The sequence below is a fragment of the Rhizophagus irregularis genome, chromosome 4, assembly GCF_026210795.1.
Source record: "Rhizophagus irregularis chromosome 4, complete sequence".
Classification (NCBI taxonomy): Eukaryota; Fungi; Glomeromycota; class Glomeromycetes; order Glomerales; family Glomeraceae; genus Rhizophagus; species Rhizophagus irregularis.
Window position 1 is genome coordinate 1,716,312 of NC_089432.1, and position 115,119 is coordinate 1,831,430.

A 115,119-nucleotide genomic window follows, 5' to 3' on the forward strand; every position below is an offset into this window, starting at 1 on the left:
AGTAAATGTAATAACTAGTCAGATAATGGATGAAATGGACCTAAAAATTGAGGAACCGAGTACAGTAAGATGTGTGATGATAAATGAGGATAAATTAGCATCTAGGGGTACCACGACAATATACATACAATTTGGGGATAAAGAAATACCCATTAAGGTTGAAGTAATTGATTCAGGAAAAAACGAAATTGTGTTAGGAAATGGAGTATTAGATATGTTCAAAGCAAATATAGATTACACAGATAAAACAATAATAATTAGAATGAATGATGAAACTATGGATATACCAGTAAAATACACACAAAGGACCATTAAAGGGTTTGAAGAAACATTTGATGAAGAGGAAATATTAGAAGAATTATACCAGGATGAATTGTATAACATATATGAAGATGACCATGAAGGTCAGGAAGATGAAAATTTTAAAATATAAGTCTTGGTCAGAATGATACTGAAGAGACGATAAAGAAGCACAAAAGTGACCATGAAAAATTTACTGAAAAATTTAAAGTAGGGGACATAACCAATGAACAAAAAGGTAAATTAAAAGTATTAGTAGAAAAATATAAGGATATATTTGAGTACGATGGTGAAAAATATAATAGGACAAACCTAGTAAAACATGAAATCAGATTAAAAGGGGGTACTGAACCATTAGCCCAAAAGAGGTACAAAGAAAATGATGAAAAAGGTAAATTCATCAGAAAAGAGGTTGACGAGATGTTAAAATTGGGAAAAATTAGAGAATCTAGAAGTCCATGGTCTTCACCAGTGACTTTAGCAGGGAAAAAGTCGGGAAATTATAGATTTTGCATCGACTATAGAAAATTAAATAAAGTTACAATAACAGATGCATATCCATTACCGAGGATTGACGAACAATTAGAAAGGATAAGTTCAGGAAAATGGTTTACCAGTCTAGATTTAGCATCAGGGTTTAATCAGATAGAAATGGCTGAGGAAGATATTGAGAAAACAGCATTCATATGCTCAGCAGGATTATATGAATATAATGTCATGCCATTTGGGTTAACAAATGCGCCTGCAAGTTTTCAAAGGTTAATGGATAAAGTATTAAAGGAGTACCTAAATGAATTTGTGATAGTATACATTGATGATATAATGATATATTCGGAAAATTTTGAAGACCACCTAAAACACATAAAGTTAGTGTTAGAAAAATTAAAGGAAGCCAGTTTAATACTAAAGTTAAAGAAATGTATATTTGGGAAAACAGAAATAGAATTTTTAGGACATGTAGTTGGTAAAAATGGATTAAAACCAAGTCCAGGAAAGGTCGAAAAGATACAAAAATTAACAGCACCTATAAATATAAAAGGTGTAAGGTCAATATTAGGGTTATGTACGTATTATAGAAAATTTATTAAAGATTTTTCAAAAATAGTAAAACCAATAACATCTTTATTGAGAAAAGATGAAAAGTTCGAATGGGGCATCAAACAACATGAAGCATTAGAGATATTAAAAAGGAAATTAACCGAAGAACCGGTGTTAAGACAACCAGATTGGTTAAGGAAATTTATATTAATTACAGATGCTTCAGGAGTAGGATTAGGGGCAGTGTTAGCTCAAAAAGATGATAAAGGTCAAGAATATGTAATAGAATATGCCAGTAAAAGTTTAAACAGGACAGAACAAAGATGGCCAATAACCGAACAAGAATGTTATGCAATTGTATGGGGAATACAACATTTCCATAAATACTTGATCAATAGAAAATTTGAGGTAGTAACAGACCATGCAGCTTTGAAGGGATTAATGACTGCAAAAGTACCAAAAGGAAAGAGATCAAGATGGGTCATGGAATTGGAACAGTATGATTTTGAAATAACCCATAGACCAGGAAAAGAAAATAAAAACGCAGATGCCTTATCAAGAATAATATAAATAGATGGGTAAAAGAGTTACTTTTCAAAAATAAAAATGGAACAAGTGGTAAGAAATACAAATCATAAAATAAAGGATATAATCGAAAATTTAGAAGGTATAACAAAGGAATTAAACAGGATAAAGTATAACTATAAATTCAAAGCCAAAAATTTTGAAGATAGTGAAGAAAGACCATTAATATTGGAAACTCAAGAGGAAATATTACAAATAGGGGTGATATTAAGTAAAGTAAACAAGCTAAAATTATCAGAATTATGTAAAAATGGGACCTAAAATAATAATCATATGTGGAGTTGATGGTACTGGAAAAACATTCATTGTAAATAAACTTATAAAAGAATTTGAAAAAGTAGGACAAAGTGTGAGGTTTAACACCTTTAAAAGGAGAAGAGAGGACAATGATAAGTATAAAATACCAAAGAAAGGTATAGAATGGGAATTCAGGAAGGAAGTTGTCGAACAAATCAACAGGAGAATGGAAGAACATGATAATGAAGATTGGTTAATATTAGATAAAAGTCCCTATAGTGAGTACTTTTATCAACAAACACCATCATTCGACAGAGGATACATAACAAGATATGAGAACCACCTATTAGAAAAGGAAGTATTTAGGAACAAAAGGATAATTGATGAATCAATAGTGATATTTTTAGAAAATGAAAAATGTTGGGAAAATTACAAAGGTAGAGAACATTCGAAAAAGGATCAAGGACATAAAACATCATATCCATTATTAGATGAAGAAAGATATATGGAGATGGTGAAATCATTTAAAGAATGTCAAGATATTTACGAAGGAGAAAAATATGCTAATATTAAAATATCGAATAATGACACAGATTGGGAAAGAGTATATAATAAAGTAATAGAATTAGATGGAGATAAACCACCAATAGAGGTTAAAAATGTTGAGATTAAGGATAACATCAGAGTAACTGATGGTAAAAAGCATATTGAGAAAAATGGTAAAAATATAAGAATAATAGAAGACTTTGAAAAGATGGGAGCACTATATTTAGCTCACAGTCATGAATTATCAGCACATATGGGAATCAAAAGTACTTATGATAATTTAAAAGATAAATATTATTGGGAAAATATGCTGAATGATGTTGAAAGATATGTAAGGACATGTGATGAATGTCAAAGAAGAGGAAAACCACAAGGGAAAAATGAATTACACCCAATTAAAGTAGTAGAACCATGGTATCAAATCGGGATCGACTTTGTTGGACCATTGAACACAACAACAAATGGTAATAAGTACATCATAGTAGCAATGGATTATTTTACAAAATGGCCAGAAGCCAAAGCAGTAAAGGAAGCAACTGCCAAAGAAGTATCAAAATTTATTTATGAAGACATCATTTGTAGACATGGATGTCCAATGAAAATATTGAGTGATAGAGGAAGTCATTTCAATAATGAAATGATTAAAGAATTAATGGAAAAATTCAAAATTAAATGGAATTTTTCTACAAGTTATCATCCAGAGACAAACGGACTTGTTGAAAGATTCAACCGAACATTAGGTCAAGCATTAGCAAAATTATCAACCAAAGATGATTGGGATCAAAGGATAGCACCCATATTATTTGCTTACCGAAATAAAAAGCATAGTTCAACAAGAATTCGACCATTTTATTTAACATACGGAAGAAATGTACGGACAATAATGGATGAAAATATCAAAGAAATTAACCTAAGTGATAGAATAGTTGGATTATTAGAAGAACTACCAAAAATCTGACATGAAGCCAAAGAACAAATACTGAAATCTCAAACAAAACAAAAAGAGTATCATGACAGAAAAATAATCAAAGAACACACCTTTGGAATTGGAGATAAAATACTACTCTATGATAAAGCCAAAGCACAACAACTATCGGGAAAATTAGAATCAAAATGGTTGGGACCATTTTACATTCATGAAATACTACCGAATGGAGCTTATAGAATTAAAAATATTAAAGGTGTCATCAAGAAGATACCTGTAAATGGAGAATTATTAAAGACTTACCATACACCGATGAGTAAATGATAACTATCATCAATGGACTTAGAAAAATAAAGATAATTTATAATCATGTGAAATAAAATCACATGACATAAAAATAATTTTCGAAAATAGGAAAAACTAATGAAAATTTCCTAAGAAAGACCAAAGTGAAATCCGGTACAAGAAAACCGTAGACTTAACAAACACATGATAAACCGCAGATGTAGACGCAGCAAAAAGGAATATTTAAAACGCAGCTGAGTCAAGTGACAATGCATGTTTGATTTAGTGGTATAATTCGCACCTACCACTTCGAGACACGAGTTCGATTCTTAGAATAAATTTAATGTGGGCATTAAATTTTTATGCGGGGGATAGTTGTAATGCCGTAGTATATCTAGTAAATTTATTAATTGTGAGGCGCAGTATTACATTTAGTCTTAGTGTATAAAATTTTAACTTATTTTTATTTTTATTTTAATTGGACCGAAAAGTCGTTAAACTATTAATCATGAGAATCAAGGATAATTGGTCCGTGATGACCTTAAACTATTAGTCACGAGATTTAAGGATAAATGAAGATCCGAAAGATACTAAATTGGATGAAATCAAGTGATCTGAGGTGTCAAGTGATTAATTTGTTGATCACTACGTTAATATTATAAATCATAATTCAGGAGTTCATGATGATCAAATGGATACAAAATTAAGATAATGGAAATACTTTAAGATAATGGAAATACTTTAAAATAATGGAAATACTTTAATAATTTAAATCCATGAATCGAAATTATGAATTTAGTTACACAAAAACAAACATAAAAGGGCGTGAAGATCAACTATTGAAAAAATAGAGAAATTGGACGAATTTTGTTATGAATTATTTATTTTGTTATTTAATGTTATTAAACCAAGCATATTATTGTATTTATTTATATTATGAATAAAGAGTCATTTTGTTAATACCTGAGGTGGCAAACATAATTCTCTATGGGCTCAGGTGTTACACCATGCTGCCGCCACTTAACGTAGTAGGCGTACGGCTACTCTATATTAATTCTAACGCAGTTGTATGTATTTAATATAGAAAATATATAGTAGATTATCATCATAATATAGAAATTGTATCGCCAATACAAAGAAACTATATAAATGTTAGCTAGAAACTGTATAAATGATTTAAAGTAATGATATATGTGATTTGCATTAAACATGTAGTAAATTCATAGAAAATTTGTATTAACTTTATAATAAATATGCAGTAAATACATAATAAGTATATAGTGAATTCATAGTAAATACATAATAAATATATAACAAATTGCAGTAAATATATAGTAAATTCACAGTAAATACATTAAATATATAATAACAAATTCATAGATATGAGTCTGATCACATTCCAAAAATCGTTAAGTATGGCGCAGCAAAATTGCGCCAAGTTCTCATGAACGAGACCCGGGAAATAAATTTGGATGGGACGCATGATTAGGTGGCGTAGTCAGCCAAGCTGATTGGGCAGAAACTTTACTGCGGTATTTTTGGGACCCGAATGCGGAACCTCGTGGCGATGGTGTCCTAGCCAGCTAACGGAGATGTAAAATGTACTGATTGTAGGAAGTGTCTGGGGTATTTTACTACAGTCTCTTCTAATAATACGTAAGAAATAATTTCTGGTCGGACTTATCCTACGTAATTCGTCCCTTCGGCGTTTTTTTTGAAATTTCACGGATGCTCCTAATACAAATATTTCCAATAATTACAGGACACTATTTACCAATATATATGGAAACCAGAACGTGAATGGTTCAAAACCTTTCAACTCCTCAAAAAAAGACAAATCCATTATCAACGTCGCTCAAAGAAAATTCGTCATACGGTAAACACAATCCTGCAACCACATCCACTTCATTACACCATACTCTCCGAGGTAATTCTCCGATCTCACTCAATCCTATGTCATGTGTCCCTATCTACGTACCCTCGAAGAAAAAAGAAAAACACTTCATCTTTCCTATGAAGCTCGTAAATAACACCTCTCTACCGACGACGCGTTCATTAAATGGACGTTATCAAATTATTCGCAGGCACTTGGATGTCTCATAGAAATATAGATAGATTTTTTTTTCTTTCGTATATAGAAAGTGGATTAGGTAATGAGGAATAAAGTGTATAGAATTATTAAAAAAATCGCGTTCTAAAGTTCACAGAAAGAGAAGTGAAAAGTTAATAACAATCACTGAAAGTAAATAAATCTAAATAATCTAAATTAAAAAAACGAACTTATCATAGTTCGTTCTTTTAAATCCTGGTCGTTTAGCTTCGTCTCACGTCCAGGTTTCCTAAAAATAAAAGAAAGGGAATGTTAATAACGTTCCCTTAAGTAAAAAATAAAAATAGAAATAAAGAAACGAACTTACCATAGTTCGTTCTTTTTTTTTAAATCCTGGTCGTTAACGTCTTAACGATTTCGTTCGTCTAAGTTTCCTAAAAATAAAAGAAAGGGAACGTTAATAACGTTCCCTTAAGTAAAAAAAATAAAAATAAAAATAAAAAACGAACTTACCATAGTTCATTCTTTTTTTTAAATCCTGGTCGTTAACGTCTTAACGATTTTGTTCGTCCAGGTTTCCTAAAAATAAAAGAAAGGGAACGTTAATAACATTCCCTTAAGTAAAAAAATAAAAATAAAAATAAAGAAACGAACTTACCATAGTTCGTTCTTTTTTTTTAAATTCTGGTCGTTAACGTCTTAACTTCGTTCGTCCAGGTTTCCTAAAAATAAAAGAAAGGGAACGTTAATAATGTTCCCTTAAGTAAAAAACCTAAGTAATTAATAGCGCAAGTAAAAATTAAAAAAAAAACCTAAAAAAAAGAAAAATGAACCCTTACCGCCTAGTTCGTTCTTTTTTTAAATCCTACGTTAACGTTCGATTAACGTTCGTTCATCCAGGTTTCCTAAAAATAAAAAGAAAGGGAACGTTAATAACGTTCCCTTAAGTAAAAAATAAAAATAAAAATAAAAAAGCGAACTTACCATAGTTCGCTTTTTTTTAAATTGTTCGTTTTTTTTTAACGTCTTAACGTCGTTAATCAGGTTTCCTAAAAATAAAAGAAAGGGAACGTTAATAACGTTCCCTTAAGTAAAAAAATAAAAATAAAAATAAAAACGCTTACCTAGTTCGTTCTTTTTTTAAATCCTGGTCGTTAAAAGTCTTAATGATTTTGTTCGTGGTTTCCTAAAAATTAAAAAGAACGTAACGTTCCCTTAAGTAAAAAAATAAAAATAAAAATAAAGAAACGAACTTACCATAGTTCGTTCTTTTTTTTTAAATTCTGGTCGTTAACGTCTTAACTTCGTTCATCCAGGTTTCCTAAAAATAAAAGAAAGGGAACGTTAATAACGTTCCCTTAAGTAAAAATAAAAAAAAAACCTAAAAAAAAGAAACGAACTTACCATAGTTCGTTCTTTTTTTTTAAATCCTGGTCGTTAACGTCTTAACGATTTCGTTCGTCCAGGTTTCCTAAAAATAAAAGAAAGGAACGTTAATAATGTTCCCTTAAGTAAAAAAATAAAAATAAAAATAAAGAAACGAACTTACCATAGTTCGTTCTTTTTTTTAAATCCTGGTTGTTAACGTCTTAATGATTTTGTTCGTCCAGGTTTCCTAAAAATAAAGAAAGGGAACGTTAATAACGTTCCCTTAAGTAAAAAATAAAAATAAAAATAAAAAATGAACTTACCATAGTTCGTTCTTTTTTTTTAAATCCTGGTCGTTAACGTCTTAATGATTTTGTTCGTCCAGGTTTCCTAAAAATAAAAGAAAGGGAACGTTAATAACGTTCCCTTAAGTAAAAAAATAAAAATAAAAATAAAGAAACGAACTTACCATAGTTCGTTCTTTTTTTTTAAATCCTGGTTGTTGACGTCTTAACGACTTCGTTCGTCCAGGTTTCCTAAAAAAAGAAAGGGAACGTTAATTACGTTCCCTTAAGTAAAAATAAAAAAAAAACAAACAAAAGAAACGAACTTACCATAGTTCGTTCTTTTTTTTTAAATCCTGGTCGTCAACGACTTCGTCCACGTCCAGGTTTCCTAAAAAAAAGAAAGAGAACGTTAAATTACGTTCCCTTAAATAAAAAAATTAAAAAAAACCTTAAAAAAAAGGTTCTTTTTTTTTAAATCCTGGTCGTTAGGCTTCGTTCGTCCAGGCTTCCTAATAAAAAAGAAGGAACTATTAATTACGTTCCCTCAAGTAAAAATAACAAAAAAAAAGAAACGAACTTACCTAGTTCGTTCTTTTAAATCTTGGTCATCCTGCGTCCGTTCGTCCAGGAAAGGGTTTTTTTTAAAAAAAAAAATCTGATCCGAATCTGTTCAGATCGGATCAGATTTTCTTGTGTTATGATCTGATCCGATCTGGAGCACTAGTCCAGGTTAATATACTTTTACTTACACGAACTAAAATTTTTATTTCTTGAAAGAATATTGCGTCCAGAAAAATTTGCACCTTCGCGCAAAGAGAATGGTTTAGTTGTTGAAAGACGACTTTTACGCATTTTTCAAGTTCACAAATTTTAAAAGATAATGTATTTATAAATGTTTGATATATATAACTAATAAAAATTAAATACGAAATTTCGCTTAATTTGTTAGCTATTTTATAAAATAAGAAAATGTTCACAAAATAAAGGAATAAAGACAAAGGATCAATCAGTGTCACGCAAGGGCAAAAAGAGTGAAAGGCGAAGTAATAAATCAGTGTTACAATAGGCGAAAAGGCGAAGTAATAAATCAGTGTTACAATAGGAGCGCCGAGGATAAAGATTTTTATTAATCAATCAGTGTGAAAAGGGCGAAGGAAAAATTCTTTCTTGAACATTTTTTTTTGTTCTATTATCAAAAGTTTATTGTTAGATTTATATGTATAAAAGGTTAATTGTTAACATATGCATGTTAATTGATATATGGAACAATATAATTTTAGACTTTTCTTTATATATAAAAGATTAATTGTTAACATATCTTATATTGGTATATGGAACAGTAGAACTTTTAGACTTTTCTTTATATATAAAGTTTAATATGCACGTTAAAGCTTATTTATTGATATATGAAACAGTAGAATTTTAGACTTTCTTTATATAAGCTTAAATATAAGTTTAAATTATTTGTTTATATAAACTTTTTGATCTTTCCCTATAGCTCAAATAGATTTTTCTCAATCAATATATAAACTTTATCTTTATTTATCGATAAAAAAAAATATTTTTAAGATTTAAAATAACGAGATTGCATATTTTATCATTCTTTTCGTCTCTTTTTTAAAAAAAACTAATGATGAGAGTAAGAAACTTAAAATTTTGGATGATTTCTGGCGAATATTTGCTCTTTAGATGAATCTAGATAGTTGAATTATTTTTTTTTTTAATTCTTCAGGTCTCTTAGCGATCGTATTCCTTATATTCAGCTGTAATTTTTCCGGGATCGTCTGTACGAGTCGTAAGGTGCAAATGATTATCGATTGATATCATGTGATTATGAACGAAAGTATTTATTTTTTCTATTTTAATTTGTTTCCTTTAACGAATGTTTACTAATTGTTCTTTATTTTTTCTTCTTTTTAGAATACTTGCAATTTATTTAGAGTTAGGAATTTCGTTAAATATTTGTACGAAGTTTTGTTTATTGGTGTTAATGTGGGGGTGTTAATGTGGGTTACTTCATAGGCTTGCTCACCAGCTGGCAGGATGTATGAAATTTCTTTTAATTCACAAAGAAAGCCTTGCTAAAGTTATCTTTAGCGTAGGTCTAGTAATACATTGCCTTAAATAAGCGTGGCTACGAGGTTTATGAAGCTCCAACTATATTTATCGATATATCTTATGTTTAATTACACAATTTATTTATTGTAGAATTTTTATTATATCGATATATCTTATGTTTAATTACGCAGTTTATTTATATTTATTATTTAAATTTATAGAATTTTTATTATATCGATATATCTTATGTTTAATTACGCAGTTTATTTATATTTATTATTTAAATTTATAGAATTTTTATTATATCAATATATCTTATGTTTAATTACACAATTTATTTATATTTATTATTTAAATTTATAGAATTTTTATTATATATCTTATATTTAAATTTATTATTTAAATTTATAGAATTTTTATTATATATTTATTATAATGCATTTCATAATGTCTAAATTTTACAATGATTCGACTGATTCGTACTAGTACTATAATACATTTTAATAATACTATACATTTTAATTAATACATTTTAATTTATTTTCGAATATAATTCATTAAAATTAAAAATGATTTATCGTCGCTATATAGAAGATATGAAGTGAAAAGCTAGAATCTATATAATTCCATAATTTTTCTAAAAAAAATAATTGTATTTTTCAAAAATAAAAACGTATTTATCAAAATTAAAAAATAATTAAAGTTTCATATTACCTTCATGTGGAAAATGTAAAGTAGTGAGGTAGAAACTGGACAGTCGAAACGAAAAAAATGCCACTAGTGATCGACTCTATAGTCACATGATAGTCACATGCCAGAAGTGTTATAGTTGCTAAATCCGAGGTTTCAGCAAAGTACTTATAATGTACTTAAACTTTTGTTATTTTTAATATCCGGCCAAGCTAATAGAGAGAATTTTACTATTTCATTTATTTTTATTTTATTTCACAATATCAGTAACAAGTTACTTAGAGTAATTTGGAGAACTTACAAAATGAAAACTGTAAAAAAGCCACCCTAAGATGGTGTTTCTCTGATAGAAGGGAAGGAAAGGACTGCTATAGTAACTATAATACACTACCTGATACTATAGTTCTCAACAGGATCGCAATCTATAAGATCTACATTTTCTTTCAAATCCTGAAACATAAACGCACACAAATAAAGTTGATATTATTCCACCATCATCACTTATGGAAGTCACCTAACTAGATGTTTGATAAAAACTCAGAAAACGCGATCATCAATCTTATTATCGATCTTCACTCCCATTAAAACCTCTTCAAGTTACAGACATCCAGAATGTATTGAACAGCTAGTACATGGCATGCTTAGTGTAATGGAATTATGATTTGTTAATTAATGTAAATATTTAGGCCACTCCAATTTAATAGTTTGTTTAACGTACCCCACCCCCCTCATTTTTGAAAAATTTTTAAAAATAAACAAACATATGTTATATCACGTGACTTATAATAACATCACCGATTTGTATATTATTTAAAAGAATTTCTTTCCAGTGTAATTGAATCTACCAAAGAAAATGGTATAATTAATAAAAGTAATATATGTAAACTTATTAATTGCATTATCTGTAATAAATTAAGATGTATTTTTAGTAAAAATGCATTGAGTGATAAAGAAAAAACTATGTTTATTTTTAAATGTTTACTTAATTTGACCCCCTTCCTCCCTCAATTTTTATATAAAATTAGGACGTTAAACAAACTATTAAATTGGAGCAGCCTTATTTTAAAAAATGAATTCTTTGAAGTTAGCAAATATAAACATGTAAAATTTCTATATACTTGCGCAGTTTTTCGTCACCATTCACAATTTAATAAACAGCAACTAATATTTTAGTCTTAATATATGATGATGTTAATCGTACTAGAAATTTGAAAATTGTATTGTTAATTATAGAGGGACATTTAAAATTAATTAAGATGATAGGAACTTAGATAGGTATCATAATTATACGGATGCGGCGTCTAAAGATGGAAAGAGAGGTATATATAGGCTTGGATGTTTTTTGTCAATAGAGAATTTCTGTTAAATAAAAGATTTTTACAAATAGTTAATAATTACTGTGTAGTAGAATTAGAATTAGTTGCGATACTTATGACTAGTAAAGTGATGGTGTATACAGATAGTTTAACGGTCTACCATCTATGTAATAATTTGTTTTATTAAAACAAAGGAATTTGGAATACGATGGGAGTTTGGAATATACAATTTACAAACATTTTTTTGAAACATTTTCTAGAATCAAATGTTGAAATCACGATATTTAAAGTTTAAACTCATTCTGGTGTGAAAGGAAATGAAATAGCAGCTATTTGATAGGCAGCAAAATAATAATATTATTAAAGTTCAACACAATGTCTACGAGAATTTTATAAAGAATTAAATCAAATTCATTACAGGAGGAATATAACCAATATTTCGTTTAAACATAATGATATAGTAGGACCCTGAGCAATGTGTAAATAAGTCATAGGAAATTAGACTGGAAATTAGCAAAAACTTATTATTGGCTCTACGCATTTTTTCAGGGCCGGAATTATGATAATGTCAGTCAGCTACTAAAATAAGTAATAAATTCTGACCAACATTATTTAATATTATCTAAAAAAGAAAAGATTATTATGATTATTTTACTCATATTAAAAGTTTATTGAATTTTAAACTGAAATACAATGATATATTAAAAATATTCATTGTTTATAATAGGACCCAGAAATATATATACAGGGGTAGGGTACACAAATGCGTCGCCATCATAGTGGAATTAGACGGAGTAAAGTTTTGATTTGCGTACAATTTTAGAATTTTTCATCTATAGTTAGGTCATCAAGATTGCGTATTTTTTATCAAAATTTTTATATGTAAAAAATTAGTTTGCGTATTTTTGACCTAAATTTGGCTAATCTTATATATATTTACTGTACGTACTTATTTAATTAACCGAATTGTAAGAAATTTCTAAGGGTTAAAAAGTGAAATTTTAGAAAAAAATTATTAAAAAAATGGTAAATTCTATTTTTTCACATTAGTAATTTGTTTTATAAATAATATAGAAGCCATGATAAAATAATTAATAACTTAATGTCTGAAATTTTATTTGCGTATTTTTGCAGGATTTTCAATATCAGGTGTCAATTATGCGTACTACTCATATAAAAAGTCTCTGCGTACAGCTCATAGTAAAAAATTTTTTCGCCACCTGACCCCTATATATATATTTCTGGGTCCTTTTATAATCTAACGAATATTGACGAAAAAAAAATTAAATTCTAAATAGTAAAATAAAATTTTATGATAGTTAATGATAAATAAGATCAGAAGCGACATTCATATAATACAAGATTATTAGATTATTACTATCTTTGGAATAGAACATTTTCATGACTAAATTACAAGACTATTTATTCACCCACACAATTTTTGTGAAGCGTCAAAAAAATTTTTTTATACATATACTACATATTTACATATCCACAGACCTGCGGAACTATTATTAAAAATTGAGGTATGATTGGATGAACTATATTACATTCGCAAAATTTCAAAAAAATTTCATAGACTGATGTTTTTATTTAATTGATACAGTAAGGTGTAGTAAAAAAAAATAATGCAAATGAAAATTTTTATAGGAAAAATTTAATTAATGGATTATAATAGCACAAAAATAAATTTATATCAAAAGCGTTAACCTTTTCATATTTTTCGTGACCCTCCAAAATCCCGTAGTGATTCTGCAGTTTCGTTATAAATTAACAACTTTACATATTAAACAATAATTATATGAAAAGTAAATGAAAGCTGTGTAAATAATAGATTAATAGTACATAATAAATAGAAGTAAATAAATCGACTTTCATTAATCAAAGAAAAATTGTTAAAAATTTATGCATAGTATCACCGCCGGAATTCACAAAACCGAACATGTAAAAAAAAAAAGTTTTTTCGGCAAAAATTTCAAGGAAAATATTTGATTATTTTAGAAAAATTTTATAATACGATATCTTTTGTGTACTGTCATTATGCATCTATAAATAGTAAAAAATTCTAAATTTGTAGAACCCGAAAACGTAAAATTTACCCGGACGTATGATTGATCTGCAATAGAATTTACTGAAATTTCTTTCATCCGTTTATTTAATTGTTTTAGTGTCACTGTACTCCAAACACTTCATGTTGAATTGTTAATTTTTTTTATCTCATCATCTTTCTGAGATATGATTTATAAAATTTTTGTTTAATTCTTACTTTTCCTTTATAGTTAACACACTGAAATACTGATTGATTCCTTTTCGTCTTAGCATAAGTTAATTGAAACATTATCGTTTAAACAATTTACTAAAAGAAAATATTAAAATAATAATGCAAATTAAGTTTATAATAGACGAATTTATTTCAAATTTTAAGCTAAATTTTTGTTATTACATTTTTGAATGAGAGTAATCTCAAACCAGCAAATAGACAGATAGCATTCTTTTTTTAAAAAATTAAATTGATATCATTTCACTGTTACACTAAAAAAATGAAGTAAATTTTAACTGAGATCATTAAAACTTAAATTTTTTGATGAATCTTATTTGGTCGAACTAAAATAACTGTGATAAGATTAAAATTCGTGGAACATTCTGAATTTACACAACACAATCTGTTTGTACGGTTTTTTACTTATTTTTAAACTTTGTGAAACCATATAATGTTGCAATTTTTTTAAGGACTTTATATAGAAAAGATCGTCGTAGTAAATTCTTTATATAGTCTTGAAATGTAGTTTCTGCGAAAAAAAAAAAATAATTTTTTTCTGGAATTATTTTTTAAAAATACTCTTTCCCATAATTTACATAAGGAAATAGAAAACATGGATGAAATCGAAACCGAAATAGACGAACACATAAAAAAAAATGAGTACGTTGAAGATCTAGAAAGTGGTAATTATACTTACGGAGAAAAAATCAATTATGTTGCCATTAGCCCAAATGGTTCGATAGTAGCAAAGTTTAATCCATGTAAGTTATATTTGATATATACTTTATTCAATTTTTCATTTTAAAAATAATAGGGTAAATTCTTCCTAAACTTATTTCTTCAGATGACTCTTCTATATTAGTCACAAAAGTGACGACGAATGCAAATAAAAATATACCCTTCGATAAGAAAAAATTCTTTAATAAAAAACCATCTAATGTTTTTGGTTGGTCTTTAGCAATTTCGGACATAATTGATGAAGGAAATGATATTGGGTTGGTTGCAATTTCTTGTGCAACCGACATAGACACAAGTCCAAAAGAAATTGAAAAAGAAAATTTGCAAAAAGCATCAATTAGAAAACAATTATTAATATTATTGCCAGATTTCCAATTCATCTTAATTTTCTTATTTATTTGTTATTATTCGGTCATTATTGGTTACACACATAATTTAAATCTTTACTTTTATCTATTTTTTATTATCATTTTCATGAATATTCTTTATTTTTACGAATCTTATAACACTCCTAAAATCCTAAAGACTGATATAAAGCAATCTCTTATTTCTAGTGAAGGAATGATAAAAATTTTTAAATTTTCATTTAACGATAACAACAATGATAAAGAAGACGATAATTATTCAATATATCATCTTGGTGGAGCTGTTACCTTTTTAAATAATTCTAATAAGAATAGTACAACACTTATCTGCATGAATTGTGTGGAAATACAAAAAATTAATATTATATTGGACAAGAATATTATTATATCAAAAGAAGGTATCTATTTATTACCTGAAAATTTATTTAAAAAATTAGGAAGTTTTAAAGATTCAAAATGCAAATGGAAATATCTTTTAAAATCTAAATTTCAGAAATTTTTAATGATTGATACGAGTAAAAATGATCACGTACAAAGCATTGAATTATATGATGTTAATAATTTACAATTAATAAATGTGTTTTATAGACATCTTGAAGATTGCTTAATTTCAAATGATAAAAACCTGGAATATTTGCGATATCAACTGATTCAAGATTATTTGCTTATTCTTATGGAGATAATATTATTACAATTTATTTAATGGAAAGTGGACTTGAGGTCGTTTCAAAGAAATTTGATAATATCTTTAAAATTAAATTTTTAGAATTTATTGAAAAAGATAAAAAATTATTCATTATTGAAGAAGATAGAGAAAGTAATGTGAAATTTCATATTTGGATTATATCAGGATGTTTAAATGATTATTTTTCCATTTCTAAAGATGATATTGGTTTATCGGATAGTAATATCTCTATTCTGTCAAAATATGATGAGCATCATAATGCTTTTACAAAAGCAAATGGAAAAGTAGTTTTTAAAATTGATGGGGAACAGTTTAGAACCGTACACGAAATAACTATACAAAGAACGATTTTTGGAGAAAATGATGCTGTAACTGATGAGTATGAATATCAATCATGTAATCTAGAACCATGGAATAATTATGATAATACAAAGACTATTAGTGGTAGATTTCTTAATAACGACAAAAGATTGCTTCTTATAATTGGTCAAAATAGCATTCAACTATGGAAATCTAAATCCATAAATTTTGTAGATTTTAACAATTTTAAAAAATTTTGAAAATTCGAATCTTGTTTATATTTTAATAAGTGATAGCATCGAACCAGAAAAAAAAGCCAAATTTCAAATTAATGATGACATGACTACCATTATATCTCATGCATGTAGATCACTTGCTTATCTATATAAACATACAAAAAGTATTTATTCTAGAGAAAAATATCAAAAATTCATTAACGGGATCATGTATATTATTAAAGACTTTATAAAAAATTATCCTGATAATTGGAAACTTATGGAGGTTCAACACCCTTTAATGGCATATCTAATTTATTCACGCTCATTTTCTCTAATCAAATATATTCTGTTTGAAACTAATACCCATGCTAAAATGTTACACAAACCACAAAGTAAATATACATATAACAATTATTTGGAATCAGCCAGTGATTTGAAATTGAAATTATTTGAAGATTTAGAATTGAATGATGAAAGTTTGAAACCAGCTAATGATTTGGAATTGGCTTCAAAATTCTGTCAAGGCTAACACTTTAAGTTCATCCTTGTTATTATTAAGTAATAAGTAATATATTTTTAACATCAACTTTATTAATAGATCGAGATGCTGTTATGTTAGCATATTTATTGGAATATTATTCTGAAAATTCTATGACTCATATTTGTTGGATGATCAATGTTACAAAATACTTCCAGAATTATCAAAATTTTCTTATAATGACTATTATGGTATATTGCAGTATTAAATTTTAGTGTTAACTTATATAAGCTTTGTTATTAAAAGTATTTATTATTAATTAATATAGGTAGTTATATGGATCAATTATTTTACAAGCCTTGTTTTGGAGAAATGAGATATAATTTTTTAATTAGAAGATTTAAAGAATTATCAGTTTGTCAAGGTATATTAAAAGTATACGTGCCACTTACTAGTATTGTACCAAAAAATTCTTTGAGTTATAAGAAAGTAAGGTATGTATCATTTAATTTAACTCACTCTTTATAAATCTTTAATTTATTGTTTTTATCTTTAATGTAGGGAGGATATTTTGCCTGATATCTATATGGTTCCACTCCCAAATTTTACAACACATAATTTTAGGGTTGTAGAAAAGGATGGAAAAGGAATATTTAAAGGAATTAAAAATTTCATATATTTGTTGGGATATATATTCCTTCCACCAGGTTATAAGAAATTAGAAGACAAATATTTTAGTTCATTTCATCAAATTAAAAAAGAGGGAAAAAGAATTTTTTAGAGTTCCGGCTATAGAAGCAGCTATAAATTCGAGATGGCGTGATACAATGGCATACTGGATGGGTCCCTTATATTTTTATGCTATATTTTTGACTTATTTCTCTTATCTTTCTCAGCTTTTATTAAATGGTGATGAGGAGTTTAATGCATTAATAAAGATTGGAATTGGAATATTTTATTACACTGGAATATATTTATTGATAATCGAATTCAGACAAATAATGAAATATAGAACCAAATACATTACGACGTTTAATATAATTGATCTAAGTAGTATTATTTTGGGTATAATTGTATTTTCTTTAATATCTTTTACTGTTAGAACCAGCAATGAAACAATTATGATTTTAGCATCAATGACTACACTAGTGCTATGGATTGAATTGGTATGATTAATGATTATTGGAATTTAATTTTTAAATAATTTTATCTAATTCATTGTTTATTTCTTCAAGCTCTTATGGTTTCGATTATTTTCAGTAATGGCCATAAATATATTTATTTTTGGAAATATTTTAAGAAAGATAATGCCATTTTTCATATTTATGCTCATCTTAATAATAGGATTTGGAAATTCAATGTAATTTCTTTTATTATTATTCTTGTATTTAGTGTTTCGATTCATCATCAGTTTATTTGAGAAATTACTCCAGATTATGGATATTGATAAACTACATCTGTCTGATCCATCATTCAACTATCCTAGAAATCTAATTTGATGCTATCCGTCATTTGAAAAATCCAGATTTGTTGATTGATACCCGTAATCTGGTGGATAATGAGTTAACGGGCTGGAAGACTACTTGTATTATGTTTAAAAAAATTAACTTTTACTTGTTTTATAATAATAGGTTTATTCTTTTTCAAGAACCATCACCACTTTATTATTTAAAAGCCTCAAATTACACATTATATAACGGAACTGTAAATCTAACTTTAACAGGACCAAGTCAAGATAATCCTATTAGCACAATATGGGAATCTATACTTTCCATGTACTATTTGAGTACAGGAAATTTGAATAATTATGATTATTGGCCATTAAAATTACTAACATTTATTGCCAATGTTATTTTAGTTCTTGTTATATTAAACATGCTTATTGCGTTGATGAAGTAAGTAATTTAATATCTATTAAAAATATATTAGTTTATTTTGTTTATTTAACCTTATTTAACCTTAAATATTTTTTTAAAAAAAATTTTCTTAGTGACACATTTAATAAAGCTAAGGAAGATGGTAATCTCGGATTATTGATATATAGAGCAGAACTTGTTAATGATTTTGAGAAACTTGATACGTTTTCATTTTATAATTCATCATATATTTGTTATCTTCGAGATCCTGAATTGATGAAAAAATGGATGAAAAAATCTCAAGAACTTAGTAAAACAAAGTTATATTCATGGTTTAATGAAAGTATTAATAAAGAAAATATAACTTATGATGATGATGGAATTGACATTACATCTTGGTATGAACTTATCTCAGGTAATGAAGATTATCAAGACTCTTCTCCTACACCTGATCATATGACACTCTGGTTCTAGATACTTTTATTTTTTTTTATTTTTTACTTGAGATAAATTTTAAAATACTATTACAAATTTCAAAATTTACTGTAGACAATTTTTTTTTCTGTAGTTTAGACGTAAGATGATTAAATCAATTATAATTTAGTTGGCTATATGAGTAATTTAATTCATTGTAAAAATGTAATAAATAAATGTATAATTATAATAATTACAATCAGTAAAACAAAATATAATTAGATTTTCTTTCTTTTTTTTTTTAACGACAAAGTATGAAAGTTATATGATTTTCAATATTAGTAAATACAACCGAAATTGAAGATATATTATTATTTAATCTACAAAATATTATTTCATAATAATATCGTCTGGTTAAATCTTTAAATCAATAAACATATTCTGTATAATTCATATATAGGATCTGCAAAATGATCGACAGTGTAACATTAACGATTTATATCCAGTTTTTTAAGCGGTTTCCTTTTTTTGCTATACCTTTACCCAAATTGCGTCGATTTACCGATCTAAATCTTAGCTCCATTTATTGTACTGTAAAAAAGAAAATGAAAAAAAATCAATATTTATAATTTTTAATATACTGTAATCGTTCAGTTACTTCAATAATACACAACTAATATATATGAGACATACAAAATTTGTTAATGCCAAATAGTATTTTTAGCTAATAACTTAACAGAATTTGGATTGAAGGATATCAACCTTTATCTGATATTCCGATATTTCTATACATTTAATAATATAAATTAATAAAAGGTAATAAAAAGATTTATAAATTTATATTTTTATTAGAATTACTCTTTAGATAACATAGATCGTGCTTCAATGAATTCAATCGTATCAAAGAAGATTAATTATTAAGCAAGAATACATCGAATTTAATAAAAATAGTTTGAATATATATACTGTACATATTACAAAAAATTACATTTATTTAGTAAAAACAACAAATAAATTTTTAAATTAGTGGTGTATCTATTGTTAAAATCAGCTTCAGATTATCGTGGTTAAATTGGTGCAGAATAAGAAAAAAAGAACCGTTAAAAATGTTTTCAAAAATTAATCATGTGACAGATCAATTACGTAACATCAGCTAAACTTTTATATATCAGGTGTAAAATTAACTATCATTTCGTGACAATAATGATATAGTCATTGATATACCCAAAAATGAAATATGTATGATGACAATCCCCATTTTGAATTGATTGAAACACTATATACATATTATTAAATTAAGAAAATAAAATTACTTTAGTTATAGTAAAGTATTGTATACCCATTATAATCCGTTTGGTTTTTTATTGAAAATTCCCATATCAGCTAAAACCAAATAAGGTCAAAGTCAATAATTTATTTATCTATTCTTTTTAATATTGTTCTATTTTTATTTATGGCAGACATTTCTATTAAAACGTGTCAAATTACGCCGTTCTGCATTCAGCAGCTATACCTGTGATAGATTATAGATATTTATTATCTATTTATACTTATTACTAAGCCCTAAATTTTTTTTCCAATAGTTTTGCTAATAGATCGTTATTCTGCAGCCAATGTAAACAAGCAGATTTGCAACATAAAGTTTTGTAATACCAGACGGAAAATTATAGTAATTTTAAATGAATTCAGAAAGTTGCACGTAATTTTTTTGGTTGTTAGGATACATTCGATCTTATCACAAAAATAATCACCTTTTAATCATCTAAAGGTTTCTTTATTACTTTAATAATCATTCAAAATATTAACACCAACATTAGTTATGATTTTAAACAAATAATTTTACATCATTTTCTAATTAAAATAAAGAAGAATTTGGTGAGTTCTATATCACTGTTAAAAAATCGAAAGTACGTACAAATCCAATTTTATAATCAATTTTTGAGAACCAAATTTATGGAAAAAAGAAAAAACAATACAAAATAATTTCATACAAATATTTACTATCACATAGATTATATTTCATGCATGTTTACTATCGAATATTCAAATTTCGTTTTAATTTAAAAACAATTATTTTTTAAATTAATGCAATTCTTTATAATCAACGATCTTTTTGTAAGAATGTAAAAATTTTATGGGATGTATTGTATTTTAAATAATTTCTCAACAAATTAATTATTTACATTTTTCGAAAAATAAATGATTTTACTCAATAACTTTTTAAATGAACTTAATACAATAATATCATAATATCACGAGAATGCATTTTGTACGATAATAATAAATCAAAATATTTTGATAGCCCAGATTTAAAGAAAGATTTTAATATTTGAAATTCATTATTCTACGTATTTAGTATTATTTTTATTTATCAAGTATATATTGTTATAACGGTAAAAGTTTAAAAATTCACTTCTTTTTGAAAATTTTAGCAAGAACGAAAATTTTTAGTGATAATTTTTGTGATAATATTGAAATATAATTCCGCAGCCTAAAAATTCGTGAAACTTCTGCTTTGACAAAAAAAGCAATTTTATGAGTCTGTTTAACGGGTATCGGGCTGGGCCCACAATTAAAAAGACCTTCAAGGGAACGACATATGCAATTTGCATATCAGCCAATTTTTGGAATTCTAATCAATAAACCCAGGGTAGCAGGTGCGGCATATATTTAGTCGGTGATCTACATATATCTTTATACCAAAAAAGGAAAGGCCTAGACCGGTCTATGGGCAAATGAGGGATGTCAGGTGCGTTGATTGATTAGCCTTCCAAAAATCAGCCCATATGGTCGATTTTTTTAAATGATATAGATGTAGTTTTTTTTACGGAAAAAAAAATTCTTGTAAAATTTTTTTTTCTTTTTTTTTTAAATTTTTTTTTTTAAAAAAAAGAAAATTCTTATTTTAATACTTTAATAAAAACATGGACGCAATCGAAATCAAAATCAAAGGTACCGAAACAGATAAAGACGTTGATGAAAGTGCAAATGGAGAAGAAATTACTTATGTGGCCATTAGCCCAGATGGTTCGATAGTAGCAAAGTTTAATCCATGTAAGTTACGAATTATAATAGTATATATATCAATTTTTATATTAAAAACATTAAAAATAATAAAATAAATTCCTCTAAACTTAATTTATCAGACGACACTTCCATATCAATTAAAAAAGTAGCGACAAATGGGGATAAGCACAGCAAAACAAGGGGATAGCCTCAAAAAAATATTTCCTAAGTTTATATGATAATTATGCTCCAATTTATCCAAAAATTACAGTTGTAATGAAGTCTCAAAAAAAAATTTTTAAATCCTATCCCCTTGTTTTGCTGTGCGTGTCCCCAAATGAAGAGACAAACACATTCTTTGATAGAAAATGTTTTCATGATGGCGATGAACCGCTTGGATGGTCTTTAGCAGTTTCGGACATAATTGACAATGACACTGGTTTAGTTGCAATTTCCTATATAATTGACGAAGACATGAATCTAAAAGGAATTGAGCAAGTCAATAAATTTCAAATTTTATTAGATATAACAAAACAATTATTACAAAATTTTGTCAAATTATTAATTCCTTATTGTCTTATCATTTTCTTCCTCATTTTTATTGTTTTTTTGTCCCTTCCAATCTTTTTGAGTGTATTCTTACTCTGCCTTTTTGTTTTACTCAATTTATATTATTTCTTTCGTCTCTGTGCGTCTTACTATGCTACAAGTGAAGATGATATTGAACAATTTCGATTATCCTTGATTCCTAGCAAGGGAACGATAAAGCTTATTAAATTTTCATTTAAAAATAATTCTCATTATGATGACAATGATAACAATAAATCAACATATCATCGTGGTGGTGGAGTCGTTAGCTTTTTAAAAAATTCTAAAAATTCATCGAAGAATAGTGCAACACTTATCTGCATGAATTGTACAAAAATACGAAAGATTAATATTAAAATAACGTACGAAAACATTTCTGCATCAGAAGGAGGTGCTTATCTATTACCTGAAAATTTATTCAATGAACTAGAAAATATCAAGGATGGAAGTTGTAAATTGAAATATCTTTTGAAATCTAGATGGCAGGAATTTTTAATTATTAAAACAAAGGATTATCAGGATTATCAACACAAACAATGTATTGGATTATATAATATTAATACTTTACAACTAGTGAATATTTTTTCAGTTTGTTCAGTTTGTTCAATGAGTAAAAATGAACTTGGGATTTTTGCGATATCAACTGGTTCGAAATCAACTGGTTCGATATCAACTGATTCAAGATTATTTGCTTATTCTTATGGAGATAATACTATTACAATTTATTTAATGGAAAGTGGACTCGAGGTTGTTCAGAAAAGGTTTAATGATATTAATAAAATTAAATTCTTAGAATTCAATAAAGAAGATAAAGAATTAATTATCATTGAAGATAAAAATGGGGACATGAAATTTCATATTTGGGTGTTATCGGGATGCCTAAATGATCATTTAGTTATTGAACATAATACTTCTATTCTATCGAATTATGATTATGATCATTGTTTAGCAAAAGCAAATGGGGTGGTAGTTTTTATTGATAATGAAAATAATATTGAAAGTTTACATAATAGTAGTAGCAGTATAATAAAATCAGTGGAATCTGATTTAAAGGATTTCGACGAAGACTTCTCAAAAACTTTTGAAAGATTTAGAGATTTGTGTTTCAGGATAGATTACGAAGATAAACCTGAATTTGATAAAGACATGGCTACAAACATAAAAATTGCATGTAGATTTCTTGCTTATCTATATGACGATAATGATGGTATTGATCGAGGGAAAAGTATTGATTCTAATCATCAAGAGCTTGTCAATGAAACAATAAAATTCATCAAAAGTTTCATTAAATATTTTCCTAATCATTGGAAACTTATGGAGGTTCAATATCCTTTAATGGCGTATCTAATTTATTCGCGTTCATTTTCTTTAATTAAATATATTCTGTTTCAGCACAATAAAGAAGATGGTTATTTACATAGACCTCAAAATAAATATGTTACTTATCCATATTATGATTTAGATTTGAAATTGAGGGATGAGGATTTAAAATCAGCTAATGATTTAGAATTAACTTTAAAATGTCGTCAAGGTTAATATCTTAATTTCCTCATTACCTTATTAATATTATTATTTAATTTTGACTTGTATGGCTTTTATTGGTAATAGGTCGAGATGCTGTTATGCTAGCATATCTATTAGAATATTATTCTAGAAATTTTATGGAATGCAGTCATATTGGCTGGATGATTAATGTCACAAAAATTCTTCCGAAATTATCTGGTATATTTATACATAATAATATTTATAATATTTTAATTTACTAATTTATTATCACTTTTTTATTAAAATGATTCTTGCTTATTTAGCTGATTATATGGAATCATTATATTATTTATATTTTAACAAATCTCATTTTGGAAAAATGAAATATAATTTTCCAATTAGAAGGTTTAAAATAATCGGAGATACATTAAATTTAAAAATATATATACCTCTTACCCAACTTATACCAGCAAAATCTTCAACCTTTTTTGAATACAATAAGATAAGGTATTTGTTGTTGAAATAAACTAAATTTTTTGAATTTATCATTAATATTTATTTTTAAAAATATAGAGATGAAGAATTACCCAATATTTATATTGTTCCTAATTTTACAACCTATGGTGAAAAAATTGAAGGAAAATTTGGAGGAAAATTTGGTACAATTTTGTATTGGTTGAGGAAAATATTACTTCCGCCTGGCTACAAGAATTTAGATTATAAAGGACATAAATCATTTCTTTATATTGAAAGTAAAGATATAATTTTTGATAATCCATTTATTGAAGCAGTTATGACTTCAAGATGGAGGCAAGCAAAAATATATTGGATGATACCTTTAATATTTTACATTATATTTTTATTTTTATTTTCATTTCTTTCTCAACTCTACTTAAGTGATAATGATGATAAAAATAAGCACAATGCTACGCTTATGACAGTGGTTGGAATATTTTATTATGTTGGAATATATTTATTAGCTATTGAATTTATGGAAATAAGAAAATATAAAATCAAATACCTTTCATTATTTAATGTATTTGATTTGTGCAGTATCATTTTAGGTGTAATTGTTTTCACTCTGATATTTGTAAAGTCATTTAATGAAGTTAATGAAATTAATAATGAAAGGATTGTTATTTTATTAGCGGTTACTACTCTAATACTTTGGATTGAAATGGTATGTATAATAATCATTACTAAAAGTTTATAATAATGCTATGTTAATATTAACTTGTTATTTGTCTTCTCAAGCTCCTTTGGCTACGATTATTCACAGAAGTGGCAGTATATATATATATTTTTGGAAATATTTTAAAAAAGATTATACCATTTTTTGTGTTTATGATTATTTTAACAATTGGCTTTGGACATTCAATGTAATTTTTCTTTATATTTCTTCATTCATGTACTAATTATGTAAATAAATTAACTTTTATTTTATTAATAATAGGTTTGTCCTTTTTGGACATCCATCACTTCTTGATTTAAATCCATCAGCTTCAACTTTCACATTAGATAATGGAACTAATAATTTTACTTTAACAGGAGAAATTCCAGAAAATCCTTTTAACACAATATGGGATGCTATACTCTCCGCATACTATTGGAATGCAATTGATCTGAGTGGTTATAATTATTGGCCATTAAAATTACTTGCTTTCATAGCAAATGTTATTCTAGTTCTTGTTTTATTAAATATGATTATTGCATTGATGAAGTAAGTATTATTATCTAATAATTTGAATATAATACTATTATAATATTTTATTTGTCTAACTCGATTTTACAAAATAATATTTTAGTGATGCATTTAATAAAGCAAAAGAAGACGGAAATCTTGGACTTGTGACATTTAGAGCAGAACTTATTGATGAATATGAAAGACTTGATAATTCTTTCTTTAGAAAATTACTACATAGTAATTCACCATATATTTGTTTTCATCAAAATCATGATATAACGGAAAAATGGATAAAGAAAACTAAAAAAAATTTAAAGACATAAAATTATATTCATTGTTTGATGATGATAAAGATGATTAAATCTTGATATGAATTTTATATCTTAGATAATGAATATCATACCAGACATAAAAATAACAAACTTTCATTTAGAAGCTCTAATTTTATTTATTTATATTATGATATTTATATTGTTATTTTATTTTGTTTTATATTTTAACAAGATATTTTTTTTTTATTTTTCAATAAAGACATAAAATTTTAAGCATACATATTCATATCTAACATTTATATAATAAAATAAATAATAATTATTAAATTTCTTAAATCCTTCATCAAAATTGACATTATCATTAAATTTTTTCACTCTCCTTTTTTGATACTTTACAATCTAATATTCTATATTTTCACTAGAGTTACTGTAATTGTAATAAATAGAATGCTTACTTTTCCAATTTCAAAAATGTTTTAAGAATCCTATACTATCCCTTAAACTGTTTTGCGGGCAAATTTGCCCGCAATTTCTAAATTAGAATAAATGACGCTATAAAAAATTCTTTAATTTTGGCCAGATCGTCACATAATTTTGCAGCCAAATTGATCTACATTCTGGCCATAAATTGTATGAGTTAGATATACAGTTGATCATTAAAATTGGATTGGAAATTAACCCGCAAAAATAGTATCGGAATTTTTATATAATAAAATTTAAACTTTTCTTACCATATTTTTTCTCTATTTGAATATTTATTATAACTTTATTTTGTTTATTATAATGCAAAATTTTTATAATAAAAATAAAGAGATAAAAAAAATCAATTGTTATGAATATATAATTAAAATGCATAATAAAATTTTCATTAAGGTTCTATATAAAGTCAAAATCCTACTTTTAAATATCAAAAATCATATTAACAAAAGTCGTTTCTCATACCAAATTATACATATTCTATTAAGCTTTTATATAGCTACAATTAATTATCAATGAAATCGTCGAAGTTAAGTGCAAAGTTTTTTAAAATTTTGTGATTATCTTAAAATACAACTTTTGACCAATGGGTAATTTTCGATTTTCTAATATATAATTAATAAATAATAATAATTGCTGCACAATATATAATTTAAACTATCTTGGAAAAAAATTTTATTAGAATTGCTTTATTTTTCATAAAATTAGATGAGAGCTGAAATTTGGTAAAATTGCGGGCAAATTTGCCCGCAATTGCTTACAGTTTAAGGGATAATTTATCACATATATATAGAATTTAAATTAAACAAATTAGTTAATACTTTAAATAATTTAACCTAATCAATGCTGTTAAACTATCAATAAGAATAATAAATAATAACGAAAATTTATAATTGACTTTCTAGTAATTATCACTTAAAAAATTAGTTTAAAATATTTCAGGACGATTTTGATAAGTTGCTCAAATAATTTTATAATAATACCGAATGCAGATGAATTATTTTATCTCGTGGCAGTTAGTGAATTTAATTGTTTATTTATTTATTTATTTATTTTACTTTCTAAAATAGTTGACGTTAGATTACATATAGAAGAATTATAAAATAAGACTAATAATGACATCAATAACATCGTGCATCCCATACGGGACCTATTTACGTTGTGAATTTAATTGTATTTACGATCAGAATTCGTATTAGAAAGTATGAATTTTATCACGTGTAAAGTGTAACCAATTAAATTGATTACACATGTAGTGTTTCGATCGGTCGATCCGGATAGAAACCGGATAAATTAAAAAAATTATCCGGTTTTATCCGGATAGAATTAAAATTAATTTTCTTTATAGATTTGGAAATTCATGGCATATATTAAATTAATTCATGGTATTGAGTTTAATTAAGTTCCATAATACAAATTTAATTAAATTGGAGGTGTTTAATTAATTAAATCGTAGATCTTAAATTTACGGTTAGAAACTCTAATTTCGGAGTTTGATCTTTTGAAAATTTTTAGGAAAATGGGAACTTTTTTTTTGTCCGTGATCATCAAGATTGTTGCATACTTTTGGTGCACAAAATGGCTTAATATCAATAAGTCAAAATTATAAACCAAATTTTAGGATTGAAACTTATGCGATTGATTCTAAAAGTCAATTCTCATTTTGGGAGCTGGTTTCAATCCTTCACTGGATAAAAATTTTAAAAAAAAACTAATTTAAACATTTAAAAAAATTTTTTTTTATTTTCATTATCCAGATTCTGGATCAAAACCGGATATTTTTTAACCGGAAATAAATTCGGATAAAAACCACGATTATCCGGATCCAAAAAAATAAAATTGTCTATGAAGTGCCATACTGTTCAAAAATCCCAGGTGATCACACTGGGTGCATCCAGGGTAGTTATCCTCCAGGATTTACCTAGCACCATACTGTTTAAAAATCTAAGATTTACCAGGGATTTTTGAACATTTACCCTATGAAGCACCATACTAATTGGTTTAAAATTGAAATTATCATCCACAAAATTTATTGGATGTTTTTTTTTATGCAATGTCTTGGAAATATTTTTCGTTCGCGCGAAAAAAATGCAAAACTTCAAAAAATATTTTAATTTCATATTTAACAAAAAAAAAAAAATGAAAAATTTCAATATCTTTAATATTTTTAATATTTTTAATATTACATTACATTTCAAATTAAAATAAAATGTTTAATATGTATTTTATTAAAGAGTAAATTTATTCATCGCACGTGCGATGCATCGCCACTTTCCTTTTTTGTAAATTATTTATGTTGATCAACCTGCTTATACATCGCCACCCCCCTTAAAATGGCAATGATAAACATAAAAATTTGCATCGCACGTGCGATAAATAAATTATTTCTTTATTAAATTTAATAAAAAATAAAATACAAAAAATTTTTATAGAAACCCAAGAAATACTTTTATTCATTCATAAATATTGACAAACTTTAGTATTCAGTAGACCTACTGAACAATTTTATGTATTGACAAAAGCCAGTTTAGTTTAACTAAAAGTGCTGAAATTATGTTACAAAATAAAAAAATACATACGCGCACAGTAAATTCCATTACAAAAAATAAGTATAACTTCACAAATATCCATGCTAACTTGGTGAAAATTCATATCTAAGTAGTTCCATACCCATTAAACAACTTTACTTATTCAATAAAGGCCAGTTTTATTTGACCAAAGTGCTTAAATTACGCCACAAAGTAACTGCACGAAAATATTACAAAAAATAAGTATAACTCACGAATATTCAAGCTAGCCTGATGAAAATTAATATCTAAGTAGACTCATACCTCTTGAACAACTTTACTTATTCAATAAAGGCCAGTTATGTTTGGCCAAATTGCTTAAATTACGCCACGAAGTAACTGCACGAAAATATCACAAAAAATAAGTATCACTTCATAAATATCAAAGCTAGCTTGGTGAAAATTAATATCTAAGTAGTTCCATACCTGTTAAACAGCTTTGCTAATTTGATAAAAGTCAGATTATTTGTAAAATTATATGGTATAAATTTTAAATAAAAAACGCGTCTGTTATCAAAAATAAAGTGTTAAATGTGAAAAATATTCACAACTTTATAAATAATACTTCATATCTAAGTCAATATTAAATATTATCTAGTTTTTTAAAGCTTTTAAAATATTTAAAAAATAAAAAAAAGAAAAGGAAAAGAAAGAGTGCGCGCGTATTGCGTATAATGATAACTGGTATTATAAATCCATGTGGCTGGGGCTGATGTAGCTGATGCAGGGGAACAGGATAAGAAGGCAGAAGCGTTACCCCCTGAACAGGTTAAGATTCCCCATTCTATTTGCCGACAACCCGCATGAATTTGTCACGTGTACCGTACACAGTAATTTTGGCCAGAATTAATGTGATTGGCATAAATATGGCTGAGTTTATAATTATGGCCAGAATTACAAACCTTGTGTAACACAATTCCGGAATTGTGTAGCATAATTATCTATATAACTGATAACAAAAATTTAAGGTATCACGGTGGCTAAACTATTTACCCAGTATCACGTAATTCGGGCTGGCACTATAAAGTTTCGATATTACACCGGGTTGAGCACCCGGTTGCACTCGCTTTACAGCTGTTTCCATAAGACCTGGGACAAACTAAATTTTTCCGATCCGCCGATCTGCCGATCCAGTATTTTTTAGCTGGACACGTGATCCAGATTTAATAGTTTGATTTGTAAAATAAATAACAACTGAACCGGATCGGTGGGTCGGCGGTCGGGTTCAAAAATTTATTTTATCCCAGGTCTTATGAAAACAGCTGTAAATGCAAACCGGTTTTTGCAGTATGAATCCGGATTGAACCAAATCGTAAAAAAAAACGGGTGGAACCGGTTTAAAAACCGGATGGTGCATCCGGTTCCAATGGAAGATGAAAAAAAGTGATGGGAAGATGATGAGGAGTAAAAATTTATAAAATTTAATAAAAAATTTTCCAATAAATTTTCAATCAATTTTCTATAAAAAAAAAAGGATCTTTAATGAAATTCTTTATTAAAAAAAAAAATTTCAAGCCAAAATTCTCGATACACTTATCAAAAAAAAAACTATTTTCAATAAAATTTTCTATTAAGATTTCTAAACAAAATTCTCCATCAAAAAAAAAAAAATCTTTACCGAAATTCTCTATCAAAAAAAATCTCCCCTGTTAAAAAATTTACACTAACGAAATGAAATTCTATGATGAAATTTCTATCAAAAAAAAAAAAATTCTCAGCGAAATCTATTAAAGAAAAATTCTTTAATGAAATTCTCTAACAAAAACAATCCCCTTATTAAAAAAAATTCTCTAATAAAATTCTCCGTCAAAAAAATACTTTCGCCTATTAAAAAAAAATTCCAAAAGAAATTCTTTATCAAGGAAAACTCCCTCCCATTAAAAAAAACTCACTTGTTAAAAAAATTTTCTAACGAAATTATCTATCAAAAAAAAAAATCTTCCCTAATAATTTTCACAAAAAAAAAAAAAAATCTCAATGAATTCTCTATCAAAAAAAAAAAAATCTCTCCTGTTAAAAAAAATTGTTCCAATAAATTTAATAAGTATATGTCAAAAAAACAAAAATCTTATTAAAAAATAATTCTCCAATAAATTAAAGTTTTTAACGAAATTATCCATCAAAAAAAAACTCAGAAATGTCCCTATCAATAAAAAAATTTTCTAACGAAATTTTTTATCAAAAAAAATCTTTTTATTAAAAAAATTCCCAAAGAAATTCTATCAAACAAAGCCTTTGCCTATATTAAAAATAAAAATTCTCTACAAAATTTGTTTATAAAAAAAAAGCCAATAAAAAAAGATAAAATTTTTTTAAAACTACGCTTAACTTAAAAACATGTGACCAACAAAGAAACTAATTTTTGACAAAGATAAAATTATCGTGTTTTTGCGCCTGATCTATGCTTACACATGAATTTTAAGTTTTGTAATACCCGTTCAGAAGAATTTCTACGTCCGGTATTAACTGTCGAAAAATATTTTTTAATAAAAAATAGAAATTTATTAAAGCCATTTTATAATAGCGGCGTCGCATAATTATACAATTTTTGATATGTTGAATTTTCTTATACTTAATTTTAATTCAGGTACTACATTCTAACGCTCACAAATGTATAGTTCATATTAGAAACCCGCTCTCGAATAAGATATATGAAATACAGTATATAATTCGATAATTTTTTTTTAATATAATCTATTTGATATTTTTTTTAATAATCGAAAACTCAGATTTTAAAAATAATAAGGGTTTTAAAGATATACAGTATTTATTTTTTCATGTTAGACTTTAATGCGTCTGTAATTAAATAGATATTAATTTTTCAAAAAGAGAAAAAGATAAATAAAAATGGAAAGTGATTTCCTTTTTTATTTGAATTTTTGAGTCAACTTTTCTTTATTACGAAGTAAGAAAAGAATAAATTAAATATGGCAAGCGATTTCCTTTTCTATCAAAAAATAATTTAAAGAAGGTTAGTTTCATCTATACTAACAAAATAGATAAATTATATTGATTTTCAATTCGTCATAATATTATTTGTTACGCATTTTAATATTGTTCCATTTTTTTTATTCTAGCAGATATTTTTAGCAGGTATACATGATGATTGATAGATTTTGTGCTACTTAAATATGATGAAACGTCCTTTCGGTGAAACATCTCTTCGGCGATGTTTTGATTAATATTTTCAAATCCGGAAATTTTAAATTAAAAGTCCGCAAACAGAATGGATTAGCTCTGTAATCGTATTCTAATTCAAAATTTTATACAAAAATTTTATCACTTTTTATTCATCTAAAAGATTTCACTAATAATTTTATTATTTTCACTATCAACATTCAAAATATTTAACTCTAACGTTAACAACTAGTTACTGTATATTTTTCTATAAAAATATATACTTCAATAATTATACTAAATAAATTCGCTTCTCATTTCAACTTTATTCTTTATCATGACAGAAAATAAGTGTTTTCTGATCTTTGTAAAATTACATTTTCTTCTACTTTATTAATAAAGGATTTAGCCAGTTGCGTTCTAGTACTATACATTTATTAGGGTATATTGAAATAAATATACTTCATTTTTACAATTGAACATTCAATCATAAATGTACAATTTAGCCTATTCTTTTTTTTTGCATAATTTTACAAGGTTTCGCAGTTTTACGTTTACCGATCACCTAATGCTCGTACAATGCAAATAAATCTTAATAATGCACTATTTTAATTATATTTATTTGCCAAATTTTCTCATGTCGATCTTTATTATTATTATTTTTTTTTAGTTTAAACAAGTTAACGTTAAACATGTAATCATAATATTATTAGAACTGTAATATTACTGGTAGATCATGTGATTGTGTATTAAATATTCATGAGATTTATTATGACGATGCAATTTCATTTGGCTCGCTTCGCCCGCCGGAGTTTTTCTAGCTTAATCATAACTTACATTTTGTTTGCAAAATTTTTTATTTATATTTAACATATCTATAAAAAAAAAGAGAAATTACTCTTAACTAGCTATTAAACATAATTTTTTTTATCATTTGATCATTTTCGGTTTATTTTGCTTGTTAATCATTTTTGGCTTAGTTATTTCACTTATTAATCATTTTAAGCTTAATTATCTGATTGTTGTTTATTTTTGGTTCAAAAAAAAAAAATATGTATCTGAATATGTGATTTTTAAATATCCAATTGTTGATCATTTTTTAGCTGACAAAAAAAATCGTTAACGTTATTGTATTGACTTGAAATGACATGTGATTTCCATTTTAAGATGCTGATCCCCGTCTTCGTTATGATTTGCTGATTACATTATACATTTACACTAAATTCGAATCATTTTAATACGATTGGCAGCCAACAAATCATATAAATCATGAATATAAACATTACAAAATAAAAATTCTATCAACATTCAAATATAACAATAAATACTTAACCAATAAAAATTCAAAAAAGAATAGTTTAACGACATTACGGACGCAGTACATTTAAAACAATTCAAAAATTTATACACTTAAATTAAATATAATACAGCGTCCCTAATTTCGATTAATAATAAATTATAGTTCTATTGTCCTTAATCAATTTAAATTCTATTGTCTCTAATCGACTAATCAATTGAACAAAGAAATATGCCATAAGTTTTGAAACATACAAATTTACTTATCAATCATAATCTCACTTTTATTACGTAAATTTCATATACCCAAAAATGATTGATATACCCAAAAATGATCGTTATACCAAAAATGATCGTTATACCAAAAATGATTATTGTACCCAAAAATGATTGTTATACCTAAAAATGATTGTTATACCTAAAAATGATCGTTATACCAAAAATTTGTTGCATGTCGATATCAATAAACAAAATTTTAGGATTGGTATACTTTTAACGAAATACTTATAATAATAAATCCTTCACAGTTCATATATTAATAAATTTATTTTTATAAAATAAAAATATTAACCATGTAATCGAATAAACTGATTTTGTATTATACGATATTATTTTAGTTAATATGGCGAAAGTATTATATACCCATTATGGAATTTTTTTTTGTTGAATTCTCATTTGAACTGACAATATTAAATAATTCGGCTTTTTTTTAATATTGTTCTATTTTACTCATAGCAGACATTTCTAATTGGAACGAGTCAAATTAAGCCATTCTGCATTTATTATATCTATTTGTACCGCCATTTCTGCAAATAAATATAAATTATTATATAGAATAATAAAGTATTGTACACTTATTACTTTCATTGAAATTTTACTTTTAAGGGAACTGCTTAAATAAATTCCCGATTGAAATTCTAAGTTTTATGATAATCTTATTTTTTATTATGGGATACATTTTTGTCATTGTTCGCTGATCTGCAGTTGCTGTAAGTGATACACAGAACCAGTTGAACCAGTTTAGCAATTCTAAGATAACATTTTGATATTATCACGAAAATAAAAGTTTATTCACTAATAATTTTATTATTTTCACTATCATTTTTATGCGAAAATTTGAAGAATTACTAATTTTATCACGTGATCAAAATATTTGATTGCCTTATCGTTATTCAATTTTTATTTCTCCCGATGACAATTAATTTGTCCCTATTCATTTAAGTGAAACAATTAAGGAGTTAAATTATTACACACGTTTATTTTTATTTTTATTAGGTAAGAGGACAAAGGGGTAATATTTGTGATAAGATTCATATCATTTAGATTACCAAATTTAGGATTTTACAAAGTCAGTCTTGTGCAGACGCTGCAGATATTTAACCTTATAAATAAATTAAAGTGGGCATATGTGAAAAATAAATTTCTTCGTGAAATTTTTTTTTAAAAAATTCTTTTTTCACATCTTGAAAAACATGTCCCACAAAATTATTGTAATCGACAAAGAAGAAAAAGAATACTTAGATAAAAGTCAATATGACGATAAATACGATAAAATTCAATATGACGATGAATACGATAAAATTCAATATGACGATGAATACATCGTTGTAAAAGATTACGTTGACTTCAAAAATGAAGACACTCTTGTGGCCGTTAGTCCGGATGGTTCGATTGTAGCAACGTTTAATTCAGGTAAATTTATATTGTGTTTATGTACGCGTTAGCCTTTAATATGATTATTTTAATGAATTATAATAGCCTTTACCGCATATTTTCGTAATCATATCTTGTTTCGCTCAGAAAAATAAAAAAAAAGATAAATAAAAATAAAATAATGCAAAATTAAATTAAACTTATTTTATTTCAGATAGTTCTCGTATAACAATTACAAACGTGGCGATAAATAAAAAGGCAAAAATATCTTTTGATAGGAAGAAACTCTCTGACGATAACGTTAATTTTCTTGGATGGTCATTAGCAGTTTCGGATATCATTGACAATAACATCGTCTTTGTTGCAATTTCTTGCATAACTGAAGAAGACATGAATCCAAAAGAAGTTAATGAATTTCGAATGGCGTTTTTTCAAATAAAACAATTACGAGAACATATTTTTGCATTATTCAACCGTTATTTTATTGTCCTTTTCTTGCTCATTTTTGTTATTTTTTTCTTTCTTCCTATCCTTTTAAGTGTATTCATTCTCTGCCTTCTTGTTTTACTGTATTTATATAATTTCTTTCGTTTCCATGCGTCTTACTCTAGTGATGATGATATTGAACAATTTAAATTATCCTGGATTTCTAGCAAGGGAACGATACAACTATATAAATTCGAACTTAATGATTCCACTAACCTCTCTGATGCTCAAATATCTCCAATACACAAGAGCAAGCTTGGTGGAGTAATTGGCTTTTTAAAAACTTCTAAAACTTCAAAGAATAATGTAACACTCGTTTGCACGAATTATATCGGAATACATAAGATTAATATTAGACTAAGTGGAAAAAATGTTAAATCTGTTGTTAGCTATTTATTGCCTGGAATTATATATAAGATTATTATTAGACTAAGTGGAAAAAAAGTTGAATCTAGCTATTTATTGCCCGAAATTTTATATAAAAAACTAAAAAATGTTAAAGATGCAACTCATAATTTGGAATATCTTTCAAAATCTAGATATCAGGAATTTTTAATGGTTGATGTAAATAATCATCAAGCAGTGCAAAATATTGAAATTTATGATATCAATACTTTACAGTTGGTGAACGTTTTTTATAAATATCAAGATTCTTTGATTACCAAGAACAATAAACCTGGAATTTTTGCAATATCAACTGATTCAAGATTACTTGCTTATTCTTATGGAAATAATACCATTGCAATTTATTTAATGGAAAATGGTCTTGAGGTTGTTTTAAAAAAATTTGATAATATTTTTAAAATTAAATTTTTAAAATTTATTAAAGATGAAAAATTGTTCATTATTGAAAAAAAAAGAGAAGGTGGCGAGAAGTTACACGTTTGGGTTATATCAGGATGCTTAAATGATTATTTTTCATCCCCTATTCCATTATATAGTAGTTTTGCATTATTGAAACATGAGTATAATTCAGTAATTTTTCTTAAAGTTGAGGATGATGACGATAAGAGCCAGTTTAAAAATTTATGCGAGAAACTTATAAAAATGCCCACATCTTTTGGAGATAAGGATTTTGTAACTGAATATAAAAAATGTATACCTGATATGGAACCATGGATTGAAAATACCTATACACCTGATACGGAACCATGGACACGTGGATTTCTTAACAATGACAAGAAATTCCTTCTTATAATCGGTCAAAAGAGTATTCAGCTTTGGAAATCTAAATCACAAAATTTTAAAGATTCCGAAGATTTTAAAAGTTTTGAAAATTCGGACCTCGTTTATATTTTCATCAGCAAGACTTCATTCAAAAGCAGGCCTAAATTTCAAATTAAGAATGACATGACAACTGTCATAATTGACGCATGTAAATCACTGGCTTATCTATATACATTAAATAATACTAATTTTGAAGACAAGTGTCAAAAGTATGTCAGTGGAATCACAAATATTATTAGAGACTTCATCAAAAAATATCCTAATAATTGGAAACTTATGGAAGTTCAATACCCTTTAATGGCATATCTAATTATTTCGCGTTCATTTTCTTTAATAAAATGCATTCTGTTTGGAGACAATAGTCAAAAGAAGAATGCTAGTTCGCTACATAAACCACAAAGCAAATGTGTTTCAGATTATGATATTGATTTGGATTTGAATTTAAATGATTTGAAATTAAATAATTTGGACTCAAATGATTTGGATTTAGAAAATTTTAATAATTTGAAATTAGGAAAATTGGATTTAAATAAATTGAAATTAAATGATTTGAAGTTAGATAATTCGAAATCAGCTTTGAAATTTAAGATATTGGAATTAAGTAAGAAGAAATTAAATGATTTGAATTTAGAAGATTTGAATTTAGAAGATTTGAAAAAGTTGAATTATTTGGATTTAATTGATTCGGAATTAGCTTCGAAATTAAATAATTTGAAAATAAATGATTTGAAAATAAGTAATTTGAATTTAAATGATTCGGAATTAGCTTCGAAATTAAATAATTTGAAATTAATATTAAATGGTTTGAAATCAACTGGTTTGAATTTAAATTCTTTGAATTTAAATAATTTGGAAGATTTGAATTTAATTGATCCGGAATTAGCTTTGAAATTAAATAATTTGAATTTAAATAATTTGAAATTAAATGATTTTAATTTAGTTGATTTGAACTTAGATCGGAAATTAAATATTTTGAAATTAAAATTAGATAAGTTGGAATTAAATGATTTTAATTTAAATAGATTGAATGATTTGAATATAATTGATTCGGAATTATATTCGGAATTAAAAGATTTGAAATTAAAAGATTTGAATTTAAATAATTCGAAATTAAATGATTTGTATTTATCTTTGAAATTAAAATCTTTGAAATTAAATTATTTGGAATTAGCTTTGAAATTAGATCAAGGTTAGTGTTTCCTATTTGTCATTATTCATTAATATTGAATGTAGTTTAACTTGGATATTTATTATTTATAGATCAAGATGCTGTTATACTGACATATCTTCTAGAGTATTATTCTGAAAATGCTAAGGATCACATTGGTTGGATGAATAATGTTAAAGAAATTTTTCCGAAATTACCTGGTAAATTTATTATATACTGATTTTGTTAGTTTTTATTTGTATATTTTTTTAATTGATAATGATTAATACTCGTATAGAAAATTATTCGGAATTATTATTTTATAAACCTTGTTTTGGGGGAGTGAAATTCAACTTTTTAAATAAAAGATTTAAAACATCATATGATTCATTAAAATTTAAAGTACATTTGCCAGTTACACGGCTTATAGAAGCGAAATCTGCAAGTTTTCTTCAATACGAAGTAATTAGGTAAGTAATAATTTAAAATGTTTAAAATTTTAAATCCATTATTAAAATTTTTAATTTTAAAAATAAAATATAGGAATGAAGAATTATCAAATATTTATATTGTACCATTTCTTTTTAAAGAGACAACGCATGATTCAAAAGATGAAGACAAACGAATAATCAGAATAATTAAAAAATCTTTTCGTTTATTGTTAAGATTATTACTTCTACGGGGATACAGTTACAAAGAATCTAGCCAATTTTTCTCATTTCTTCAAAAAAATCAACATAAGGGCAACCGGGAATATTTTAATGCTCCAATAGTCGAAGCATTTATAACTTCAAAATGGTTGCAGGCAAGAAATCATTGGGGGATACGTTTAATGTTTTATACTACATTTTTATTCTTATTTTCATTCCTTTCTCAACTTTTCTTAAGTGATAATGATTATCAAAATAAGCACAATGCTACGTTTATGACAGTGGTTGGAATATTTTATTATGTTGGAACGTATTTATTAATAATTGAGTTTATGCAAATATATAGGTATAGATTAAATTACTGTAGAAATGTATTTAATATATTTGATCTATGCAGTATCGTGTTGGGAATAAGTGTTTTCACTCTGATATTTGTAAAATCATTTAATGAAACTAGTGGAATTAATCATAAATATATTGTTGTCTTATTAACGGTAACTACTCTAATACTTTGGACTGAAATGGTGTGTATAATAATCATTATGTAAAATTTTATTTCACTTATAATAATGTTGTTTTAATTATAATTTGTTATTCGTTCTCAAGCTTTTTCGGTTACGATTATTTGCGGAAGTGGCATTATATATATTTATTTTTGAAAATATTTTAAAAAAGATTATGCCATTTTTTGTGTTTATGGTAATTTTAACAATCGGATTTGGACATTCAATGTAATTTTTGTTTTTTTATTTGCATTATAGTATTCAGTTTAAGTAAATTAACTTTTATTTTATTTATTATAATAGGTTTGTTCTTCTTGGACATCCATCACTTCTTGATTTAATTCCATCAGCTCCAACTTACACATTAGATAATGGAACTACTAATTTTACTTTAACAGGAGAAATTCCAGAAAATCCTTTTAACACAATATGGGATGCTATACTCTCCGCATACTATTGGAATACAATTGATTTTAGTGATTATGATTATTGGCCATTAAAGTTATTTGCTTTCATAGCAAATGTTATTTTAGTTCTTGTCTTATTAAATATGATCATTGCATTGATGAAGTAAGTATTACTATCTAATAATTTGAATATAATATTATTATAATATTTTATTTGTCTAACTCGATTTTACAAAATAATATTTTAGTGATGCATTTACTAAAGCAAAGGAAGATGGTACTGATGGACTTTTGTTATTTAGAACAGATCTTATTCATGATTATGAGAGTACTCACTTTAGCGAATTACATAATGGTCCATTATATATATGTTTTCATCAAGATTCTGATTTGATAAAATATTGGAAAGAAGCATCTCGTGTAGAACCAAAATTATACGAATGGTTTAAAGAGAGTATGGATGAAGAAATAAAATTTTATGATAAAAACATTGAAGATTGGTATAAACTTATCTCAGGTACACCTTATAATAAATATCGAGATATATCTGAAAATGATATCTGGTTCTTGATGAAAGAAAGTATAAAATTTGATGATGAAAAACATTGAAGGTTGGCATAAACTTATCTCAGGTACTGCGCCTTATAATGAAAATCAAGATATATCCGAAGATGATCTCTGGTTTTAGTTCTCTTTTTAAATTTATTTATTTTTGATGTTTAATTTTAAGATATTTTATTTTAATAAAGATAAATTAACATATAATATATGAATTATTTATAAAGTACTGACATATTATATTATGGTTTATTATTAATTTTAAATACAAATTTTCACTTCAATATTTTATTTAATAATTTTTGACGAAATTTGTAAATAGATATAAAATTTTAAACATGGTATTAATATATTTAATATGTACTATATAATAAATAAATAACTTGGTTAATTAAATCCATTCAAATCCTTCATCAAAATTAACATTATTATTATATATTTTCACTCTCCCTTTCTTTTTATATTTTACTATCAAATCTTCAACATTTTTTACTCGACTTAATTGTAATAACATGGGATGTTTACCTTTCCAATTTTCAAAAAATTGTTTTAAAGAACCTAAATTAATTGATACATAAGAATAAAATTTAAATTTAAATAAACTATTTGGTGAAGATTCAGTTAATATTTTAAATAAATTATCCCAATCAAATGCTGCTAAACTATCAATAATAATAAATAATCCATTTAAATAATTACAATTAATTATCAATTTTTCTAATTCTGAAATATTATCATTTAATAGAATTAATTTAAGATATTTAAGAAAAGGACAATTATTATAAATTGCTTGAATAATTCTATTATTACTATAAACATTACCAAATGTAGAATCAATTTTTATTTCATTAAGAAAACCTCCTGTACTTTTAATTAAAATTGTTGAAACTTCGATAGAAACACTTTTAGTTCTTAAAATACGTAAATAAGGTAAAGATAAATTCTCCAAATAATCCAATGTTGTATTTTGAATATTATCCAATTCTAAAACTTGTAAATTAATGAAAGATGTAAGAATTTTAGTGAAAGGTGATTTATTTATTTTAATATATTCTATAGTATTTGAATGATTAATCAATGAATTTTCAAGAATTTCACCAAATGATTTATCATCATAAGTGTATGAAGGATAAATTAAATTGATATTTAATAAATTTTTTTGGGATTTAATTAATTTAATAATTCCATTATTATTATTATTATCTTCACCAACAATAAGTTCCAATTCTTCAATAGATTTACATATTTTCATTATTCCAATTAAAATATTATTATTTACACAAGTACTACAACTAAGAAATTTAATATCTGAAAAATGATCTTTTGCTTTAGGAATAAGATGTAATTGAAAATCAAATTTATAAGGTATAGAAATATGAGTAAATTTAGTATTTCTTTTAATAAAAAGGGTAATAATTTCTTTCTTAATACTTTTCATTTCAGATTCAATATCAATAATACTGATTATTTTTTGAATATTACTTAAATTTAAATGTTTACAAAAAATAATATAATTAAATAAAGGTTTTTGATATATAATATTGGGTTTTAAACTAATTTTTGATTTATTTGATAAATGTGAAATAATTATATTTGATAATAATTTTTCTTTTTCAATATTTAAATTGTATCCCCAAGGATTTCTCCATAAAATTGGAATAATTGTTTCACACCAAGTTCTATTAATTAAAAGGCATGAATGAAGAGTTCTTTTATCATATTGTAACTCTTCGAATATTAAATAAAGAACATCCCTATCTAACTTGGGCATTTTGAGAAGGAAGTTTTAAAAGACAGACGACGGGTCGAAACAATCGACACAAATATTTATTAATGTATGTTACACGACGTATCATATCTGTAATGTTTGTAGTAAATGAAGTCACAAGTTCTGATGATCATTCGTATGTTGATCCAAGGACCTTTTATATACATCAAGGTGCTGTTCTTGATAGATAATTATGGTATATCGCTCAAATTATGAAAACACAAACAATCATATTCCCATAGAACATTGAAAATTGCCTTGTTAAAAGGCATTATTAAAAGTAAATAACAGAACAATATATCGATTGCTTTGCGCTAGCCGCAAATTCAAATACGGGCCTGATAAGCCTGAATTAAAAATTAAAAAAAGTTCATAAAGCTCATCCGTGTAAATTAGGTGAATACACTTTTAGCTATATATAGCATTCACTATTAAAGGTTAAAGGTTAAATCATTATTATAAATAATCGTAATTATACTATTTTCACCGTTTGAAAATGTCTTATGTTGCTGCTATCGTAAATTTGAACCAAAAAAAAAAAAAATTAAAGAAATTGTTCTTTACAACGAAGACGCGAAATTCAAAATATTAACCATGTCTTCAATTAATTTGTTAAATTTTCAATTTATTTATTATTGGGGTATCAAACTATTTTTAAAAAAGCGAGGAAAAAATAGTTAAATATTATACCATTTATTACATTTAAGCTCATTTTATTTAACGATCGGACCTGGTAATTTTTTGGACCCTAGTATAATAGATAATTAGAGATCGGCACTCATTTACTAGCTCTATGTAACTTTTCAGGGCTGGATTTACGTAATGCCGCCTGGGAGTATCTAAAAAGGAAAGATCGACTTTTTGTTTTTATACGCAAAAAAATCATTTCATGTAGTATTATTTGGCGATGTTATTTAAAAATGATAATTGAATTGATGGGTATATAATGTATTCATATATATATAATATTTACCAACAAATTTTATAAAATAAAACAATTAGTTTAGTGAAATACTGTAATTATTTGACTTTTATGTATAAAGAACTTATTGAAGGATTTGATATTCCCTCTCGCCATATAAAATAATTAACCAGACCATTGGTCCAAATAATCATTGTTCCTCATTTTTGAGGTATTTTCATAAGCATCTTTGGATCTGAAAAATAACTATTATCGTCCAGATTCATATTCTAGACTATAATAATTATATGTATAAATTAATATAATTTGTTTCTCAAAATCTTTTTTGATACATTTTTATGTACAATAAGTATAATGGCAACGTTACACTTGATCATATGGTACTATGACACTATTTATTTATTTACGGTATTTTTTATTTTGACGTATTGTGTATGCGTAGTAAGCGCAGCGTGTATCTTTTTTTTTTTAATAAAAATGTTTGGAATTTACTATACTTACAGTATATAATGAGTTTATATATAATGCTGGTCGTAAGTTATAGATTTAATTGTTATAATTTATTTTTTTGGCGTCTAAATTATTTAAACCATTTAAATTATCAAATTTCAATGTCGAGAAAAATCCGTCTTAATATTATAAATTTATTTTTTTTGGATGAAAGTAATTTTTTTTAGTAAAAATAGTTACCATTTTTTTCCTAGAGGCGGTTTAAAAATTTATTTATTTTTTTTTAACTTTGGAAGGTAATTTAGAACTATCAAGGTATTGAAAGTCACATTATAAGAATAAACAGCAAATCATAATTGCGGATTAGAAAAAGGTATTAGCAAATTTTTCTATTATAATATTCCGTAAAATATGTATGACAAATATTAATCATTGTAGACTATTACGTATAAAGCAACATGTGATGATCATTATTAAAGCATGACCTTCAAGACGTAATAATTTCAAACACAAAATTAACGGTAATATCCGATGATCAGACTTTTGTAACATAACAGAGCCTGAGTAATACATAATCAGCCAACAAAGATCAGCACTTAGCAGTTAAATTTTTTTTAAGAAATAAATAATTAAGTTTATTTTTAGGATAATTCAGACTATAATATGGTTATTATAACTAAAAATATTATTCATTTAGAGAAATAATTTTTTTTTACCTGCACTATTACCTTTTTATGCATTGTTCGGTCTGGTTAAGCGCCCATATATAGTACGACTTAGAACTTCGGTTTTAAAGATATAGTAGGAGGTAGGACTCATGAAAGGTACAAATTAACCCTAATTATGCATATTTACGACCGAGAAAAAATTATTTATTATTATTTAACCCAGAATTTTGATATTGGATGGCACTTTTTTGAAACCTGAATGAAATCAATGAATTCTTCCGGTCCGGAAAAGATCGGCACATGTTAATTGCATGGAATATTCTATTTCAAAATCCTTATTGTTTACTTATTTTAGCTAGAAACCATACTATAAACGACTATCAACAATTTGATGGCACATGACGTAAGCATGACCAAAAATATTAATACTAAATAACCGGCACAGCCGTGGTACATACCTTTCCTTAATTTGTAACTTAAATGAACTGGACTTTAAAATAAAAAAGTATTAATCTTGAATCTTAATATTATTAAAGGTGAATATATCTTTATCAGAACCCGTAAGTGAACTGTAAAAAAAAATATTTTTTTTTTTGAAATATTTTTTTTTCGTTTTATACAAAAAGAGATAATATGACAGAAGATCTGGAAAATGGAAGTTACGGAGAAAAAATAACTTATGTGTCCATTAGTCCGGATGGCTCGTTAATTGCAACGTTCAATCCATGTAAGTTATAAATAATTTATTATATATATATATATGTATATACTGTAAATAAATAAAAATAAAAAGGTTAAAATTTTTCTGTCTTATTTTTTATAGATAAATCTTGTATATCGATTGAGAATGTCTTAGAAAATGAGAAAAATGATAAAGCGATGGATTCAAGGACAGTAAAAACAACAATAGAGGTTGATAATAATCAATTCTTTGATAAAAAACCACAAAATATTCTTGGGTGGTCTTTAGCAGTTTCAGATATCATTGACAATGACGCTGGCTTGGTCGCAATTTCTTGTATAACTGACGATGATATGAATCAAGAAGAAACCATTGAGGAAGGCAGTTTTCAAAAAGCTTATTTACGATTATCTAGTATCAATATACGCGAGATTCATTACTCTCTCCTTCATATTCCTATCGAAATTGTTTCTTATTGTACCAATTTGTTTTTTATTGATCCAAATCCTGTTTCGAATCCTCTTCCTTACGTACTATTTATAGGCATTCCCTTTCTCATTCTCGCCTTGCCTGAATTCTTTTACGTTTCCAAAATTCTAAGAGGTGATAGTAAGCAATATCAATTATCTCGGACTTATAGTAAAGGGATGATAAGACTTTTTAAATTTTCACTTAACAAAAATTGTTACGACAATGGCACTTCAATATTTCATCTTGGTGGAGTTGTTACCTTTTTAAAAAGTTTTAAAAAGAATAGTGCAACACTTGTTTGTACGAATTGTGTTAAGATAAAAAAGTTTAAGATTAAATTAAGGAAAAATATTTCTGTATCAAAAAGTAATACATATTTATTACCCGAAAATTTATTTAAAAAATTAGAAAATATCAAGGATGCAAAAATTAATTGGAAATATATCTTAAAATCTAGATATCAGGAATTTTTAATGATTGATACGAATGATCATCAAAAGATAAAAAATATTGAAATATATAATATTAATACTTTACAGTTAGTAAATGTTTTTCATAGACATCGTGAAGAAGATTTTTTAATTTCAAATGATAATGAACCTGGAATTTTTTCAATATCAACTGATTCAAGATTATTTGCTTATTCCTATGGAGATAATATTATTACAATTTATTTAATGGAAAGTGGTCTAGAGGTTGTTTCAAAAAAATTTAATGATATTTGTGAAATTATATTTTTAGAATTTATTGATGATGATAAAAAATTATTCATTATTGAACAAGGCAAAGGTGGTGATGTGAAATTTCATATTTGGCTTATGTCAGGATGTTTAAATGATTATTTTCCTATTCCCAAAGATGATATTACTTTATCAGATAATATTTTTACTTTATTGAAATATGATGAACATTATTATACTATAGCAAAAGCAAATGGGAAAGTAGTTTTTCTTAATGATAAGGACAATGAGAATCAATTTAAAGTTATACCAGAAATGTTTATAAATATGGACACTTTTGATGAAAATAACAGCATAATTGATAAGCATGAGCATATATATTATTCACATGATATAGAACCATGGAATGATAAAGCTGAATATATTAGTGGTAGATTTCTTAACAATGACAAGAAATTCCTTCTTATAATCGGTCAGAATAGTATTCAACTGTGGAAATCCAAGTCACAAAATTTTAAAGATTTTGAAGATTTTAAAAGTTTTGAAAATTCGGACCTCGTTTATATTTTCATCAGCAATATTCCATTCGAAAGCAGACCTAAATTTCAAATTAAGAATGACATGACCACTATTATAATTCACGCATGTAAATCACTTGCCTACCTATATAATCATAGACATATAAGACGTGTTGATTCTAAAGAAAAACATCAAAAATTTGTTAGCGGAATCAAAAATATTATTAAAGACTTTATAAGAAAATATCCTGATAATTGGAAACTTATGGAAGTCCAATATCCTTTAATGGCGTATCTAATTTATTCACGTTCGTTTTCATTAATAAAATATATCTTATTTGGCACAAATGGTCAAACTAGTTCTCAAGAGAAAAATACCGAATTGTTACACAGACCTCAAAAAAATTATGTCTCCTATCCATATTATCATGAACTGAGATTATATGATGATTTTAAATTAGAAGACGAAGATCTAATATCAACTAATGATTTGGAATTTGCTTTAAAATACTGTAAAGGTTAATATTCTAGTTCTTCTTTACCCTATCGTTATTATTTATCACATTTTTAACTTAAACAATTTTTCATTTATTAGATCGAGATGCTGTTATTTTAGCATATTTATTAGAATATTATTCTGAAAATTCCATGACTCATATTGGTTGGATGATAAATGTTACAAAAATTCTTCCAGAATTATCTTTATCTAATCATGATTATTATGGTATATTATTCAATAATTTTTTTTTATCATTCTAAATTTTCTAATTATTGTTACTTTTATTAAAATTCATCTTAACTATTTATATAGCTAATTATATGGATTTATTACTTTATAAACCTTGCTTTGGAGAAATGAAGTATAATTTTCCAATTAAAAGGTTTAAAGAATTATCAGTTCATCAAGATGCAATTAAAGTATATATGCCACTTACTCGGCTTTTATCACCGAAAGAAATCTTTGGATATAAAAGAATGAGGTACTAATATATTTCATTAGTATTTAATGCTAATTTTTTTAAATGTTTATTGATATTGGTTTTATTTAATATAGAAATAATATATTGCCCGATATTTATATGGTTCCACTTTCAAATTTTACGTCTTACAATCCAAAAGCTAAAGAAAAAACTAAAAAAACCTTAATTGGAACATCAATAGCCAGTTTACGTTGTTTGAGAAGTATATTAATTCCACCTTATTATAGGGATTTAAATGCTAAAGATTTTAGTCCATTTCTTCAAATTGAAAAGAATGAGAATGAATTTTTTAATATTCCATCTATGGGAGCAACTATAAATTCAAGATGGCGTCAAGCAATGAAGTATTGGGTAGGACCTTTGGGCTTATACATAGTATTTTTAATTATATTTTCAACACTTTCTCAGATTTATTTAAGTGATAATTTAAATTATGGCTTGAATATAACTATGATAGTGATTTTTTATTATATTGGAACATATCTGTTATTAATTGAGTTGATGCAAATGGTGAAATATAGAAGCAAATATTTTACAATATTCAATATGCTTGACCTGTGTAGCATTTTTTTAGGTATAATTGTTTTTACCTTGATATTATTAGTGAGAGTGTTTGATAAGGCAATTGGAATCAGTAATGAAACAATTATTGTTTTAACTACAATAACTATATTATTACTTTGGGTTGAATTGGTACGCTTAATAATTTTTATGGTTCTTTAATTATATAATTTATATATTAATTTTTTTATTTATTTTTTTAGCTCTTATGGTTTCGATTATTTTCTGTAATAGCAATTAATATATTTATATTTGGGAATATTTTAAAAAAGATTATACCATTTTTTGCATTTATGTTCATTTTAATAATTGGATTTGGACATTCAATGTAATTTTTGATTTTTTTTATTTTGTATTAATTCTATCTATTAAAAGAAAAGTAATTTCATTTTTTATGTTTATAAATAGGTTTATTCTTCTTGGACATCCATCACTTCTTGATGTATATCCATCAACTTCAACTTTCACATTAGATAATGGAACTGAAAATTTAACTTTAACAGGACCAAGCCAAGATAATCCTTTTGATACAATATGGGATTCAATACTTTCCATGTACTACATGAATACAATTGATTTGAATAATTATAATTATTGGCAATTAAAATTATTTGCTCTTGTTGCAAATATTGTTGTAGTACTTGTTTTATTTAACATGATTATTGCATTGATGAAGTAAGTAAATAATATTCTTATTAAATTTGTATTTATTTATAAATAATTATTTAACTTTTTTAAATTTTATTTAGTGATACATTTAATAATGCTAAAGAAGCTGGTAATCATGGACTTTTGATGTATAGAGCGGAACTTATTAATGATTTTGAAAGACTTGATATTTCTTATCATAGTCTAACATTCTATAATTCACCATATATCTGTTTTCATCAAGATCCTGAGTTAATGAAAAAATGGATGAAAAAATCTCAAGAATTTAGAGAAACAAAATTATATTCATGGTTTAATGAGAGTGTTGATAAAGAAATTATAACTTATGATAATGAAGATATTAAATCTTGGTATGAAGCTCTTATTATGAATAATGAAAATCAAGACTCTTTATCTATTATTTCTAGTTCATCATCAGCACCTGATCTTATGATACTCGGGTCCTAAATTTTTTATTTTATTTTTTATTTTTATTTTTATTTCATTTTATTTATTTTACTAATTAGAATGAATGTGTTTAATTATTTTTATTTTTGATTTAATTTTCATTTAATTTGATGGATGGACTTTATAGTTTTATTTTACCTTATTCATCATTAATTTTGTATTTTTGTGTGTACTATATAATTATAATGTAATCAATGTAATAATAAAAAAAATTCATTTCTATTTTAGAAAAATTAATAAATTATATATAAATTATATAAATTCAAAAAAAAATTTTTAAAAATGAGTTTTTAACAGGATATGTGTATTATTTGTTCTTAATTTATTATTTAGAATTTAAGTACTAGAACTATCAAGAGGAATTTATAAACAACAACAACTTTTTGATTAATAATATTATTGCTAAATGAGATTGTAATAAAAACTTAATATTTTCATTTTAGTTGATATTAGTTTACAAGATTACCTACCTAAATAATAGAATTTTTTTTAAACAAAAAAAAAAATGATATTAAATCACATTTCTGTTTTAATAAATAATTAATACAATTTGATTACTTTCTAATAGCATTATTATGAAGAGGTTATTCTTTAAGAAAAAATTTTCCTGTAAAGTCTTAAAATAATTTCAGCTTCAAATACAGGAACTCATTTGGATACAGAATTATTCTTTTGAATAAAAGATATCACTTTAATTTCAATGATTTGTATCATATTTCCTTAAAACTCCCAATGGTTTTCCTTATAATGTAATCTGTAATATCTCATATATCTCATTTGGTAACAAAGAAATAAAAATAAGTTTTGTGAACATAATTATTGTATTTTTTTTTCATCAAGAAATAATTTTGAATTAAAACAGTTTATATTTTTAATGAATATATAAATTTTTTTCGAAAGAAAATAATTGGTCAAACCAATTTTTTTTTTGTTAATTAATTTCTATAGTAATTATTACAATTAACAAATTTTTTATTTTATATGATGATACACAAATTATAATTAAAATTTCCGTATTACTGCTAATATTATTCAGTTACAATATTTAATCATAAACATTAAAAGTAAATATCTTGCATATAAATAGTATACAGTATAATAATATATCATATTTCATTAGGTTAATCAAAAATTTTTTTCCATTTTAATTTCAAATTTCTTAATAATACCTAATTTGACATATTTATCAAAAGCTATTTTTATATCCTCCATATCTATTTTTGATTCAATAATGCGATGATTAGAAACAAAAATAATCAGTGAAAATGATCTATATGATACATTATGATTTTGCCAGTTTTTAGAAAATTCCTCCAAGTCTTTAAGAAGACAATTTATTTGCTTTCTAAAATAACAATCTAAAATTAAAGTATGAAAATATTTTTGTGAATAATTTGTTAAAATCTTGAATAAGGTTTCACCACTTTGCCAATCCTCATAACAAAGTTTAATAATTTCTAAATGTTGACAATTATTTAAAATTAGTTTCAATAATTCTTCCTCCTCAATATTAGAGTATAAAATTCTAAGATTTGGACAATGTTTAGCTAGAGTTAAATTCATTAATGAACTATAGTAGTAAATATTAAGTATGTATAATTCTGTTAAATTTTTTCCATTAATTTCCAAAAATTTACATACACTGTGTACCAGCATATCAATGCCAGTGCCAGTTGAAAATATGTAATTGATTCTTAAAATCTTCAATTGTGAAAAATAAACATACTGTAATTGATCAAAAGCAGAATAATCAAAATATAAATCTATATGGAGTTCTTGTAAATTTTTGAACATGGCTATAAATGATAAGGTTATATTACACTTATATAATGCTAACTTTGTTAATGTTAAAGAATGCTTAATTAACGAAGTGGTTATTTTATCATCATAATTATTATAATGCTTAAGAATTACAATTTTTAGATTATTTTGTGAAGAAATTAAATCTGTTAACCAATTTGAAATTTGAGATTCAAAAACTATAGTTAATGATTGCATATTATGACATAGTTGAGTCATTTGATAAAATAATTCAAAACAAATATTCGAACCACATTTTAATTCTGTGAGACTTTCTAAATGAATTTTTGCTTCAGGTAAATAAATAAATTTAATATCTACTGAATTTGAATGCTTCAAATCCAAAACTTTTAATGATGTAATTTGATTCATAAACATTTTTAATATTTCTTGTGATAAGATTTCTAAAACAGATGATTGCTGATTTACAAGTAAATACTGAATCATTTTATTAATTTTACAAATTGAAATAACTTTGCAAAATGATGCATAATTAAACAATGGAGGCTTCCGAAACATAATGGTAGTATTAACACCATTCTTAATTAAAAGCTTTTTTGATTCTTTAGGAAGACAACTAATTAAAGTAGTAATAATTGATGCTGATATATCACAAGATTTATCATAAAAGTAAAATTTACAAAACTTCCAAAAATCCCTCCATAAAATTCTAACTGCAATTTCACAAAAAAGTTGATTAACTAATAGACAAGAATATAAAGTATTTTTATCATCATTTAAATATTCTAATATATCATTAAGACAATCATAAGGAAGTTGACAAGACATTTTATTTGTTTTTAATAAAATGTTGAATGATTTAAGGATGATAAATTAATAAACTAATTTAAGGATGATAATTTGTAAATTATTTAAGCAAACCTTCTCCACTCCATTTAAATGGAAATTAGTGTGTAACAAATTTTTCATGTTAGTTCAAAATTACTATTCACTTTATCATATTGCATACAAAATTACTAATAATTTTCCTAAATCGGAGATACTAGTCAAGATAATCAAGATGATTCATGATTGATCTTATATAAAATTGACTTTTGGTCCCGATGAATTTTGCATATTGTTATAAATATATGATTCAACCGGATGAACCAAGATAATTTTTTTTTGGATATCCGGATAAATACTTTGGTTAAAAAATATCCAGATTGACTCATGATAAATACAATTTTTTTTTTTAAAATCTAAAAATTCGATTTTTGATTTTTAGTTAAATTAATACTAATTTGATTTTATACTATAGCATGTAATTTGTAAAAAATGAAATACTTGTCTTTTAATTAAATGATTCCATGATTTTAAATATTTTTTTTTATAATTAGAATGGTTGTGTTGAAACATATATATACTCTTACTTTTGATTAACTAAAATATTTTTAATCTATAAATTTTTTATATAAAGTGATTTTTTCGTTGGCTAAAAATAGTCATAATGATTTTTATCGATAATTATTGTAATGTGTAAGTGGCAAAATGAAATTTGATAGTACATGTAGGATATTTTTGAAATAAAGATCATACCACTCATTTTTTATGAATTATTCGTAACCATTCTATATAGTATCTATTAAATAATTATTTAACTTTTGAAGTTGACAACATATTTACATCACCAATCCTATTGAATCCCTTGTCACATTTTTACTTTGTCATTTATTATTAATTCACATTTAATAAATACTTTTTAAATAACTTTAATAAAAAGAAATCATATTCAGGGTGGTTTAGTTATAGCACTTAATATGTACAGTTATTGACTTTAAAGTATATATTAAAACAGTGACAGTGCAAAATATTCTCTTTTGAGGCCTATATTAAATTTTCACTAAAAAAAAATAATTTTTATATTATAACATAAACGATTTATGTATATAATATTAGAAAAAATATTCATAAAAAATTTTATTTTAAAATGAAACTTTACTTATTGTGATATAATTTTTAACTGTAACTTATTGAAATATAGATCAAAAGCAAAAAGAATAAAAATCAAAGAAATTCTTGTTTATAAATTTAATATGAAAATTAATAATAAAACATCTCTAAACGTTTTTGAGCATTTTTCTGTCGAAAGGTGTTCTTCGTCACTATTCGTAATAGCCTTTCCAATCGTTCATCCTCAGCAGTACCTCTCAGATAATTCACGTCTCAAATACTTGATATACTGCAACGAATTTTGTACTCTTGTAATATTCTGTTGTTTAGAGCTTTTGCACACTCGTGTTGATATAACTAGGGACATAGGGAATATATCCGTCATGATTGATGAGCTTAATGCTTCCTTTTCGTACTCTATGAATAGAGATATGATAGTGAATACTGATTGATGATGTAAGAAAACAAACCCATTCGCTCATATTTATATTTTTGGAGAAAATATTTATGAATAATAAATTATAAATTTTGCTTGCTCTGATCATGATTCAGGAATAATAACATTCGCCATTTAAAATAAACAATAAAATATAATTATTATTTAAATCATATTATTTGTAATAAATAACAAAATAAAATAGCATTTACCTAATGTTTGTTATTTTCAATAAATTTCTTGGCCTTTTCTTGGATGTTTTTCAATATTTCCGTAATAACAAATTTTAAATTAAAGTCAATATTTTTGATAAGACAAAATTTGCAAAAAAAAAAATTTTTATGAAACATTTACTGAGCTAGAAGCTATATGTTAACAACTTCAATTGTCAAATAAATTGTATTACATCTGGCAAAGCCAATAATGATTTATTGAATAAACACGTTTTCATGTGACATGTGAGTGACATAAATATTAAAACATTTCTTATATTAAATAAAAACATTTCTTTATTTTTATTTTTTTACTACTAAAGTTGCAGAAAAAATTAAATAATAATTATTTTATAAAAAATAACAATGGCTATTTGAAAAGAATGTAATTTTGGGTATTATCAACAAGATGGTGAACTAATCGATAATTTTTGAAAAAGAAGTGGAAGAAATGATCAAAATAGATAATAATGATAATGACGGACTACTGAATAATGAGATAATATTAATAAATTATAATATTGCTTTAGATGATTATGTATTACATTGGAAAACAATATAATATTTGTAGATAATTGTAACTGAGCCAATTTTTGATAATCATCATCTATTATTAAGTAGATTGAAATAAAAAATGTTATAATATCATCGTTTTTTTTTAAAAAAAAGTGATGAAAATTTTTTTAGCTAGTAGACACAAAAATATTGGCACGTAGTGAATAATTTATATAATTTATTTAAAATTGTATTAAAATGACTAACATATTGTTGTTAAAGCTGTAAATTTTGCTAGTTTAATTTTAAAATTTTAATGATTTAATACGGATATACGATTAAAATATTTTTACTTATATAATAAATTAATCTCCAGAAAGACTTCTAATAGGAAGTCGATTTTTCAAAAAATATATATATATCACGTGGTATCACGTGGTTTTTATGACCACATCTGTCTAGCTTTTCTTTTAGTTTCTTTCATAAAGTATTTTTCATCTTTTTGTTAAAGGGTTTCTATTATTTTTTTTTATATCATTTCAAAATTTTGAAATTACTAAATCCAGAAATTTGATTGATATATATTGAGCATAATTTATATAATTATTAAAAACTAACCTATAAAGTTCATAATTCAGATCCGGCTTAAATACTTTTCGCGAGTTGAAGATCATGATATTTAAACTTTGATTCCAAATATCATTTCTTAAACATTAATTTATTTTTATTTATTAATTTTATTGATGAAGGTTGGTCAGAATGCTTAAATGCATTTAGGAGAGAGAATATATGATAAAAATAAAATGAACTGACTATCCTAAAAAGTATTAATCGTAAGAAAATGCTCTAATCTTAACCATAATATGTATGATAATACATTACGTCATTTACCATACACTGACTTATTACAAAACATGTTCATCCTATTTTCTATTAGACATCACACCATATAAAAGAAACGTAGGAACTAGGAACGTTATATTCACTATTTATGAAACTTCTTAAAATTATTCAGAATAGTATACTAACTTTATATGTTTAAAAAAAACTCTTTTTTAAAATAAAAATCGGATAATTGAACTATCTGGCGTATAACATTTTTTTTAAAAAATAAACAGTGCATGTTTCTGGATTATATTTGCAAAAAAAGCAAAAAAAAAAATGTATAAATATATAAAATTTGGTATAAAAAATCTACTGAACAAGAATATAATGAGGCACAAAATATTCTTGGATGACTATATGAAGAAATTTACCAAGATTTAGATAAATCATTATATTGATATGAAAAAGCAGCAAAGAATGGAAATAAATTCACACAATATAAATTAGGATGTTTTTATGAAAATGGTAAAGAAAAACAAAAGATATAAAAAAGCGATTGAATGGTATGAAAAATCAGCTAAACAAGGGTGTAGTTTTGCACAATATTGTTTAGGATATTCATTTGAAAATGGAGAAGGAATTGATCAAGATTTAGGAAATGCAATTTATTGGTACAAAAAAGCAGCTGAAGATGGAAATAGAACTGCACAATATAGGATAGGATATTTTTATGAAAATGAAAGAGGAATGCGAAAGGATATAAAAAAAGCAATTGAATGGTATGAAATATCAGCTATACAAGAGTATAATAATGCACAATGTGGTCTAGGATTTATACGAAAAAGGCAAAGGAATCGATCAAGATTTAAGCAAAGCAGTTTATTGGTACAAAAAACGCAGTAGAAAATGGATATGAAGCTACATATTATTGTTTGGGTAAATGTCATCAAGGTGGAACTTAAAGCATTTGAATATTATAAAAAATCAGCTGAAAAAGGATATTTAAATAGAATATATATACTTGGATGCTGTTATGGGAATGAGATTGGAACCGAAATTGATAATGAAAAGGCAGTTGAATTGTATAAAGGTGCTGCTAACAAAGGAAATAAAGATGCACAAAAAAGACTAGAAATGATGAGTTCATAATTTTACATTCTTTAATCAGTCTAATCATAATTTTATAATAGTTCAAAATCGGTTCTATCATTCTACTATTTTGATTATTTTTTTTATATTTTTTATTTTCTAAAATTATCATATATTTTGTATAATTTATTATTTATTCTATATTTTATCATATTAATATTACTATATTTATTATTAAAATGAATGACTTTAAATCTTTAAAATTACAAATTTAATTATTAAATAAAATATAACTTAAAGTCATCCTGGCGAAGCAAGTATTTCAAAATTGAATTGTATCACGTCATATTGATTGTGTAATGGTGGAGCCTTCGTTATGCGATTCAAGATTTGCACAGAACTGAAATATTGTGAGAAATAGCTTTTTTACATCCGTAGTATACAATTATCACGTGAAATAAGGATAAATTTAAAAAGAAATTAGAAAAATAAAATTGGCACCGAATAAATTAAAATTTGTCAAGGAATTGAGTTATATCAAAAATTTGGAATTATTTCTATTTTGATAAATGTCAAAGCCCTGCTACGGATAATTGCAGTTTTTTTATCCAATAAATTAAAGAGAATATTATTTTTATATTATTTTGTATAGCTTCTACTACTTTAAATAAAGATTATAGTAAATAACTTTCTATTTAATGATTTCTGCGTATTTTAATCATTTCAATAACAAAACAGTTTCTAAAATTAAAAAAAAACATTTTGCTTTCATATCCCACCTGAGTAGATCCGAATCGTTATCATGTCTCTTTACGTCATCTAATAACAAAATATCAAAGTAATTTCATATCTTATATATCTTATATACAATAATTTGATATATTATACTAGTAAGTTTTTTTATTAGATAAAATATTGATAATACTTTACATGTTAATTATGAGATTAGATACTGTAATATCGTTGATTTTATATGAGTAATAATGCAAACTAACATATTTTAATCATTATATACTTACGCCTGCAAATTTTCCATATAACTTAGACTTTTCAGTATACTTTTTTTATTGTCCGAAATAGGATCTTGTGTAACTATCGGAATTTCATTTTTGTTATGTATCACGCGTGATTAGATAAAATATTGATAATATTAATTATGGATTAGAGATTAGATACTGTGATATCGTTGACTTTATATGAGTAATAATGCAAACTAACATATTTTATCGATACGCAGTATATTATAATCAGTATATTTTTTATTTTTTATTTTTTTTTTGGTAAACGTATTTATTAATTTATTAGTAAATGTAACGCATCACAATACAAAATAATTATAACAATATACTTGAAATTCAGGATCAAACAATCCTGAACCCCTCCATACCAAAGCCATGGGTTATCTAACCAAGGCGCGAATAAACATAACCAAAGATAGAACTAATATAAAATATTACATCTGGGTGAAAGCTATTCAACAAAAAAAAAAAACTATTTTTTAATTCTACTACTCCTACCCTTTTTTACCACTCTACTAAGACCTTCCAAGGGTGTTTTATTTATTTTGTCAGTATCGGGTGTATTTTCAGGTTGGAGTTCCATTTTCTTTTCAACTTCGCTCGAGCTATCTATGGTTGAATCATCTTCCGAATCACTACTTCTTGCGCCTTGTTTCTTCTTTATACGCTTTTTGACATCTTTTAAACATTCATCATCGTCCGAAGACTCTGATAAAGGTGACTTGTCTTCCTTATCCTTTAAAAAAGGGTTATTGTTTGAGAGCGTATACGGACGATCACTCTCCTTTTGTAGTCTTTCTGTACAATCGGCGTTGACTTTGGCAAATTCATGTAATTCCACAGGCGTAACAACTTTACTTATCGGCTTTTCTTTACATATTTTCCTCTTCTCTTCCATTCTTTGAGCATACCTTCTATGCTCTAATATAAGCGCTTCCTTTCTTTTTTGTATTTCTATATTTTTGTCTAATAAATCTGGTAGAATTCCTTCTTGAGTCGGTGCTATTTTATGTTCTATAAAAACTTCTCCTCTATATTCTTCTATTATCTTAACCACATTCTCCGGTGAAGTGTATCCTTTAGTCGTAGGCGTTACCGAGGGCTGAATTTGTGTTTCGGGTTCATCCAGCAAATTCTTCCTGTATTTGTTAACAGTATCGACTACTTCTTCTGTGGTTGTATGTATGACAGTATTAGGCGTAGCTGATGTTGATCCATGGTTGTTAATGGATATTACTTTGTTGTTTTTTCCCAGGGACGTGCTTATGAGAGATCTGACTGTCACCTCTCTTGAGGCTATTTTCGCCATACTCTCGTTGCGTCTTCCATGTATTACCCATTTGTTATCCATACTTTTATCCATGGCAATCGCTGCCTCGAGTTGTTCTTTATTTTTGAAATATGCTAAGAAAACCGTCTTATTTCCAAAACACGCTGTTTTTCCAAATTCGAAGGTGAAGTTATTTCTCGCTATGTCTTGGTAGTAATTCGTTTGAATCACTTTGTAGGCTTTGCACTTGCATTTTTCCTTTATGTCTTTTACTGTCTTGTCTCCATGGAACCAACGGACATCAATGACTTTTTTATTTTTATCGTTGCTTCCAATCAGTATCTTTTCTTTCCACACTCCTTTCACGAACGACTCTTCGTATTCTTCTAATAATGAAATCTCGGCTTTCACCGATTGATATTTATAATGTTTTTTTATCGTAATTCTATGCACCGTTCCTAATTGTTTAATTGCGTTGCATACTTCTGTCTCGCTATAGCGTACTGGGATATCGTAAAAAAGCATATCACGTGACCGAGTTCCTTGCGCCTCCTGACCTGGGACTTGATCGGCTTTTGTTGGAAGTACAATCTCCTGAACTAGTCTATTTTTAATTTTTTTCACGTTTTTCTTTTTTTTGCTTTTTTCCTTGTTCTTGGACGTTTTTGATTGGTGTTTTGACTCGCTATCAATTTCTGCATTTAGCGTTGTATCTTGTGTCGGATTTTTTTGCTGCGCTTGGTGCAGCCAAGAACGAAGGCGAGAATTTTGTTTTCCAATATTTTGAACGTCGTTATTTTGTATTCTATATGCAAACCTCATTATACTTCTTGCTATTATTTCTACATTTTCACCCTTTATACCTGTTATCTCACTAATTTCAACTAGTAGCCTGTGGGTTTTAAGCGTCCTGAAAAAAATTTTGTCGAAGGTATCATCCAGCTCCTCTTTTTGTCGTAACTGAGCTTCTTTGAAGTTTTTTGTCACAAAAGTCTTGACATCTCTTAAGAGCTGTTCTTCGAACTCCTCTTGTCCCCGGTATGACTCCATTTTATTAAAATTTTTTTTTTGTAAGAAAAAGCAAAAAAATTTAAATTTTTATTATTATTTTACTAGTCTTACTGCGGAATTCTAAGAATTTTGGTTCCCACGGGAAAGAGTTTTTTTTTTTTTCTTATAATCAGTATATAAATTTGTTATACTTACACCTGCAAATTTTCCATATAACTTAGACTTTTCAGTATACTTTTTTTATTGTCCGAAACATAAGCATAGTACACACTTCAACTCCAAATTAGGGAATATTAAATTCTAGGATCTTGTGTAAATATCGAAATTTCATTTTTTGTTATGTATATTACGCGACTCACGCGTGTTTAATTTATTTAAGCTTTCAAGTACACTCAAGAACTGAACTTATTTTTTCGGTAATGTATACGTACGATAAAAACTTTATACTAAAACCATTGCTAAACTATATATCAGAAATAAATTTAGCTTAAATAAAAATTTTAATAAATTTATTTTAATATACAATAATAAAAGCTTTAATAATATGGGAATATTACACAATATCATATAATCTTTAATTATATGGTTTATAGGGAGTAAATCATATTAACTATGTACTATAAGCACAATTATACATATTAGTCATCATTAAATCAATTAATATTACTAGTTTGGGTTAAATAACTTATAAATTAATTGTGACTCATAGATAATATAGATAATCTTGATTTTTTTTATCTATTTTATATGTATCTATGGTTTTAAAAAGTATATAAATACCCTTAAATTTCCTCAAGAAAAAAATCAAAAACCAAATTTAATAATATTATTTTTCAAACGTCAAACCAAAATTTTTCCAAATTTCAATTCAAACTTTTAACTTGTAATTACAAAATGTCTTATTATTTGTGTCCAAATATTGTCAATACTATTTTAAATGAATTTCCTATAAACAAATGTTACAATCCTTCTCAACCTATCATTGAAACATCTCAGCATTATTTACCATTACTTACCGGATTTTTTTACATTCTTTTTATAATTCTCCTCATATATACCAACATTCTCAATAATACAATTGTCCTAATTTTTCGCTTATTGAAATTCATGTGTACTATAATCATTTCTTTCAACCATCTCCCTTCTCTTTCTTTATATCTCTTTAATATATTTTATTCTTTTAAACATTCCATATTATTATCAATTTTTTTCCATATTTTGTTTACATTATCATTTATTCTTCTTCATTTTCTTTATTTACTTAATTGTGTAATTCAGATTCTCATCTTTTCTTATTCTCTATTTTATAAAATAACCTATTTAGTGAATATTATTATCCTTTCTATCCCCCAATAGCTTAATTAAATTATTATCTTATATTACGTAGCTTGGCCCATTGCTTACCAAATATAGCATGGAGACGTAATCTTTCCCCTTTGGTCAACTTGGGATTACTTGACCATTCTTAGATAGATAATTTTTATAAGGGGATCGTTTGCATCGCCCATGAAGCATTGCACTGTGCTGATTGGTGTCAGAGAGATCCTTTGTCTTGTAAAAATTTACCCTTTCTTGATCATTTGACCATTCATAGATAGATAAATTTTATAAGGGGATCGTTTGCATCGCCCATGAAGCATTGCACTGCGCTGATTGGTGTCAGAGAGATCCTTTGTCTTGTAAAATTTATCTTTCTTGATCATTTGATCTATCTCATGTGATTTCCTTCTTCACATGTGATACCCTTTATTTCATTCCTTTGTTGAGTTCTTTCCTTAATAACTTATCAACTCAACAAAATCCATCACCGTTGGTTCCACAATTTCTGTGTCCAAGTTCAATTCTTGGAGGTGATTTTCTTATTAATATTAGTTTATCTTTTTTCCTTCTTCTTTTATAGGGAGTTCCAGACAAATTATAAGTTCGTGAGCGTCATTATACGAATTTCTGCAAAAAATATTTTGAAGTTATTGCAGAAGGAAAAATCTTATTACAAATATTAAATCATTATTACCAAAAATCATATTTATATTTATTGAATTTTAGCTTAAAACAAGTATTATTAAGTTATGATTTGGGAGTCACAGCTTTTGTTCTATGAAAGATGTGTCTACACACATGCTAAATCGTCTTTCTTGTTTTTTACATGTTTTAGAGTTACGATTGGGTAAAAACCAAAAGTTAAAAAGCATCTTTCGATACATGTGTCTGTTTCCTGGTTTCAAAATCGAATGAGAATCTCGAGTGTGAATGACTCAGTGTAGGAAATACCTAATCTATGGGAAATATATTTTTACGACAGTCTCCAATAATTTTGGTGTATTCATTACGATTGGTAAGCTCAAAAAAGTAACTTCTCGATCGTCTAATATCATAAATTTTGTTATAACCTGATCGCTTGGGGTTTGTCACGTAAAGCTTTTTCAGGGATACCTGGAAAGAGTTTTTAGGATAGTGGAAGTATTGAAGATGACATGTCATATAATTAAAGTAAAAATTTTTGTAATTTTTTATTTATTTATTTTTTTTAAAAAAAATTATTGAAAAGTCAAGTGCAAAGTTTGTCTATTATTGCTTAATAAGTATTATTTTTTCAAGTCGTTCATACTCTCTAATTATTTCTGGCTCAGTTATAATATCTAAGTTACAAAAATTTTGACAAATGTAAATAGTTTAGATATAGCTATGTACAGTCACGTCTGAAAGTGACGCCCGATTTAAAATTAATGCCAAAAATGGCAAAACTTTATTGATTTTCATTAAAATTCACATAAAAAATAATTACTAAAAATGGTTAATAATGTGTTGGCCCTCCCCTTGCTTCTAGTACTGCATTTATTCTTTGTGGCATTGAAGCAACAACCTCTTCAAAAATGGAGCAATCCAAATTTTCCCATTCTTCACTTAGTGCAACTTTAAGTTCATCCACAGTTCTTGGAAATACTTTACAACTCTGGATATTGTCCTTTAACTGCTTCCAGATGTTTTCTATTGGATTTAGATTGGGAGAATTTGCCGGCCAATCAATAACCACAATTTTATTCTTCTTCAACCAATCCTTGGTTATTTTCGCGGTATGTATGGGTGCATTATCCTGTTGAAAAATTGCAGCCCTTCCTGTTAACTCATGAACTGTATGCTGAAATGGATACAGATATGAATTTAGGATTCTAATGTAAGTATTTGAATTGATTTTTTCATTTCCTTCTTTATTTTCATCACAAAAAATTAATGGCCCTTTTATCCCTCCTGCAAAACATCCCCAAACCATGACTGATTTTTGACCACTTTTAAAGATAGGTGTCAAGCATTCAGTGTTAAACCTTTCCCCTGTGTGTCTCCAAACTCTTATTTGTCGTGACTGCTTGCCAATCTCAACACTTGATTCATCTGAGAAAATAACTTGTGCCCAATCATAAGCTGTTTTTTCTTTATATTTCTCACACCAACTAATACGAGCTAATGCATGCTTTTCTGAGATAAAGGGTTTTTTTGCAGCAACATGGGAATAAATTCCAACACTATGTAATGCTCTTTTAGCAGTTGTAAGGCTGCAATTTAAATCTAATGTATTAATGACTTCATGTAAAGGTTCGCGTCGATCTTGTGTAACTTTGTTTATGAGTGCATTTTTCTCATTATTATTGAGAGCAGGTGGACGCCCCGATCTAGGTAAATTTTCAGTTTTCCCTGTCTTCTTGTATCTGTCAATAATTCTTCTTATTGTGGTGGGGTCATGACCCATTTTTCTTGCTATTTGTGCAGGGTTAAAATTCTCCATATATGCTAGTATTTTTCCTTTATCTTGAGAAGTTAACTCAGTTCTATGTGACATTATTTTTTTAACTTTGCAACGTGTTTATTAGGTTATGAAATTGTGAGAAAAACATTTAAAAATAAAAAAAAGGGGGTATAAATAATGTAAATTTTGTGTATCGTAACACCGTACAAAATCGGGCGTCACTTTCAGACCCGACTGTACATTACATCGGTACACTTAAATTTAGCATAATTATGTACCTATTGCACATACTATTTTGATTATTAATATTAGCGTTATCATTTTTTGGCTAGATTTATCAAAACAATGTGTATAATCAAGATCATAAAATTGATACATTCAAATAAAAAAAATTGAAAAAAAATAACAAACGCAAAAGAATAAGAAAATAAAGCTATTTTTTTATATAGTAAATCATTATTTTTTTTTACAATATAAAACGATAATAAAATATGACTTTTTGAATACTAATTATGCGTTTTCTTGTCCTCCTATTAATTAATGTTTTTGTTGCGTTAGTGAAATGAGTCTGATTAAACCCATATACGATATTTTAAATAATCACTTATTTGTCTAATAAAACCACCATTTTACAAATAGTTAGTGTAATTTTTTCTATATATTATATACTTTATTTATAATATTAACATAAAATATACTATTTAATTAATTAATTAAAATAGATAAAATAAAAGTAAAATATTAAATATGAGTAGCTATATCGGTCACAGGACCGATATAGCCCCACATCCAATAAATATGTTATCGTTCTGACGGTTTTGATCATGCATGAATTAATAACATCATAAATAAGCTTTTTTATTTAAACTTTTCCTACAAACGCCATTTTTTTTACTCCACTTTATTATATCAATCATGTGTTATTGCTATGGCTAATAAAAATGATCCCATTGGGCTGAACGATAATAATAATTATAACGCCTTTTTAATAATCATATTCTCTTTTAAGCTTCGTTGAAGAATTTTGATTAAAAAAAAAAATCATTATGAATAAAATTACTTTGGAATGTTATCCTAGTCAAAAATTTCGTGAATTTTTTTTTCTATTTCGTGTATCTTTTAATTTATTCAGGAGGAATTTTATATTTTAATCATTCCCTGTGATGCAAAAATACGCTGATCTTTTTCAGCCGCGGTCCTGCATGCTGAAGATCAGCAAACTTTCGACATAGAAAGTCTAGTGATCCCATTTTTTTACTTATAAATGGTTAAACAAAAATATTTTTTCATTTATTTTCAATTTTTATTCTCCAATTTTTGAAGTGTAAATTGTAAAATTAACTTCCGCGGTAAGGATTTTTAGCAATGTCTTGAACTTATTAACGATTTAAATTATTGGAATAAGTGGATTGAAGATTCCACTTATTAAATATTATGAATTTGAACAATTTTGTTATATTCAAGTAATTGGTTCCGGTGGCTTTGGAAAACAGATTGGAAGGACTCTCGCAAATGCTGTGCACTTGAATCCTTTTTTTAATTTCAATGACGCTACGGTTAAAAAATTGTGAGGTAATTTTAATATCGAACATATTTCAATTTATTGTATATATGTACATTTTTGACATTAATAAAAATTTACTTACTGCTAGATTCAATTTCAACGTGAAGTAGATTTTCATGACAATATTATCCGTTTTTATGGTGTCAAAAGTTTTAATAATAATAATTTTTTTTTTTATAATAAACGGTGATTAATTAACTGGTTTATGATTTTTTATTTTTTCTCTTTTTTAAAGATGACCAAAGAAAAGAGTATATGTTAGTAATGGAATATGCCGACAATGGAACTTTCCGAAAATATTTGAAGGAAAATTTTGAAAATCTCACTTGGAATGACAAATTTAATCTTGCATTCCAGTATCATGTTTACATATTAAATAAAGGGATCATGCATCGTGATTTGGTAAATATTTTATAATTTATTGTGATTTAATTTAATGATTATTTTATTCTTAACGTTAAATTTATTATTGATAGCACTCCAATAACGCTAAAGCTAGCAGATTTTGGTTTATCAAGAAGAATTGAGGAAACATCTAACTCTCAATCAAAAACATTTGGAGTAATTTCTTATACTGATCCAAGAAGCTTTAATAGAAATACATCAACATTATACTTATTAAATAAAAAAAGTGATGTTTATATCATTGGAGTATTATTATGGGAAATATACGGCGGTCAACCTCCTTTTCATGGTATACCATATGATGTTGATTTGGCTACAAAGAAATTTCAAAAATTGATATGTTAACATCATCTCATAATAATGCATTGCAAGAAATAGGCTGGAATAAAAATATTAAGCCCATTTCAAGTAACGAGGTCAAAATATATATAACAAATGGTAAGGATAATTCCGATAGAGCGTATAAAATAATAATTTTTTTTAAAGAATTATCACCGATAAATGATCATTTTTCTAATTTTTGAAAAAACTCAGACACGTGATCATGTTTCTGAAAAATTTTTTATAGGGAACGTATAGTGTTCTACATGATCGTAATACAAATAACATAGATAATAATCTATGACCAAGAATGAAGAGACTTGGATCATATTTGGGAATGTGATTCGAACGAATTTTCCGAACTATGGATATTAATTGAAATGAAGAATCATCAGAAAACACGGTTATGTCCAATAACTCATTATCAGATTATCATTATGATAACGCAAGAAGATTCAAGAGTTTTAATAAATTCTAAAAATAAAAGATTATGAAATAACAAAAGAGGGTTAAATAATAGAAAATTCGACACATTAATAATAGAAAATTCGACACATTAATAATAGAAAATTCGACACATTAATAAAGAACAAAGATCGTATAGTCGTTGAAATGATTTGGACGCATTATTATGACAATATTAATATTAAGAAATAGGTTTGGAATAAAAGATGTGAGGAAGTAATAAAAATAGAAATAATATATATATATATATAAGAGAAAACATAGAAAGTACCGGGAAGAAACGGAGGAAATATCAAATATTATTAGCAAAGAAAAATGAAAAAACCACAAAAAAATGAAAAAACGGAAATAATACGAAAAATATAGTCAAAAATAGAATTGTTAGTAACGACATTTTAATCAATAGACCGGTTAAAAATGTATGGATCTTAGTCCGTTAGAATAGTGAAGATTATAATAGTAGTTTTTTTATTTTATAACCATAGCAATCTATTTTTATTGCATTAGCAGATAGTTTTAAACCTACTTGTTTTAACCCGAAATACTTCTATAATTTATGTATCTAATATATTTAATAAAAAAAAATCAGCGAATCTAAAAAATATTAGATTTCCTCTTTCTCGGATCTTCAGTTTTTAAGGAAGGTCTATAAAAAAAAATATGCGGAATTTATATAATGTATATTTGTTATTTTATAACCCGAAAAAATTTATTATTTAAAGAGATGATAAAAAATCTCTCCTGTCGATCACTCAATCAAAAAATATCGGAACGAGATAAATAACGGAAGAGTTATATGAAGTTGCTGTTTTTGTTTTTGTAGGAATATTCGTTTGTTGAAGAATCCAACTTGTCTGTCTTTTATACCTGAGAAATTACGGTCAAGATGTAGAGACTCGAGTTTATTCGACAAAAAGACAAACAAAAAAAAAGCCGATTTTCTACGGAACTTACTTTATAGTCAGTGTCAGTTTTGAAAAGCTCTTTACGGTGGGTTGGTCTTCGAAGTCCTTAATTATGGTTCTCATTATCGTCCATAAAATTTCCTCGTCGACCTCTGACGAAGGCCCGGAGCAGTTCTGCGCAAAGTTTCACAAACGCAAGTTCTAACATGGAAATTTAGAAGGGTTGGGGATTCAATCGGGATAAATAAATATTTTTCTGCGTCGGTCATGATACGACGATCTCGGAAAAAATTTAACCGCACAATGGATTTACATGAAGTTAATGAATGGCTGGTTCATAGTTGAATTTTCCTAAAAAAGTTCAAGGATATCCTGATATCCAAGATCGCAGCTAATCACGCCAGTGGTAGAAGAAAGAAAGTAGAGCTTAATAGTGTAGTTAATGCTTATAGTTAATCGTTTTGAGCAACGGTATTTGTTAGTGTAAGTAGTGGTACAGAATTTTAACACGAATTTTTGGTGTACGGCGTTCTGTACATAGACGTAAATTGTAGTCGAGGTTTCTTTTTGGTAACGCAAATATTTAGTTAACGTAAAATTTCTAGTTTGTGAGTTATATACATTTGTATCCTAGAAATAAAATTATTTGGCGCAGCGAAAAAATCAACTGATAAGATCGGCAGAAACGGTACGTCGGTACGCTATAACAGATAAATAATGCGCACTATAAATATTATACGAAGACCGCTACAGCAAAAGGTGGCAGTTTAAATTACGTAATCAATTTTGTAGTCATACAAAAATTGACTTTTTAACCATTTTTTTGCAAACAATTTAATAAGAAAATTGGCTTTCTTTTAATATATCCATTTATGGGAATTTTTCCATATAGATCTCTAATTCGCCTTGCCTTTGCCTTTACTTTTTCTTCATCATTATTTAAATCACCACGAATTTGAAACACAATACCTTCTACTAAACCCTTACTCAATGGTTCACCATATATTTGTTTCATCAAGATTCTGAATTAATGAAAAAATGGATGAGAAAATCTCAAGAGCTTAGAGAAACGAAATTATATTCATGGTTTAATGAGAGTACTGATAAAGAAATAATAACTTATGATAATGAAGATATCAAATCTTGGTATGAAGCACTCATCTCAAGTAATAAATAACTAAGTTCTTTTTATTTCTAAAACAAACAGAACTTTCTATAATTTATAATCAATATAATGAATTTGAATGTTAATTCAAATTTTTCAACATGAATCATAGCAGGTTTTTTTGAATAAAAAATATTTTTTTTTTCAATTTTTTTTATTTATTTATATTATTAAGAGAAATTTTTTTACATATATGAATGATAAAAGCGTGGGTATAGTTTATTTGGTTCTCAATTATGAAAAAAATTTTTTTATCTTTTATAATTAAAAATATCATTCTACAGTATAAAACATTAGGATTATTAAAATTAATTGCATATTATATTCCTAATCATTAATAGTTATTTCTAAATTAACATTTACGCAATATGTAGTTTTAATCATAATAAAATTGGAAATGGCTAATAATATTTCATTTGCATTTCATAAAGTTCCGCTTACAGATGAACATAATAAAGCCTCAGCATTCCAATTTTTGAAAAAAGATTTTAACCCATTAATGGTAAAAATCCATTTATAAACTTTGCATAATTTATCACAATTAAGAATATTTTCATTATATAATGAGAGATTTATCATTCTTAATTGATTACAGTTTAACAAATTTCTTTAATATCACCCAAATTTTCAAATTCAACCTCTATAATTAATCTCTCAAGATTTGGGCAATATTTAACAACACTATTAATTAATTTTTTTGATATAAACAGAATCTGGCCCTTGAGATATATTAATTTCTAAAATTTTACCATTAGATTTTTCAATTAACATATCGATATACACAGTGAAATTTGATAAACCGGATCCTCGATAAACCAGATTTGGGCCTAAACTGGACTTTTTTTGCTGGAACCAAATACTAACCAAATCTCATATATTAAAATAGTTTTGATATATCAGAGTTTACTAGTAAAAGCTCGATATTCGCTATAACGGATCAATTTTCTAACCAGCTATAGTAAAAAATTAGATAAATAGTATCACGTGATCATTAACCAATAAAATTTAAGTAACGAATCTTAATTTTGGCCAGAATTATAAAAATCTTAATTCTGGCTGAAGTTATGTATTACTTATATATTCAATTAAAAATATATTCATTTTCAAATTTCAAATAAAATGAGATTAAGCAAAAAATGACTGAAGAGAACACAACATATTTACAGATAAATATTCCATTCATAATTAGAAATTTATCCTAAATAATTTTATTTCACAGTTATCAGTATAGATTGGAAACTATGTAAATACAATAATTTTGGAAAATACTAGTGCAAAATTAAACCTGTAAAAAAGCCGCCCAAAAATGACATTTAGAATAACCAAGTGTTGCTATCAGTCTTATGACCAGATTTTGATACTATAAATTTTCACTCTACATGCTATACATGTTGTCGCAACTTTCCAAAATTATGGCCGAATCCGAAAGTCCAAAACTTAGGTCCGAAACCTCAGCCGAAATTCGAAAATCAAGCTGAAATCCGAAATTTTAGTCGGAGTACGAAAATCTTGACGAAATCTTTATTACGTGGTCCGAAATATTATTTTTTTTTAATTGGGACTCTTAAGAGTCCGAAAGTTTTTGTAATTCCGGCCAACATTGTAGTGCCGGCCAGAATTATGCCCGCGTGACTTCGGATAAAAGTTTAGCCACCAGGTAAGAATGTTACACAAGGAAAATTTCGCTTCGATGGAATTTTGTGTTACATAAATGTTACACAAACTTGTAATGCGGGCCGAAATTCAATAATGCTGGCCAGAAAATTTCGGCTCAGTTTTCGACTTTCGACCAGAGTTTCGTTTCGGAATGATTGGCCGAAGGTCGAATCCTGAAATTATGCCGAAATTGCCGAGTTTCGGCAACATGTATACTATATGCTTTGATAAGCATTATGGCATTTTGATTATACAACCAAAAAAATTCTGACCCCAGAATACTTAATAAAAATAAAAATTGGGTGAAAAATTTTATGGAGTTTGAAGATTTACATATTTACATAATCTGTTGAGTATAAGTGGAGCATCACAAATAAAATGGGTTAACCCTTAAATCGAAGTATATATGTATATATATATATATAACCGTTCAACAGTAAGTGATCTAGTAGTATCTATTGATAGTCTTCAATTTTTTCTATTGGTATAATCTGTTTTACTACGTAATATGATAATTGTAAATAATAATTTTTATTGGTATATATGGATATTTTATAAAAATTTATTTGAACTATTTGAATGATTAATCATTTTGAAAATTGAAGAGGCGGCGAAATAAAATTGACATTATTAAGTAAAAGAAAATGTAAATTGGTTTCATAAAAAAATTCTTTTATAATACTGCTCAATTACACACCGATTTGTTTGCGTAAAAAAATTTCATATACTTTACTATAAGACCATATCAATCAAATAATTCTTTAATAAATTAACAATCAAATTTTAGGAGCTTGAGTGGAATATAATCATAATAATACACTAATATGATATGTATACGGATTACAGATGTTAAATATTCATCCTATATCATTTAATGAAAATATAGTCAGTAATTCCTCCTTTATATTGTATTTGATTGATAAATTACAAAATTATGATAATTTACAATACTTTTAGAATAACTATTTTATTTTTAATTTAAATTTAATTAGTAATGGCACAATCTAAACAATCAGATATCTTATTTTCATCATAATGCGGAAGATTTTTTGTGAAAGGATTAAGTAATCGAGACGTATAAATAGCCTGTGAATGAGTGGATGATTGGTTATTTTCAATAGATATTTCTAGTTCCTTGAATTGTTCACCCTTTCCCGCAATAAAATTATCACGAAATGATAAGATCAATTTATCTATTTCAATAGCATTTGGTCTATTTTGCGGTTTTGAATCCCAACATTTATTCATCAAATCAATATAACATTTTGGTGCTTCTTGTTCATTTATTTCAGGCCTAATTCCATTACATATATCTAATGCTAAAACATTATCATGAGCATGATCAACAAAAGGTTGTTTTCTAGCTGCTACAAAATACATAATCATAGCAAAACTATATATATCTGCCGAATGAGTAGAAGGTTTTCCTCTTAATACTTCAGGGGCTACATAAGGCATAACTCCATAAATATTTGTTTTTGTTTCATCCATATTACCAACTTCTCCACATAATCCCATATCCGAAATAAATGATATGTCATTACCAAAATTACTGGTCATTAGTAATATATTTCCTGTATGAAAATCACGATGTACTAATCCTTTTCGATGAATTTCTTTAAGTCCTTTAATAATATTTTGTAATATATTGAGTCTACGTAACCAAGAAAAATTTTTATAATTTTTATTTACCCAATTATTAAGGTTACCATTTTCTGCATATTCGAGAACCATGATGTAATCATTTGTATCTGGAACTTGAGATATTCCATATGTTTTAAGTATACATAAACTAAAATTATCTGTTGAATATTTTTCAATCTAAATTGAACATAAAAAAAAGATTAATTTATAAAAAAAAAATCCAAATAAAAATTATAAAGAAATATTAATTTATCATACCTCATTAAAAAAATTATCAGTTATATTTTGTGAATTATTCAAACACTTTAAGGCAACTTTTTTGCATGTGTCTCTTATATATTCCATTTTACTAAAATCATAATATAATGGACCATCTTCCCATATTGCAGAATATATTACAGAAAAACCACCTTTATCTATTTCTTTAAGATTGATAAACTTATCATATGGTATCCATTCAAATACTAAAGTACCTGGATTATGAATTTTTAATTGCATTTTCTGAATTAAATCATCAATTTTTTTATTTCCACTTAAATTTGTAAATTTTTTAATATGACAAAATTTACACCATTCATATGTTAAATAATATTTACCACATACACAACGTTTATTTTGAAACACTATAATGTAATTTTTCATATTAGGATCTTGAGATATTCCATATATATTAAGAACATCAATTTTAAATTTATCAAATTTGTTTGTTATCCTACTAAAAATAAACAAATCTCATTATTGTATAACATGTATTAAATTTATTATAGAGAAATTTCATACCTTATTGAGAAATTCATACTGTGAATTGTCCAAAAATTTTAAGACGACTGTTTTATTTGAAATTCTTTTATATTCCCTTTTATCAACTTCATAATTCAATGGACCATCCTTCCATGTTGCTAAATATACTGTAGACAAATCATCTTTACCTATTTCTTTAATCTTTTCAAATTGATGATATGGTATCCATTCAATTATTATATCATTGTAATTACTGATTCCTAATTGCTTTTTTTGAATAAAGTTATCAACTTCTTCATTTCCACTAATATGATTAGTAAAATTTTCCCTTAAATCATTTATTTGGCACGTTTTACACCATTTAAATTGTATATTCTCAATTATATTATTACATAATGTACAGCATTCTTCATACATTATACCTATATAGAATCAAAATATAGTTTGCTGTATTTGGATTTTGGGATATTCCATATAATTTATGGTCATTAGAGTATTCTATTAAATATGTTTTAACCTATCAAAACGTAAATCAGATTATTATTGAATACAAGAATATACTAAACTAGGCTAATAAAAAGGGCCCATACCTTATATAGAAATTCGTCAGTTAATTGTATATTTTGGAAGACTATTAAAGCAAATTCATATTTCTTTGTATTCTCATTACTATATGTTAATTGACCATCTTTCCATTTTGTCGAATATACTGTCGCAAAACCAAGTTTTCCTATTTCTTTAATATCACCAAACTGGTTGTATGGTATCCATTCAAATATCACATCAGTTGGATGAGTAATTTTCAACTGTATTTTTTGAATAAAATTATCAACATTTTCATTTTCACTAGTCCAGTTTGTAAAATTATTTTTTAAATAATTAATTTGACATTGTTTGCACCATTTATACTGCATATCTGCAAACACTTTATAGCAATTTTTACAAATATATGTAGAAAAATATTCATCATTAAAAATTATGACATAATTTTTTATATCCGAGTTTTGGGATATTCCATATATCTCAATAATTGGACAAGTTAATTCAAATTGATTTGAACTAAATCTTGAATTTTTACATAATTCAATCTGTTATAAACAAAATATTATTATTTACTATTATGTATAAAGAAAAGTATTAAATAAATTTGTAAAAAATGTTATTACCATTACATCTCGTATTTTATATATTTCATATTTGCTTAAATTTGTACCACAATTTAATGAGCCATTTCTTCATATTACTGAATGTAATGTAACAAGGTTATTTTCCTCTATTTTTTTAATAAATTGTTCATATGTGTTCCATTTAAATACCATGTTAATATTTTCAATTTTTTCATTTTCAGTAATCCAATTTGCAGAATTTTCCTTTAAATAATTCATTTGACATGATTTACACCACTTATACTGTATATCAGCATATTCTTTACCACAATTTTTGCAATGATAATTACAAAAATATTCTTCATTAAAAATTATGATGTAATCTTTTATATCTGGACTTTGAGATATTCCATATATTTTTAAATAATTATAATCGAAGCCGCTTATAAAATATTTATTGACCTATTAAAATTAACAAAATAAAAAATTATTATATGTAAAGAAAAGCATTAATTTAATTAATAATAAACTAGCTGCTTTGCACCGGGACCAATGAGTTTTTTAAATAGAAAGATTTAGTATTATAATGTAATACTAAGTAAGTTAAAGAAGTCTTTTGTTTATAATTAGGAATTTAATATGGCAATAATTAGGTAACAAAAAATATGCATTAAATTATATTTATAATATTAGAATGATATAAATAATAAATTATTTTAGAATAATGTATTAATGATTTGATGGTTGAGTGTAGAGTGAAATTCGGATTAATTAGGAATTGTGAAAAAATAATTATCAATAAAAGTTGATTAATTTTTTCGAAGTATTTTTGAAAAAACTTTAATATTATGAACAAATATTTTTATTAATTAATTATTTATTTCTTATTATTTTATATTACGTCAATTTTAAACTTATAATCAACTTAGGAAAAATATTTGAACAATTAAATATTAGAAATCTGTTCATTTCATTTATTATTATTCTTTTGATACTCATCTTATTCGTTAAATTATCAAACCATTTGAATTAAAATTTTATTCAAAAATCTGGTGATTATTTAGAGAATTTCGGGATATGGATTTGGGTATAATAGTCATTATTAAATCAACAATTCTTTAATTAATAAATTAAGAAATATTGTAAAAATATCAATTTTTTTTGATTTTTATGAATTTGAAAATCAAACTATTTATCCAGCGCTCAATTTAATTGAAAATCTTAATCATCTTTCTGTATGTTATTATAATAAAAAAAATTGAAAGAAAAAAAAATTAAAAATAAATTTGAGGGAAAGAAAAAGGATAAAGAAAGAAATCGGTTCAAAAAAAGGGAAATTTCCAAAAAAAAAGGAATCTGAAAAAAAATAAGTACCGAAAAAAATTCTGAAAAAAAAGGACAATAATTCGAAAAAAAAATATTTTTCAGTTTGGGAAAAAAAATTAAACCTAAACGGGATAATAATGAAAAAAACCAAAATTTTCTGTTTGAAAAAAAAAACTAAACCGAAAGAAGAAAGGGAGAAAAATTTTTTTTCAGTTTGAAAAAAAAACGAAAAATTTATCAAAAAAAAAAAATTTCCGATCAAGGTAAAATTTCATTAACTGAAATTGTATTAGTTGATTGGAATGTACACGGATAAATAGATCAGGTGGAGGCATGTCACGGGTTTTAATTATATGGCATAGGATTTCAAGTTACACAATTCAGAGACTAATCCAAATGTCAGACAAATTTTTTTAGTTATATAGTTTTTTAGATATATAGATTTATCAAAAAATTTATTATAGATTTAATTACAAAATATCTATATTATTAAAAACAATCTCACTAAAAAAAATTCGTTAATATCAAAAAAAAATTTCACAAATTTATTAGTCGGGAATAATATTGAAAAAAAAAATCTCATAAACTAACACTAAATCGAAAAAAAAATCTCTAAACAACTATAGTCTTGACCCAAACCAAAAAAAAGAATAAACTATATTTTTTGGGTTAAAAAAAATCCAAAATTTTGATAAATTCCAATTAAAAAAAAATCCCCTAAAAAAAATCTAATAATAAAAATAAAAAAATTAATAAAGACTAAAAAAGTAGTTTCGGTTTTTGGTAAAAACTGAAAAAATTATTATTATAGAAATTAACTAAGAGAGCGGAAATGACCGCAAATAAATGGGAAATTATACTCTTTTTTGTTAATATTAATCCATCAGAATAAAAAAAAAATCCAGTTAAATTTTAATTAACTGTAAATGTATTAGTTTAAAGATTTATTATCGTAATCAGTTAATTATGATATGATAAATACGAAATAGACACTTTTCAATGTTACACAATTCAAATTATTTATACAGGGTAATCTAAATATGACAAAATTTTTTAATTAGATAGATTGATACCTCATTAATCACATTTCGTATGTAAAATAAATATTTTAAAATGATTGCTCTACTTGGATAACTTTCATATTTGTTTGTATTTATATCATAATTTAATGAACTATCCTTCCATATTGCTGAATATAAATTTTTTCCTATTTTTTTAATATTGTCAAAATGATTGTATTGTAATGAAATTGGAACTAGTATTGATAGTTTGAATTGTATCGAAAGCAGCAATTCTAGGAAGTATACCTGGAATAGGTAATTTAGCATATTGTTATCAATATGATGGAATTGGTAGTGAACATAAAGTATATCAAAAGGCTGCAAATTTAGGATATAGCTCAATGCCGTCTTGCTTACATGTTTGAAATTGGAGACGGAATAGATAAAGATATGGACTAAGCATATCATTGGTATAAAAAATCTGCTGAACAAGGAAATAGAGATGCCCAAAATGAATTAAGATTAGGAAGAAACATAGTTCATGTAAAATAAGAATTTTTTTTAATTTTTAGTTTTTCGCTTATTAATATAAAAGTTAGGCTTAGGTTTATCCCCTTAATTATAAATCAAATATAATGTTAATTCATCATAAAAATATTTATTGTGAGTCGTTAAACACAATACCGTGCCCGCACAGGATACTTAGACTGAGATTTATTGTTCTTTAATTTGCCCTAAAAAAAATTACTTTAATAAAATTGAATTTAACAAAATTGACTTGTTGCATTATTAGAGAAATTTCTGTAAAAGATTGTAATGGGATTAAAGTATATTTTTTTGCTTGTTATTTTTTTCAATGAAGTTGTCTTAATAATAAATAAAAATGTTAAATTTAAGTGTTTATTTTACACTTAGTATCTAATGTTTGATATTCAGCTGTTTGGTAATACAACCGACTCGTATAGTTACATATTTTATATTTTACATGCCAACAAAATGTTTCATTCTATCTCTTAGTTTTTACGTAATTACTCAATTACAAAATATATTATTGTACTTTAATTATTGGATGTATCAATTATTTCTACGAGGTTAAAATTATATTATTATACAAGATTACGCCGATATTTAACGAACACTTCAGTTAACATAATGATAGTCATATTTGTATAGATTAAATTTAAGAATTTAACCCGTTATTTAAATTTCTGCCTTGCTTCTTTTGATTTAGAATATATAAACGTTCTTTAAATAATAACTGATATAACTAATTACTAGAACATAATAAATGTACTAAAGTAATAAAATTTTAATTTATATAAATATTTGATATCAATCCTTGTGGAATGTGGACCAATGGTTTTATATCGACCATAACTAGCCTAATAGTCTACTTTTAATAGAGAATAACGAATAATTTAGAGGGCGAAATGCATACCAAGTGTACTGTACGTGGATTAATACAATTAACAAATATATCATAGACAAATTACTGCGTCGTAAGTTGTAACATTATATCTTTAAAAGTCTTTAAATTGTAGCAATAGCAAATGATGAATTAATCATATACACTAATTATGATAAAATTTGATTATCGAAAATACTCAAAGCAAGTTACAAAATAAAACAAAGTAAAAATAATTATACTTTTTACTAGTATATATAAAATGAAGTATTTAACAATCAAAATATCAAATCAAGTATCAGGTTACGAAAATTCTATTGAAAGAAGGGATAATAAAATTGTGCTATATATTATTTATTGAATACAAAGAAAACAAGTTAAATTTGTTTAAACCTCTCTTCACTTTAATGCATTAAATATATAATTATTTTAATATCTTACGAATCAAGTATAATCGATCTTTGATTCAAGTTGATAATTAAATCGAATAAATTTGTTTAAAAATATATGAATAACATACAATATATCAACAAACAGATAAAGCACCTAAAATACACCAAAGCTCTTACGGAACCAGAAGTGAATGATTACAAATATTTGGTTCCGTACTTCGCATCTCGATCTAATCACATTGATATTACTCCCATTCACGTCGATATTATCCTTGCTGTTGAGATCACAGCTAACTCTTCAATTGATCCACCGGTTGGCTAAATGTCCATAACTCAAGTTATTCATACCGTAAAACCTACACTACTAGTTAAGGGTAATTTGACTCACTATGATTAATAACAAATTTACAATAAAAAAAATAAAAAAAAATAAAATCAGAGATTAAATCTTTGACGGTTCTGCTTCCAGGGAGTCATCGGTATGGTCTGGAGAAGGACTGTACGTTTAGGTTGTTGGGTACTGTCAGAAAAATTCAGGTTAGAATTTTTAGTTTGTTGAGCATAAAAAAAAAAAATTGCCATAGAAAAGAAGAGTCTGAAGAGGTCTCTGTTCCTTCTCGCCTCTTACTTTTTCTTCCCACCCTTGTTGTCTCTCTCTCACATACTTCCTTTCCTCCATTTCTCTCTTATCCTTTCCACTTATATACTCTTTTGATTGGTAAAAGAGAATCAGAATAGAGACTGGAATGAAATTTTTTTAATAAGACACTAGAAAAATAATGTATCTTCCAGTTCGATTTTTTTTGAACAGTTTGTCTTTCAATTTTGTCCAGCGAGACTCTGACTTTTTCAATACTGCCTCCCTATAAAAAAAGTCAATCCATTTTTTTTATTCCATCTTTTTTCCGTAAAAGGCTCATATTTCCAGAATTAATAACTTTATATCACAGAATTTATCAAATTATTTGTTTTCCGTGAATGGATCCGTGAAAGACTCATTTTCACAGAATTTTTACAGAAATAACGGATAAAATTTTTTATAGGGCCTCTATGCTTTCAAATATTTTTGATGAAATAAGCTTTGTTAGAAAGTTTTTTGACATCATTCCAAAGAACTATAAAAATATGAAGATACCTCACCTACATCTTGTTGAATAATATTTCCCCAAAATCTAATTTGTAATTTTCGTCTGAAACTCCCTATAAAAGAAGAAAAAAAGAAGATAAACTAATTAATAAGAAAATCACCTCCAAGAATTGAACTTGGACACAGAAATTGTGGAACCAACGGTGATGGATTTTTGTTGAGTTGATAAGTTATTAAGGAAAGAACTCAACAAAGGAATGAAATAAAGGTTATCACATGTGAAGAAGGAAATCACATGAGATAGATCAAATGATCAAGAAAGGTAAATTTTACAAGACAAAGGATCTCTCTGACACCAATTAGCACAGTGCAATGCTTCATGGGCGATGCAAACGATCCCCTTATAAAATTTATCTATCTATGAATGGTCAAATGATCAAGAAAGGGTAAATTTTTACAAGACAAAGGATCTCTCTGACACCAATCAGCACAGTGCAATGCTTCATGGGCGATGCAAACGATCCCCTTGTAAAAATTATCTATCTAAGAATGGTCAAGTAATCCCAAGTTGACCAAAGGGGAAAGATTACGTCTCCATGCTATATTTGGTAAGCAATGGGCCAAGCTACGTAATATAAGATTATTTAATTAAATTATTGAGAAATTAAAAGGATAATAATATTTACTAAATAGATTACTCTATAAAGTAAAGAATAAGAAAAGATGAGAATATGAATTATACAGTTAAGTAAATAAAGAAAAGGAAAAAGAATTGATAATAATATATACAATAAATAAAGAAGATTTGATAATAATATAGATAATAATAAATGTTCAAAAGAATGAAATATATTAGAGAAATGAAGAGTAGGGAGATTGGAAAGAGATAAGATTATAGTGCACATGAATTTCAATAAGTGAAAAATTAAGACAATTGTATTATTGAGAATGTTGGTATATATGAGGAGAATTATAAAAAGAATGTAAAAAAATCCGGTAAATAATGGTAAATAATGTTGAGAAGTTTCAATGATAGGTTGAGGGTGATTGTAACATTTATTGATAGGAAATTCATTTAAAATAGTATTAACAATATTTGGACACAAATGATAAGACATTTTGTAATTGCAAGTTAAAAGTTTGAATTGAAATTTGGAAAAATTTTGGTTTGACGTTTGAAAAATAATAATATTAAATTTGGTTTTTGATTTTTTTCTTGAGGAAATTAAGGGTATTTATATATTTTTTAAAACCATAGATACATAGTGGCTAATAATAAAATAGATAAAAAAAATCAAGATTATCTATATTATCTATGAGTCACAATTAATTTATAAGTTATTTAACCTAAACTAGTAATATTAATTGATTCAATGATGACTAATATGTATAATTGTGGCTTATAGTACATAGTTAATTTGATTTACTCCCTATAAACCATATAATTAAAGATTATATGATATTGTGTAATATTCCCATATTATTAAAGCTTTTATTATTGTTAATTAAAATAAATTTATTAAATTTTATTCAAGATAAATTTATTTTTGATATATAGTTTAGCAATGGTTTTAGTATAAAATTTTTATCGTATGTATACATTACCGAAAAAATAAGTTCAGCTCTTGAGTTTACTAGTGTACTTAGCTTAAACACGCGTGATATACATGACAAAAATGAAATTTCGATAGTTACACAAGATCCTAGAATTTAATATTCCCTAATTTGGATTTGAAGTGTGTACTATGCTTATGTTTCGGACAATAAAAAAAGTATACTGAAATCTATCTATAAAGTTATATGGAAAATTTGCAGGTGTAAGTATACTGATTATAATATACTGTGCATTATTACTCATATAAAGTCAACGATATTACAGTATCTAATCTCTAATCTCATACTTAACATGTGAAGTATCAAATTTTTGGAGAAACGCGTAATATAACTCCACTTTATTACTTTTAAATAGGTAAAGATCAATTTTTATTGTATATAAGATATATAAGATGTGAAATTACTTTGATATTTTGTTATTAGATGACGTAAAGAGACATGAGGTATAATGTAACGATACAAAGTTTCTTAGAATATTATTCGTTTTTGTGGTATTACAACTTCTGATCAAGGTATAACTTACATTTTAATATCATGTCATTTGTTTTGTTAAATGAAAATATGAAGTTTAAATAAATATTATTTTTTCTTTCTATAAGAAATTTTTCAAAACGGTAATTCAAAAAATTATTTATTAGTGTATAATATTTTGTATCTGGATTTTGAGATATACCATATATTTTATTGTCACCATAAAAGTATTCATTGGCCTATTAAAATACAAAAAAATAAATATATTATTGCACATTAAAACATTAGATTTTTGGAAAATATTTATACCTCATTTAGAAATTCATCTAGAAATTTTAGAAATTCATTTGCATCTTGAATATTATTAAAACATTTTAAAATAATTGCTTTATTAGGATTCCTTTTACATTTCTTTGTATTTTCATTATATTCTAATGGGCCATTTTTCCATTTTGCTGAATATAAAAAGCTTATTTTTTCCTACTTCTTCAATTTCTTTAATATCAATAAACTGGTTGTATGGTATCCATTCGAGTACTGTATCAGTTGGTTTTATAATACTTGATTGCTTCTGTCGAATAAAACTATCAATTTCTTCATTTCCACTAGTCCAGTTTATAAGATTGTTTCTTAAACTAATAATTTGATTTATTTGACATAGTTTGCACCATTTACTAAATCGATCACGTATATTTATCTTTGTTTTACCACAACTTTCACAAAGTTTGCCAAAATAATTAATTTTATCAGTAAAACTCATTATGAATAATTTAATAGATATCGGAAACTTATTTATTTAAGTCACAAATAAAAAAAAAGAACTTGCAATGCCCAAATATATTATGTTACATCCGACGTAATGGAAAATGCTTGACGATCGTTCAATCTTATATTGTAAATTGGCTAAATTTATTTTGAAACTTGTTTTATCAAACGAAAAATTGTATAACATTACATTAATTAATGCATCATGGCGGATTTATGGAATACCCCAAAATTTTATTAAAAAGTTTTGTAATTAATTAATTAAGTTAAGTATTTTTAATAACAGTTCAAAAGTATAGAATATTGTCATAAACTTGTGAGTAATTGTAACAAATACATTTTTTCTATTGTATAGATTTCACAATATAATATTAGCTCTTTGGTCAAACTAAGCGGATGAGAAATATCTAAGGAAGGTTGTTCATAAGATATGGAAATACTTGCATATTAATTTATGTAAGCCTAGCTTGAAATTATAATAATATAAAGATGTGCTTTTACCTTTTTTTACTTTTAAGATATAACTTGAATGTTTCAGTTATGGAGAATTGATGAAATCAAAAAAAAAAAAAAAAAAAAAAATAGTCAAGAAAATCCAATGATTCAGAATAATAAAACTATGCTAAAAAAAATGATTTTAAAAGTTAAAAGTTTGACGATGAAAAAATATACAGATTCACTGTTAATAAAACTGTGGCGTATTCAGGGGCTTATTAAACTAATCATTCTATAATGATAAAATTAAAAAAAATTTTTTATGATGCTGGTTATATCATTAGTATATACAAATGTACGTCATATTTTAATCTAAAAGCACATGAAATGTATAGTTTTTCACTTTAAAGGTAGTCATAAAAATTTTAGTTGCACATGAAAAAAAGCCTAAAGATAAATGTTACACGAAATGTGTGGGCTGATGATAATTATTTTTGAACCAATCATATTTAAAAGAAGAAGGTCTAGGTCTTGGTAAACAATCATTTACAATATCATAATTCGGTAATTTTGAATTTGATTCCGTAATATTTATATGTCCGTTTTTTTTTGTTACATACTGTATGCTGATATTTGTAATTATGAAAAGGCTTTTCTCTACGGGAATGTATTTTGCTCAAGCCGAGAATTGAATCAGGCTTGGCTCATTTTAAGCCTCGATATGAGCCTCAATAATTTGGTATTTATATGATTAAATATTCCATAACTTAATATAACCTAAATTTTCTTCTCAATATTACTCATAAAATGACAAGCAATCTAGAATGTGGAATATGTGCATATGATGATAATATTACTTATGTAGCTATTAGCCCAGATGGTTCTATAGCAGCAACGTTTAATCCATGTAAGTTATAACACTATACGCCCTGTTCCGATAAAAAAAAAGATGCTAAATTCTTATTACATGCTATTTTCAGATGACTCTTCTATATCAATTAAAAATGTGGAAACAAATAAAGAAGCGTTAATTTCTTTCGATAGAAATAATTTCCTTGATAAGGAATCCTCCAATAATAATGTATGGTTTTTAAATACTTTTAATAACTACTATATTCGTCTTAAAAACAAGAAACAACCTGAGAATATTATTGGTTGGTCTCTAGCAGTGTCAGATATCATTAATATCACAAATGGTACCTGCTTGGTTGCAATTTCTTGTATAACTGACAAGGATACAAATCCAAAAGAAATTACAGAAATTGAAAAAGATAGTTCTCGAAGAGTATATCTTAGAATTTATCTCATTCTGAAAACACGTGGAGATTCTCGAATCCTTTTAATCATATTACTGCTTGCACTTTATTGTTTATTCATTCAAACTTTTACATATATGTACACTCTTATTTTAAGTATTGCGGTATTTATTAGCATTCTTGTTTTCATCCTTTTCTTGCCTGAGTTATTCTACTCTTCTAAAATTTTAGAAGAAGATATTGAACAAGATCGATTATCTCGGGCTTCTAGTGAGGGAGTAATAAAGATTTTTAAGACTTCATTCAAAAATAATAATGATGATGGAAATACTTCAATTAATAATTGTGGTGGAGTTGTTACCTTTTTAAAAAGATCTGATACCAGTGTAATACTTGTTTGTACTAATAGTATTAAGATAAAGAAGTTTAGGATAAAATTAAACAAAAATATTTCCATCTCTAAAGGTGATACTTATTTATTACCTGAAAATTTATTTAAAATATTTTATAACACTAAGAATGCTAAAGATAAAATTAAGAATGCTAAAATCAATTGGAAATATCTCTCGAAATCCATGTATCAAGAATTTTTGATGATTAACACAATCGATCATCAAAAAATGAATATTGAAATATATAATGTTAGTACTTTGCAGTTAGTAAATGTTTTTTACAAAGATGATTTCTTAATTTCAAATGTTAACGAACCTGGAATTTTTGCCGTATCAATAAATTCAAGATTATTTGCTTTTTCTTATGGAGATAATGCCATTACAATTTACTTAATGGAAAGTGGCCTTGAAATTGTTTCAAAAAGATTTAATGATATTCGTGAAATTAAATTTCTAAAATTTATTGAAGAAGAAAAAAAATTGTTAATTATTGAAAAATACGAGAAAGACAATGTGAAATTTACGAAATTTCATATTTGGATTATATCAGGATGTTTAAATGATTATTTTTCTATTTCCAATGATACTTTAAAATACGAAGAATATTATCATATTACAACAAAAGCAGATGGAAAAATAGTTTTTCATAATCATAATAATCAAGTTGAAATAACTACTATAAAAAGCGAAAAAAATGACATGTCGACTGATGAACATGATGGACATAGTTATAATTCACATGATCTAGAACCATGGAATAATAGTATAGAAACTATTCGTGGTGGATTTCTTAATAATGACAGAAGATTTCCCGTTATAACTGGTCAAAATAGTATTCAAGTATGGAAACTAATATCCCGAGATTTTGAAAATTTTGAAGAATTTAAAAATTTTGAGAATTCGAAACTTGTATATATTTTTATAAGTGGCAATATCAAACCAGAAAAAGTAACTAAATTTCCTGATATGAATACTGTTATAACTCACGCATGTAAATCACTTGCTTATCTGTACAAGCATGTAAAGAGTAATAATTCTAAAGAAATACTTCAACAGTTTGTTAATGGAATCACAGATATTATCAAAGACTTTATTAAAGGAAATCCTGATAATTGGAAACTCATGGAAGTTCAATATCCTTTAATGGCATATCTAATTTATTCACGTTCAATTTCTTTAATAAAATACATCTTATTTGATGCAAATGGTCAAACTAGATCTCAAAAAAAAAATATCGGGATGTTACACAGACCACAAAAAAGATATGATTCTTATCCATACATTAATGATTTAAAATTATATGATGATTTTAAATTTGAACAAGATTATATGAAAGATGATGATTCGAAACCAACTAATGATTTGGAATTAGCTTTGAAATTAAAAGATGAACCAGCTTATGGTGAATTAGCTTTGGAATTTCGACAAGGTAAATTTCATTTTATTACGATTATCAATGAACATATTTAAACAATAATTTTTATTAATAGGTCGAGATGCTATTATTCTAGCATACCTATTGGAATATTATTCTGAAAATTCTATGACTCATATTGGTTGGATGATTAACGTAACAAAAATACTTCCAAAATTGCTTAATGATGATTATTATGGTATATTTATTTTATATTATAAACTTTTATTATAATATACTAATTAAAAATAATTATTATTTATATAGCTAGTTATATAAATTTATTGCTTCATAAGCCTTGTTTTGGAGAAATGAAGTATAATTTTCCAATTAAAAGATTCCGAGCGTTATCATATGGATATGATACACTAGAAGTATATGCGCCACTTATTAATTTAATATCACCAAATTCTTTAGATATTTTGCGATATAAAAAATTGAAGTATCTATCTATATGTGTCATTTAAACTGAACTCATTATTTTAAGTGTTTTTACTGATATTTTTTTTTTTTTAAATAGAGATGTTATATCACCCGATATTTATATGGTTCCACTTCCAAATTTCACAACTCATAAAATTGAAAAATTTGAGAAAAGTAGTTTTTACGAAGAATATGAGAAGATTATACATTTCTTTAGAAATATGTTTATTCCACCTTGTTATAACAATATAGATGATAAAAAGCTTAGTTCATTTCTTCAAATTAAAAAGAATGAAAGAGCATTTTTTAATATTCCAGCTATGGAAGCAGCTATAAATTCAAGATGGGATCAAACAAAAGTGCATTGGAAAGGTTCTTTATACTTATATTTTATGTTTTTGATTCTATTCTCTTCTCTTTCTCATTATTATTTAAGAGGCTACAATAGTATTGATACATCCATAAGGACTGGGTTTGGAATAATTATTTTTTATTACATTGGAATATATTTGTTAATAATTGAAATTATGCAAATGCAAAAGTATGCAAAGAAGTATATTACAATATTTAACATGTTTGATTTATTCAGTATCATTTCGGGTATGGCCATTATTACTTTGATATTATTAGTAAAAGTATTTAATAAAGCTGATGGAATTAGTGAAGAACTTATTACTATATTAACAACGGTAACTACATTAATACTTTGGATTGAAATGGTACGTTTTATGACTTTGAAATTCTTAACTTTAAAAATAATTTATATACTAATTTTTTTTATTTTCTCAAAGCTTTTATTATTTCGATTATTTTCAGTAATAGCAATAAATGTATTTATTTTTGGAAATATTTTAAAAAAGATTATACCATTCTTTGCATTTATGTTCATTTTTATAATTGGTTTCGGGCATTCAATGTAAATTTTGCTTCATTATTTTGTGCATCCTTGTATTAAGTTTCAAAATTAATAATAACTCATGGTTACGTTATAATTAGATTTGTTCTTTTTATGAATCCCTTATTTCATGATAGAAATCAAGATAATCCTTTTGATACAATATGGGATGCTATACTTTCTGCGTACTATATGAGTTCAGTTGATTTGAATATTTATAATTATTGGCCGTTAAAGTTATTTGCTTTTATTGCAAATGTTATTATAGTTCTTATTTTACTTAATATGATTATTGCGTTAATGAAGTAAGTAGTATGTTTATTAAATATGTTTTGTTTACAAATATTTATTAACCAAATTTTATAAAGTGACACATTTAATAAAGCTAAGGAAGATGGTAATCTTGGACTTTTGATGTATAGAGCAGAACTTATTGATGATTTTGAAAGACTTGACGGTCCCTCATTATATAATTCACCATATATATGTTTTCGTCAAGATCCTGAATTGATGAAAAAATGGATAAGTAAATCTCAAGAAATTAAAGAAACAAAATTATATTCATGGTTTAATGAGAGTATCGATAAAAATAAGATAAATTATGATAATGATGATATTGGTGAAAAACTTACACCAAGTAATGAATATCAAGTCTTAGTCTCTTCATCTATAGTTGCTAGTTCATATGCCCCTGACCAATTTGGATCATAGTTATTTTATTTATTTATTTTTACTTTTTATTTACTTTCTTGTGATTTCTTAAATGTCACTTATTGAAAAATTTTTGTACAGTAGTTATAGAATGTAAAAATAATTTAGATATCTGTAAATTAAATATATTATAGAAAGAATCAATGATAAAATCTTTTGAAACTTGTAAAATTAAAAATCAAAAAATAATAAATAATTATTATCACAGTGTCAGTGTACTATTTCTATTCAAATATTTGAACAAATATTTCTAATTTATTTAACAATAAATTGCTCTTCATTTCCTATTTTTAAGTATCTTAACCTATTTGAGCATCTTGATCTCCTTATTCAGCTGATTTTTTGTACCAATAAATTGCTCTATTTATGTTATTATTAATTCCTTCTCCATTCTTATGCATCATAGCAAGATTATATTGAGCTATACTATTCACTAACCCTTGCTTTTTTGATATAATTCAAATGTTTATTTCTTAACAATTTAAATTATTTATTCCAAGTGCATTTTTTTAAATCAGCTACTTTTTGATATAATTCAAATGCTTTTTTGTTTATCAAGCAACACTGATTCTAATTCCTAAATAATAAATAAGACAATATTATTTGAATTATTTGATTATATAATAATAGATTATAAATCTTTTGTAAATCTATATGAATATTTAAGGTTAGAACATTGATTATATCATTAGCTATTATGTTAAAGCTATTCTCAAATCTTTTATTCAATGACATTGAAGTTTCTATATCTTTTATATTCATCAAATCAAAATTTTGAATAACTTGAGACAAATCTCCATGTAATGAATCAATATTTTCAGAAATTTCAATGTCTAGATTCGGTCGCTGATTGTTTGATGATTGAATATTTTTGTTATTATTATCATATAAGTGAAATTTTTTATAATTATAATTCTTTTGTTATAATTGCTTTTAATTCATCAACTACTTGATTGATAGTTGGACGATTATTATTAGGTTCAATATTCCGACAATATACAAAAAAATAAATGTCTTTATTAATAAACAATACTATTTATAAGTATTGTTTAAATTGTATTTACCAATATAAATATTTATATATTTTTCAGATGTATCGTGAGTGGGTGTCTCTCTAAGGCCTTGTAAAATACTTAAAGTTAAACCAACATCATATGGTTTATCATATACATGTTGCCGAAACTCGGCAATTTCGGAATAATTTCAGGATTCGGTCTTCGGCAAAACGAGGCTCCAGTCGAAAATCAAAAGTTGGGCCGAAATTTTCTGGCCAGCATATGCATTTTGAGCCCGCATTATAAATTTTGTGTAACATTAATGTAACACAATATTTCATCGCAGGCATGAAAATTTCTTTGTGTATCTTTGGTGGCTAAACTTTGATCCGGTGTCACGTGATATATGGTGGCCAGCACTAAAAATTAGGCCAGAATTATAAAATAGTTTCAGACATTGATCTCAAGTTTCGGCCAGAGTTTCGTTTCAGATTTCGGAACTTTCGGATTCGGCCATGTTTTCGGCAAGTTTCGGCAACATTTATAGTTTATCAATATTATTTATTTATTTTATGGATAGCTAGGAGGAATGTTTATCATGAAAAAAAGGTTCCCATAATAATACGCCAATGCTATAAACATCACTTTTCATTTAACAAATATAATTCTGTTGTACTTCTATTCCAAATGATTAGTTGGATATTTCATCAATTCTTTTTGATAAGCCAAAATCTGCTAGCCTAACAGTATTCTAATAGATCAATACATTATTGGAGTGCTATTTAATTACACATTAAAATAAAATAATTAAATTAAGATAAACTAATCTTTAAAATACATTACAACAATCATAAGTTGTAAATTAATTATCAATTCACTATGCACGCCATGCAAACATTCATCATTCCAAGTGAGATTTTCAAAATTTTTTTTCAAATATTTTCGGAGAGTGCCATTATCAGCATATTCCATTACTAGCATATACTTTTTTGGGGTTTCTTTTAAAAAAAAGAAAAAAATTTACAAATTAGTTAATTCAACTGCGGCTGAAAAGATCTGCGTATTTTTCAAGCACAGGAAAATCTGATAAAAAAACAACTCTAAGACCAATGAAAAGGATTACATGTGTAATAATAAATGATATTCATTTTATTATTGTATTACTTATTTCAATATCTCATGAAATAATTTTTGGAAAATTCATTAAAAAATCCTTACGCTGAGCTTACGCATCAGCTTTTATTGTATGATTTTTTTCTATTTATTAATCCACTCTAAAATACTTTTAATGTTATGTATAATTACAAGTTTTACAACTATAGGTCACTAGTTGTAAATAAAAATATTGTCTATTTATTGGCACTAACCTTTACTTTTCAATACAACCTTTATTTTTACCTTTTATTCTTGTAGGCTTAAAGCAAATTAATTATTACTTTCAAATCGATGGATCGCTGTATGCATCTATATCAATGTTGGTGCTACTAACAACGACAGTCTACAATCCTGATATGCGGATTTTGGTGTCGGATTATAGACTGTCGATATTATGGTTGTTAGGATTTTTGGAAGATCCAATTTGAAAGGACTGAATTGGATAAAATTAATTAATGAAATCAACCATAATAATTTTTAAAATCCATTAAAATTGGTGATCTACTAGTTTTACCATTCTTTCTAAATGTTATAAAAAATAATCACTCGCTCAGGAAATTACAATCCAATATTAAAACAGGGTCTATAAAAAAGGTGTCTTAGCTCAAAAACTATACCAATTTATTTCCACAATAGGGTTCAAAGAAATTCAATTAATAAAATTAGTAAACAGAAAAGAAAAATTCAAAAATTAGTACCATTATAAAAAATGTAAATTCCTCCATCATTTCAAAATATACTAATCAACGATAATATTATCTTAAAGCTACATTTATTCAATTAAAGTAATTATTAATGTATGAGTATTCTGTTTTAATAAATTAGTAAAATTATAGGTTCCTCTCAATTTCATTTAATATTAGGAAACCTAATTTGAATAATAAAATTATATGACCAATTTTTTAAAAAATTGTTTTAAAATAAAATTCTATATTTCTTTTTATATTATTCTATTAAAAAGAAATGTTTTTATTTAATACATATAACATATTGCAAAAATACAATCGAACATCCAAGTTTAATTTCGGTAAAATAACCTTTCCATATTAAATAATTCCGGCCGGAATTATGCACTCTATTTCTTAATTCGGTATTAAATCATGATTTTATTTTTATTAATGGATGTCAGTTAGGAACCTATTAACATGACGCGAATTTAAGCAAAATATTACATACAAGATCAAAATTGAAACAAATACTACTAAACTACTTTCGCAAAAATAATCTACTCAAACCGGTGGATAAATCTTAGGAAGAAGGCCTATAAGAAGACTACTACCTTGGACACGCCAAGCCAAAGACCCAGGTGAAATGAAGCCCGTACCCGCAGATTAACCAAAACCGAAACCGCCAGCCCCTGGTTGGTAAATATCCCCAACACTGGTCGATAAAGACAAATTCTCCAAGTGACTACATTACCAGAGTTAATAAACTATGCAAGCCAGTTAATGACATCATACCACAATCCCACCATTTAAGGAACCTGGTAACCCAGACGAATCGCAGCACTTTGAAAATTAAATAAATAGATAATCTATTTGTAATTCATAATGCAGAGTAAATTCTATTTAGAATATCTGTTTTTGCTTAAATTGATCATCACACAACATAATAAATAATCCGTACAACTAAACAGAACTGACTTTTTCTAAATCGGGTAAACAAGAATAAGCATCGATATTCGGGTACAAGCCCCGATCCTGGTACAATTGATTATGGAAAAATAATTAACCGGATTACAAATTCTATTTTAATATAATCCTTTTCAAAATAAATTAATTTTATCCATCATTCAATTATGATAGAATATGACAATATTGAAGATCCAAACGAATGGATTGAAGAAGCTATTTCAAAGAAACATATTAAATATTATGAATATGAACATTTTAGTAATATAGAAAAAATCGGGTTTGGAGCATTTGGAAAAGTTTATCGTGCAAATTGGAGAAATAAAGAACAATATTTAGCATTAAAATCTTTTTTTAATCATGACAAGGCTACTACCAAAGAAATTGTTGAAGAGGTATATATGTTTTTTATGCTTAATTTTTCGGTATTATTTTTATCGTATATTAATTTTTCAATAAAAAAAAAAAATTATTAAATCTTATTTTAGTTAAAACTTTAACGTGAAGTCGATTTTCATGATAATGTTATTCGTTTCTTTGGAGTTACGTCAGGTACGATGAAATTAATCAAAAATCTTTTGATATAATAGAAGTGATTAAGATGGCAAATTTTTTTTTATATATTAGAGAATAATCAAAATAATTCATCGAAAAATTATTCATTGGTAATGGAGTATGCAGATGGTGGAACCCTCAGACAATATTTAAAAAAAAATTTCGATAAACTTAGTTGGGATAATAAACTCATTATCGCTTATCAACTGGCTTGTGCAGTTTCATGTTTACATGACGAAGGGATTATGCATAGTGATTTGGTAATTGTAATTATAGGGTATATTATAATATATATAATTTTCATTATTACTAATCCATTACCGCTTAACATTAATTATTTATATGATAGCACTCCAATAATATATTAATTCATCAAAATATTGTTAAACTAGCCGATTTTGGATTATCGAAAAGAATTGAAGAAGTAACTAAAAGCCATTCAAAATTATTTGGTGTTATTCCCTATATTGATCCAAAAAGATTGATTAAACAAAAATATAAATTAGATAAAATGAGTGATGTATATAGTGTAGGAGTATTATTATGGGAAATATCGAGTGGTCGACCACCTTTTTATACTGAGGGCAAGAAATATGACATTGGTTTAATTTATGAAATTTCAGAAGGTTTGAGAGAAAAACCCGTTCCTGATACTTCAATCACTTATATCAAGCTTTATACCGGTAAATATTTATAAACAGTAAATATGATTTTAATAAAAATTACTCATAAACCGATTTTTTCTTTAGATTGTTGGGATGGAGAGCCAGATAATCGTCCAACTATATGTGAAGTAGTTGATCGACTGAAAGATATGATATTTCCAAATGATGAAAGCGAAACAACAAAAATTGATCAAACAAATGATGATAAATTAACTGTTACTAATATTGATAAAACTTATACTTCATCTATCGGGTTGAGTAAAATGGATACGAATGAAATACATGAAATAATAGAACAATTAGCGGAAGATCAAATAACGAAACATGTTGATGAATTATTTAATCTTATTTTCAAAGAGGTAAATGAAGGAAAATAATTGAGAATGACAAAGCAACATATTTTTGATTATTCTAAAAATCATAATATAGATTTAAAGGACATTTATGATTGGTTATTACATAATCAGGATAATACAAACTATACTTTTTTACTTGGATATTTTAATTATCGTGGGATTGGAACAATTAAACATGATTGGAAAGCATTTAATTTATTTTTTAGTGCATCAGAACAAGATCATATATCGGCACAATATCATGTTGGATTATATTATGAAGTTGGCAATGAAACTGCAAAAGATGAAAAATTAGCTTTTGAATTATATGAAAATGTGGCCAAAAATAATTATGCAGCAGGAGAATATAAAATTGGATGTTTCTATGAAAAAGGAATAGACATTAAAAATGATATAGATCAAGCAATTTTTTGGTATGAAAAAGCTTCAAACAATGGCAATATTAGAGCTCAATATAATCTTGCTTCTTTATATAAAGATGGAAATATTGTCGAAAGGGATAAAACCAAAGCTTTTAAATTATTTGAAAAATCAGCTGAAGGAAAATATTCAAATGGGATAAATATGTTAGGATATTGTTATAATGTTGGTATTGGAACTGAAATTGATAGAAAAATGGCATTTGAATTATATCAAAGTGCTGCAGATTTAGGAAATACATATGGAATAAATAATTTAGGTCGTTGTTACCAATATGGAATTGGCACTAATGTTGATAAGCATAAAGCACTTGAATTATATCAAAAGGCAGCAAAATTGGGGAATAATAAAGCTCAATTTAATCTTGCCAAAAAATATGAAATTGGAGAAGGAGTTGTAAAAGATATAAACCAAGCGATCTATTGGTATAAAAAATCTGCCAAAGAGAAAATCTAAATGCACAAATGAAATTAATAAGCCTAAGAAGTTAGTTCAATTAATTATCATGACTTTTTTATTGTTATTTTTTATAGAACATTTTTATTTAAAAGGATAAATCAATAGTCAAAATCAAACAATATTAGTCAAAAAATTTCACTAATTACAGTAATTAATAAGTAGTTAAATAAACTTGTTAATAAACTATTAAAAAATTAAAAAAGATTTAATAATAATATGAATTTATGGCTGTGCAAATCAGTTTCTGTTACGCAATATCGCATCCTCTATCTGGTGTTATCTCTCCATCAATAGCAGAGATCCGGAAAAGCTTGGCCACTTTATAAATGCGTCGCGGAATTTGGGTTTGACCATATTATTGTAATTGGAGAGATGTTATATAGGTTGCTATTTCTAGATTGCTGCGGACGAGTTTTTCAATGGGATGCAATGGAACAAATATTATGACCATTAGGGCCTTTATTAGAGAATGTGAAGCCAAGATTGAACGGAAAGATCGAATAGTATGGACTGTAGAAGATGGTGTCGCGTATGAGGAATCTAGTGGTATGTCTACAAGCATTATTGTAATGGGAGTGAAGACGCGCTACTTATTTTTATTAACTTTCTTCTTTTTAGGTTCTTTAGAACCAAGAAGAAATACAAGTGCTGTTAAAGGCAAAAAACAATCGCTCAAAGAAAAGATAACGGAATCAAAGATATGAGATTTACAATATGAGCTAAAAAGATATACTGCTTAAAAATTAGAATAAATTCATGTCAATTCCACTTAATTTAAAACAAACAAAAAAACTGCTATTCTACATGATAATTGCTAAATATGAATTTAACAAAAGTAAAATATGTCCGCTCAAATTATCAATTTGAACCGGGTGATATGGTCAGCAAATACCGTAATTTTGGCCAATCATACTACTCCAGATTATTAATCTTTAGCCCGAATTTTAGTCTATTGGTAATGATAATCAAATATATAAAATTGTCAAAAAAAAAATAAAATTGAACCTGCGAAATTTGAAGTTAACTATGCTTGCTGAAATTATGCTATTAACATTCTATTAAAAAAAAATCACATGATTTCATATAGGAAAACAGTTACTCCGAATGTGTAATTATGCGTAGTAAAGATATTTTTATCTTCAAATAAAGACGGAGCGATCATCAGAATACATGCTGAGACCAAAACTAAATACGTAAGTTAAATGAATATTCTAAAAATAATTTTTTTTTCTTTCCTATAAATAATTTTTTTTATTAATATTTCTTTCATTCAATAATGGCTAAAAATGATAATATCGATAATCCGAACGAATGGGTTGAAAATGCTATTTCAAAGAAGCTTATTAAATATTATGAATATAAACATTTTAATAATATTAAAGAAATTGGCACCGGATCATTCGGAAAAGTTTATCGTGCAAATTGGAAAAATCCGGAAAAATATGAAAAATATTTAGCAATAAAATCTTTTTTAAAATTTAACAAAGCTACCGCCAATGAGATCATTGAAACGGTAATTATTTTATGTAAATGAAAAAGAAATACTATATCTTTTTATTCTACAACGATTCTTATCGTATTTATATTTGTCATTAGTTAAAACTTCAAAGCGAAGCCGATTTTCATGATAGTGTTATTCATTTCTTTGGAGTTACGTCAGGTATGATGAAATCCATGGAATCTTTTGATGTAATGCCTTTATAAACCTTAGAAATCAACAAAAAATTTTTTATTATACATATTAGAAAATGATCAAAATAATCTATCGAAAAATTATTCATTGGTAATGGAGTATGCAGACGGTGGAACTCTTAGAGAATATTTAAGAAAAAATTTTGATAAAATTACCTGTGATGACAAATTGTGTATGGCTTATCAACTTGTTTGTGCTGTTTCGTGCTTGCATAATGAAGGAATTGTGCATAGTGATTTGGTAATTGCATTATCCCTTATATTACTTATCCATTAACTCTCAACGTAAAATCTCGATTAACAAATTTTCATCCATTTAATAATAGCACTCAAAGAACATATTAGTTAACCAAAATATTGTTAAACTAGGCAATTTTGGGCTATCGAAAAGGTTCGAAGAAGATACCCAAAGTCAATCAAGATTATTTGGCGTGATTCCATATATTGATCCAAAAAGGTTAATTGAACGAAAATATAAATTAAATAAAATGAGTGATGTATATAGTATAGGAGTATTGTTATGGGAAATATCCAGTGGTCGACCACCTTTTTATACCGAAGATGAGCAATACGATATTAGTTTAATTTATGAAATTACACAAGGTTTGAGAGAAAAGCCCATTCCAAATACTTCAATCGCTTATATCAATTTATATACCGGTAAATATAATATTTTTATAGGTAACTTTAAAAAAACAATTATTAACTTAAAGATTATTATTTTTTTAGATTGTTGGAATGAGGAGCCAGATAATCGTCCAACTATGAGTGAAGTAGTGGATCGACTGAAAGATATTATTTTTCCAAATGATGAAACGACAAAAATTGATCAGACGGGTGACGATGATTTAGTCATTATAAATATTGACAAGTCTGAATTTTCATCAGCTGGTAGATTGGATAAAAAGGTTACGAATAAAATATATGAAATAACGGAATATTTGAATGATCAATTTTTAAAACACGTTGATGAATTAGTTAATCTTATTTGTAAAGAGGTAAATGAAGGAAAAGAATTGGGAATAACAAAAGAACATATCTATGATTATTTCAAAAATCATAATATAAACTTACAAGAAATTTATGATTGGTTACTACATAATCAAAATAATACAAATTCTATATTTTTGCTTGGATATTTGAATTATCGTGGGATTGGAACAATCAAAAATGATTGGAAAGCATTTAATTTGTTTTTTGATGCATTAAAAAAAGATCACATATTAGCACGATATCATGTTGGATTATATTATGAAACTGGTAATACAATTGTAAAGGATGAAAAGTTAGCTTTTGAACTTTATGAAAATATAGCAAACAAAAATCATGCAGCAGGAGAATACAAAATCGGGTATTTCTATGAAAAAGAAATAGGTATCAAAAAAGATACAAATCTAGCGATTTGTTGGTATGAAAAAGCCGCAAATAATGGAAATAGTAGGGCTCAATATAGCCTTGCTTTTATGTACAAGGAAGGAAAAGTTATTGAAAAAGATAATGTCAAAGCTTTTGATTTATTTAAAAAATCGGCTGAAAGAAAATATTCAAATGGAATAAATATGTTAGGGTGTTGTTATGAAGTTGGAATTGGAACTAGAATAAATAGAAAAATAGCATTCGAATTATATAAAACTGCTGCAGATTTAGGAAATACATATGGAATAAACAATTTAGGTCGTTGTTACCAAGATGGAATTGGGACTAGAATTGATAAATATAAAGCACTTGAATTATATCAAAAAGCAGCAAAACTTGGAAATAATAAAGCTCAAGTTAATCTTGCCAGAAAATATGAGATTGGAGAAGGACTTGCAAAAGATATAAACCAAGCGATCTATTGGTATGAAAAATCTGCCAAACAAGAAAACCTAAATGCACAAATGAAGTTAATGAGGCTAAAAGAATTAGTTTAAATTATAGTATTAATTTATACTAATAATTTCGTTATACATATACTTTAATTATATTATCACTTCAATTTTTGTGATTGTAATAAATGTTTGCTACTAACAGTATATCAGATTATATAATAACCTACTGACTGCCGAGTAACCCGGCTACCCGACAACCCGATAATCAAATTTCTCAAGTGTCCCGTATATTTTGAATTTTGCTGTAATTAACCGGTTAAGTTTAACCGGTTCCAACCTCTTGAACATGTGAACAAATTTAGCAACAATAGTCAATGTTAAAATCTAAGAAACTTAAAACAATCAAAAATGTCTAACAAATACACGGAATATCAGAGTTTAACAATATAACCGCAGTAGAATGTACTAAATAAATTGAGAAACTAAAAATTTATAAAGCATTATAAATATAAACTTTTCAATAATTACTGTTTATTAAATTTAAGAATTTGTCGCGAAAGCAAAAAAAAAAACAAATTTTAACGAGGTTACTGCCAAAGAATACGATTTTCATTATATATTTATTTTCACCAAAAAAAAAGTTGATTAACTCAGTTTTAAGAAATTTATGTATTAAAAGAATTTTTTTATTATTATCCAAGATATTTTAATTGACAAAATAAAATTGATTTCTTTTATGAATCGGTTTTGGTATTAGTATAATGCATGATGCCATATAATTTTAAGAATACACAAATTTCATTTGTCTTCATTTCTTTTTTTTTCTTTTGGTCGACATAAAGTTTGTGCTACGTTTAATTAACATATCGGATATGATGAAAGCGGCAGGTAGTAAGTAAGTAACGGAAATTGGCTAAGTAAGTAACGTAAAATTACTGTTTTAGGCCAATTTACGTTACTCCCCTTATATAAGGCACGGAACGTAAAGTCAATTATATTTACTTTACGTGTACCCCTTATATAAGGTACAGAATGTAAGGTAATCGGTTAAACTTAAAATTTTATTGCGAAAATATTTTAAAAATTTTTTTGCAAACACATTTATTCAAAACAATCGATTTATTTAATGAAATTTTATTTGCAAATATTAAATTTAAGTCACACATCTTCGATTTTAACGAAAAAAATCACTGTATTTATTTTAATGTAGTGATACAAATAAAAAAACAATAACAATAAATAAAAAAGATAAATAAATTACAATGATCAAGAAGAAAAATGCTAATAAAAAAATGAAATAACAATGGAGTAATGGAAAGAAGAAAGGGAGTAAAAAGGAGTAATGAGAAGTGATAGGAAACAAAAAGGAGAAATAGGGCATGATGGGAGATGAAAAAGAGTGATGGGAGATGGGAGACGAAGAGGAGTGATGGGAGACGAAAAAGAGTGATGAGAGACGAAAAAAAGTGATGAGGGACAAAAAGAAATGATGGGAAGTAAACAGGAGAGAAAAAGAAATAATGGAAAATGAAAAGATGTAATAGAAATAATGGGAGACGAATAATGAGGTGGAAAATGATGAGGGACAAAAAATAAAAAAATGATCATGATAAGAGGTTCGGTAATGATAGAAAACCAAGTAAAAAATAAATCATAAAGTAAAACAAAAATGAAGTTAGTAAATAAGATAAAAACAAAATAAAAAAATAAATAAAAAATAAAAAACATACCTTTATTATTTATAGAACTGAAAGGACTAAAATAACTAAATAAAAAAATGAAATAAAATTAGTGAAAAACGAAATATGAAACAGAAACAAAATAAAAAAAATAAAAAATAAGTAAGAAACGAAACTACAGTATACTGAAAACGAGATTAGATAAAACAAATAAACATGACGCAATCATGTGGAAAATATAAGGAGTAACGTAAAATATTTACCAAAAAAATTTACGTTCCGTACCTTACTATATAAGAGAAGTAACGTAATAGATCATGTGACTTTACGTCACTTACTTTGTCAATTTCCGTTACTTACTTTCTATATATTCTGATGAAAGGGCCATATAAAACAAATAAGAACTCATTGATCAAATATAAAAATCATTGTTCTAAAGAATAAATAAAATAAATTGATTCTCTCAAGTATATCGTGCAAAATAGAAATATACAGTACAGAGTAATAAATAAATTTATTTATTGAAACTGTTTTGAAAATATTATTATACGAATACGTGTTCTATCTATTAGTTCTTACGTATATGAACTAGTATAGTAGACACAATGTTTTGCATTAAAATCTTTCGTAAATTCAGTAAATTCAGAGGAAAAAAATCACTATAGAGAAAATTGTTGGTGAAATAATTTTAAAATAACAAATTCATATTTTAATAATATACTGTAGAATCAATTCAAATTTATATTCATGATTTAGCTTAAAGCTCAACGAGATGTAGTTTTTTATGACTTTTTTCTTTTTTTAATTAGAAAATATAAATAAAAAGAAAAAATATTTAAGTATGCCGTCAATAATCTTACCTGAAGGAATAAACTCAGCTCCGCGTATCAATTGGTTTGTGCTGTTTCATGCTTACATGATAAGGGAATTATTCATCGTGATTTTTATCGAACTTATCCTGAAACAATTTGCATATTTTGTCATATGATGTTGTTTATTTAAATATATCTTTTAATTCTTTAATAGAACCCCGGTAATGTAATCCACCCGGCTCATACGCAATGTAATTTGTATTTTAAACAATAATAATAAAAATAAAATTTTCTCTAACTTTAGAGACATTAAACATCCTATGGGATTTTTTTATAGAAATTAAAAAATTCTACGTAGAAAATTACATTATTCATTTTAATTTTATACATTGGGAATGGTTTTATATGCTATCATTATTTTAATAATTCATATAAAATAATTGGAAATATAAAAGATTTATTTAAATTACAAACTAAGAAATTTGTTCTAGCCTTAACGTTAGTATTTAAATAATTTTAAAGAAAGAGAATACATACTGAATATTTAATATTTGGATAAAATATAAAAAAAGGAATTATTTAAATTACAAACTACGAATCCCATAAAATATTTTACTACTACAGCCTTAGTGTTTAAATAAATCTAAAAAGAATAAAATAAATAACAATTTCTGTTGAGTACATGATATCAAATATCACTAAATAAATCATGAATTACTTTTAAAAACACAATCAATTAGCTAATTTTCAGGTAAAATTTATATCGTATCTTGATGAAAGTAAAGAAAACGCACTTCTTAATATACAGTAATTCAATTACTAATATTTAGTAATAATTATTATTATGATTCCTATGCTATGAATCATTTTTTTTTTTTTTTGTAAAGATGTATCTATTTATATTTAGAAAATCTCACAATAGGTACCCTAACAGATTATTAATCATTTGACCTTTACCTCGAATAATAAGTCATCGGATTTGGAATTTTGTAATCTTTTTTTAATAATTTTTTAAAACATTTCCTAATTTGTTTGATCTAAAAAAAAAAATCACATATAGAAGTTTAATATTCTAACATTAAGATTATGAAATATTAATTAATATATATGACTTAAATTACTTTTCTACGATTCCTAGTAAAAATTCGAATATAAAGTTCTTCATATTGTTTTGGAGTAAGATAGCTCACTTGCGATTCTTCCAATTTAAAAACTATAAAACCATAAAGAATAAATTAATAAATGTTGAAGGTTAACGTGTCAACAAATAAATAAACTAATTCAATATAGTGTATACCATCATTCGGTTGATTTTTATCATAAAATTCAACATTATCGATCGGATTCTCATCCTTATTTCCATAATTCAAATTAAATATATCTACAATTACGTCATCTTTTTCTAGTTCAGCTCCGTTTGACCGATGCTTTACGATTTTTTTTTCGGTTACTTTATTCTGTTAAATAAGTAAATAAATATAATTTTGAATTTATAATTTATAATGCTGACATACAATGATTTTACCCTCTTGAATTGTTCTTTCAATTCTTTAGGAACTAAGTACCCATCAACGAATTTATAGAGTTTTCTTTTTCGAATACGTTTGATGATCTTTTTTGACTTTTTCAAATTCTAAAACAGATTTAAATAATCAATGAACTATTTTACGTTATAATACAAGAATACTGTATAATGTAGCAGCTTACCGGATTATTATCACATACAATTCTATTTAAGATTGTATCATCCATTTTTAAATAATCTTTTGCATTATTAATACTATGAGATATTTTAAGAACTTCATCCGCCGCTTCTAAAGCATCAATTATCATATAATCTATTGCTTTGCCTAATTTAATAATTACGTAAAAAATTACTTAAATTGTGAAAAACTGAAAACAATTAGGGTTTTAAATTAATTATAATTACCAACAAAGTGTTTATAAGCTTTTTTGTGTAAAGAATACCGTGTGTGAAAGAGTTCGTAAATATTATAGCTTTCCTTAAAATCATATACGATTTGATTATTAGAAACACGAGAGTAATTCATAAGTCTTGAAAAATCAAATTCTGATTTCATCCCAAGATAGTAACAATCACGTGCCAAATAATCAAATTTGTCGACATCGATTGAATTACGTTGATTAGATACTATGTCGAATAGATATGGAGGTCTTAAATATTGGTATATTTGTTTGTTTAATATTTTTGATCAAGTAGCAATAAATATATATCACAAATTCATAAATTTACCTATCCCCAGTGTTATTCCCAGTGATTAAGTCTCTAATTAACTGTTTATCATCTTCACTCAAATCACCAGCTATTCCTTTATATTTTTTTAAAATATCATTAAACATCATTATAGAAGCCTCTTCATGTTTCCACTTAATACGATCGGTCCTTTTGCGCAAAAAGGAGTGAATATTTAATTAAATATTATGTTATTTATTTTGTTACAGAACAAACCTTGTTTTTCTAATAAATTCTTCAAAGAGATGACTAAATGGACCATGTCCTATAAAAATCGTAGAGCTTATTAGTAATTTATGATTAGTTCAAGAATAAAAGTTGAATTAACATACCCAGATCATGACATAATGCAGCCAATGTCACACATTTTAAATCTTTCTCGCTACATCCTAAATTAGGTTGTGACTCACGGATTCTTTTCACCAACGAATGGGCGAGATGAGCAACACCTGAAACATGATAATATAGTTCAAGGGTTATTTTGTTAACGGAAGTTTCTTCGCTTTCCAGCAACGAATTATGAATTTAATATAGCATGAATTTATTACCTAAAGAATGTTCAAATCTATTGTGGCTGGCACCAGGATACACATAATAAGAAGTTCCTAGTTGTTTGATACTACGTAATCTTTGAAAATGTTCAGTATCGATAAATTTAACTACCCAGTCATCGAATTCCATTAACCCCTGTTTATTATCATTTTAGTATATCGCGCTCAAAAAAAAAAAAAAAAAAAATTTAAATCAACAAGTTACATGAATAGGGTCTTGTATTCTTTTAGTCATGATACCAAATTCCAAAGACAAAAAAAAGAAAAAAGGATGAAGAAAAACATAAAATTCAAAAAGGAATCATTCCTATATATAATCTAACTATAATAGTGAAACAAACCCCCGCTCACATTGTTACACCCTATTGTTACGAAGCCGCAGTGACTTGTTGATCATTTCGGAGTATATAGAAAGTGTTGTTTTTTTTCTAACATATGTTATATTATATGGTATATTAATTTATTGGATAATTTAATTTTTTTTACAATTATTGTTAGAATTGAAGTTTTTCGGCCGTTATTCAGCCGTAATATTTCGTCAACCTTACAGAACTGTATGGTGTCTATTGGCGCTAGGTATTATAGTATAAGTACAGAATTAAATTTGGTATGTACAGTATATAATGGTGTAATTAGCCTAAAAACGGAGTCTAATTCCTGATTGCCGATCATCCGGACCCGGTTTAGTCGCAAAAAATCCCTAGAATTCCACGACGATCTACGCTTGAGCCGGGTCCGGATCACGTTGCGGCTAATTATTTTTCGGCTAACTACACCATTATATGAAGTATGCTGATTCAAATTACCAAATTACCAAATTGTGATATTTTTTTACCTAAAAAAAAAAAGAATCCGAAAACGAATTAAAACCGGACGAATATTGATATTTGAATACACAATCACGATAATAACTATATTGAAAAGCCAGTTTTTTTAAAAATGAAAGAAAAAGCCATAAAATTTTTTCATCATACGGACAATAGTTTATATAATCGAAGTTTTTCTTTTTTTCATTTCAATATGTAATGGCAAATCAGGAATCAAAGATTTTTTTCGAGAGAGAATTAAAAAAATTCTCAGTTTAGAATGAAACGATACAACTTACAGGTCAAAAGATAGTTTTTTTTAGGAGGATAAAAAAATGTCAATCACGTGATCCAAAGAAGTCCCAATTTGACAAATTATATCAAAAATCCAACATTGTAATCAATACAACAACCAACTACTAAGCTTTCTTATGCCGATATGGCCAAGAAAAATCCTAATGATCAAAGAATTACCTTGGAATAAAGCCAATGTGTCGAGTTCTCAATCAACAGTGACTAAGTTCAAAACCTTTCTGAAACAATTTCAAAAGGCAAATGCATTTTTTTTATTATTATTATTTTTATTCTTTAGACAAAACAGAGACTGTGGATCAATGATCGACAAGAATAATTTAGCCTAATTGATGACCGGGTTAGATAACCGGTTGAATGACGTATTAAGAATCTTAAAACAATCAAAAATGTCCAACAAAAATGCATGATGATCAAGATTTGTTATTGTTATTTAGTAGTTATTGTTAATTAAAAAGAAGATTTTTTTATTAAATATGAGAATTTTTATCTGCAAAATTAATAACATATCTTACCTAAGATACTGTATTATTTATTTAAATAAGTAAAAGGTATAATTGTATTTGTTCAAAATCCTTTTTTTTTTTTCGTCAGAGTAGTGTCAGAGTCATATTAAAATGATCAGCATACAGTTACGAAAGAATTTTTCAACAATTAAAAAGAGTGCAATAAACCACTAATAAACCAGATTCTTTTTTTATTAAATATGCTGAAAAATTAGTAATAAATAATTATCTAAGTTTTTTTTTTATTAAAATATAAAATAAACAAAATGTATAATTGCCTGATCTTTTTTTTCGTACTAAAATGGTCAACATACAGTTTAATATAAGAATTTTTCTAACTATCACCGGGGTGATGATCACCGGTGACTGAAATTATGACAATCGACCAGCATTAAAAAAATATAGTGCCGGTAAAAATTGATAATTCCGGCCAACGGTGATGATCACCCCGGTAGTGTTTCGATCCGGATAAAACCTCAAATATTTTAACGTGGGATTATGATTAAAAAAGGTTACAAATTTCGGCTTTGAGTGGACTATAATTTCGGCCAGAATTAAAATAATATTATTCCATAAATTTTTATTAATTTTGGTGGTCCCAGCCTAAATTAACCGAGCCGGTATCCGGATAAAAACCGGATAAAACCGCTACGGATCGAAACTCTACACCCCGGTGATTTGATAGTAAAAAATATAAAAGAACTTTTTTTTTGAAATAATCTAAAATTAATAAAAAATACAATAGAACAGATTCTTTTTATTAATAAATAACAAAAATATAAATAAAGTTTTACATAGTTAGTTCTCAAGTAACTCTATTTGATAGATAATTATACATTATTAAAAAAAAAAATTGTCATATTTTTTTTTAAATAATAGTAATTAATTGATGGAACTTCATAAGTTAAACTAATTGAATTAAGTAAAGTAATATTTTGATTTACTAAACTAAAAAAAGAAATCAAAAAAAAAATTAGTAATCTGGAGATAGCCATTACTATGCAAAAAGTGATTTAACATAAGACATTACTTTTTGATTATTCACGTAATTAACATTAAATAAATTTTTTTACCTAAATTAAGTAGAATTAAAATTATTTTTTATTGTATTATTTTTATTATTCCAATTTAATTAAACCAAAAAAGATATGAATTATCAGAATTAGTTAATCCATGATTAGTATAATTAGTGACTTTACAATGATCAAAATTTTCATTTTTTTTATTATGAAAAAATTTTTTTGCAAACATAAAAGATAGAAATTTTTTTAAATTCTTTTATTATATATAGAAAGTATATAATTTTTTTCTTATAGTCTTATATGATGATCAAGATTTATTTTTGTTTAAACATTAAAAAATATGTTTGCTGTTTAAAAAGAAAAGCATTGATTATAAAATTTCTTGCCACATTTAAATCATAAATATTAAAATAAGACTGATGATTGGTTATATAAATGGAATTCTTTAATTTTGACTGCACTTGATTATGATTCTATAGAACTGATGTAACAAATTATAATAGAATATCAGTGAAATACAATAGATTATATCATCATTTGGATTTTAGTTTTATAAATTCAAAATTTGACATTTTTTAATACAATGCATAGTTATTTATTAGTATTATTTATAACAATAAATGTTCAGTTATTCTAATTTCAAGTTATTGCCTCACATATAACAGTTTAGAATGCCCTGTAAGGGACTGAGGCAACTTGTTTAGTAAATGAAAAATAATATCCAATGATTACTCGAGAATAAAATCACGCTGATCAGCAATTAGAATTTATATAAACTATATTTGAATCGAATGATGGTGCATTTTTTTGAATGAAATGTTTGGAAGTACAAATGCACGTTATCGTGTTACATACATTTGATTGTAATTTTACTTAATTCTGTCGGTATAGAATTAATATTTCCTTGTAATAAAAAAAAAATATGGAAGGAAGTTCAAGTTAGGTAAATTAATATTTTAAGTAATATTAAAATTTAATTAATTGCAAATCGTGAAAACTTATTTTATATAATATAGAGTGGAAATTCTTTTATCGATACTTCTACTGGTAACTTAGAAAAATTAGAGGAATGGTAAATAAAATTCACAATATCCTAGTTAGCATAAATAGAAAAGTTAATATAAATCATTGGATAGACTAGAATTTACATTTTGGTATTTATAAATTGTATTTCTGCGGGAAAAAAATTTTTTTTCTCTAGCAAATTTTTTATATAATTAAAATTTTTCCAACCAATCTAAATTTTTTCAGTTTCCCTTTTTTTAATTTTTATTTTTTTTTCTTGAACTGATCTTTTTACTTTTGGTTTTTTCTTTTTTTCAAATTTCCTCTTTTCTCTTTCGAAACACCTTTTTCTTTTCCCAATTTTTTTTTTCTTTTTCTTTCGAATTTTCCTTTTCGGTTTCTTTTTTCAACCTGATTTTTCTCTTTGTCCCTCCCTTACGAATTTTTTTTTTCGTTTTTATTTTTTTGTATTTTTTTTTCCGGTTGGCTTTTTTTTTTCAAACCGAATTTATTTTTCCCAAATACATTCTTTCACCATTTAAGTTTGGACCGATGCTGCGCCACTATGGCAATTGCCTTTTTTCCCAATTCTTACTATTAATAATAATAATATTTTTTAGGCTGTATCAAGCTCAATAATAGATTAACATAATTATTTATTTATTATGTAACAATAGATCGGTTATAATTAATATTTCTGGAGAATTGTTTTTTTTTCATGTCAATTAGTTCGTTATAATTAGTTTTTCTGGGAATTTTTTGTTTCATATTAATTAGTGAGATATTTTTTTTTCTATAATAATAGATTGCTATAATGAATTTCTTTGAGATATGGTAACAATATATATGTATTTTTTCAACAGAGGATATAATTTTTTTTTAATGTTACAATGGAATTTTTTTACGATAAAAAAGATTTTTTTGTAACAATGTAACAAATAAATTACTATACAAAATTGTCTTTGCAATGAATTTGTAATTATATGTATAAATAAATCATAAATTTCACAGTACTGCAACATTTATTTTGTGTGATAAATAAAATTTCCATATTTCATATACTGTATAACACTCGCACACAATTCATTGTTATTTGTACAATCATATAAATTGTGTAATTTATTACATTTATTTCCTACTAATGCTATCATAATAATAGTAAAAAACTAGACCTATTCACACTACATGGCAAATAAAATATAAGTGTTTATTATTACTCTCTTACTTGATGGCAAGTATCATCCCTGGCGCAACGCGACGGGTTAGTACTTAAAAAAAAATGAAAAGAAAAGAGAAGAAAAAGAATAACCAATGAAATCACACTGATCAGCGCTTAGAATTTACGCCCAAATTTTTACAAATATTTGTGACATGTTACATTAAATAAATACTGAAGTAGTAATACGTTATTGTAATTTTACTTAATTCGGTCGTTATGATAAAATTTTTTCTTGTAATAAAAAATATGGTACTGTTTAGGTTATGTTTATGCAGATCTTGATGGTATTGCATTTTGATTATAATTTTACTTAATTTGGTGTTTGGTCGGTATAATAAAATTTTTTCTTGCTTCTTTTTGTAATAAAAAAATATGGAAGGAAGTTCAAGTCAGGTAAATTATTATTTTAAACAATATTAAAATTTGATTAATTGCATATCATTAAAACTAACTTTATATAATAATAGAGTGGAAATTCTTCTACTAATACTGCTTCTGGTAGCTTAGAAAATAATGACCCTGTTTCATATAAAACGATTTTGCATGAAAATGTACTCAATAATCATATCCTTCTCAAATTAGAAGAGGATGGATTCACTACGTCAGATGATAAAGTAGAAGAACTTTTAAAAAATCTAACTAAACCAAGTTATTTGTATGCACTTAAATTACTTTTTGAAAATTTACAAAATGAATTTTCATCTCAATCATTAATAAATTCGTTAGAAGCTCTAATTGATTCCACCTCTTTTAATTATTATTCAAAAGAAAGCATGGCTAGACTAGAGTTACATTTAAGGACTTGGGTGATAGTCTTAGAACGAATTTGTTTTTCACTAATAGTACTTAGTAAAGAACTTCGAGATAAAGTTTATAATTCTTTAGCAAAATTTGCAGAAATTCATCGTAAAACAACTCAGGTTATCGAAATAGGACTTGGTAATAATTTTAGACCAAATTTCAATCAATTCAATCAACAAAACAATAATCAAGATGAACAAATTATTAAAAAACGTAATTATAATATTGATTTTTTATTAATCCATTTGCGAGATACTCTTCATAGTCTACGTGATGATGAAACTTGGTTTCAAGAAATTATACGAAGAACTAAAGATTTTCTTAAAGCTGCATTAAATATTACACCAGGAATTTTATCAATAGCAGGAGTTTCTCTTCCAAATGATAATTGTTCAATCTTATCATTGCTTACTCAAGTACGTCAGAGTTTAAGTTTTAAATACCCAGTAGCATCTTATTATGTAGATTGGAGAATTATGTTAATAATTCAACATAATCTTTTCATTTGGTCTGAAAGTGAAAAGATTATAAGTAAAAAATTTGGAGAATTAGTATTAATGGAATATATTTGGAGCTTTTTGGAAAGAGAATGGGCTAATTCTGTGGACAAATCTATTTTAGATTCTCAAACAAAATTTGATGAAGTATCAAATAAAGTTGCTAAAGCTTTGAAAAATACTGGAGGTTTTTTAAATGAACTTGCTGGAAATGAACCTATAGCACTACCACATAGTTTGTGGTTTGGAATATTAGATCTTGCACAAAATCTTATCCAAAGATCATCTCGAACAGCAACATATGGTCTTTGTTATTATTTAGCAATTGAATCACTTAATAAAGCACCAAGCAATTTTATTCAATTTAAATCTATTGAATTATTATTAAATTTATATAATATTGACAATAAAATGTTTTCAATGATTGAAATTGATTTTGATCAATACACGCAAAAATTAAATGAAAATAATTTGGAAGATTCTTTAGAAAAATTTCGAAATTTATTAACTTTTGTTAAAGGGAAATACCTTGAAGATTTAAAAACTCTAAGTAATAATACTGGAAAAGGAAAAGAGGGAAAAGGAAAAAACTTAAATCAAAATTTATATTTAAAGAAAAAACAAATATCAAATTCTAACATTTTAGATGTTATAGCAGATGAAATTACTTGTCCAATTAGTAGTGAACCAACAGATCAATTATGTATTTTAAAATGTCAACATATGTTGGCATTAAGCAATTTAAAAAAATTGAAGCAAAAAATATGTCCTAATTGTCGAGAAAAAATTGAAGATAATGATATTAGATATTTACCACAAAATTCAATTTATAAAAATTTATATACAAAATTTTTTGAATCCGGACATATTTTACCTTCAATTGAATTAGAAAATTCTGATCAATTATATGACAGTGATGAATCAGATAATTCGGAAGTTGAACTCATTTTAACTAAAAAAAAGAAATTTATGAATTCAATCATTAAATTAAATTCAAAAATATCATCCCCAATACTTTCAAGAATTACAAAAAAACAACATCCAACATACCAAAATATTATAAAAGAAATAAATGAAAAAAATTATGAAAAAGCTGAATCCTTATGCAAAGAATTTATGAAATTTTTTCCTAAAAGTTATTCTTTAAGATGTATTTTAGCGTATATTTATAGATGTCTTAACAATTACGAACAAGCACACTTATTTTTAAAAGAAGCTATTAATTTAAGTCCAAAAAGACCAGTTGCTTATTTTATTCGTGGAGAAATATTTTTTAGACAAAATAAATATGATAAAGCAATAGTTAATTTAAATAAGTCAATAAATTATAAATCAAAAATAAATAACTCATATATATTACTCGGAAATAGTTACTTATTACGTAATAAATCACATGATCATGAATCTATAAAAAATTATAATATTGCATTAAAAAATGATCCAAATAATTATTTATGTCTTAAAAATTGTGTATACGCTTATGAAATAGAAGGAGATTATTTAAGTACATTAAATTTGTTAGATAAATTATTAAATATCAATAAGGAGGATTCTTTGGTTTTATGTTATTATGGAGAAATTTTATATAATATGACACAATATAGAAAAGCTATATCATACTTTACAAAAGCTTATACTATAGATCCAGAGAACATTCATAACTTGAATAGGAGAGCTATTACATACTATATTATTAAGGAATATGATAAAGTATTATCAGATCTTGATAAAATTATACAATTAGATCCATTAAATAGTTCAGCATATTGTCTTAAAAGTTTAACGTATTGTACAAAGAATGATAATAAAAATGCTAAAGTATCATTTAAAAAGTATGCAGAATTATTGAATTCTGATAATAATTTAGCAAAGATTCAGTTATTTCATCTAGAATACTTACTAAATAAAAATAGTTCTGAAGATTTAAACAATATATTGACAAAAATCGATCGAATTTATAATTATAGTATTTATGAAGATAAATTTCTACAGCTTATTAGATGCAAAATTTATATTGAATTAAAAGAGTATAGTTTAGCAAAAATAGTTTTAGATTTTGTTGAATTTGCATTTATTGGTTATTTTATACAAGATCATCCAGATTTTCGGTCATATTTATATGAAGATTGTGAAATTAACAAAAATGATTTTACCAAATTTGGAATTGTCGATGAATTTAGTAAATATATGTATAAAGGTAAGAAAATATTCAAATTATTTAATTATTTATTATCTTCTAGTTAAGTTAATGATAATTAATACCTTAAACTCATTAGAACAACAAGTATATTTTGTTTCAAATCTTACAAATTTGAATAGCGAACTTTGTCAATTTCAAGAAAGTGATATAAGCAGGTAAAGTCTACTCATAATAATACTAAGTCAAATTGTCTTAAATACAAATTAATCATAACTTTAAATTAAAGTTTATCAGGGCTGGTATTGTCTTCTAAAAATGAAAATCTTCATTTGGTTTTGCCTAAACTAAACATTGTTTATGATTATGATTATGATTATTTCATTTGTAAAATGAATGTTAAAAAAATATTATCTGAGGATTGCTTTATAAAATTTATACACAATAGCGTAAGTTAATTAATTAAAATCTCTATTATTTTATTTAATTTTAAATTAATATTAACTTAATTATAGAATTATCGAGAAGATTTGTTAAAACATGAAGATGTATCAAAACTTGAGGGGTTAGGTTGGATAGAATATCAGACTTCAATATTTGGCCTACATTATCAACTTTCAATTGAAATAAATTCTATTGAAATGGTATGTTCCTATTACTACTTATTCAGATTAATTTCCTTTCAGAACAAAATATAATAATATTTTTTTATTCACATAGCAAATAGAATATATTCGATTAGGATTAAATCTAAACACAATAACTTATATTCCCGACATGAGTTTTATGAGTTATTTGTTTCCAGTTTATCGTAAATTTTTCTCAAATGTTCCAGAAACTTTCAAAGACAAGTATTTTTCAAGAAAAGAAATGGAAAATTTACTTGATTTAAAAGATATCCTTAACAGTTTATAATTATTTATTTTTCTTAATATTACCATTTTCGTTTTATTCAATATACTTTGAGAATCTTTTTAAAATTGAACCATTTTATCTATAAAAGAAATCTTTCGTTTCAGGAATTTTTTATTGAAAAAAATTAAAATTGATACATGCGCTTCGACTCGGTTCATGTAAAATGTACGGTTTGGAAATTTACTATCTACTCTTGAAATATACAAAAAAATTTATATGCTTCATACAGTAAAATATTAGTAATTCCACTTTATAGCAAGTGATAAACGTTAATTCAAATTTTTAACTAGAATATAACTAAATCTAACAGCCAATATTTTATTATTTACGACAAACATCGTTAAAACAAATGTATTGTATATTACTTTATTTGATATAATAAATTTTATTTAACAAATTATGAAATGTATATTTTAACCTTTACTAGAAAAAAATAAATAAATGATTTTTTTTTCTTTTAGAAATTTAGATCTGCTATAATTAAATGCTTCAACATTTAAATTCCATTAAATGTTTCAATTTTCAATAATATCAATAATTTCACATTAAATCTAAAATTTTGGAGTTCCTTTAATATCGAAAAATTCATTACGTAAGTAATATATCATATTTTGGTGTAATACTATAATTTGAATCTTCGTTTTTTTTCTTCAAAAGATTCTGAAAAATTCTTTTAAAACGTTTCCACTACGAAAATCGCGATGTACATATCCATGATTAGTATGTATAAATAACTGCCACTTCTAATAATGTGGAAATTGTCTAACCAATCAGTTTCTAATCAAGCTGAAAATAATAGAAGGGGAGAAGACGAGAGAGAGAGAAAAAAATGAGAGAAAAAAAGCGTACAAAATCAGTTTCATTAATTCTTTGAATTTCTTAATTCTTTTATTACTAAATAAAAATAAATTAATATATTAAAAATTAAATGTTTTAAATTGATTATAGTAGGCTTTATTATAAAGGAAACAAAATAAAAATAAAAATAAATCAATCGCCTTGGCGACATAGAATCACTCTATAATTTAATTCTTTATTTAGAAGAAAGAGATCCTCTTATTCTTATTTTTTTCTTACTAAACTTTTATGTAAACCTTCAATTTTAATAATACTGTATATACCAAGAAATCTCTAAATTTATTACCAAGAGCTTTATAAATTAAAATCATCATGTTTTTCTACTTCACTTATCTTGAAATTATGGCTTAAAAGGAGCTATTAATCGGTGTCATAATTTTTTTATTCAATATGTATAAATATAATAAAGAAAAATTTTTACTTTGAACCATCACAATGATTGATTTGGCATATTTAATCTACATAGGCATAAAAATATAAATAAATAAATAAAACCGAGACATGTCCTGTCAGTTTTAAAAAAGCGGTAATATAAGAAATATTTTAATAGTATTAAAGTGCTACTATTGCATTTAAGCATGAAATTATTGATTGCTTAATAATATTTATTAAAAGAATTTGTTTTATCATCTACTAAATTATATATGGTTACGGTACATTTCGCCGAAAGCCATTTCGCCGAAAGGACGGTTCGCCGAAAAATAGGGCCAACATTATGCAGAATTATAAATAACTCAGGCCAGAGATTATTTTTCGGCGAAATGGCTTTCGGCGAAATGTCCTGATACCATTATATATATATTAGGATCCAAATTATCAATTTCTGCCATTATGCCATTACGTTTGCAATTGGTAATAGAAAATTTAACACAAGACAGATTTTTAATGAAGCATAAAGGTTTGTATTACCATAAAATTTTGAATTATAAAAAATGATTGCATTGCATTACTGTATTTTACTGGATGGTTGCTTCTTTCTTTTTATAATATTTGATTGGAGGTTAATATTATCTTATATTTTAGGATCATTTTCAGTTATATTGCTTCGCATCGGGACCAATGAGTTTGTTTAAATTGAAACATTTAGTATCATGATGTAATACTAAGTAATTTAAAGATGGTTACAGTAGTTTTTTGTTTATAATTAGGAATTTGATATGGTAATAATTAGTTAACAGAAAATAATAAAATAATATGTATTAAATTATATTTATAATATTAGAATCATAGAATGATATAAATTATATTTACAATAATGTAGCTATTTATATTAATGATTTGATGTTTAAGTGTAGAATGAAATTCGGATTAATTAAGGAATTATAAAAAAATAATTATCAATAAAAATTGATTAATTTTTTCAGAAGTATTTTCGAAAAAACTTTAATAAAATATTACAAATATTTTTATTAGTTAATTATAAATTTTAATAATTATTTCTTATTATTTTATATTACGTCAATCTTAAACTTATAACCAACTTAGGAAAAATATTTGAACATTTAAATGTATTAGAATTCTGTTCATTTCATTTATTATTATTCTTTTGATACTCATTTTACTCGATAAATTATTAATTTAACTAAACTATTTGAATTAAAATCTTTATTCAAAAATCTGGTGATTATTTAGAGAATTTCGGATATCAGTTAGTGGTCATTTCATTTCTCTTATAATTACTAATAAATAGTAATTTTTTGTATTTATATTAACATAAATTTTCTTAAGTTATATATTATAAAAACTTTATATATTTTTGTTCTTTAGGAACTATTTTACTTATTTAAATACCTTTTTTTAAAATATAATACTTTTATAAAAAATTTATGTTGAGCTAACTTTTATAGTTTCAACCTCCAGATGCAACTTATTGGTAAAAGGTAAGTATTACTTTTAAATATATAAATATATGTATTTTCCTATGAGGAATCAGTTTACTTAATAAATAAAAAGCAAGTTTCTTAATAAAATTTATGGTAAATCTAAATTTACAATTTTAGCAAAAATTAGCCAATATTAAACTTATAAAATGTATATAAGTAATTGCTAATTTTTTTTGTATAAATACAATTTTAATTGCAAATTACATGTTATAATAAAATAATATTTTAAATATCTACAATATTTAACAAATTTTATAATTTGACTAATTTTTAAAAGTTGTTAATAGTAAAAGTATTTCAATAACTATTCAATTTTAATATAATTTAATATATAATTACTTTTAAAGGATATAAAATAGCCTGTAAAATTTTAGTATATATTATTATGTAAAATATTTCAAAATATCAATTAGTATTTTACATATCAACTAAATGATCTGCATTTTGTGTAACAGTATATTTATTCAATAATTCTATAAATAACATATTCTCAAATTTTACATACTGTTTTATAATCAATTAAAATGATTATACTTTAAATTTTATTAAAATTAAATAATTATTGAAATATTTTTACTATAAATAACTTTTAAAAATTAGTCAAATTATAAAATTTGTTAAATATCGTAAATATTTAAAATATTATTTTATTAAAACATGTAATTTGCAATTAAAATTGTATTTATACAAAAAAATTAGCAAATATTTATATAAATTTTATAAGTTTAATATTGGCTAATTTTTACTAAAATTGTAAATTTAAATTTACCATAAATTTTATTAAGAAAATTACTTTTTATTTATTAAGTAAACTGATTCCTCATAAAAATTTACATATACTGTATTTATATATTTAAAGGTAATATTTACCTTTTACCAATAAGTTGCATCTGGAGGTTGAAACTATAAAAGTTAGCTTAATATAAATTTTTTATATAGGTATTGTATTAAAAAAAAAGTGTTTAAATAAGTAAAAAAGTTCCTAAAGAATAAAAATATATAAAGTTTTTATAATATATAACTTAAGAAAATTTATATTAATATAAATATAAAAATTACTATTTATTAGTAATTATAAGACACCCCTAAAAAACATGATATGACCGCTGACTGATATGGATTTTGTTATAATAATTTATTATTAAATCAACAATTTCTTCAATTAATTAATTATAAAATATTGTAAAAACATTAATTTTTTTTTGATTTTTATGAATTTGAAAATCAAACTATTTATTCAGCGTTTAATTTAATTAGTCATCTTTCTATCAACGTCGGTCAATTAATTTTCCTACTTGTTATATTGATTTTTTTTTAAAAAAATAATAATTTTGTAAATATATTTAATATAATATTTTATTTCTTTATTTAATAATAAAAAAAAATTGAAAGAAAAAAAATTAAAAAAAAAATTAGGGGGAAAGAAAAAGGATAAAAAAGAAATCGGGTTAAAAAAGGGAAATTTCCGAAAAAAAGGAATCCAAAAAAAATAAGTATCCGAATTCCAAAAAAAATTCTGACAATAATTCGGTTTTTTTTTTATAAAAAAAAAATAACAATACGGTCTAAAAAAAAAGATCAAAAAAAAATAATATAAAAAAAATAGGATTATTTGATAAAAAAAAAAAATTTTTTCAGTTTGGGAAAAAAATTAAACATAAACGGGAAAAGAATGAGAAACAAATTTTTCGGTTTGAAAAAAAAAAAATCGGACCAATTAGAGTAAATTTTCATTAACCGAAATTGGATTAGTTGATTGGAATCGATCGAATAGTTTTTGACCATAAATTGATCAGGCGGAGGCATGTCACGGGTTTAATTATATAGCATGGGA

At 25.6% G+C, this 115,119-nt stretch overlaps 17 protein-coding genes across 17 annotated transcripts; 12 read left to right on the forward strand and 5 right to left on the reverse strand.

Annotated features, from left to right (window-relative positions):
- Positions 1-1,944: 1,944 nt before the first annotated feature.
- On the forward strand, positions 1,945-2,184 carry OCT59_023745 (uncharacterized protein; the record flags this gene model as incomplete). Its single annotated transcript, XM_066134928.1, has 1 exon — positions 1,945-2,184. One exon carries the CDS (start codon positions 1,945-1,947, stop codon positions 2,182-2,184), a length of 240 nt encoding a protein of 79 aa, XP_065991006.1.
- A 12,374-nt stretch (positions 2,185-14,558) lies between these two features.
- On the forward strand, positions 14,559-16,293 carry OCT59_023746 (uncharacterized protein; the record flags this gene model as incomplete). The annotated part of the gene is made up of 3 exons (XM_066134929.1): positions 14,559-14,706; positions 14,790-15,446; positions 15,728-16,293. The coding sequence occupies 3 exons, from the start codon at positions 14,559-14,561 to the stop codon at positions 16,291-16,293; spliced, it is 1,371 nt and encodes a 456-aa protein (XP_065991007.1).
- Positions 16,294-16,624: 331 nt separating this feature from the next.
- On the forward strand, positions 16,625-19,059 carry OCT59_023747 (uncharacterized protein; the record flags this gene model as incomplete). Its single annotated transcript, XM_025330709.2, has 8 exons — positions 16,625-16,769; positions 16,850-16,980; positions 17,087-17,223; positions 17,291-17,436; positions 17,525-17,895; positions 17,965-18,089; positions 18,361-18,624; positions 18,720-19,059. 8 exons carry the CDS (start codon positions 16,625-16,627, stop codon positions 19,057-19,059), a joined length of 1,659 nt encoding a protein of 552 aa, XP_025170382.2.
- A 15,904-nt stretch (positions 19,060-34,963) lies between these two features.
- On the forward strand, positions 34,964-40,173 carry OCT59_023748 (uncharacterized protein; the record flags this gene model as incomplete). Its single annotated transcript, XM_066134930.1, has 9 exons — positions 34,964-35,183; positions 35,359-38,046; positions 38,118-38,225; positions 38,303-38,474; positions 38,548-38,964; positions 39,052-39,178; positions 39,261-39,385; positions 39,461-39,727; positions 39,813-40,173. 9 exons carry the CDS (start codon positions 34,964-34,966, stop codon positions 40,171-40,173), a joined length of 4,485 nt encoding a protein of 1,494 aa, XP_065991008.1.
- A 170-nt stretch (positions 40,174-40,343) lies between these two features.
- Positions 40,344-41,917, reverse strand: OCT59_023749 (uncharacterized protein). The gene has a single exon (XM_025332557.2). The coding sequence runs from the start codon at positions 41,891-41,893 to the stop codon at positions 40,514-40,516; it is 1,380 nt and encodes a 459-aa protein (XP_025170379.1). The 5' UTR covers positions 41,894-41,917; the 3' UTR covers positions 40,344-40,513.
- A 2,646-nt stretch (positions 41,918-44,563) lies between these two features.
- OCT59_023750 (uncharacterized protein) lies at positions 44,564-48,938 on the forward strand (the record flags this gene model as incomplete). Its single annotated transcript, XM_066134931.1, has 8 exons — positions 44,564-44,657; positions 44,754-46,799; positions 46,877-47,005; positions 47,093-47,261; positions 47,336-47,954; positions 48,026-48,150; positions 48,231-48,497; positions 48,572-48,938. The coding sequence occupies 8 exons, from the start codon at positions 44,564-44,566 to the stop codon at positions 48,936-48,938; spliced, it is 3,816 nt and encodes a 1,271-aa protein (XP_065991009.1).
- Positions 48,939-50,063: 1,125 nt separating this feature from the next.
- Positions 50,064-51,527, reverse strand: OCT59_023751 (uncharacterized protein; the record flags this gene model as incomplete). Its single annotated transcript, XM_066134932.1, has 1 exon — positions 50,064-51,527. The coding sequence occupies one exon, from the start codon at positions 51,525-51,527 to the stop codon at positions 50,064-50,066; it is 1,464 nt and encodes a 487-aa protein (XP_065991010.1).
- A 3,594-nt stretch (positions 51,528-55,121) lies between these two features.
- OCT59_023752 (uncharacterized protein) lies at positions 55,122-55,748 on the forward strand (the record flags this gene model as incomplete). The annotated part of the gene is made up of 2 exons (XM_066134933.1): positions 55,122-55,484; positions 55,551-55,748. The coding sequence occupies 2 exons, from the start codon at positions 55,122-55,124 to the stop codon at positions 55,746-55,748; spliced, it is 561 nt and encodes a 186-aa protein (XP_065991011.1).
- Positions 55,749-57,179: 1,431 nt separating this feature from the next.
- Positions 57,180-59,027, reverse strand: OCT59_023753 (uncharacterized protein; the record flags this gene model as incomplete). The annotated part of the gene is made up of 1 exon (XM_066134934.1): positions 57,180-59,027. One exon carries the CDS (start codon positions 59,025-59,027, stop codon positions 57,180-57,182), a length of 1,848 nt encoding a protein of 615 aa, XP_065991012.1.
- Positions 59,028-64,275: 5,248 nt separating this feature from the next.
- On the forward strand, positions 64,276-65,044 carry OCT59_023754 (uncharacterized protein; the record flags this gene model as incomplete). Its single annotated transcript, XM_066134935.1, has 4 exons — positions 64,276-64,302; positions 64,383-64,434; positions 64,530-64,650; positions 64,771-65,044. The coding sequence occupies 4 exons, from the start codon at positions 64,276-64,278 to the stop codon at positions 65,042-65,044; spliced, it is 474 nt and encodes a 157-aa protein (XP_065991013.1).
- Positions 65,045-70,195: 5,151 nt separating this feature from the next.
- On the reverse strand, positions 70,196-71,200 carry OCT59_023755 (uncharacterized protein; the record flags this gene model as incomplete). Its single annotated transcript, XM_066134936.1, has 3 exons — positions 70,196-70,578; positions 70,921-71,032; positions 71,114-71,200. The coding sequence occupies 3 exons, from the start codon at positions 71,198-71,200 to the stop codon at positions 70,196-70,198; spliced, it is 582 nt and encodes a 193-aa protein (XP_065991014.1).
- A 10,805-nt stretch (positions 71,201-82,005) lies between these two features.
- Positions 82,006-86,289, forward strand: OCT59_023756 (uncharacterized protein; the record flags this gene model as incomplete). Its single annotated transcript, XM_066134937.1, has 8 exons — positions 82,006-82,105; positions 82,179-84,275; positions 84,337-84,459; positions 84,528-84,702; positions 84,781-85,402; positions 85,475-85,599; positions 85,680-85,883; positions 85,947-86,289. 8 exons carry the CDS (start codon positions 82,006-82,008, stop codon positions 86,287-86,289), a joined length of 3,789 nt encoding a protein of 1,262 aa, XP_065991015.1.
- A 3,948-nt stretch (positions 86,290-90,237) lies between these two features.
- On the forward strand, positions 90,238-92,522 carry OCT59_023757 (uncharacterized protein; the record flags this gene model as incomplete). Its single annotated transcript, XM_066134938.1, has 7 exons — positions 90,238-90,465; positions 90,578-90,622; positions 90,698-90,735; positions 90,801-90,885; positions 90,975-91,308; positions 91,375-91,649; positions 91,728-92,522. 7 exons carry the CDS (start codon positions 90,238-90,240, stop codon positions 92,520-92,522), a joined length of 1,800 nt encoding a protein of 599 aa, XP_065991016.1.
- Positions 92,523-92,944: 422 nt separating this feature from the next.
- OCT59_023758 (uncharacterized protein) lies at positions 92,945-93,229 on the forward strand (the record flags this gene model as incomplete). Its single annotated transcript, XM_066134939.1, has 2 exons — positions 92,945-93,071; positions 93,144-93,229. 2 exons carry the CDS (start codon positions 92,945-92,947, stop codon positions 93,227-93,229), a joined length of 213 nt encoding a protein of 70 aa, XP_065991017.1.
- Positions 93,230-93,801: 572 nt separating this feature from the next.
- Positions 93,802-96,130, forward strand: OCT59_023759 (uncharacterized protein; the record flags this gene model as incomplete). The annotated part of the gene is made up of 5 exons (XM_025327627.1): positions 93,802-94,038; positions 94,122-94,185; positions 94,271-94,458; positions 94,544-94,877; positions 94,947-96,130. 5 exons carry the CDS (start codon positions 93,802-93,804, stop codon positions 96,128-96,130), a joined length of 2,007 nt encoding a protein of 668 aa, XP_025170370.1.
- A 3,274-nt stretch (positions 96,131-99,404) lies between these two features.
- On the reverse strand, positions 99,405-101,559 carry OCT59_023760 (uncharacterized protein; the record flags this gene model as incomplete). Its single annotated transcript, XM_025331210.2, has 11 exons — positions 99,405-99,556; positions 99,641-99,732; positions 99,817-99,976; positions 100,045-100,152; positions 100,227-100,369; positions 100,450-100,694; positions 100,774-100,923; positions 100,990-101,038; positions 101,106-101,222; positions 101,322-101,460; positions 101,530-101,559. The coding sequence occupies 11 exons, from the start codon at positions 101,557-101,559 to the stop codon at positions 99,473-99,475; spliced, it is 1,317 nt and encodes a 438-aa protein (XP_025170369.1). The 3' UTR covers positions 99,405-99,472.
- Positions 101,560-106,566: 5,007 nt separating this feature from the next.
- On the forward strand, positions 106,567-110,544 carry OCT59_023761 (uncharacterized protein; the record flags this gene model as incomplete). The annotated part of the gene is made up of 6 exons (XM_025327626.2): positions 106,567-106,587; positions 106,662-109,689; positions 109,769-109,847; positions 109,919-110,078; positions 110,145-110,273; positions 110,350-110,544. The coding sequence occupies 6 exons, from the start codon at positions 106,567-106,569 to the stop codon at positions 110,542-110,544; spliced, it is 3,612 nt and encodes a 1,203-aa protein (XP_025170368.2).
- Between the last annotated feature and the right edge of the window lie 4,575 nt (positions 110,545-115,119).

What these genes read in the sequence shown, in the direction of transcription:
- OCT59_023749 (XM_025332557.2), bottom strand. Translation starts at nt 41,893, where the DNA reads ATGCCCAAGTTAGATAGGGATGTTCTTTATTTAATATTCGAAGAGTTA.